Raw genomic sequence first — 144,179 nt, 5'->3', positions numbered from 1 at the left:
CTCAATATAAGAAGAACATCAAACTATTAGAGTGTGTCCAGAGGAGGGCAATGAAGATGGTGAAATGTCTCGAGGGCCAGACTTTGGAGGAGCAGCTGAGGTCACTTGGCTTGTTCAGCTTGGAGAAGAGAAGGCTGAGGGGTGTCCTGGTTTCAGCTGGGATAGTGTTAATTTTTTTCTTAGTAGCTGGTATAGGGCTGTGTTTTGGATTTAGTATGAGAATAATGTTGGTAACACACTGATGTTTTACTTGTTGCTAAGTAGTGCTTACACTAGTCAAGGACTTTTCAGCTTCCCATGCTCTGCCAGGCGCACAAGAAGCTGGGAGGGAGCATAGCTAGGACAGCTGATCCAAACTGACCAAAGGGCTATTCCATACCATATGATGTCATGCTCGGTATACAAACTGGGGGGAGTTGGCCAGGGGGCAGCAATCGCTCCTTGGGGACAATCTGGACTTCAGTCGGTGGGTGGTGAGCAATTTTATAGTGTATCACTTGCTTTGTATATTATTATTGCTATTGTTATTGTTATTGTTATTAACGTTATTATTGTTAATATTGTTATTATTATTACTACTACTACTATTACTACTATTCTGTTTTATTTTACTTCAAGTATTAAACTGTTCTTATCTCAACTCACGAGTTTTCTCACCTTTACCTTTCCAATCTCTCCCCCATCCCACTGGGGAGAGGAGGAGTGAACAAGTGGCTGTGTGGTGCTTAGTTGCTGGATGGGGTTAAACCATGACAGGGGGGACCTCATCACAGTCTACAACTTCCTCAAGGGGGGCACTGGGGGGGGAGGTGCTGATTTCCTCTCTCTGGTGACCAGCGATAGGACACAAGGAAATGGAATGAAGCTACATCAAGGGAAGTTCACATTGGACACTGGAAAATGGTTCTTCACTGAGATAGTGGTCACTTGCTGGAACAGACTCCCCAGGGAAGCAGTCACGACACCAAGCCTGGCAGAATTCAAGGAGCATCTGGACGACACTCTTAGTCATATGATTTAATTTTAGGTAGTCCTGCAAGTAGCAGGGAGTTTAACTCAGTGATCCTTTTGGGTCCCTTCCAACTTGAGATATTCTATGATTCCATTCTATCTACATACATGCATAAAAGAATATATGCACAAAAGTTAGCCAAACAATTGCTCTACATGGCCCAAAGAATACTGGACTTGAATTCCTAGTAGTTTTTGTATGTGCATTTCCACTAAGGGCCTAAATTTATGGAGTGACCCCATTTCAGCTTGCAATAAAAAAAAAAAAATTATTGTACGACATACTGTGAGGCAAATAAGATTATTACAAATTGCAGTTCCAGCCCCAAAGGATTTAGGAATACAGCCTAGGGAGGTTAGTATTTTGTATTCCTATATCCAACAGCTTCAATCTCAAAGTGTCGCACATGGTTCACAAGCCATTCAGACAACTGAAAGAACAGTCCCCAGTGCAAAACAAAACCAAGTCTCTTCAAAGCTGCTTCTTCAGTCTAAGATCACAGTAGATTTTTTTTCATGGAGTCAAAAACAGTACCAGCTCTTGAAATCTTAGTTTAGGCCATTCATCAGATTTCATACTGAATTTCATTCTCTCTCTCTCTTCATAAGGTTCACGGAATGGAAAAGCTTTCAGCCTTATGCTATTATCTTAAATCTCATTTATCACAACAAAAAAATCAAAAATTACTTTATAGCTCACTGTTTAGTAGCTTTTACATGACAGAATCTGGAAAATTGGATGTAGCATATGTAGAACAGGTGAAGACATTACCTTGTGTCTGTCAGAACATTCAAAATTTCTTTGTTGCTATAGATTGGGTGATATCTAAAAAAAAAATCTGTGTGGAGTTGTTAAAAAATTTAGAGGACATTTGCAATACAACTGTCTTCATTTGGATGATACTATCCAAATCCACTTTATACTACAGGCTTTCTTCTTGTTATATGCCACTAAATAGTATCTTTTCATGGATTTTTTTTTCTTTTTTTTTTTGACATTTTATTACTTACCATGCCTATGGAGTACTAGAAATGAAACGTCTCTCCTCTTGATGATAACTAACTGTACAGAAGAATCTACTTCTTAGAACTCAGCTACTCCAGCAATTTTTGAGTGTGGGACTATTGTAGTTTACACTGTTTTTTCTGACAGAGCTTCAGCACAATTTCAGGAAAGTCCAGAAGTTCTGACAAAAGATTACTTCCAAAGAACAGCATTGAATTCAATTCTGTGTCATGAAATATAAATAAAACAGAGATACATCCATGAGCGAACTACCATCCACATTCAAACCAAATATATTTGTTAAAATTTCATATAAGTTGCAAGGTCGAGTACCTGAGTTAAGAATGACGGAAATTAGATGCTCTATGCAATTCTCATATCTCTGTATTCTTGACAGTAATATCATGATGTTGAATTTAATTACTTGATCAAATAATCTCTTGTTAAAGGTTTTTGTTACTGTTGCATCCATGACTTCATGCTTTATGTACTGCACGCTGTTCACACCCTGCTCCAGAAACAGAAGTTTCTTCTGCTTGTACAGGTAGTGTTATTGTGACAGTATGCATATGCTTCACAATTTATTTTCAGAACTGTTTTGTCAATAGAGAAATATTATTATCCTCATTTTATAAATGAAAAATTAGGAGATATTAAGATCAAATTTTTTCACTAACCTTGAGTCTCAATGTGAAAGTGTTCCAGGTTACTTAGATGTATACAACACTCCTATTTCCCATTTACACTATTCATTTTACTCCCCAAGTTTCCAAATTCGGATTACTCTTCCATGCTTCTTCTGTATCCTTACTACTTCTCTCCACACCTTCTAATTTTTTTTTAGTTAGTTTTCTCATGATCAGTGTATAAAAAACAGGTTGTCAGCAGGATGAAATTAATTCTATCTAATTTTGGCCCTTACTGATTTGATATCAAATCAGAGTCATAATTAATGAAGAGAGACTGACCTCGCCAGAGATTCTAACTGTCTGTCTTAAACTTTTCTGTTAGAACAATATGAATTATGCTCTAGAAGTGCCTGAATTTAATGGACCTTAAAGAGAGCCTGGAGGTCTTACTTACGTTACCCCTAAATATAGTATACAAGCTCTATCTTTACCTGGGATAAATTTCATTACAAGCATTGTGCTGTGGTGAGTGCAATTTGGACTACTTAGGAGCAGAGTAGACACAGGTTAAGACAAAACCAAAAGCGACTGAAAAAGAGAACACCAAAGATCTCACTTAGAGAAAGATGATTAGAAATTCTGGAAATTTTTAGACTTACCACTTCTTTAAAGTCTTCATACTTCTGCTTATTTGCTGTTTGCCTATTTATGCATCTATTCTTCCAGGACAATTAGGTAACATTTCGTAGACATTAATCTTGTTCTGCTTATGTTCATTTCACATATAGTGCTTACAGTCTCATGAATAGTGTACTATTGATTCCAAGCAAATGAAAATAAAATCTTGCCTTAAGTTTTATCTTTTTGGGCCATTATTACAGGTCAACTAAATATTCTAGTACTTTGATTAAAAATCAGCATTTCAGGAGGAAAATTTGTTTGTCTTCTAGTGTAATGCACTGGAGAAAAATATATACAGTCATACATTTAAAAAAAAGAATGCTACTTAGAATGCAGAATCATATGTTAGGAAGTTTTATTAACACAGTGTTTTCCCATTTCATACAATTTACTTAAAAAAAAAAAACACACAAAAAATAACGTTATATTTATTGTCATAGTGAAATAATTATTTTGAAAATATAATTCCATAGAGTGCTTGTTATTTTTTCTGCTGTATACATGAATAAACTGCATGAGCTCTGAGAACATATATGAGATATAAAATATTATCCCCAATTTCAAAACATTATCTCCAGTTTCTAGTTCTAATTGGATAGAGAAATATTATGTCAATAACACTGGAAAAAGTATGAGGAAACATGATGCTTAAACATTTAAAATCTATGCAGCCTCAAGGGAAAATACAGATATATTTCCATGACAAAAGATTCAAAATGGGTAAAATGTAGGGATAACCAGGAAATAGACTGGAAATGACAAGAGATAAAAATAAACAACAGTCTACTCTTTTATAATATAAGAAATCAGATGTAATTCACCATTTAAATAAAGCATGGGCTAGAACAGCATGCCTATAGCAAGCAATTTGTGAAAAAAATGAGACACTGTGATAGCAATCCTGTGATAAAAGACTTTCCCTAACTTCTGACAGTAGAAAAAGAAAATGGAGATATGGAGTCAACAAAGAGGAGATACACCATTAAATCAGATGATCTAATAATTTCAAAACTAAATTTAAATTTATATTTAAGTTTTAATTTGAAGATTGACTGTAGGATTTTAGATATGCAAAGTCAATCTTTAACATAGAAAACCATAATTTCCAGTCTCCATTCTGTAGGAGAATGCAGTTTCCAGTTAATTCAGATATTTTGTGTACAGAATAAAATTCCAAGGAGGGAGAAGGAGTACGCTTTTTACTGTTGCTGCTAAATACACCATTCTATTTATCTAGTTGCACAAACTATTTACCTTCTTAAATGTCACCTTATTTTGATTTCTAGTTCTGATAATAATTTTCCTTAGTCTTCCTCTGAACACTGTAAAGTCTACCTATTAATGTAATGATTGCATGCTGAATTTTAAATGGATTTGCATGTGCTTTTTTTTTCCTTTTGTCACCAAATACCTTAGCATTCTAGGTTATTTTTGCATATTTATTCTTCTACATTGCATCACAAATTGAAGACTACAACACATTTGTTTCAGTACTTAGTTTACAAATTTCAGCATGTTAATACCAAACCTCTGATACTGAGACAATCAATGAATCAGATTCTATGGGTGAAGAATTTGTTAACAATTAACTAGATCAGTGGTTTGTATTTGCCCACGTAGGTATGTTTATATATACATAGAATATGCACATACATATAACATAGACAAAGAGAATAAATGATATATTTTAAAATGGATTGGGTATGTGTGTATATGCAGAGAGTTTCTGGAACAGTTCTCTTTAAATTCTGCCAAGACGTTATTTATTGAGGCATTTCTTTAAATTATAGACGGAACATATATATTGATGCATTTTTCTGGGGTACAAACAACCATAGAGATTTATGATTTAGGGCATGCTCAGTTAACTTGAACCCCTATTTAAAATTATGATTCTAATGATGTGATTTTGTTCAGTTTTTCTAATCTTGTAAAATTGTCATTATCCCATTTAATAGAGGCTTAGATTGTGTTAGTTCAATAAATGTTTCACATGCCATTAAAAATCTCAGTGTTCTCACTGGTATACCAATATACAAATGAGCAACTGAGTATTTACAATTAAAATGTGGAAATAAGCAGTAAAATGACTATGAAGTTGTAATATATTATTCTGTGGTGGCTCACATCTGTTTTAAATGAACACACACTCGGTAATGAAAGCAAATATCAAGAACAAACAAAATAAAACAAAGGGGACAATGAGTTTGGGGAAATAAACCTAATTGCATTTCCAATCAAAGCTATGAAAGCAACTATAATGATTATGACATTTATTGGAAATGAAGTGCTTTGCTAAATCTCAGGACACCGTCAACAACTTGAAATCCAAGCAACCATGCCAAGTCAGTTTAGTAAAATAATTTCCTTTTAATCTTAAAAAAGAATATATTAATCCCTGATAACCACAGAAAACAAATCAAATGTATAAAGACAAATTATAAAAGTTAAATCAGAACTTTAACATATGTGATCAGCTTCATCTACATGGTTTCAAAACATTACACAGGAAAAAAAGAAAATTATAGGTCTGTATAACAAAGTTTCTCTTTCAAGGCTGCAAATCCAGAAATTTTGTTAATATCTGTCCCAGTATTCACATTCAAAGTATGATGTACTATAAGATGAAAGTTGTATGAAAAGCTTGTTAGGAAAGAAAATACCATCTTGCAGCAAAATGTTGCTCTAAAATACTGGATGCCCTGCAGATGAGAGACAAGTAGGACTACTTATCACATAATGAAAGAGACATTCATAGCATTCCTTACCCAACAGGAGATGACTGTGTCTCTTCAGTCTTTCTCCACCCTCTTTAGAAAGACAACAAAAGATTCATTTAGATCACAAATTAAAAAATTAGTTAGATCATTAATTCAAACTTCCCAACTGTCGTCTAATAAAATACAGCAATCTATTCTTACAAAATATGCTACATTTATAACATACAGCCATCTATTTCTTCTAAGCATGAGAAAACAGAAGACACTAGTGTCAAATTTACAATGTGAAAGCAATTTCTTTCATTTTGAACAGAAATTTCTGGTTTTCTCTATTTGTTTGGTTAATTGATTGTTGTATTGTAAAAATTATTAGCTGTTTACTGAGGAATAGCTGTCCAATAGCTGCGTGGCTTAAGTAATAATGCTTTCAGCAGCAGGTCACATAACAGTTTACAATGGAGGTTGACCTACCACCTGTCCAACTTACAGATAAAGAAACTGAAACATAATTTTCCTGAAGTCACTCTGCATTATAGAGGCAGGACCTGGAAGATCTCCTGAATTCCCTGCAAAAGCTCACTGGCCCCAAAATATGAAAGTAATTATGCTGCCAGAGTAGTATTTGAACACGATGGAATAAAAAAACCAGTGTGCTGCTCTGACAAAATTTTACTATATAGCTTGCCTTAATTCTGCCTTTTCCCAGCTTATAAGCATTTTACTTTTTAATTTGAACAGTCATATAAAATCAGCTACGCATTCATTTATTGACTGACACGTTCATTTACTAAGAAAACTTATTAGATTATTTGCTTTCAAAAGAGCTAAAAACATTAAGTACATTTCAAAAGACCTGATTCTCTGTTTCACAGTGTTTTTAAAGTAGTATAATTTCATTCATTTGAATTATGCTTAGCATAATTTCTAGATCAATAAGGCATAAGTAAAAAGTGTGAGTAATATACAGAAGTAGCAGGTGAGAAGTAATAACAAGACAACTGATTAAGACTGCAATGAAGCTAGAAGAAATTGTTGCATAAGCAAGAAGTAGAAAGCCACAAGATAAAAAAAAGCACGGATCTTTTTCTCCTGTCATTTACCCTGGTTTGCTGTTACAATGTCTTTATAAAGACTTAAAACAATAACTCCTAACTAAACCATCATGATAGAAAAAAGGATTGTGGCCTGTGAATATTACTATTCATCCTTTTTTTCTTTTTGTAGAGTGTGAAGCTTCTTATATAGCACTTACGTATAATAAAAGGTTCCATAAAATGTACGATATAGGCGTATTCTCCTTTATAATGTTTCCTAGCAGTAGGATAGCTACATATTCACATATTTTCACCAGCACTGGACTATACTAAATAGTGTTAATTTTAATGTTTATACTAAAAAATTGTAAAGATTCTTACTACACTTTCGTATTTCTTATTATGTTATCAAATTTGATACCAATGTCTTCTGTTTTCTGATGTTTAGGAGAAATATAGACTACTAGTTGACTATTTTATAAGTTCACTACAAAGTGCGTCAAACAGTTCAGAATATTACTGGGTCACTTTGTTAATTTTATGTTATTTCAAGTAAGTTATTTTATGTTTCTAGAACTTTTTAATATAACCTGCTATAAGATACCACTCTATACAATCCACTATAACTAGCACCACCAGAGTTAGTCTGACATGAAGTGTCTGACTGCACTGCATTTTATCATTATATTCTCAATACTTTTATGTTGATGTTCGCCAACAGTCAGCTGAACATGAGCCAGCAGTGTGCTCAGGTGGCCAAGAAGGCCAATAGCATCCTGGCTTGTATCAGAAATAGTGTGGCCAGCAGGACCAGGGAAGTGATTGTCTGCTTGTACTCAGCACTGGTGAGACCGCACCTCGAGTACTGTGTTCAGTTTTGGGCTCCTCATTACAAGAAGGACATTGAGATGCTGGAGCGTGTCTAGAGAAGGGAAAGAGGCTGGTGAAGGGTCTAGAGCAACAGGTCTTATGAGGAGCGGCTGAGGGAACTGGGGTTGTTTAGCCTGGAGAAAAGGAGGTTCAGGGGAGACCTTATCACTTTCTACGACTACCTGAAAGGAGGTTGTAGTGAGGTGGACGTCAGTCTCTTCTCCCAAGTAACAAGCGATGGGACTAGAGGAAGCAGCCTCATGTTGAGCCAGGGGTTATTTAGGTTGGATATTAGGAAAAATTTCTTCACTGAGAGACTTATAAAGCATTGGAACAGGCTGCCCAGGGAAGTGGTTGAGTTCCCATCCCTGAAGATATTTAAAAGATGTGTAGATGTGACACTAAAGGACATGGTTTAGTGGTGGACTTGGCAGCGTTAGGTTTGCGGTTTGATTCGATGATCTTAAGGATCTCTTCCAACCTAAATGATTCTATGATTCTATGTTTATTAGCAATCACCTGTTTGCCCTTCATCTGCTACCATTCTTTCAATGACAAGTAATCTATATCTCTGCTTATTCACATATTATGAATATTACTGGTGCCTCTGACATAACTGAGAGCTTTTAAAACATATAAAATGTGTTTTTAATTGCCTAAATGAATTATACATCTGTTTTTGATTATGAAAACTGTAGAAAGATGTTGCCTGATTACTACTAATATAATGATTTTGCCTTTGTTTCAATTGCTGGTGTTAATTTTCTTTTATATTTTCTATGACAGTTGTGGAGTGACTAATTGCTAACACCTGGCTCATAAACCATAAGGTACTGATTGAAAATAACATCACATTGAAAGAAAGTTACCAGTGTCAAAACTTTAAGTAAATAACTGGATTCAATCTTTTTGGACTTCAGTAAAGCCTTCGATACTCTCTCTCACAGTATCCTACTGGACAAAATGTCCAGCATACAGCTGGATAAACACATAATGCAATGGGTGGGCGACTGGCTGACGAGTCGGGCTCAAAGGGTTATAGTAAATGCGGTTATATTGGGCTGGCCACCAGTCACTAGCGGGGTTCCACAGGGATCTATCTTGGGGCCAGTGCTCTTCAATATCTTCATAAACGACTTGGATGCAGGACTGGATGGTTTGTTATCAAAGTTTGCCGATGACACAAAACTGGGAGGAGCTGTTGACACTCTCGAGAGCAGAGAGGCCCTGCCAAGAGATCTGGACAAATCAGAGAGCTGGACAATCACCAACTGTCCCGATCCAATGTCGGGGGAAGTTTCGATACGATCCCAAGGACAAGATTAAGACACAAACGAGATCAAATGCCGTACAAACTTTTGACTTTATTTTGGTAAACAAAGGGGTGAAGACCGGGTAGGGAGACGGAAGGGGGAAAGAGAGAGAGAGAATGAAAAGAGCAAAAGAGTGGGCGAGAGAAAAGACAGAGAAAGAGCGTGCTCAGGCAGGTGAGAAGAGGGCCACGTAGGGGAACTAGCTACCACCACTCAGAGTCCGGCGTTACCCCGTCGACCAAAGGTCCAGCCTCTGTGTCCGCAGGAGCAGCTTCCAAGGAGTGCGCGGGGTAGGAGGAGAAGAAGAGACCCTCAAAAGGCGCGCACAGTCCTTTTCTAGGGCCGTGCATATGCGCACAACGGGTCTGCGTACGTTCAGTTTGCGCTTCTGCTTTTCACGCCCTGGTGTCTGTGCAGGCGTATGTGCATATGGCGTATGGCCCCGCCTTTCGTGCCCTGGTCTCTGCTTTTCGCGCCCTGGTCTCTGCGCAGGCGTCTTGTGGCGGTTTCGTCGGGGGCTGGATGTCGAAGCCAGAAGATGGTGGTAGAACAGCAATGTCGAGACAATTCTGGTTCCATAAAAGTCCTCAACACCAACCGTATGAAGTTCAACAAGGACAAGTGCCGGATTTTTACCTGGGACATGGCAACCCTGGATGTACATAGAGACTGGGGAACGAGAGGCAGGGAAGAGCAGCCCTGCAGAGAGGGATCTGGGGGTTCTGGTCGATGGCAAGTTGAACATGAGCCAACAGTGTGCCCTGGCAGCCAGGAGGGACAACCGTGTCCTGGGGGGCATCAAGCACTGTATTGCTTGCCGGTCGAGGGAGGTGATTGTCCCACTCTACTCTGCACTGGTGCTGCCTCATCTTGAGTATTGTGTGCAGTTTTGGGCACCACAGTACAAAAAGGATACAAAGCTACTAGAGAGTGTCCAGAAGAGAGCCACAAAGATGGTGAAGGGTTTAGAGGGGAAGCTGCACAAGGAGCGGCTGAAGTCCCTTGGTCTGTTCAGCCTGGAGAAGAGGAGACTAAGGGCAGACCTCATCACGGTCTAGAGCTTCCTCACGAGGGAAGGAGAAGAGGCAGGTGCTGATCTCTTCTCCCTGACGACCAATGATAGGACCCGAGGGAATGGCAGGAAGATATGCCAGGGGCGTTTTAGGTTGGACATTAGGAAAAGATTCTTCACCCAGAGGGTGGTGGAGCATTGGAACAAGCTTCCCCGAGAGGTAGTCATGGCACCAAGCCTGAAAACATTCAAGAACTAATTGGACAATGCCCTCAGACATATGGTATGATTTTTGGGGTTGTCCTATGCAGGGACAGGAGTTGGACTTGGTGATCCTTGTGGGTCCCTTCCAACTCAGGATATTCTATAATTCTATGAAGTGAGTTAAAATTGCATTATTTCATACAAGAGTTGCAGCCTCACACGTGATACGTGTTTCTAGAAGTTCTAGTAGGAAGAGGTTAATGTCTCTTCCAAGATTAAATTTTCTACATGACATATAGCAAGTATTCCATGCTAATAGAATGAAATAAATAGTTACCTCTTCTACTGCTTTCTTCACTCTGCCTTCTGCTCTCTCATAAATTGTTCATACAGTCAGGAAACTTCACAATATTAAAACTAAATTCTAATTTTGTTGAGATTATTATATATTTGTATACTCATCAGCAAGGTTTCTTTTTTCTTTTTTTTTTCCTTTTTTCTTCCTTCTTTTCCTTTTCCTTTTCCTTTTCCTTTTCCTTTTCCTTTTCCTTTTCCTTTTCCTTTTCCTTTTCCTTTTCCTTTTCCTTTTCCTTTTCCTTTTCCTTTTCCTTTTCCTTTTCCTTTTCCTTTCCCTTTCCCTTTCCCTTTCCCTTTCCCTTTCCCTTTCCCTTTCCCTTTCCCTTTCCCTTCCCCTCTCCCTCTCCCTCTCCCTCTCCCTTTCCCTCTCCCTCTCCCTCTCCCTCTCTCCCTCTCCCTCAGTGTTTTTGTTATAAACAATTCTGGAATACAGTTTCTTAAAATACATGAACAAGGAAAGACAACATACATGTAAAATGTTTTTAATGGCAGATACACTGTAGGGTATAATATTCCCTTCATCATAATTATCACTACTTTGGTTATTATTGCTTGCATATACTGACGTGTTGGGCAAGACTGAACCAAAAGCAGGCTCATTGTGCTAGAACTACATAAATGCAAAGTGCTACAGTGCCCTATAAGAAACACTATGGTGAAGGAAGCTTGACAGCTCCAGAAAGGAGTCTATAAATAATCTAGTAAAGATGTCTCATGGAAAAATTAAACTTCTTTGTCTTTACTGTGTTTTTAACATTGTGACAGACTCTGCGGCAAAAAAAGAAAGATAACTTTAGGTAGGTAGGTAGGTAGATAGATAGATAAGGCATTAGTGTGTTATTTCTGACATTTTTTGTCATCACAAGTGATTGATTTTCTTTTTAATCATAATTTCCTACATTTAAAAATTTTGATTCTGGCAGTGTTAATACTTTTTTGATTAATTACCTATGAAATGAAGTGCCAGACTGTAACAATTAGTGTGAGCACTTTTATACACCTGATAGTCCTGTTTTACTATTTCTTTTGAGTGACAATACTCTAGTAATATAAAAGATTGGCTCTATATAATAGGTTTTGTCTACACTGAATCTTAATTAAAGGGAAAATAATTTCCTCTCCCTTTTATTTAGCTTTTAAATGCATTGCCACTCCCAGCTTTCCAAAAATGAGCATACATTCTAATAGTGTCATGCTCCTCTGCTTCAGGAGTTACTGTTTAACCAAACACCAATAAATCAAACTTTAAATTATTTTCTGCTAAATTTCACTTGAAGTATTAGAAGAAATTATATGAACACAATATTTACTCTTTATAGTTTGATTTATTGCTTCATACTATCTTTGTGCAAGGGAAACAAAAAATTGAGGTCAACACTAAATACTTAAAACTGAACAGCACTATTAGCTTGCAATACTTTTTTTGAACTTTTTTAAGACCGTGAAAGAAACAAGTGCAAAGGACCTCCCTTTCCCATATCACAAGGGGGAGATTTCAAGTCAAGTTGTTCTTATTACAGATATCATAAATAGAATGCAGTTGTACTTTACTGAAGGTATTTCAAAAGAACTCAGATTGAGCTCTAGTCAATCCAAAGGGTGGATCATAGTTTATTGCTAACACCTCAGGTTTTTCTCTCCTACAGGAGACTGTAGCTTTGCAAATAACCACAAGTAAGAATTTCCAGTGCTCTTGGAGTACACCAGTTTTAAGGGACTGGAGCATGTCTCCCATGAGGAAAGGCTGAGAGAGCTGGGACAGATCAGCCTAGAGAAGAGAAGCCTCAGGGGAGATCTTATCAATGTGTACAAATAGCTGAAGGGAGGGTGCAAAGAAGATAGAGCCAGGCTCCTTTCGGTGGTGCCCAGTGACAGGACCGGAGGCAATGGGCACAAACAGAAACACAGTATGTGCCATGTGAACATCAGGAAACACTTTTTTACTGTGAGAGTGACTAAGCACTGGCACAGGTTGCCCAGAGAGGTTGTGGGGTCTCTCTTCTTGTAGATCTTCAAAATCTGCCTGCACATGGCTTTGAGCAACAGGCCCTAGGTGGACCTGCTTGAGCACTGAGCTTGACCCTTCAGAGGTCCCTTCCAACCTCAACCATTCTGTGATTTTGTGGTTCTGTGCATTCAGTACAAAATAAATGAATTTTGAAATTGTGTAATTTTCAAGTACCTTAGCTGTAGCTGACTTTATGCTAGACACAATTTAGGGAGGAGATAGTAAAGAGGAAATATATCGAGTACTGTTTGCAAAGAGTTTAACTCATTGCCAGTTACAAATGGAGTGGCAATGGTTAACTTTTCTTATCGAAAAGTAGAGTAAGATCTGGAGAATATCCAATTTAGGAACTGAATCTGGCTCTTTTGTAAATCTGAACTATTTTATGCAGACCTAATGAAATTTCAGGTTCCGGTAGTGGCCCAGCATTTACACAATTCCAGAGTTCAAGTCTTGGGCTTTGGTTCTCAGAATTTTATGTATAGTATGTTTTGTAATTCAAGGTGCCAGGTAAGTGATCTGACATATTGACATAGCTTTGCTTATTCAGGTTTTGTTGTTGTTGGTTTTTAAAGGAAGAAAAAGCAGTTTAATAATTCAGTGACCTTTGTCATTTTGGAAAGCAAACATTTACCAGATCCTGATTTCATCCACTTGCATTCTGCTATTCTTCCTTTTCACTGCACTGAAATGTGTAACACATGCAAAAGAGAAAAGGAAAAAAATCTGTTTGCCTGTTTTTCTCCATAGTATTAAGACATCCAGAGAAGTGGTTGAGTCCCCATCCCTGGAGGTATTTAAAAGATGTGTAGATGTGGTGCTTAGGGACATGGTTTGGTGGTGGACTTGGCAGTGCTAGGTTAACGGTTAGACTTGATGATTTTAAAGGTCTTTTCCAACATAAACAATTCTATGATTCTATCAGAAATACTAAATACATATTCAGGAAAAATTAACCATTATTCTTCTTGGACAATCTAATGACTTCTTTATAACTATATATTTCAAAAGTCATACTGAAAACATGCAAAAGTGAAATGAGTGTCTAGTCTGTGCAAGAATAGGTTACCATGACAATAATAATAATATTGTAACCTCGTTACATATTTACAATTCACACAGCTACAAGATTTTAACAAGACTAGGTTTTTATAGTAAGAGTAAAAAATATTTCCAGCTATTTTTGTACAAATGTTCTCTGAATACCACCAAAAAAGAGTCCAAGGTCATTCAGATATTTTTAGATGCTATTGAACAGAAGCTTATCACATTATGTCCTGTCCTTATCTAGCAGAGTCCTTCTTCATCAATTCCTCTCTACCCATACATTTCTCTGCTTTAGATACTCATTTTGCTGAGCACAAATCTGATCTGAATATCTGATTACAGATCTGAAGAGGCTATGCCTCTATACAGTTAATTCTTTTTCAGAAGTGGAGAATTTTGTGCTATGCTGGAACAGAAGGTTCAGCTCCTCCTAAACCAAAACAGAAGCACTCTGCAATGAAACACTTGCACTTGGGCCAAGGGGACAACACCCACCATGGTCACCCCACTTGTCCCAGCAGGGACCACTAGGCACTGATCACTCAGAGTAATCCCCTCTTTGCTTGATAAAGACCAAACCTTCTCACTCAACATTAGGAGGCTAAAGATAACACCAAAGAGAAAGGGTAGATGATAGAAAGATTATGTATAGCAATTTTAAGAGTATTATTAATTAAGCCTTTTTATATTACTTAGATACACTGGACACTTTTAAAACTCAGCTGGACAAGGTGTGGGGCCATCTCATCTAGACTGTGCTCTTGCCTAGAAAGGTTTGTACCAGATGATCCTTGAGGTCCCTTCCAACCTGGTATTCTATGATTGAGATAATTTTTACAACTGGACTGCTATTAATTACATTGAATAAATTTTAACTCCATATAGAGTCTCCCAATATATTTCAGGGCACTATATCCTTATGAAAATGTTTCATTGATATGATCTCTCTGTAAGGGCTTGTTCTTTGGGGTTTCTTTTGCTGTCAATACTGGTTTTCATCTAACTGTACATCCTGGCAAGTGGAAGGATGTAATAAGAATATAGGAGTAGTTAAAAAATTGCTAGCTGGTTTGTTCTTTTCTCTCACCTTTGGTAAAGGTTTGATAAATGTTGCAGATATTTTTTGGTTTGGGGTTTTTTTCCTTTTCTCTAATCTTATTCCTGGAATTATTAGGGTTATCCCTTTAATGAATTAGGCCTTATAAGCTTGGTCCTTTTGCTAAATTGCCTTAAATCTGGGTCTTTCATAGGGCAGACTTGAGCAATGATTTTTAATTGGAAATGTCCTTACTCTAGGAGGCCATTGTAATGGGTGGTTGTTGCTCCAAACAAATAATTATGATGAAGCAGTAATTTCAGACTAATTGCTATGAGGCATGAACTGAGAAAAATAGCCTGTGTTTAAAATAAACCTTCCGAATCAAGCTATGCTGTTACCTGGCATATTTAGCAAGTTGAGTGTTAAAAATTGAGGAGGGAAAAGGAAAGTAGCAACAACTGGTGTTAGGTAAAGAAAACTCATTACCTGAAGATTGGCTTAGCATAGCTTTTCTGAGGAAGTAAAGTAATTGAAAAGTGCACCGTTGCCACCTTTCCTGTGAAACATAGCTCCCTAAAAGTGAAAACATATGCCTGTTTTATTAATAAGTGATGAGGTTATGAAGTGAGATGGTGCAGTGAACAGACTGAAAATTCATCCCCTTATAATGTGAATTATTTTCTGCAAGTATCTTTTCTGTAATGACATGTTATTAAATATATTTATATTAAATTATAGTTCTACATATGAGCCAAATTGTTTGCCCCTCTTGATACTGTGAGTGTGGTTCAATGGACTAAAACCAGATGTCTGCTGACATTGAAATACTTTAGTTTTGGCAGTGATACATCTGTGCTGCTATGTCTTTGCCTCCTCCCTCACCTGTACACTAACTCCTGGATTGTATTGGGGTGTTGCAGATGGAGTGAGAAAGAAGCAAAAATGTACTTTATTGATATAAACCAGTGAGTTAACAAGGTTCAATGGTAAATTCAACAATGGTTTAACAAGATACGATAGCAAGGTACACTGGATTACTTACTGCATAGGACACAAGACTGTCAGGAAGACCCTCCCATTGAGTCACGAGGTTCAGAAAGGACACCCTTGCTTTCTAAACTCCTTCCTCAGAGAGGAGCCTAGGTGTGGCTGGATCCAGTCCTGGTCCTGGACTTGGTCAACGGTTTATGTCTAAAGGATTATATATGTGCAATCAATCCTTTATATCACTTAGCTAAGATTTCAAAGTTTAACACGCTATTAGTCACTTACTGAGGATCTGTTGTGGCAAGCAATCTCTCAACCTCGAGGAGTAACCTTGAGAGGCGTCCGTACTCAAGGAGAGATCCTGGCGTGCAGCCTGCTGCTGTGCAGGAGAGCTGAAAGGGCTCTTGGGCTGCTCACTATTTAGGGGGGTAAGATGATTGACTCATAATCATATTTGCATACTGACCACAGATGCCAGTTTCTCCAAATCTGTCTTAGTTGGGCACAGACCAGCACTGTGGTCAGGTGGGTGCATTACCATAAATTAGCCCTTGGCTATTATGTTATTATCTGAATCCACCTTGAGCCTTGAGCTGGATGCAGCCATCAAGACCAGATGCACTCATCATGGGCACCACTGGTGGTTATCACTTGATCAGAGATATAGGAAAATGTTGAGAAGCCATGAGGAAGTGCTACTTGTTTTGCTTGTGCCTGCTGCAGACCTGCCAGTGTCTGGCTGCACAGCAGGTCTGGTCTGCTGCTGAACTGACTGGCTACAGCCTCCGGGAGGGAAGAGAGGCTGACTGGAGTAATGACCTTGTGTGGGTAGTATACATTAACAGAGGTGCTGAATTGTTTTTCTGTGAAAGTCAATGCATCAATGGAGAAATCTATTGGCCCAATATTGCATACAAAGTACAATTTTCCATGAGCATATGCACAAATATATTGATCACTACAGGAAACGGTAGTGTTCATCCACTTACCTCGTCAGATAAGGTGCTTCTCTTATCTGCAGATGTAAGTGGTGGCCATTGATAAGTTGGTGCAGGCTGTGTGGTACAAAAACATCTTTATATAATTGAAGATGCAGCTGAGAAAAGTGCTCATGGCACTTGAGGTAGTGAAGAATACAGAGTTCAGGGAAATGTGAATGTCTTTTATGCAGATGCACTGGACACCTTTACATCCCTGCCTCTCCCGTGATGCCTTTTCAAATACCTCTCCCTTTTCTCCTCTTTTCTTTCCTTTTCCTTTCCCTGGCTTTTATTTTCTCCCTGTGCTATTTCATGTGTGAGGAACCCCCTCCATTAAGTTATGCAGACTGCAATACACTTATAGCAAGGATCTGAAAGAATTTGACTCAACAGGTGAAGGTTTCAGATGTGTTGTGATGTGCTATGGAGTGTGTGACATTTTCTGACTTGACTGATCCATCTCTCGTGCTTGCTATGGAAAAAAACCTGTATCTGAGGAACAGGTGATGTCTCGTAGGGCTACTCCATTCTGCCTATGCAGAGTTATTTTATTTTACCATAGTTTTAAAGCTTTTAAAGAATACTTTTTTCTTTATTTTTTTTTTCTTTTCTTTTTTTCCCAAAAGGACTATTGTTGGTTGTGATCAAAGAACAAGAGTATTAGGAGACACAGGAAATATTGTGTGTTGTGCTTTGAGGTGTGGTAGTTTGTATCTGCACCATAGGACGGCCTGAAGTGACGGAGAGTTGAAACTCTGTGCCTACAGACCTGTATATCTACAGCAATTCCCAATGACAATGAGAAAATAGAATATTGGCAGAGGCATTGCTAATAAACATAGGCACCTACTTTGATGGATGCTGGTATCTAATATATGGACATTTTTATTCAGCTAGATTTTACAAGAAATATTAGATTTTTTTGACCAAAATTACCTTGTCATACTGATAACATTAATACTATTTGGAAATTACAGGGTTAAAGGTTAATAATATCATAATCATGTGCATATGTGCACTTGTGTGCATACATACTCACATCAGGTTTTTTACAAGTTCTTATATATGAGTGTAAATATCATTGTATCCATTTGAAAATTTTCACAATTTTTTGTCAAATAAGGTGTATCTGACCTTTCATAGCATTATAATGAAAATGAGAAGAGAAAATGGAAAGATACAAATCCATGCATATCACAAATATATTAGGTATAAAGCTATGAAATAATTTCAATACTTCGTGAATAATGAAGGAAAAGTATGTTTGCTGTCTAAAAATATGATACTAACTGTAAGATTGATATTAATCTCACATCATTTCAGCTGTCTAAAATTTGGGTGCCTCATCAAAATAGGTCATTTAGGTTTGTGTCATAATCAATACAGAGAGAAAGACAATTCCAAAGTGTTAGTGATCAGCAAAATGTGTCTTAAGATAGAAGAAAGTTCCCTTTAGGCACTTTTTCTTTTAATGAAGTATGGAAGATTACTATGAAACTTATCTATATGACTTCAGAAACATTAGGTGAATTTTGATTGGGGAATTTCACCTGTTTCTAATTCAGTAACTTTTCAGATTCAGATGTGGGTGGTCTGAGGCATACTGTGTATTGATACCCATTTTTCCATTCTATTTTGGATCTTACTTTATGTAATGTTAAAGTTGCAAGGTACTGTATTTCCTTAAATTCCCCAAAGTCTCTATATTTTTGAGACATCTAGCAACTCCTTAGTTTAAAGTATTTCTGAAAATTCTCAATGTGATGCTTAGTTTGAATTCTATGTTTTTGGTGCTATTTTTCTGCTTCTTTTAACCTAAGGAATTTTCTTTGTTGTGATATTCAGAGCAAAATCATAAGATGCATTTTAACATCCTCAGCTTTTTTGCTTCCCTAATATGTCTTATGACATATTCAGCAAACAACATCACTATGGCCAAGGGGCAAACCTATTAGCCATTTTGGAAAAACTCCAGAGTCCCCTCACATGTTGCTAGGCCCTGATCCAGCAAAACACTTAACCACAGATTTAACTACCCTGCTGGATTATGTCCATAAAGCACAGAGATTGTCACAATCTATTTAATTTAGGTCTATAAGAAAATTCATTCTCTTTTTAATTTTTGGACAGTCAGAAGAATATCTATGAAGGAAGAATCCTACAGCCATGAATGAAATATAAACTCCAATTAGGAAAAAAAAAGTGTTAACTATTTTGAAAGTGCTGCAAACTTACTTTGTTATATATTTGGTCAGTATTCTTGCAGTGGATGTACCTTCCCATACCATTATCTCAACATATTCTCTCATTTGAAAACATAAATCCTTCTCAATTTAACACAATGGGTGAGGGTGGGGTAGAGAAGATTCTCATACTGATTCTGCTATAAAAATTCTCCCGTGAGAATCTATCACAACCACAGTATGAGGGCTTGGATGGCCAAAAAACAGCAGCCTGACAGAAAAAAGGGAAAAATGCTACCACAAAGACCTGGGAAAAACATTGACACAAATGCTTATGTCAACAGTCACAAAGCCGATGAAAAGCAGGTTTACAGAACTGCAAGTGGAAGACATTCAGCATTACAAAGGTTAAGTCATGTAAGGCACTGTGAAACATTATTAATCCAGATTTCTTTCCTTGAATAGATAGAAATCAAACCATCATAGCAGCAATTGATTTTTGCTAAGATTAACGTCTTAAATATTTCAGGTGAATTAAATCATAAACTTTTCTATTCATTTACATGAATTCTCAAATTGCTATAGGTCACTGAGACTGTAGATGCCCAAGTTGAGATATCTTAAGGTCCTATGTGACTGGCCTGAATCCCACTTTTAAGACAAAATCCAGTAACAAACCCATCAAAAAAGCAGATGGTGAAATGGATTGAAAACTGGCTCAACAGCAGGGCCTAGAGGGTGGTGATCAGTGGCATGAAGTCTAGTTGGAAGCCGGTAATTAGCAATGTATCCCAGGGATCAGTAATGGATGCAATCCTGTTTAGTGTCTTGATTAATGGTCTGGATGATGGAGCAGAGTGTACCCTCAGAAAGTTTGCAGACGGTGTCAACCTGGAAGGAGTGGATGATATGCCACAGGTTTGTGCTGCCATCCAGAGGGACCTCAAAAGTCTGGAAAAATGGGCTAACAGGAACCCTATGCAGTTCAAAAAAGGGAAATGCAAATTGCTTCACTCACAGTATGAGCTGGAGGCCGATTAGCTGGAAAACACCTTTGCAGAAAAGGTCCTGGTGTATACCAAGTTAAACATGAGCCAGTAATGTGCCCTTGCAGCAAAGAAGTCTTAATGGTATCCTGCGCTGCACTAGGAGGAGTGTTGCCAGTAGGTCAAGGGAGGTGATCCTTCCCCTCTACTCAGCACTGGTGAGGCCACACCTGGAGTGCTGCGTCCAGGTCTGAGCTCCTACCAGAGAGGTATAGATATAATGGAGAGAGTTCAGTGAAGGGCCAGAAAGTTCATTAATGGATTGGAGAATCTCTCACATGAGGAACGGCAGAGAGACCTGGGACAGATCAGCCTTGAAAAGAGAAGACTCAAGGAAGATCTTATCAATGTGTACAAATAGCTGAAGGGAGGGTGCAAAGAAGACAGAGCCAGGCTCTTTTTCAGTGGTGCCCAGTGACAGGACCAGAGGCAATGGGCACAAACAGAAACACAGTATTTGCCATCTGAACATCAGGAAACACTTTTTTACTGTGAAGATGGCCAAGCACTGGCACAAGTTGCCCAGGGAGGTTGTGGAGTCTCCCTGCTTGCAGATCTTTCAAATCCATTTGCATTTGGTTGTGGGCAACTGGCCCTAGTTGGAGGTGTTTAAGCAGTGTACTTGGACCAGGTGACCTCCAGAGGTCCCTTCCAATCTCAACCATTCTGTGATTCTATGTCAAAAGCATGTAGGCTGCATAGTGAAAGTAATGCTAGTGGAACTGAATAATGACAAAATGGAAATGGCTGTAGAACTTCTGCAGTAAAGGGAATCTATATGGAAATCTTTATAATGAAGCATGAATAATGATTATTAAAATGAAAGAATAGGGAAAGGAGTAAGAAATGTATAATATATGTGCCAGATGTAATGCATGTTATAGATGAGAAAGCAAAGGTAAAAAATAAAGAAATAATGAAAATGCTTAAGGGTTACCATGTCATTAGAATGCTTGAAACAAATATATGTGAATTTTAAAAAGTGAAAAAGTAAAGCACAGATAGAGAAGTTTGTAATAGATTAATTTAAAAGAGGAAACTATTAGATTTGTAATTTTAGAGGACTCATCCACTAAATAACAAGGTTGTTTGTGACATAAAAGTAGAAAATACTTTCAAAATGCCATTCTAAGCAACAAATTTGGCCACTGGCGAAGTTAACATTAATGTGTCAAGAATCAGAACAAGCCACAGAGAGCATAGCTTGTAGCTAAAATACTAAGGTTAGACCATCAGGGAGAAATGAAGACAGAAACTTAAGACCTACACAGAGAAAAGAAGAGAGAGAAAATAAAAAGGAAAAATGATGAAAAAAAAAAAATTACCTCTGTTTTAGTGATTGTAGTTCATTAGGATAGAGCACACCTTTTAGTGAAGTCTCACCTGAAAAGAATTCAGTTTATACACTTCAAGATCAGTCTGCAGAGTAAGCTGGAAAATCAAGAGGTTGCTTCCTGATTCCAACCAAAAAGCTAATAAACAAGCATGCAAAATGTGAACTTCTTTCTCATAAGTGAGGGACTCCATTCTTACTATGAAGGTAGCATTGTCCAGCCTCTAAGATCTGTGCCCACTTCAGAAGTCCTCACCTTGTGTAATGTGACAGTGCTTCAGTTAAGGAATGGAATTCCTCTTTTTGGGTGACATAGGGTGACAAAGCATATTTCTTCTCTCTACCCTATACACAGACAATGTTTATAGCAAATTACAGTTAATATTGGTAGGCAGGATACTTAAGATGGTTCTGTGTGAACAGCTCAGTGATCACTGATAGAGTTCACTTTAGAATATGCCGAGCTTAAGTACTATCTGTCTAAGGAAAAAAATATGACACAAAAAAAGAATAAAGGCAATGGGAACACAGGTAAAGAAGAAGAACAACAATAGGGAGTGGACCAATGATAAGAAGTTTTATATTCTAAAGGAAAATTAAAGAAAAAAAATTAAATTCTCAGTTAGAATATGGGCCCTTGGGCTTTAAAGAACCATGGATACTTAATCTTAAACAGAGAGATAGGGAGAAAGACATAGACTAGTGGTAGCAAAGAGTAAAAAACTGGTATATTACAAATGGTTAAATTCTGTAATTGACTTTATAGTAGAGTGAATTCAACAGTATAATTATTCAAATATCAATCTCATTGTTTTAAAATCCATTTAAAAATGATGGTAAGGAAACTTGGTTCCCGTAATTCTTATTGACCTAAAACTTACTGTACTGTGGGAAGATTTCTTTGCAATTTGTAAATTGATGAAAATTATTTCTTAATATTAATAAAATAATCATTTTGGATGCCATGACACAGAACTTCTTTGGGTTTCTTTTACCAGGGACTTTATTTGAATTTTCACCTTAAGTAGTACTGCAGTATTGAAACTGATGAAGTTTCTGTTTCAGGAACTCTCATGGTAATATAAAGAAGAAACAATTGTATTTGAGAGGTTCAATGATTTTTCCTGCAAGTGAGGGTTTAGCAGCAATGAAAAATCAATATGCAAAGCCTCAGGATGACAATTTCAGTGTTTAAAGTTTATATGTGGTAATTGACAACTTTTAGGCCATTTAGGATTGCTAAACCTGCTCCTATAGCTGTTTTTCTATTTATGAGGACAATTGCTTCTACTGAGAAAAGAAACATGGAATATTTACCACATATGTAATTCAATTACAATCTACGAAATGAAATAAGGGCTTAGTCCATGTACTTCTAAATATACCATTGAAACACCAGGACATACAAGGAATCACTTTATAGAGTTGTTGTGGTTTAACCCTGGTAGGCAGCTAAGCCCCACACAGCTGCTCACTCACTCCCCCACAGTGGGATGGGGGAGAGAATCAGAAGAGTAAAACGGAGAAAACTCGTGGGTTGAGATAAAGGCTGTTTAATAGCAAAAGCAAAAAGTGCGCAAGCAAGCAAAGCAGAATAAGGAATTAATTCACTACTTCCCATCGGCAGGCAGATGCTCAGCTATCCCCAGGAAAGCAGGACTCCGTCACACGTAATGGTTACTTGGGAAGACAAAACGCTATAACTCTGAACATCTCTCCCTTCCTTCTTCTTCCTCCAGCTTTATATGCTGAGCATGACATCATATGGTATGGAATATCCCCTTGGTCAGTTGGGATCAGCTGTCCCAGCTGTGTTCTCTCCCAACTTCTTGTGCACTCCCAGCCTACTCGCTGGTGGGGTGGTGTGAGAAGCAGAAAAGCCTTCACTCTGTGTAAGCACTGCTCAGCAATAGTTAAAACATCCCTGTGTTATTAACACTGTTTTAGGCACCAATCCAAAACATAGCACCATACAAGTTACTATGAAGAAAATTAACTCTATCCCAGCCAAAACCAGTACAACAATGAAGGACTGAATCTGCAGAATTCAAGAGCCGATCATTATAGCTTCAACTTTGAAGAAAAGACTGTAGAGCTTCTGTGAAGACGATAACCATAGTTCAACCAGCATGACTTAATCAGCAGGTTACAGGCTAGTACCACTGCTGGTGTTAGGAGCTTCAGACTGAATGCAATATGTTGAAATTATGCCTAGTTTACCACATCCAGGCAAACATACACATACACACACACAAATAAAAGGTTGTATAAACAGCTACTAACTATTGACATACATTGCTTTCAATGTAATATATAGGATGCAATAGCTCCTGTAGGAGTACAAAAGGAAAGAACTATAAAAGTTTTAGAATCCCCATCAGCACAGTGTAGGGAGGTGACCACTCTTTGGGTCATGTAACACTGTTGTGAACCTGCAGAGTAAAGCAGATCTAGAGCTGCATAAATAATAAAAGTTAGTGAAAATTACATCAGGGTGTGATGGCATAGCTCTCTAAGCTATCACTGTAACTGAGTACTGAGCATATTTAAGAAATATACTAAAAATATATCGCATAGTATAATATTGATACAAATACATTTTAAAAAAGCAACAAGTTTTTCAAGTCTTTTTTTGGCTTGTTTATGGTTTAAATCCCTTGTTCACATTTTGGTTTCCTTTTTATTTTTTGTTTTTTCTTTAATCCACATTGCTGGTTTTAGTAAAACCATCTACCAGCTTCTGATAGCTTCTAAAGGCTTCTGTAGCCAGCTGCGTAATTCTTGATTGGAAAAAGGCCTGCACATTCAGATGTTTTTACTCATTACTGATCCAGGAGTATCATGCTTCTGATCATCTGCTGGAGTACAGGAACAGGAATGAGAATGGGACATGACAGGACACGACATGAGATGACATGGCACACACTGATTCACCTGGTAAACTGGAGATTAGCTGAGACTTAAACAGTTAACAGGTCATTTTTGTGCAGCACATTTTGCAAAGGGAGACCAGATATTTTGCTACCAACTGCATGGGACTGTGCAGCAGTGGCAGTGAGGGGCCAGAACAGTACGTCAAACTCCACCACAGATGAAGCTCAGGAGAAGGAACGGTACCATGCAGGCTTTGGGTTGCAGGCACAGCCTGTTGACTCTCCTTGGAACTGGGAACTGTTGTTTGGCTGGGTGTCATGACCAAAAAGGTTACCTAGTCTGCGAGCGTGTAAGCGATTGCAACCATGGGTTCATAGGATTCCATAATACACAAGGCCACAGAGGCTTTGTCCTCTAACTTTCTCTACTTTATTACAGTTTACCACAAATATCCTCCAAATAAATCATCACTAGCAAGTATACCTATGATTAATGAAGTGAGTATATATATATATATATATATCAAGCTTTTAAAAATTGTTATCAGCAATTGGTAATATAGTCACAATCAATAGTATGGCAGCAGTCAATAATAGCAGAAATCAGTAATATAGTGATGACCAACAACAGCAACAACCAAGTAGGTATATACCATTACAGGTTACTATAAACTTATCATTAGTGAAGCAAGTTATCAACAGTATAACAGCAGATATAATAGATTACTTGTATGGATATATATAATACCAGTACCAAATGAATTACACAGATTTCAGAAGGGGCCAAACCATCCCAAAGGGGAGTTCAAACCGATCCCAGAAACTGACTCATCCATTCCAGAGGTGGGACAACAAACTGAATCAACCCTAGAAGTGGACCCAGAGGGGGACCAGTAAAATAGAAGTGTCTCACTTCAAAGATGATCTACGTCACAGAGTCTGGAGTCAGCCAGGCGTGCCTGGTGAGGGTCCAAGATCTCATAGAAAGTTTGTGTGGAGAATTCAGCCTGCTTAGGAAAGGAAAAGTACGTGCAGCACAGGAAGTTCTCAGAGAGAGAGGCTACATTTTGGATAAAAATTAAGTCCTTTTTATATCATAGAGTCATAAGAGGGCGTAGGACACCAGCACTTTGAGCAGCCAATAGATGCTGTTAATTTCTATTTTTCACCTGCAACAGCCAAGAGATGATGATGTTTTGTTCTTTCAGGTGAATTTTGTTTTCCCAGACTGTTTCCACTTTTTCAGATAATAAGTTGTCATTACAGTTTCTTGGTTTTATGCTTATCAATGGTATCTCAGGATGTCTCCAGGTTCTACACACCCAGCTGTACTTCAAAGAGGCCAGCTGCAGTTCTCAAGGATGCTTCTTGTACCTAGCCCTAATTCCCAGGCTCACAGCTCCCAGGCTGACAGGCAATTTCTCTGTCAGTATTTTCAGCAGACATTTTCTTCTGTTCAGTAATTTTCACCTTCTAACCAGGTCACATTTATGGCTGCTCACATCAACAGTAAAGTCCTCCATCTCTGCTGACAATAACTGTAACTTTGACACATACACTGCAGACATTAAATGCAGTTGTTTGCTAACCTGGACTTGGGCCTACTTGAAAGTAAAACTATTCCTGTGCAACAAAAGTATTTGAAATCACTACCTTTCAAATATGAAAAAAAAAAAAACAAACAACAAAAAATCCTAAAGGATGCACTAGTAGAGTAAATATTATCATCTAGTTTGTGGGAACAATTATCTCTGTCATTATGCACTATTATGGTACATGTGCCTATTTGGTCAGTGAGCATTATCCCATCACTTCAGATGAGAACACTTCAGCATACTTTTACAGTCAGTTCTAACAGCTCTGAAGCCATTATATAATATCAAGAAATAGGATCATAGAATATCTCAAGTTGGAAGGGACCTGTAAGAATCATCGAGTCCAACTCCCGGCTCCTTGCGGGACCACCTAAAACTAAATCATATGACTAAGAGCGTCATCCAGATGCTCCTTGAGCAGAAAAGGGGGAAACTTATTTTACCCCTTTTCTATTCAAATACTATTATTTGCATTTCTTCAAAAGTTGTAAACTTAACTGAAATGAAATTCTTAGGTGACTGACCGTATGTTCTGCTCACATATTCAAGGCTTGATATTAAGATAGAAGTTTTATGTAAGTCAGGCTGTCAGTGCCTTTGTGTTGTCCTTGTTTTGTTTCTGCAGTAATGCCTGTGTAGCATGCAGTGTGGCTGACTACACAGGAATTGTAAGTTGCATATTAAGTTGAGTCAGGTGCAGTTATGATGCCCTGGCAGTCCAGTTCTTCAATTGTGCGCTGAGATTTCTTCAAATGCATTGCATTTCCCTCACTGACTATACACCAATCTGTCCTTACAGAAGAAACAAGGAGATAGATACCTCACATCTAAGAGGTTTCGCCCCAACAGGCGGTCAGGATGCAGCCTTGAGGTGCTATGGAAATTTGACGCTGACCCGATACGTCCTTAGTGATCTTTGCCATCATCTGGCAAGTCTCCATAGCTAAATAAGAAAAGGCTAGGGAACAATCTCTGGCCTGAAGAACAGGTAACATGCATAGTTTCTTGTAAACAGTGATTAGAGCTAATCCACTATATATCAAATGCATATTAGAGTGAGATTGTCAGAGCAGCTAGTGGTTTTACTTTATACTAATTTCATAACTTATAATTGCTGGCCCATATGTAAGTGTCTAATACTACATTCAGTGTGGTAAAGCTTTTGAGAGGTCTGAAAGAAGCTGTGACAGAGGACCAAAATCAGAATACCAACTATAGGTGAGACAGGATACTACAAGGTGTTACAAATGGCATTCATCACCTTTGCAGGGAAAACTGAATTCTCTTCTAACCAGGCCACCTTTATGTCTGCTCACATCACTAGGGAAAGCTGAATCTGGTAGACTTTAGGTCTCAGTGTATTTTTCCTCTAGGTCTGTTTGCTCCTGCTCCTGCTTGGAGATCAGAGTATACCCACAGATAAGACAAGACAGAGTGGTGATCAGGCACAGGGCCCAGTTCAGACAGACCAGTGGTTTACTTATACAAAACCAGCCCCTTTTATTCCCTTTCACATCATGTTGGTTCCTCCCACATCAACCTTGATTCTTCCCTTTCTCTTCCCTTGTTTTCACCCAGTAAACATACACAGAATTTGTGTATTCTAACGCCTTTACCTGGATCATCTCTTCCTTACGTGGTATCACTTATGGTTACTGAGGCACTGCTGGCCTTGCAAAGGTCTCCAATGCTTCCCTTCAGCTGCCTGTAACTTTTGGCCATTTTGAACAGCTCCCCTTTAACTACCTTTGAGACCCATCCATCCTCTATGGAGCTACCTTTAACTTTTGGCAGCTTCTTGCTCTGGTATGCATCATGTCCAGCATTTCTTCATGTCAAGTCAAGCAGTTTCTCATGAGATGTTGTTAGCTAAACTTCAGGCCAAGGTCTAGTCATTTGCCTTCACACCTCAACACTGGTGTTCAAAGTAAGGTGATACAAAACCTGCTGTACATAATTAAAATACAATAATCCAGTAATAATCCACAAAATTCACTGGTTTATATTAAGTCAGTACTGTGTTGAGGACATTCTACTTCAGTTTCTTCATGACCTTAGTTTTCAAATTTTAGTTTTCTGTGATAGAAATATTGGAAGGTTTCACAGATAATTTCATGGCAGTGTCATTAACAAGTTAAGTGTACTTAGTCATTCAGAGATCAGTGTTGCACAAAATCAGCTAACATTTTCTGTCTTTGAGAAATATAGGAATGGCTATGTTTGGCTTCAGACCAAGGCTCCATCTAGCTCAATATCCTGTATCTCACAATGATTGTGAGCAGATGCTTACATAAGACTATTAACAGGAGATGCATTTATGATTCTTTCCAAATCTCCAACAGTTTTCAGCTCTGGGAATTTCCTGACCCTGATATGTGTTTTTCTGTTTTAGTAATCTTCAAAAGTTTACTCTTCCACGTGCTGTTGTTTCTCCCTCTGAACCATTGCTGTGGAGAGCATAATGGATGATATGAGACATGCCAGTTCACATATAACTTGTTTAAATGTTTATATGGGAAAAAGTTTTAAGTTTGCAGTAAAAAGGGGGTGATTCCCAACCACCTTCACTCATCACATACATGCAACGCAGATACTCTTAGACATCCCTGCCCAAGCAACAATCTCTTGCAGATCCCTGCAAGTGCACCCTCTGACCAGGTATGTATTGAGTACCTGGCAGGTGTCATGTAGGTCTGTGCACTGTGATTCCTCCTGGGTCCTCCTTGCAGTGGGATAACAGCTGTCATCTGATGACAGATGTCAGACCTCTTGAGAACAACCATCTGCAGGGCCTGGCACCTCTGAGGGCTGGCCTCTCCTGGTGTCAGTCACCCTTCTCACAGTGCAGTGGTGCCATACTTTGTGTAGGGGGGGTATGCAAAAGGTGGTTTTCCCATTTGGGACTACGTCCCCCTATGATCAGTCCATATTACAGTTGTTGTCACAGCTGCACACCAGTTGGCACTCTGTTCACAAACTGTCACCCCATCATCCTGTTGCTATGGCAGAAGTATCTTATTTTTGCTTCGGTAATTCCCATTCCATCATCATCTTATTGGCAGGGAAGTCTCAAGTAATGAACTTTATACCTAACACTTTATGCATGGTAACTTATGTGCCTTAAGATGGAAAAGTCTTCATGGGGACATCCACATCAACTTTTTGTATCAGCAATGCCCTTTGGCAAAGACTTCCCTACATTTGCTACCCTTTTCATGAAGAAACATTTCATTCTTTCCTGGTTTGAACCTAGTTCCTTTTGATGGCTCCTAATCCTTGTCTGTACCTTTGTGCCCTCTTCATGCCACTCAAGATTTTATAGAAATCTAGCATACTTCCATCCTCAAAGCAATCTAATTTTCAGTCTGAAGAGTCCTAATACATTGAGTTGTTTCTATAAGGTAGCCACAAACATTTTTGCTGATCTTCCTTAAACCTTTCTTTCTCTCAGGATATTTTTTTAAGAGAATTAAGTTCATTCTTCACAATGTGTGTAAACTATAGATACTACTTCTTTTTAAACTCTGATAAATCTTATTCATTGTTGGACAAATCTTATTTCTATAATGGGCCTGTTAGAAAGAACTGGATCAGTTAAACCTAGAAGTTTTACAGACACTGAATCAGAACTACCTAATTTACCATCTGCTGTATAGAGCATTAATTCCTGTTTCTAATTAGTTTTCATTTATGTGGTTAATGGATACAAGAAGGGCTTCAACCATCTGCACTTTTCCCCAGACAAATATGTTCATCAGATAACAAGTAGTCCCAGAAATCTTTTGATCTTGACCATTTTTTGCATAAAAACTGACAGACATGCAAGATATGGTATACTTGCAATGAGTTAGGATTGAAAGAGAATTATTCCATGTATAGATTGCATTATTGTCTTAGATATAATTTCATAACATTTCATTAGTATCTGACAGTGATCATTATTAGAAAGAGGAGACTGGCTTTTGTCTAACTTATTGACAACTATGGTTTTTAATTGACTACATGAAAAAAGGAGCAAAAGAGAATGTATTTGTACTGGATTTGGCTAGGATGAAGTTAACTTCCTTCATAGCAACCCATATGGTGCTGTGTTTTGCATTTCTAGCTGAGACAGCATTGATAACATACCAGTGTTTCAGCTATTGTTGAACAGTGCTTGCCCAGTGTCAAGGTTTTCTCTCCAACACTCCCTCACTCCCTAAATGAGTAGGCTGGGGGTGGGCAAGAGGTTGGAGGGTATACAGCTGGGACAGGTGATCTCAACTGACCAAAAAGATATTCAATACCATATGACATCATGTTTCAGTACTAAAAGCTCAAGGAAAGGAGGAGAAAAGGGGGAAATTTCTGGGTTTGGCATTTGTCTTTCTAAGTAGCTGTTACCTGTGCTGAGGCCCAGCTTTCCAGGAAGTCACCTGGAAATATTTGTAAATGTATACTAGGAAAATAAAGGGTCTTTAAAATATGATATAAGAATTCATATTTAGTATGCAGCTTGAGTTCTGTTAATTACAACACTTCCGGGAGTGTAAAGAGCATGATCTGACTTTTTATCAAGCAGAAAAAAAGCACTGAATTTTGTGTATTAGAAAGTGTCGTGTGTTGACCCCATGCAGCAGCCAAACACCTATCCTGACTCTCCTTGCTGCCCTCTCCCATGGATTGGGGAGAGAATTAAAGGAAGGTGAAAATACTAGTGGATCAAGATTTTCAACATGATCTCACATTGTGTATTTGAAGCAAAACTGAAGATATAAAGACTGGAGAGGTGGACTGCTAGCTGAGTGGAAAACTGACTGGACCATCAGGTTGAAAGTCTAGTGATTAACAGTTTGAAATTCCACTGGTGGCTGACTATTAGTGGCATTCCTATGGAATTGATACTGAAGCCAATACTATTTCATGTCTTTATTAGCAACTTGGATGATGGGAAGGAATAGACTCTCTTACATCAAATTGGGGAATTGCTGATTCCCTGGAGGACAGGGCTACCATTCAGAGCAATCTTGACCAGGTGCCCCCCAAAGCTCTTTCCAACCTGAATTATTCTTTCATTCTATACTTTAGGTGGACTGCACTGAATATGAAGTGTTAGAAGCGGTCACTTTGCATATTGAAATGTGATTTTCTTCAATACCAGATTAGATGTTGGACTGCATTTGCCTCCTAAATCTGTTAATTATGGAGTTCCTCAAAGGACAAGTGTTTCATTGATTGCATTCGATGTTTATATATAGCCTTGGGCTCAGAATGATTCCAACCATTTTTGGCACCAAAGAGAAGTGTCTAATGTAAATCATTTAGACAATCCAGGCACTGGAGAGAGCCAATACATACAGCAGAATTCAGTTTTTCAAACATGGAAGTTTAGAGCTATTTTGGTTGATGTAAGGTTCAATATCCATCTTCAGCCATTACTCCCAAAAGGTACGTGTCCTGTCTGCCAGCCCTCTATATATCTGGAATATGCTACAAGCCTCACATGGCAGTACTCACCTTAGGTTTATAGAGCTGAATTATACCCAGACACCAGTCAGTTCTTCTGATGGAAGAACTTTCTCCTCTCTCTTCAGTAATAAATTACAAACATAAGTATTTCATATGTCTGAAGTGGGATGACCTTGGCTCAGGTGACTTGCTTGGATTATTCGGAATCAATTGCCAGCAATAGGGAATTGGTTTTACTTTACTTTTCCTGTCTAAACCCACCTAAAAATGCCAAGAAAACATAATGAAATTAATAGTAGATAACAGTTACTTAATCCAGTTTTGCAGTAGATGAAGGAACCACACAGTCATGAAGCTTTAATGACATTAAGTAACTGTGGAAGCACTTGTTGAATAAGCATGTTAATTCAGTATCATTATCTAATCTCTTGCAAGAATTTTTCATCTGCTTCTCATAATCCATTATTGATAGTATAACAGTTTTGAGGTTGTTTTTTGGCCCTATTCTACAAAAAAGGTTAATTTTCAGTTTCACCTTTATTTGTCAATTGCTGAATAATAATAATAATAATAATAGTCATCATAACCATCATCCTGTATGTCCTGGGATCAAAATATGTAAAAACCTCGAGCGTAAGACTAAGAGTGGCAACTGTGCCAGTCTGATATAATGGAACTTTGATAAAGGTTACATTCATCTACAGAATAAAGAGACCTTTTTCATTGTGTAGGTCCTTGTCAATCAGCATAAGGCTTGAAGTTCAACTTAACTACTTTATGATGGCCACAAAATAGCTGTCAGTTTCTGTGTTTCATCTGCAGTCAGTGAAGAATAATAAGACATGATTTATGTGAGGCATTTTTGTTATCAACATTAAGATAAGATGGCAGAGATTTTGAGGAATGTATTTGTTTATGTTTTGCATGAAGGACAAAAAAATGGAGGTTTGATTCTGTTACCTAACAAATGCTGTTATTTCAGAATTCTTAGGTTGTATGACACATCTGTATGGAAGACCCATGACTTTTTGGAGCAGCAGTTGTGGGCCCCCAAGATGCTCTAGGTAAACTAAAATTACACTAGATGTGTACTGAACCCCATACCAGGTAGTAAATTTAAGCATCTGATCTAAACTATCTCCTTAGGCTCCTTCTATAGTTGATGCAGAAGTGAGAGGTTCCTCCAGGTAACATTAGTTTTTTTAATATATGTGGGATGAATCACTAACTGAAGGTTTCTGTTTGTATTCACCATTGACTATAGAGTAAATCTACAATAGTAGCCTGGATTTTTCCTCTGAATTTTAAAAGATAAGTTTACTTTAAATTCATTTAACCCAGAATGTATAATTAACTCCCCATGCAGTAAAAGACTATCGCAACTTCATCTGTTCGTTTAAGAGTGCGGCAGGTTTTCTTTTTTTTTTTTGAAGTATGTGTGAAGAAGAATATAGAATCTAGTCAAATTAGAAGAATCAAATTATATGAAAGAGAAATTATTTTTTTTAATCTGGTTTCATTTGAAGCACCTCACACTGCACATTTTTGCTTGTATATATTACCTATTAATTTTTGAATCCATATTGTGACTTCACCAAATTTGATGGAGTAGCAGATATTTTACATTCCTTAGAATGTAAAGAAGTAATTTGAATGTCACTTGGAAACAGAAAAAGTCATTTACATTTCTGTTTCTTAAGAAAATAAAAGCCCTTAAGAGTTTCACTCATAAATGTCTTAGAGAAGGAAAGACTGTAACCTGAAGTTGTACATTACTGGATTACAGGGAGTATACATGAAAAGTAGAGATTTATAAATTACACAGGCCTGGTAAGAATTTCAACTAATACTCTGAAATCGATCAACAGAAACAAAATCACTTTAAAATTGGCTTCCTTTAATTTCCTTTGTTCCAGAGATCAGAAACTACTTATTTTCCATTTGATTTTTATAGATTTCTCTTTTTTTTTTTTTTTCTCTTGGTTAAGTTTTGTAGGGGTGAAAAAAGAATAATGCAATGTTTATTGTTTTATTATTATTATAACTTTCAGATTTTAAAAAGTCCAATTTTGGAAGGGAGCTTAACATACTCTGCGTCACAGTTTTGAAGTAGAACTGTCCCGTACTAGTACTATTGAATGAAGTTTCCTATGATAAAAAGGAAGGTGCAAGTTAATTTAATAGCAAATGTGGAGCTTTATTAGGATGAAAGTAGCAATTATACTGACTTGATGTACAGTACTGAAGAACTTCTGTATGTAACCATTCCCAGCTTGCTTCAGGATTCAATAAACTCTACATTTATACGCACACAAATTATTTCTGAACTTTGCCATGAGTCAGATGTTATTTGCAGTAACTTGAAAATTGCTGTTTATAATTGTAATTTTTTTTTGTTTGCTGTGTAATTTGTCAAACATTGATGTTCTGTTGTCTCCCATGGTCAGTGACTCCAATGGCTGTTGACAACTGGCTGTAGTGACAGCATCAGCAGTAGAGCACACTTTCATATTCACATTCATTACTTCAAAACTTGAGTACTGTTATTTCCTGGACAGAATGATCAAGGCTTCTCAAAAACTCCTGTTGGTAAAACATACAGCAGCTTTCTTCTTCAATAAAATTAACTGATGTTAATATGTTATACCATCTCTCTTTATCTTTCACAGGTTCATTTTTTGATTTTTTTTCCCCAGGAAAAAATCAAGCCTTCGGATGCAGCAAAATTGTAGATATACTTTACTTCAAAAATATGCATTGAAAATTAAAAAGTTCAACCTTTATATATTCTTAGAAGTAGGGGCTCGCACCCTGAGGCAATCAGTAGTTATGGTACTTCAGATTACGTGTATTAAATGAGGATCCTTCCTCCTGCAAATCAAAGTAGCTTATTTCAATTCTTTTTAATTTCAAAATAACTTATTTTTCATTTTAAAATAGTGGAAAATATGTTAATATTTATTTTCTATTTTTTTTAGGAAAAAATGAAAGTTGAGTCAGAATGACTTTTTACATTTTTCTGCAGAAGATGTCTGCTAACAATTTTTTTTACTTCTGAACAATTCTTTTTTTTCTTTCCCCCAATATATTTTTCCTGTAAACTTAATGTGACATTTCAACCTCATTTTGCTACAGTCATATGTCAGAGGACTTACTAGTTTGTCAGCAAAGGTAACAACTTTCTTCCCTCAAGGAAAATTTGCTTTGCAGAACTGCACACAGTACTCAAGGTGAGTACCACACAAACGCTGAATACAAAAGGATAATCACCTCTTTTGACCGGCTGGTTATACTGTATTTGATGCACCCCAGGGTGCAGTTTGCCCTCTTGGCTGCCAAGGCACACTGCTGAACTCATATTGAGCCTGCTGTCAACAAGCACCCCAGATCCCTTTCTGCAGGGCTGCTCTCCAGCCACACGTCTCCCAATTTATACTTGTACCTGGTGTTACTCCATCCCAGGTGCAGAATCCAGCACTTGGACTTGTTAAATTTCATCCCATTAATGATTGCCCAATGCTCCAATCTATCTGGATCCCTCTGCAAGACCTCTTATCCCTCAAAAGAATCAACAGCACCTCATAGTCAAATGCATCCAGAGCAGGACAACAAAGCTGGTGAAAGGGCTGGAAGGAATGTCCTATGAGGAGCAGCTAAGGACTTTGGGTTTGTCTAGTTTTGAGAAAAGGAGGCTGAGGGGTGACATCAATTGCTCTCTGCAGCTTCCTGAGGAGGGGTAGTGGAGAGGGAGGTGCTGATCTCTTCTCCTTGGTATCCAGTGACAAGACGCATGGGAAAGGTTCAAAGCTGCACCGGAGGAGGTTTAGACTGGACATTAGGAAGCATTTCTTTACTGAGAGGGTGGTCAAACACTGGAAAAGGCTTCCTAGAGAGGTAGTTGATGCCCCAAGCCTGTCAGTGTTTAAGAGGCATTTGGACAATGCCCTTAATAAGATGTTTTAACTTTTGATGAGCCCTGAAGTGGTCAAGCAGTTGGACTAGATGATCATTGTAGGTCCCTTCCAACCGAAATGTTCTGTTGTGTTCTGTTCTATTCTATTCTAACAGAAAAAAAAGCTATTATTGGTCAAAAAAAGGACTTAGGAAGCTATCCTCTTACATCAAGAAGATCCATCAGGTAGGGACAGAAATAGATTCTCCATGCACCTGAAGTAGCTAGTTCTACTTCTCCCAGTGAAAAATCAGAAGACTTTTCTTTATCATGAAACATTAATTACAGCCTTATTAATAGTAGTAAAAAAACCCCAAAACTAACAAACCTTTTTTTTTTCTTCAGCTTGAGCAACACCTTATTTAGTTCAAAAAAATTTGCAGACTCCTTACTGGCAGAACAAAGGAGTTATTAAATGCTGGAGAAGAAAAACACAGGTTAATAAGTGAAAAGATGGATGTACTTAATGTTCACTCCATCTTTCCATTCCTAGCTAAGTTACGCTTCTCAAGTCAGTTACCTTTTAGTCTTTTTTTTCTTTTTTTTCTTTTTTCTTCTTTTTTTCTCTTTTCTTTTTTTCTTTTTTTTCCCTTTTTTTTTTAAACACTGGATTACTTGTACTTTCATAATCTTACACTTATGACATAAAAATTTGAGTTTACTTTACAATAGCTCTCATGATTCAAACTCTAGCAAATGAAAATAGGAACTTTAAATGTCTTTTCTAATGTCCTGACTTTTTTTTTTCTCCAGAATTTATTTGAGGTAAATTATATTATTCACAGCATACTGATCACCAGAAGTCATACTCATTTTGCTGAATACTCATAGCAAGCATGTCATGCCAGATTTCATGTTTTCCAAACTTTGCTGTTTTCAGAACTTAAATGCTTCTCAGGCATATTCTTTAAAGATGTTTTAAAATGTCTGATAGCTGAAGGCAAGCTCAAAGTATACAGCAGACATTTATTCTTTCTCCAAGAGTATTTGTCAACTACACACTATAAAGCAAAGTAGACAATTTTACCTGACATTTCGACTGACAGTGAACTTTGCAGAGTTCTGTAAAAGCTAGCAGAGAATATTTCTAAAAGCGTATGTATAATAAAAGGAGTTTTATTGGGAAGACTGGGTAGAAGGCTTTTACTAGCAATTGCAGTACATCAAAGATGTGATATACAGTGAAAGATAACACTGCCAAATAATTGTAATTTTCACCTGGTTTAGGCAACAGCTGACTTCCCATTTCTTTATCAATACAGACTAAGATTGCTTCAGAATAAATCAGGTTTTCTTTTAAAGTATATGCTTTGAGATCCAGCATTCTTATCATTAACACGTTCTGTTGGATGTGGCATTAGAGATGTTACTATCAAGAACTCTTCTTTGTTCATTTCTACAAGACACTTACATATAATCACAGTACAGAATTTTTCCTTGATACAAATAGTGTTCATCACTTGAATTCTTAGATAACCCAGACCTGGAATCAGATTCAAATTCAGACACATTCAGGATGTCCATAAGGTAGATTCTAAATGAAAATTAGGTGTTAAATTAGTTAAACTCACATTACAGTCAATAGATACTTATTACAGTGTAGTCAATACAGTGGAGTTTAGTGAGCTCTTCAGATGACAAAAAGAAGGTTTTTACTTGGTTATTTAATACCTTAATAGATGAGCAGTTCTTCATATTCTGGATGTGGTTCAGTTAATAACCCTTCTGGCCATCAGCTGCCACTTTAGTAGCACATAAGTTCTCCAATGGATCAGAGGTCTTATCTGCTAGACTTATATGCATGTCTTGGATATATAACAAAATACTAGATTCCAATGCCAACCCCTAGGTCTCCATTTAACCCTAAATCATCAAAGCAAAGCCAAAACCAAAACAAAACTGAAGTAAAACCAAAAGCATCAAGACTATAGAGCTTCAGCTGCATCTAGAGCTGAATTCAACCTCCATGTATTCTTCTGCACAGTCATCATTCCAGTTCATTGAAAACAATTTACTTGAACTTAGGCTTAGATTCAAAATATTCTAGGCATTAAAGTTGAAGTGAATTCCACTGAGCTTTAGATATCTTGAATACAGAAATCTACATTTGAAACTAATTTTTGAAGTCCTTTTATACTCTATTTAGAATAATAGGTGCTTTTAGGAATAAATCTCATAACCCCAAGTAAATGTGTTAAAGCAAAGATCTGTTTTCTTTCTCAACACTGATTATGAACAGAGTTTAGAACATTTGTTTTGAATGTAGTTTTGTACATATATTAACTGAGATTAATACCACCTGCAAGATATTTACAGATTTGAGCATTTATATCTAGGCTTTTGGATTAAAATATTTTTTATGACCCATGATAAAGGTCACTATTCTCACATAATTGATAGCCATACAGTTCTGAAATTTTAAAAACATTAACTAACAGGCAAGCATAGCAGTTTCTAGGCACTGGTTAGTCATCTAGATCTTCTGGGAGCTTCATATAGGATTGTTGGGGGACTCATGGAAAGTTTTTGAGGAACATCACTGTGACCAGTGCTGCAACTAGGTGAGGATAGCTACAGGAAGATTCCAGCAAGCTTTAGCAGCTTCTAACAAGCTCCATCACTTGTTTCTGATCAAATGGTTCTTTGAGCTTTTGTTCCACCTGAACAAAGGAGGGCCAAGCACCCTTTCAGTAGGTGCTACAGAAAGGCCTATGTGACTGCCAGCATACAGCACAGTTAAGACAGTGCAGTCAACAGAAGCAGTATTTTTCACAGAAGAGTGCCTGGAGCCTCTTGCTGAGGTTGGAGGAGAAGTGGTGTCCTTGCCTGAAGACGTGCTGGTGGAGAATCTGTGTTGCCAAGTAGCTGCTGGAGGAGGTCAGTGGACTGCCCGACATCAGAGATATTGTGAAAGAGGTTGTCTGGATCTTCTTTATGGCACTGCAGCTACAAAAGCCTGAAGGCTCAGCTATACTGAAGAAGGTTCACTGAGTTGGGAAATGGAGACTCCCATACTGTCAAAGGCTGGAAGCTTGTGACTTCTTGCACAAGGAAGAAGCCTCCTGCTCCACCTAGAGTAATTCTTGTAGCAGAATCTGTACAACTATATATCTGAAACTACAGAAGACGTCAATATCCTTGTAGCAGATGAGGGGCTGGAAGCTGTGTTCAAGGGTGCACCCAAGCAGGCTGAATCTGAACTATGCACCAGCACCAAGAGGAGGTGGTGAGTGACAGCAGAGAATGGAGGCTGCCATCTGCTGACCTGATCTGTTGTCTGGGAAGGTTTGCTGCTCAGATCTGGGATGTTGTGGACAGACTGCTAAGGCTTTTCAGGCCCTTAGACTATGTCCTTGATGCTCTTCTACATAAGTATCAACCTTACTGCCAGGAGAGACCTGGTGAAGAGTAAGTGTGATCATGAGGCTCTGGGGTTGAGGATCAAGGGCATGGGGACCCAGGTGGTTTCCTCCTCAGTCCTGCAGGTGAGGGGGAAGGGCCTGAGGTGGAGGGAGGAGGAGTGGAGAGTTTCTGCAGGTCAACAACTACCTGCACAGCTTGTGCTGATAACAAAGATTTGTTTTTTATGACCAAGGCACCCTGCTTGATGATCAAAGAAGAACAGCTAAGAAGAGATAGGATTAAACTGACCAAGTAGGAAAAAAAACATTTTTGCCGATGGGCTGGCTAACCTTTTGAGAACAGCTTTAAACTAGGAGTGATGGGAGTGGAACATGATGACCACTCATCAAGTGAGAAAGGGGTAGACCACCTTGGAAAGCAAAGGGTGCAGAGTGGACCTGGAGACATTTTAATCAACAGAACAGGGCTGAAGAGACCCCTCTTCAAGGATGTGCACACAAATAAAGAAGAGCTGACATGACAGCATTATGGGAAGATATCCCATTAATTCTGTGAAATCAGCATGACTGGGTGCCTCTCTGAACTGCTTGTACACTAGAGCATGAAGCAGGGGGAACAAATAGGAGGAATTTGAAGCCTACATGTGCTTTCAGACCTAAAATCGTAGAAGTGAGCCATCACTGTGTTCTTGCAATAAAAAAGGCCAGTGGTATCCAGAGCTGCTTTAGGAAGAATGCGACTAGCAGACTGAGGGAGGCTATTATTGTACTCAGCACTAGTGAGACCACATCTGGAGTGCTGTGTCCGGTTCTTGGCTCCCCAGTACAAAAGAAACATACGTATAATGGAGTGAGTCCAGTAAAGGAAAATTAAGATAATAAAGGGCCTGAGTCATGTGACATACAAGGAGAGGCTGAGAACTGCAGTTGTTCAGTCTGGAGATGACAAAGCTTGGGGGGATCTAATCAATGTGTATAAATACCTAATTTGGGAAGGGGCAGTAAGGGGGATGGAGTCTGACTTTTCTCAGTGGTGTCCACTGGCAGGGCAAGGGGCGCGAGCTGAAATACTGGAAAAAACACCTGAACATAAGAACTCTTTTACAGTGAGGATGGTCAAACACTGGAACACATTTCCCAGAGAAGTCATGGAGTCTCTGTCCTTGGAGACATTCAAAACCTGATTTGACATGGTTCTCAACAACCTGTCCTAGCTGGCCCTACTCTGAACAGGGGGATTGGATTAGATAATGTCCAGACGTCCTTGTCACCCTTAGCCATTAGTTGATGTCTTTTACTGTCCCATTCTTCTCCCACTCAGATTAAATCTACACCCTTTTCTATTTTTTTTTTTTATTTTTTCTATTCCTCTGTTGAAAATTGATAAGATTATAAATCTTACAAGCTAGAAAACTAATAGTCAAATCTAACTAAATAGGCTATTGTGCTGTATAACAAGCAGTGTGTTCGGGTTTGGATTTCTAGAGCGTTCTTAGCCACTTATTGTTTTGTCAATAGTTTACTGTGTTCTTATATCACTTAATCATATCTCTTCTCCCTCAACTTATATAACAATCTGGCTATAACACAAAAGGTGAGCATCAACACTTTTTTCTTTTTCCAGACACTTTTCTGACTGAAAGACTTCATACTTGATCTGATTTGTTCCATATTCTGTATTAGAGATAGTTAGCATCCATAACAAATAAGTTTGTGTCCAGAGGCTTGATATAGGTTGGGTAACCCAGTTTTAAACTGCAACATGGCAAAAGGGAAACTTCAGAGTAACCCATAATTTGCCTCCCACAGCTGCTGGCACAGTCAGTGGAGAGGAGAGGTTGCACTTCCTTTGTTTTCTTGGACTTTGACAGTTTCTGGCTAAGCCTTTTTTTGTTCTGTGATAAACATTAAATGAGACCCAAAGGTAGAATATATAAACAAGTAACACAAGTACAAAAAAACCCCACCAAAACCAAGCAACAAAACCCCTTGTCTATTAACCTTCGGTCCTACGACATTTCTCATTTCATCTTGTAATTATGCTGAAGTGCACTTTTAGTTATCATTGCTTAATTACAGAATAAGTGTTAATTTTCCAGTTAGAAGCAAACACTTAATTGCATCATTCACTTTCTCAAGTTTCTACACCGTAAAACTTATGGCTGAAACACAACATAGAGACACAACTTCTCTCTTTTTTTTTTGCTTAACTCTTGCCTTTGTGAGAAATGAGGAATCATATGCATGTATATCTCCTCACACTCTCCAATCACACGGAGTCCACTGAGAGTTTGGTAAAAATCTCATATACCTAGTTATTAGATTTCTGAGCATAATGTGAGTGCACATATTAATGAACACTAGAGGTTTCCTTTAAGAATGAAAAATGCCTCAGTTGTGGAAAATTCTTCAACAAAAGCCTTCAAACTCTCACCGTCACCTGCAAGTCCCACCATCAGTTATTCAGAAACACAGCTACGGGAAACCAGGCTTCACTAAGTTTCTGTGTACATAATACCAAGTGCTGCTAAATATAGACATAATTTTGGTAACTTCCCTGTAATATTGTAAGTTTATAGCTCTGTGTGGAATGATTTCAACATTTGGCCAATATATTTCAATAAAAACGACCTATATTTCATCATTATGAAGACTAATTTAACTGCAGGATGTAAGCTGTTCAACCTCTCTGCTGTAGCCTGTTTAATCATATTGTAATTATTGCTTTACATTTTCCTTTCTTACAGTCTTTGAAGAAATTGTGTCAGCAGTTTGAAGACTGAATAAAGTACAAATGAATTTATTTGCTTAAGGAAATTCATCTTCCTCCAAACTAAGGGTGGAACTTGGCTGCCTAACAATAAACGTCTAGTGTGCTTTGATATGCCCTAAGGTGTGCTACTTAGCCATATTGCTCTTCTGGATGAACACAGGTGTCTGTAGGTCCTTCATCGTATCTGCCGGCCTGTGTAGCTGTCTCATACCTTAGAGCATCTTGAATGAAGCAGATGCCAATGTTTGGGGAACTCAGCTATAGATCAAGGTACACACTGTTTGACAGGTACGCTGGATACATTACTTTGTATACATCACTCAGACTTCTCACCTGTGTTAGTAAGAAACTGGAAGAATAAATAGATAGTATACCATTCATTATTGTCCCACACTGAAAGAACGGATATTAAAAGAAGAAAAAATAAAGGGCTTCACACTTGAATGATTTTAAATCCCAATAGGTTACATGGTTTAAAGCAGATTTGTGGTGTCTTCTGTTTTAACTCTCTAACTCCAAAGGAAACATTTCAAAATTCCTTTGCCTTTATTATGCATAGCAACTTCTTTCTCTTGGAACAGAAAAACAAACTCTGAAGTTTCCATGGTAAATTTCTGAAACAATTTCAATTGAGGAATTTGTTTTTCAAGAAGCATTTGGTGGGATGTTCTCTCCCAAGAAGTCTCGATAAATCCTGTTAGTCCTTTCCTACACAAAGAATATCTGGAATTCAAGAAGAAAAACAGCATTAAGTCCCTACTGAAGGAAAAAATCAAGACTGTAGGGACCAGAGGAACTGTGTGCTGATTTTTGATTCTTTAAGGTTATTTAACAGTCTGTGAGTATGTGTGAACTGAATGAAGAAATGCATGGTTGACTGAGACAAAATAATTGCTGTGACACATGAAAACATGGTGCTCTCAAATCCTATTCTTAAGTAATTGAAGCACATAGTTTTATTAGAAGAATATTATTTGACCTTCAAATATGTTTTAAATTGGCATGCAGGTATTAGAAACATAGAGTAGGTGTTCTTTGCAGATGAGAGCAGCAGTTGACTTAGAAGGTTTTACAATAATGGCTTGACAACTACTGTTTGGGCTGGAGGTTTAATTCTTGTTTGGAAGCCTTTATTTTCCCACAGAATACAGCCAAATTGCCATGATTCAAAATGAAGAGGTATACTTAAACCAAAATTTTTAATTAGATCACCTTGGAAATCTTTTCTCGCGTATGTAACTTGAATGTGATGGCTTATACAGACTCTCACCTTAACTGATTTTTTTTGTACCACAAGTCAATGAAGTTTCAAGTAGTTTTTATTTTCTTTTGTCTTTATGACACCAAGCTCAAAGTTACATCATTATCACTGTAAATGTTTTAAATTGTAAAGTTAGGAATTGGTGAGAGACATCAACATAGAGTTGACCCTTTTGGATTTCAGACTCTTCATTTATTATACTACACTAATTTCATTGCTACCAGTCCCCTTATACACTTTATCTTAAATTTATTTATACTTTCTGTGTCAGTGACATTATTAGTTCAAAGACATCAGGATTTCATTCCAGGATTCTCAGTAAGGTACCAGATGACAGACTGGCATGCTGCATGTGACTCTGGTGTGATAAAGTTACATTACAGTTTGCAGAAACACCTTACCATGTGTTAAGTATTAGTTAAGTAGTACCTAACTACTCTTTATACTGTCTGGTATATTATCTGCTGTACTACCTGGTAGCCAACTTGTTCTACAGGAAAGTCAGGTAAATCAATCAAGCAGATCATAAAACTTTCAATGATTGTGTGTTTACATGCATTCAAAAAATGAAATTTACTGACCTCAAGATGCTTGCGAGGAATACTTTTCTCATATTGCTTCATTTTTTGACAACTTCAATCAAATGCATTTTGCAGGTTATTGTGTCAATGACTCTATGGACACCTGAGTCCCAGGATTTTTCAGCTGGGAACTTGAAGACTCCATATTGTTGTTTGCAATGGGTTTCTTAGTACAGCTGTGTCTACAATAAATCACTGTGCGTTTCCCCTGCTTGAAATACTACAGTGCTTCTTAGAAGTCTCAAATATTAGGTATTTTATGAAAGCCTCTTAATGAATTGTTGGACATGTGTGAAAGATAAGTTTCTTGTTGTGCACTCTCTTGTCTAAACAGACAAGATAGGCAAAGATTTAGAAGGAGGAAAAAAAAAAAAGGAACGAACTGTAGACATTTGCTAAGCTCCCTTGCAAGTCTCTGAATAGTATTTCATGCTGCAGTATGCCAGTACAATTTGTTCTCTTCTGGGAGAGATTTTTATGTTAGATTGGAACAATAATGACAGGATAGCCATTTACTTTTCTTGGCCTTATAGAATAGGAAAGTGATAGGCATAGGAAAGCGACAGAGAGAATTCTGTGCTTTGCACATCACTATCAGCACAATTAACAAACTGAGATTACAGTGTAATATCCTGCTCTGAATCAACGGAGATGCCATCATTATTTTACCTTCTTTGCCTTTGAGCAGCCTCAGAGGAAATGATTGTAAAGGTAGTTCAAACTATGTATTAATCAAATGTGTTGCAAAAATACATGAAATACAATAAATGTAACTGCACAATAGTATTTTAAGTGCTTTTAAGTTAGTAACTCTGAGGTGTTTAGTTTGTTTACTCTTTATTTCTTACTGTAAAAATTCCCCAATTCTGCACTTTTTTTTTTCAGAGAAGGAAATGGTTATATTTCACAGTGCAACAAAATAGCTATCTAACAATCACTTGATATTATTTTCAAATGAATAGACCAAACTATTATCAAGAAAAAATCAAGTATTCCAGTGTAATCTTTCATATAATAGCATGGTATTTTGATATTGTAATACTTATAGCATAATTACCATTCAGCATTTCATTTCGTAATATAACTTCTCCTGATTGAAATAGCTACTTGAGGTCTTCAGTTTGTAATAATGACAAAAAATAATTGCTACATATCTTAATTTAATCCAGTGAAATTATAACTCACCCCATATCTCTTGCTTTTCAGAAAAGAATACTGACAGAACTATCCAAATTCATTTGAGCATATATATGTAATTATTCTTTCTTATGATTCTTCCAGAAAACACCATAGTGAAACACTGGAATGGTTTGCCAAGAAACATTGTATAATTTCTGTTCTTGAGGGCATTCAGAGTTGGACAAGGCCAGACCTGATCCAGTTTTGACCTGCTTTTAGCAACAGGTTGGGGGAGATGACCGCTAGAGGTCCCTTCCAGCCTCCATGATTCTGATTTTATAAATACCATCAATATTATGATATTACTATTACTGTTTACTGCTACTGGTAGTACTTTACTATTAAATACCAATACTGACAATAATTTACTAATCAATGCTACTAGTACTAAAATGCTGGTAATCTGTAGCTATGGAAAAGATAATATCAATTAGGCACTGTGCAAACAGAGAGGACCATTCTCTTCACAAGTGGTTTCTGGCTTAATAAGAATATAAAAGAAAGGGGAATTATGAGGAAGAAATAAAACCATATGATCAACAAATAAGAAATGGTAAAGCTCAAGGTTAAGCTTACCATAGATCTAACCATTCCTTCCATTTGATATTCATATTATGTCACACTGTACTTTCTTTTTTATTGCTCACATTGTTTTGTGATTGCAATAAGGAATGAGTAAAGTTTTTGAAAGTCTGTAACTGGAGCAACAATGTACATGAGTCTGCTGTGTCATACTACAAAAAGTATTCAGAGGTTGGGCTTATTCCAGCAATTTATTATATAACTGCATTTGATGTTGCAGTCATGAATTTCTGAATAACCCTCTTTACTTCTACACTTTCATTCACTCTTTTAATAAACAAGGAGAAAACTTTATACAGATTTCGGCCTTGGGGATATATGCATAAAGGTACCTTGTCATCTCTCTTCTTCATTAGGAGAACATAATCCTCAGGAGCACTTTCCGTTGTCATTTGTACACAATAGATGTCATCTGTAGTAGACGTAAAACCTATTGATATAACACCAAGCTAACAACTTGTTTAGAGCTTACTTGCATTGACACGAAAGACTGAAACTGGATAGATTCTATTTTTTCTTGTTAACAGTCTTGCCATTATGGATAGTCGCAGAAAAAAAATAGTAATGAAGACCATACAAAAACATCCACTTAGAAAAGTTTCTAAGATGTATTTCTTCCATAATGGAAGTATTATAGAAGGTTTTAGAAGCCCTTGGATCAAATTTCTTAAAATTCCAAATTGTAATTTCCTAACTGGGAGTTTTCACTGAGAGAAAGATGCTGCCTGTTTGGACCTGATCTCTTTCAGTCCTTCCTAATCTAGCTACTTCATTTGATATGAAAAATTAAGGACAAGGTCTCTGAACTTCACTCATGTTATGGATATAACTTACTAATAAAGTTAGTGTTCTTTCTCAAGCTGCATATGGATGTGTTTACATAAAGTGAGTGTGAGAACAGAAACTAAGCTAGCATTTACTTCTTTCTATACTTTCAGGTAGTTCTTCCAGCCTCTCCCTTTCCTCTCAAGAAACAGAAATCTCCTTTAAATGCACAGCCAGATATATAATTCACAGTTGTCATCCCCCTTGTTTTACAGTTGTTTTAATTGTGTTACTAGAGAATTAGAACTGCCTTTGACATAGTGTGTGGCATTTAATATATGTAGGACATGCATGACAATGACACAAAATATATGTACACAATACACATTCTAAATAGTGTGCTCAGTCAGTAAAAATATGACACTGTCATAATTTCATTTCTGATGTTCTTCTGAAAGGCAACCTTTTCTTATTGGCTTAGCCAAAATATCACATACCATTCCAGAGTGTTTGTAGATCCATTTAGAAGAAACCATACATTTTTTTGCTGTATAACATCTGAGGTAATAATATACCTAAACAGGCCTCTGTGAAACATTAGTTTTACAACATTATGTCCATAGATTTGATTTGGCACTTTTATTGCCAAAAGAGAGTCTATTACCAAATAAATATGTATTACACTCAGGGAGACTTAGTTATCATACAAACATTTGAAAATCTATTCATTTTAATATCTTCAAATGTTTCATTGCCTCCCTTTAGTTTTAGTCATCTGTTATCAAAGCTGGTAGTTGCCGACATGTCTAAACCTTACATCATTTCATTTTTGTTTCCCCTGGCTCGTGGCAGTGAAAGGAGCAAGGAGAGGAGAGGAGAGGAGAGGAGAGGAGAGGAGAGGAGAGGAGAGGAGAGGAGAGGAGAGGAGAGGAGAGGAGAGGAGAGGAGAGGAGAGGAGAGGAGAGGAGAGGAGAGGAGAGGAGAGGAGTAAGGAAGACAAAATTAATGAGATAATTTAGATTTTCAGGTTTATAGAGCATTTCATCTAAGAATCTGTACTTAACTGTACAGTATGCATGACATCAATACAGGGGGGTAATAGGGTGAATTTTTTCTTATATGTATTCTAAGTAAGGACTTCTCAATGCACAAAATAATTACTTTAATTGCCGTTCTTTTTCAAGCAGCAAAGTGAAACAGCAGAGATCATAACAAAAGAAAAAAAAACTGCATAAAATGTTTTTTACTAGAATGTACCAGGATTACACAGTAAATGACTGTTGTATATTTTTTCTTTTTTTTCATCCATGTGCCTGGAACAAAGTCTAGTCAGATCCCACCACTTAGAGCGTGGCAATGGATGTATCACTGTGTGCAACTGGTTATGGAAACATAATAAGCAGTACCAAATGATAACTGTAACATAGCAACTGCTCTACTGAATCATACTAGCATTTCAAATAATGCAATGTTCTGCCTCTCCAAATAAACAACTTCAAATACTTACAAGGATATAAAAAAAATTCAGCAGCCTATTATGAGATGTCGTGCCTCCCAGGAAAAGTGTCCTCCTAAATCTTCTCAGTTAAATGAAGGTTTATGAAGTAAATGATGATGTGTGTAGTCACTAAAGCTATATGTGGTATAAATACAGATGTTCTCGTACTCACTGAAAATTATAAAACCTGCTTGAATCCCTTTAAGATCTTGAGTTTTTGGGCATTGAGTTCCTTATGTACTGTTAACCTGAATAACATCTTGCATGTGAGCCAACTGCATGTGATCCAGATGACTAAATGTCAGAGTCAACATCTGAACATCATACCTGAGCTTCTGTTCCAGTGAAAGGGGGCTTAATTTGATTACTTACACACATGTCAGGGTCTTATACCATCTAACAAATCCTAGAGCATTCTGCATGGCATCCAAATGCTGTTCCAGAAAAGCACATGCCTCTATGGATATCCCCATGCTGATATCTCAGATACTCTAGGACATCTACAATAGTAGTAGATAGCTATGGTTACTATGTATGGCTTCTAGAAAAATCAATTAGTATTGTCCGGGAGGCTGTTCGGTTGATGCCATATATGTGAACTTCTCAGACGGGGTTTTGTAGACCTCAATATTGATTTGGAAATTCATTCAGATGCCTAAATGTTGGAGTTTGGTGCCATGTGAGACATATAGGTTAATCAAAGCATCTTCACTAGACTAACGGAAATCCATACAGTTTTGGAGTGGCAACTGGAAAGCAATCAGATTACAGTCAATCAACATAAATATTATTAGATGCTTATACTGAGGTAACTATATTAAGCTGCAGCATTTCTTTAACTAGAAAGGGAGGCTGGACATGAAGCTCACATATAGAAACTTATTTACAACAAATTTAGGCATCTGCAAATGTAGACCTGAATCCTATCATGTTTGTAGTCATGGTTCATTTGCCTGTCTATTTGCAGCCATCTAAGATGCTCAAGGACATCCTAAACATGCACCTGAGCTATTGTTCTTATTTTATCAGACAACCTAGTCTTTCTTCTGCCATGTCTTCTGAAATGGCCACCAGTGTTCTTTTCAGGCTGATAATATCCTTCTAGAATATATTGTTCCCAATATGTTGTCAGGGCAGAGTGGGCCAGCAGCATCCTTGGGGTCAGGGAGTGGGGCACCACAGGAACCACAAGGTCAGCTGAATTCTCCTTGAGAGCACAGCAGGCAGAGCTGCTGGCTAGTAACAGGGCCCACCAACAACCTCCAACAGTTTTGTTGCGTTTCATGCTGGGGCTGGATCTTGGCCAGGGGTTCCTATCAGGAGTGGCTGGAGACGGGCTGGAGATGTGCTGCAGTGCAGGCCTGATGGGCCCATCCAGGAGATGAGATCCTGACAGTGCTGGGCCCAGGCCAGCTAGAATAGGACCAGAGACCAGAGACTGGGGTGGGCACAAGCACTGATGCCCATCAGGGACAGACTGTGAGGCCAGGTGGCGTCTTCAGGTCCCTGACGTAAACATCCAATGCTTGGCTTACTGATCTTTGCACCAACAAAAGAAGGTAGCTTTACTGAGCTGCCTGGAACAAAATAAATATGATTAATAGTGGCATCATTTTCCCCAAAAGGTTACCTGGATAAGTGTCAAAACATGGATGTAGTTTCACCATTATAAAAAATGTGCTATATGGGTATACTTTACTGTGTACTATTTGGGGACAATTATGTCAGAATAAGGAAATCTTATATCTAAGATTTATGTAAGGATATAACTGTGTCTAGGGGCAGGCTTATAAGGGTATGGAAGGAATAAGACACATGGAAGTAAGCAAGCTGAATGCCTTCAGTTAATATGAGCATATGTCAAAACCTAAAGGGTTACCCAGCCTGCAGGTGTGTAGAGATCATGACCTTAGGTTTGTAGGCTTCCGTGATAACACAAGGACATGGAGGATTTACCCTCTCAATTTCTCTACTTTATTACAAATTATGACAAATATCACAAAAATCATGACACTAGCAAGTAAGCTACCACAAAATTCACCACTAGCAAGTATACCTATGATTAATAAAGTCAATATATATCTCAAGCTATTAAAAATTATTATCTGCAATCAGTAATATAGTATCAATGAATAGTGTAGCAACAATCCATATAATAGCAAAAACCAATAACAGCAACAACCAAGTAGGTATATACTATTACAAGTTACTGCAAACTTATCAACAATATAACAGCAGATATACTTGTGATAGATTACTGTTATGGATATATATAAAATACTGGAACTAAGCAAATGAGACAGATTTCAGAAGGAGCCAAACCATCCCAAAGGGGAGGACAAACTGATCCCAGAAGAGGACCCAACCATGCTGTAGGTGGGACAACAAACCAAACCAACCCCAGAAGTGGGCCCAAAGGGGGACCAATGAAATAACAGGCAGAGTCTCACCTCAAAGATGATCCACATCAAGAAGTTTGGAGTTAGCCAGGTGTGTCCAGTGAGAGTCCAAGAGCTCATAGTGAGTCCGTGCAGAGAATGAAACCTGTTTAGGTGTGGTGGGTTGAACTTGGCCTGACACCAGGTGCCCACCAAGCCACTTTATCACTCCCCCTCCTCAACTGGGCAGTGGGAGAAAAATACAATGAAAGGCTCGTGGGTCAAAATAAGGACAAGGAGATCACTCACCAGTTACTGTCATGGGCAAAAACCAGACTCGACTGGGGAAATTAATTAAATCTATTACCAATCAAAGTAGGGTAACGAGAAATAAAACTGAATCTTAAAACACCTTCTCCCCACCCCTTCCTTCTTCCTGGGCTCAACTTCACTCATGATTTCTCTATATCCTCCGCCTGAGCAGTGCAACGTAATGGGAAATGAGGGCTGTGGTCAGTTCATCACACGTTGTCTCTGTCGCTCCTTCCTCCTCACACTCTTCCCATGCACCAGCGTGGGGTCCCTCCCATGAGAGACAGTCCTCCACAATCTTCTCCAACATGAGTCCTTCCAGTGGGCTGCAGTTCTTCCTGAACGGCTCCAGCATGGGTCCTTTCCATGTGTCCTTTCCACGAGGTGCAGTCCTTCAGGAACAGACTTCTCCAGCGTGGGTTCCCCATGGGGTCACAAGTCCTGCCAACAAACGTGTTCCAGTGTGGGCTGCTCTTTCCACAGGCGCACAGGTCCTGCCAGGAGCCTGCTCCAGCATGGGCTTCCCACAGGGTCACAGCTTCCTTGAGGCGCATCCTTACCTGCTCTGGTGTGGGGTCCTCCATGGGCTGCAGGTGGATATCTGCTCCACCATGGACCTCCATGGGCTGCAGGGGGACAGCCTGCCTCACCATGGTCTTTACCATGGGCTGCAGGGGAATCTCTGCTCCGGTGCCTGGAGCACCTCCTCCCCCTCCTTCTTCACTGACCTTGGTGTCTGCAGAGTTGTTTCTCTCACAGATTCTCACTCCTCTATTTTGGCTGCTGTTGCACAGCAGTTTTGTCCCCTTCTTAAATATGTTATCATAGAGGCACTACCACCATTGCTGATGGGCTCAGCTTTGGCCAGCAGCTGACATTGGCTCTATCAGACCTAAGGGAAGCTTCTAACAGCTTCTCACAGAAACCACCCCTGTAGTCCCCCAGCTACCAAAACCTTGCCATGCAAACCCAATATATTAGGAAAAGAAAAGTATGTACAGCACAGGAAGTTCTCAGCGAGAGAGGCTACTTTTTGGATAAAAATTAAGACTTTTTTATATCATAGAAACATAAGAGGGCTCAGGGCACCACCACTTTGAGCAGCCAAGAGATGCTGTTAATGTCTATTTTTCACCTGTAACAGCCCAGAGATGATGATATTATCTGTTCTTTCAGACCAGTTTTTATTTTCCCAGACTATTTTTCTCTTTTTCCAGACTATTTTTCACCTTTTCAAATGATAAGTTGTCATTACAGTTCCTTGTTTTAGCACTTACTGGTGGTATTTCAGGATGTCTCTGGTTTCTAGGTACCCAGCTGTACTTCAAAGAGGCCAGCTGCACTTTTCAAGGATGCTTCTGGTTCCCAGACCTAGTTCCCAGGCTCACAGTTCCCAGGCTAGCAGGCATTTTCTCCTGTTCAGTAATTTTCCCTTTCTAACCAGGTCACCTTTATGGCTGTTCGCATTACCATGGTGATAAATGCTTCATGCTAATGAAACTCCTCTTTTTCCATCCGTCAAAATCAAAGCTATATTCATACATGGCTTTCAGAAAGGAGATTATAGGTTTTACCTACGGAGGGAGGAAAGTTGCAAGATCTACCTATACAGGAAAAAAACCCACACCTTATTTTTAGTGGTTATAATTAATTTATAAGATTCTTGATGCATTACTGAAACTAGAAGGAGATTTTTAGTTGACTTCTCAGATTCTTCTTTCGTTTTGAGCTGCACTATTTTCCCAACAATTTCCATTGCAGTCTCATAACATAATTTGTCTGTTGTGTTTCTCCTTAATGATAAGACAAATCTTTAATGATTTCATAATTCTGGTCTCATCTTTACATATGACCATGTTCTAGTTCTACTTTCTTTACTATCAACCTCAGTTTGCATATACCTGTAATGTTCAGTGTGTAATATTTAAACCTGGTTACTAAATAATATGACAATGTTCTAGAGATAATCAATAAACTTGGACTCAGAAAACAAAATCATATTTAATCAACTTTCCATTTAAAGAAACACCTTGTCATTTGTTGTTACTCTCTTGAAGCGAATGGTAAAAATGTTGCTTATTTCTATGGTGATGGAATTGCGCTCAGTGTGAAAACATATGTAGAAAAAGCAAAACAAAAGGCATATTTTTGGAGAGAGTATTTCAGCTGATGAAATTTCAGTGTAATTTTATTGACAAGAAGATTTTTTAGCAATGAGTAGTTAGAAGACAATAGGAGTTTCCATTATTTCTTAATATATTGCTATAATCATTTCCTTAAAGTCATTTTGTGAGTAAATGCATCATAAAAGAAATTCAGTTACCATCATCAATGAGATATATTTTATACATGAATTCTAGTAATCACAAGTATGAAAATAAACTGAATTATTAAAATAGTTACATCTCATACAAGTTATAAAGTAAAAAAGGCTCTGAAACATGAATAGAAATTAAATGTGGAAGAGCTGTACTATGTGATATTTTAACGAACCTCAACTCTGCAGGTCAGCTACTTTAAAACTACTCACAGGACTGGTACTGGTGTATTGAAATATTTCTGTCAAGCATATTTATTGAACACATAATTTACACACGTTATAGCCCATGAAGTGCTCATCACTGGATTCTAATGTTAAAACCTGTGCAAAATTGCTAAATTTAAAATCCACTGTGAAGTAAAACTAAGTACTTTTGAACTATTTGAACAAGGGAAATATTGTATCCATAATATATTGTGTAGCTAAAGCAGAGGTCTGTTGCACCCATGAAGAAAGTAGCACACCAAGCAGGTTTCAATATTTGGTTGTTATGAACCCAGACATAAGCACACTAATAAGTTGTAACTGTATAAAAACTTCTGTACCTGGTGGTTCATTGAAAAGAGTGTTGTCTCTGAGACTTGTACAAGAAGTGCCTTATGCTGACTGTGCAAGATCTCCATTCTGGCCTCTTGTTATCAGCTTATTAAGAGAACTGGCTGTGGAAGCACAAACTTGAAAGCTGGGAAAAGACTATGTTTGCTTTAAGGAAAGAAGCAGCAGCTAAGCAAGGAGAAAACCAAACCAAACAAAGGAAAAAAAAAAAAAAAAGAAAAAAAACCCAGCCAAACTACAGGATAGGGTACCTGCCTGTAACTTCCCCCTCACATTTGTCTTCTCCCTTCTCCGTTGTCTCTGACAGAGACTAAGGGGTGGGAATTGTTTAAAAACTCGGATGTCTTGTAAAAGAATAAGGTCCCAAAATTGGAATGGGAGAGAGGGGTCTGAGTTCTCCTTGTTGAAGAGCTCCCAAGTCTGATCACCTCAACCTCAGCAATAAAGACTATCACAGACCATAGTCATCAGTGCTAACTGCACAGCACTTTGGTATGCTCACAGCTAATGTAGGATGTCATTGCTAAGGACTGACCACTCTGAATATGTAGCAATAATGAATTATAATCTGCAAGAATTAATTAACACAAACCATGTTGTTAGTTAATGTTGAATCTGATATAGACAGCTTTGGCACAAAGTGCACTCTGTGGACAGATAAGAAGTTTGTGTCAGTGAAGGAATGCTCAATACATGTTGGAGAGAGAATCTACTCAGAATTCTGCTACTGGAGTTTCTGAAATGAGAAAGAAAAAAAAGAAGACTTTTCTTTTTTCTAAAGGAAATTATCCTTAAGGGGTCGATTATCTTGTTAGATTTCATCTTGTTAGGGATCCCTCCAACTTGAAGATATTCTAACTGTTTTCCTCCACATTCCAAGACAACATCCTACCCACCAAACTGTTATGTCAATTATTGATGGAATAAATTTATCTCCTAGAGAACTTGATACACCACACTGAAAATATTTACAGGTTCAAAATGCAAAAATAAATAAGCAACTGAGTTATTAAATCGGCAGAAGCTACTATGGAACTACAATTCTATAACCCTTCCCTCCCAAAACCATTTAGTACCAGGATGAAAGCACATTCCTCTTTGCTGCAGCCTGCCAGACCAAGTGTTTGAGGTATAAATCCAACAGTCTACTAGGCCCCCGGCATCTCATTGGGCTTGTGTCTGCGGGTCAGCTTCATTACTAGCTGTAGGCACCCTCACCCCTCCCACTGGAAAATCATGCCCTCCTTTGCTCTTTACCTGACTTCACACCTTCTTCTTTCTCAATTTCTTCTACTTTTGGACCCACCATCTCCACTCCCAATTGCTTCTTCTCATTGGTCTCAATTCTGCTACACACATACCCAAATCTGGAGTTTTCAATGTTATTACTAAGACAAACTTGGTCTTAAATGATATTGCTGGCACTGCTGTCTAGGTGTACCCCAATGCTGCCCAGCAATTATCAAGTTCTTACTTGCAACACATTCTCTACCTTAGACACTCTTTAAGACACAATTTCTAATTTAGCCTTGATTCCTTTACCTAATTCTAAGTAATCACGAGCATTTTCTTATCTTCTGTGCAGTCCGCATACCACAGCAACAGGGTGGCATGTTTTCCAGACTCTGCTTTTGTGCTCATACAAAATTCTTACTCTTTAATTGTTTTAAGTTTTTTCCTGGCTCCCTGCAGATGCCTTAGGTAGTTAAGAGTGCTGCAGTGGGGCCTCCAGTTCACAAATACAAAACAAGTGAGTAATTTCTGTAGGAATTACTGGAATTAAATAATCATTTTGTCTCATCAGTGCAGTATGGTCAAGGTACCTTTTTCTTAATGTCTTTCCCCCTGGGAACACATAACTTGCATAAATACTTTCTACCTCAACTAACACAAATCTGGCTGAATAGAAGTCCAAATTTAGGAGGAAGGGAAGACAACTGTTTCTCTCTCCCTGCTTTTCATTTCCCACATTATATCCAATGGTCTAATAATCAAGACTGTCTTTTGGGTACAAACCTCCGCAGGCTGAGGAAAGGATTACTCTAGCATTTCCTGCGTTGGTAAAGTGATTTAATTAATTGGCTATTGTGTCCTTGAAAAAAAGTTGGCACTATCTTATCATTAGCTGTCATTACAAAGTTTATGTGAGAAATCCTAAAGGATTTCTAAGCTCCTTTGTGGACTGAAGTAAAATTTTACCAGGATGTACTGTTAGCCCTCTTTGCCACAAGGATACATTTCTGGCTCATAGTACTAGCTTTGGCTAGGACTTAATTTTCTTCATAGTAGCTTGTATGGTGCTATGCTTTGGATTTGTGCTGAAAATAGTGTTGATAATACAGGGGTGTTTTAGTTATTGCTGAGCAGTGCTTACACAGCATCAAGGACACTTTTGCTTCTCATAATGCCTTGCCAGTGAGTAGGCTGCAGGTGCACAAGTTGAGAGGGACACAACTGGGACAGCTGACCCATACTGACCAAAGGGGTATCCCATACCATATGATGTCATGCTCAGTATATAAAGCTGGGGGAAGAAGAAGGAAGGGGAGGACATTCAGAGTGATGGCGTTTGTCTTCCCAAGTAACTTACACATGATGGAGCCCTGCTTTCCTGGAGATGCCTAAACACCTGTCTTCTGATGGGAAGTAGTGAATGAATTCCTTATTTTGCTTTGCTTGAGCACACAACTTTTCCTTTAGATATTAAACTGTCTTTATCTCTACCTACAAGTTTTCTCACTTTTATTCTGATTCTCCCCCCCAACCCACTGTGGGGGAGTGAGCGAGCAGTTGTGTGGGGCTTAGCTGCCTACTGATGTTAACCCACAACACTCATATTCTACCTGGTGTCCACCAGGACTCCTAGGTCCTTTTCTGAAAAGCTACTTTCTTGTTGGTTGGCTCCCCAGCATGTTCTGGTGCATGAGTCTGTCATTCTTGAAGAGTAAGTAGTTTCAATTATTGCTTAAAACTTAGTCTTGTACCTTGTCCTGAATAAGTACTTAGGTCTGGTATACGTGTCAATAGTCTCTTTTTTTTTTCCTTTTTAAATGTACATACAATCTGAAACCTCTTTTGACTAGGCATCAGCACAAGACATTTCTTGTGCCCCATGCCTGAGAGAACTCACTTTTCTGACAACTGACAATATAGCAACAGTAGATTTTATGTTTTGATGAGCTGTACATACTGTGCTCCCAAACAGGACCACAAATATTTGAAATGGAGACTGCTACTAATTGGATTAAATTATTTTTGAAGCTAGAGCTTTCAAATTACCCCTCACTTACCTCATGAAATCCTGTAGCTGGGTCCTACTAGGACATTTGCAAAATTATAAAAATCTAAGACTTTTGTGCCTGAAAGTTTATAATGTTTTTCTTGCATATAGGGGCTTAACTCAGAGCCTAACTGACATGTAATTGGATTAGAACTAAAGCAAGATCAAGGTACTTGTAAAATAGTATACAATTACAATATTGTGTAATGCTTTCCTGACAGACTTATTTGTGTGTGTGTTTTTAGGTACCTGATGAAAGCCAATAAATGGATTTTGTAATAATAACTATATAACCATTACTGAGATAACTCTCTTCAGACTTTAAAAAAAGATACTAACCAATAAAACTTCACATTCTCCAGCAATCTGAGAATTTAGGTATTACTGAAACAAGTATAGATACCAACAAATTATAAGGGCTTGGTTGCATAAAGAAAGCTATAATAATTTTGTCTCTAATAAACTCTTTAATTCAAATATTTCCTCCAAATACTTAATGAAAATGAGTATATATGAAGTCCTTATATTGGATTCCAGTTAGTCATATCCATGTAAATCTAAACCAGTCCTGAAGATATTCTGTATATGACCAAGCAGTAAGATGTTGTCGTACATTGTCTTATATAGCCCCCTCATTATAAACTGCTGAGACATGAAGGTTGGGTCACTTTTTGAAAATCACAATGTAACCAACTCAGGAGAAAAGCGTCATATCGTCTGGAGAGTGGTAAACGGATCTGTCTTATTCTTGTAGAACATGTTGTTTGGTTGTTTTCTTTTTTTTTTTCTTTCCAAACACAAAATGCTGATATATTTGTGAAAACTGACTGGAGGATGTAAGTTGTTTTTTTTTTTTCCACAGAATCTGATTGTTTTCTTGTATATACCGTCCCTGTAAAATGATGAGCACATTTCATCCAGATCTATTCCCTTGCTCAATTATCTTTTGAATAACATTTTCCTTTCATTAACTTCAATTCAGGAAATCGGGTAAGTTTGAGAGCAAGAGTAAATGTGAGTCTCTGATAAAAAGTATGTGAAGTCAGGATGCATAGTTGTATAAATTCTGTGCACTGAAAAGAACATCTGTCAAGGCAATAATACTTTGTTTTTCTTTACAAATAAGAATTAAGTATACATTTCTGCAACTGGGAACATTTTATTTTGTATTGCTTTGTAAAGGATTCTTTGAGAATAAAGGAAAATAAACAGTAATTCTGCACTGTTGAAAGAAAACTACGAGCAAATGCTTTCTGCTTTTAAAACATTTTATGAGTTTCTATTCTACAAGATAGCTATTGCAGCCTTATTGATTCATCAGGATGTAAAGACAAAATCCACCCCCACCCTTCCCACTAAACATGTCAATTTATTTTTCCTTGCACCTTGAAGATAAAACCAAAATATATTCATAGTGAATTTGGAGTAGTCCATATAACTATGCTACTAATATAAAATACACCAACATTTTATTTTTATATAGATTTTTTTTGTTTGTTTCATAAAAACACCAGAAGATTTCTGAGAAAATGTAGTTGCCATGGGAAACAAAAGACAGACTTATGATACTCATCTTAGCCAAGGAGTTGCTTGTGCTTGGAAACATGCTGCTTAGGTAAGAGTGATTCTCAACTGCCATTGCTTCAAGCACAGAAAGCCATGTTTCAATCCCAGAATTCATGTGAAGATCATACCTTACTCCAGGGGTAGCTCAAATGAAACCAATGGAATAAATTAATAATTGACTCTAATTAGTCAATTTACTTCACTATAAATTTTCCTGCGCAGCTAAAAACAATGATCACTATGGTATATATAAGAGGCCCAATTTTGTAAACTCTCTACTTGTATCTCTGTGCAGTTCCTTTTACCCAATTTACTCATACAATAGTACTCATTGACTAACATGAGATATGTGATATACAAAAATGTAGCAGGGCTTCATGACGCATAACTGTTACTTGGGAAAACAAAAGCCATAACTCCAGACATCCCGCCTTCTTCTTTCTTCATCTATTCAAGACACATATATTCAGATGGAAATTAATGACTCATTTAATATAAATTGTGTTTTAGGCATGGAGCTGTCTGAATTTTAACTAATTTCTCTGAAAAGCTCAATAAAATAGGTATCTGTGGATTTTCAGAAACTGATTTCTGTTGAAAGATAAGGCTCTCTTCCACTAACATACCACTGAAGAGAATGACTTCACTCACTGTTTCTGCAAATATGATTAAGTTTACCAGACTCTGAAAACACCTAATAGAGACTGGCATAGGGCTGTTCTGGGGTTGAACGGGAGGAAGAAAATCTCCACATAGCTGTGATAACCAAATTATAATCTTAGAGAAAGAAAGATATCACATACATTGGAAAAGTGTATGGCCTTATGTTTCTCATTTTATTTTTGTTGTTCTCAAGTTTAGAGCACAGTAATTTTGTTGCAAAAGTCTGAACTGATAGAAAAAGTGTCAAGGAAAGGACGCTATAAAATACGAGAGCCTACAAGGCAGCACAGGATCAAAACACTGAGGCAGGGAAAGTAGATGACAAATATTGAGAAAAAAAACCCCAACAATGTTGATCACAAATTATGTTGAAGAAAGAATAAAAGACTAAGTCATGTAATAAGGTTAACATGATTGTACCTGGACCATAATGAGCTTAAGAAAGATTATTGGCTGGAGTATCACTTCAGAAAACAATTTATTTAAACTAATTACTCTATTTGTTTTAGAAGCATCTGGTGGAAAAAGAGGGAAAAGTTAAAAGCTTGCTGTCATAACTGTAAGCTTTGATCTTTTTAAGATGTTCTGTTGGCTTCTGTTTTTTCTTTTTCCAACATCATTGAGCTCTGCTTTAGTCTGAATCTGTTTCTAATAAAAGAATACTGAGTCTATGACAGCTATCAAATCATTATGTAATACTACGGCTCCTCATTCTTTCTTTTGTTAAAAGAACAAAAAAAAACCCTTGCTAAAATTTTGCAGGTACAGTGTATTCTGAAGTTCTTGCCGTTTTCTTTCTCATCAGCTCGAACTTATTCAGTGCTGTCCAGGCTCCTGATGTGGAGAAAATCAGATGGGGAAATGGCAATTAAGGCACATTGAAATATAGAAATAATTTGTTCAGTGCAGTTTTCATTATTGTGAAACAGCTTGCTGCAACTCTGTTTTATTAGGAATGCAAGCTTATCTGTCCGAGTACTGAAACGATTTGTGCAAAGTGTGTGCCTTGAAAGACTGCAATAACAGATTTTGTGTAAGGTAGAATTTAAAATAGTGTCTTAAATGAAAAAAGGTTGGAAGACTAGTATCAAAGTGAAGCTGACATTTTATTTTTTTTCTCACATTACTTTCTAATGTATTTTCAAACCAAGCAATGAGAAAATTGTTTAAATGAGCCCATCAAGTTACCAAACTCAGTCCTCGTTGTTAGCATTTGGTTCCCATAAAAACCCCTAAGTTTCTCAACTGTCTTTAAAAAGCCATTTCCAAATAGGGGAAATTTAACTAATGAAATATAAAAGATAAACACTTTGGAAAAATTATAGAAATGAATAATTCTGCAGACTGTTTACAGAAATCTCTGTATAGAATCTCACCTTCCTTTTGTCTTTTCAATTTAATAAAAAGATGATCATCAATAGTTGTCTCACCTGACTAGTAATTGAAGAATCTTCTTCAAAGCAGTTGTTAGAAGTGTTTAAAATAATGTTAAGATACATTATAAGTAAAAATGTACTATTACTACTAATTTCTGAAATCTAAGGCCAGACTGACAAAATGAACCCTAATTTAAATATAGCTGGAATATGGCTGCCCCAATCTGTGCCCAAGATACCTTTCTGGCTGTAACCCAGAGTGTACCATTACTTAAATTTGGGTTCAACATTGCTTTGGTGAGATCAGAATTTCTTGCAATAGACATTGAAGACCAAGCTTATAGGCACACTCATACTATACTAAGGTGATTATGCATAAGAAAACTAATTGAATTAAATTAAAAATATCAGTGGAAAACAGAGTAGTGGAATCTTTTATTAGGAATACCCTTACTCCTTATACCAAATCTCAAGGGAATTTGAGATCTTGTTCCAGATTTTTCTCAATTTGAAGTTGCCTGGCACCACAATACCAATATCTGAAATTAATCTGAATCAAGAAATGCAAAAAGCTAGGAATAAAAAACAAAACAAAACAAAAAACCCCAACAAAAAACACACAAAAAAGAAACCTCTATTCTTGTTTTTACAGCATTAATTTTCAAAATAAACAAAATTATTTCACAGGATACTTTACAAGTTAGTATTTTAGATACAACATCAAATCTCTCCAAGCTGCGGAAGACTTAAGATATCTGTTTTCCAAGCAATTGTTTTAATTGAAGGGTAATGAATATATGAGGTGTGGACACCTCAGTCCACATCAATCCACTGCAGATTTTTCCAATAGTCTTCTGGATGAGAGGTGGAACACATGAAAGACAGGATGAGTAAGGAAACAAGTAGCTTTTACTTAGAAATGAAAAGTTTTCATATTTCAGAAGATAGAGAAAGCAGAATGTAATAATTTTATTATAGTATTATTGATGACACCTTGGAATAATGTACTAGGTAACTCATTTTCAAGAGTGCTCTATTAATGTATAATATCTGACTTAGATTCAAAACTGAATTAGGAGCTTTTGAGGTGCCTTTCAGCCTGCGATTTTCATTAGTGCTGAAAGTTGTGTGACAGCTACACTATAACAAGCAATATTTTAAAGGAAGCTAGAATTTTCATGATGTAACTCGTTAAGGATCAATTTCATTTAAAAATCTCTAAAATTTAAAACACTTTTACCAGATTCCCTTCTTTTGAAATGGAAATGAACACAATTTTTGTTGAAGCAGCCTATCATAATCAAGGTTAAATATGGTTCTCTCATTTTTAAACTCTTAGAAATTTGAAGGGAGTCAAATATATCCTAAAGGAAACTCATTAAATGTTCAAATGATAGAAGACAGTTGTGCACAAGAAACTTATAAGCAGCTTATTTGTACAAAAGTTATGTTAAAATCACTGATGGATAAAGTTGTCTTCAAATTCATATGATGCACACTTTCAGGACATCTGTCTCTAATAAAAATGTCTTTACATAATTTACATCATAAAGATTTTTTTCTTAATTCTTAAAAGGAAAGTATGTAACCATTAGGATCATTAAGTTTTACTTGCTCTACTTTCCTTTTATGTTCACTGTATGGAAAAGACTATGTCTAAATTATAGGGGTTAGCACATTTCATGTGGGGGATGCATCTACCTTAGAGCAAAGTAGAGCTTTTATGCAGAGGGGAATTTGTTTTGTCTATGCTTGTTGTTATGGATTACACACTACACCTGGACTTAGGATGTACTTGAAAGTGTGGGACCAAGCTGAAGTCATGCTCTGGGGCACCATGTAGGACTGCCCTGCTTGAAATTTCCTCCTTCCTTAAGGGGAGAGTGCATTTTTTCTGAGGTCCCCCAGTAGTTTGCTCAGTATGAGAGTACTGGATCCCATTTGTTATGGGAGCAATCTGTCATAACTATAAAGACAGACATCTACTTCACATTGTCTATTAGGTGCATGGCACACGCATAGAGCTGGAAACTGAATTAAGCTTCATTGCCAAAACCATGCACTGTGGAAATTGTGGACTTATGATCCTAGAATCAAAATTTAATCCTGGGCCTTTTCTCTTTACACTGCACCTGTTGGTATATTAGTACAGAGTTCAGCTGTTATCCCTGGTCTATCATTTATTCAGACTGAAGGACTCTAGTCCCATGAACTAAATGCAGCAAAACTACCCAGGCATTGTTCTGTGTATCCCAGAACCAGGGTTGTTGAGAAGAAGGAAACACAGAAGGAAACACAGAAACACAGACATACAGGCAGGCTCTATTCATATTAAGTTCATAACCAGAAGGCTTTTTTGGGGGGACGGAAGCACAGTATACGGATATCTAGTCCATCTCCATCATACAACATGATTATCCTAAGATATTGTTAATTCTGTTCAAAATATTTAAGTATCACAGTTACTAGATACATACATATATATATAAATTACGTAAATGAAAAATGATATTACAAGTTTTGAAAGAAAGTTTCAATTAGTGATGAGGTTGAGAGCTGAGGGTGAGGAAGGCCATCAGACTCACCAAGAAGCTCAATCCCACAGTAGCCAACCACAAGAGCAGGGATGGGATGGGGCAGTGACTGGGCTCAGCCAGGAGCCCGGTGATTGCCAGGCAAGTCCTCAGTAACCTGGCAGGCCAAAGGACAGACAGGAAGTTGTGCCTGTCAGCCAGGACCAGGATCGACGAAGCACGTGGCTGGGCAGAGGCACGGCTGCAGTCTGACTCCAACTAGGATCTAGGGCAAGCACCTGAGCTTAAAAGCGGCAACCAAACGAACTGGAATTAGATTACAATTCTCCCAGCCCTTTGTCACTCATGGAACAAATCATCTTGAGTGCCATTATGCAGCACGTGCGGGACAATGGGGGGATCAGGCTCAGCCAGCATGGGTTTATGAAAGGAAGGTCCTGCTTCACTAACCTGGTCTCCTTCTATGACAAGGTGACTCACTTAGTGGATGAGGGGAAGGCTGTGGATATTGTCTACTTGGACTTTAGTAAGGCCTTTGACACTGTCTCCCACAGCATTCTCCTGGAGAAGCTGGCTGTTCACGGCTTGGACAAGTGCACGCTGCACTGGGTTAAAAACTGGCTGGACGGCCGAGCCCAGAGAGTGGTGCTAAATAGAGTCAAATCCAGTTGGCGTCCGGTCACGAGTGGTGTCCCCCAGGGCTCAGTGTTGGGGCCGGTCCTGTTCAACACCTTCATTGATGATCTGGATGAGGGGATCAAGTGCACCCTCAGTAAGTCTGCAGACGACACCAAGCTGGGTGGAAGTGTCGATCTGCTGGAGGGTAGGAAGGCCCTGCAGAGGGACCTGGACAGTCTGGATCGATGGGCCGGGGCCAACTGTATGAGGTTCAACAAGGCTAAGTGCTGAGTCCTGCACTTGTGTCCCAACAACCCCATGCAGCGCTAGAGGCTGGGGGAGGAGTGGCTGGAGAGCTGCCCGGTGGAAAAGGACCTGGGGGTGTTGGTTGACAGCCACCTGAACATGAGCCAGCAGTGTGCTCAGGTGGCCAAGAGGGCCAATGGCATCCTGGCTTGTATCAGGAATCGTGTGGCCAGCAGGAGCAGGGAGGTGATAGTGCCCCTGTACTCGGCATTGGTGTGGCCGCACCTCGAGTACTGTGTTCAGTTTTGGGCTCCTCATTACAAGAAGGACATTGAGGTACTGGAGCATGTCCAGAGGAGGGCCACGAAGTTGGTGAAGGGTCTAGAGCACAAGTCTTATGAGGAGTGGTTGAGGGAGCTGGGGTTGTTTAGTCTGGAGAACAGGAGGCTGAGGCGAGACCTTATGGCTCTCTACAACTACCTGAAAGGAGGTTGTAGCAAGGTGAGGGTTGGTCTCTTCTCCCTGGTAACAAGCAATAGGACGAGAGGAAATGGGCTTAAGCTGCACCAGGGGAAGTTTAGGTTGGATATTAGGAAAAACTGCTTCACCGAAAGGGTGGTCAAGCGTTGGACCAGGCTGCCTAGGGAAGTGGTTGAGTCTCCATCCCTGGAGGTATTTAAAGAACAGATAGATGTGGTGCTCAATGACATGGTATAGTGATGGACTTGGCAATGATAGGTTAACAGTTGGACTTGATGATCTTAAGGGTCTTTTCCAACCTTAACGGTTCTATGATTCTATGATTCACCCTGCTGTTTCCCAGCAGCCTGATCCAAGGTCACCCACCAGCAGCTGAACACCTGGGTGGGACAAGGAGGGTGTACTCTGGTTCCTGACAGAACATCTCCAGTTTTTTCTCAGTAAAAATCAAAGGCAGGAGACCCTACTATGTAACTAATTTCTCACATCTAAGAGTGGAGTTGCAACATCATATATAAACAAAGACATTAACAGATGCAAAGGGATCTCTCACTGCTCTTCTGCCTACCTATCTCGTTAAATAAATTCCATTGCTTGGTGGTCTGAAGTGAGCTAAATTAATCTACTTTGTATTTCACAAGTCAGAAGAGATTCTGGACATGACTAATCAATTTTAAACAGCAAAAGATACTAATATTTTCCATATCCTAAATGTTTTTGCAAAGCTTTGTTTTATTATACAATGTGGATACATTATGCATGGGATACATGTAAAACAAAGTAGAATACACTTTGCATAAAAAGGAGATACAGAATCAGGTTTCAGAATACATGTAAAAAGATGAAGGAGGAGCAGTAAGGGAAGAAGGCTGAGGTCTACATAATACTGTCTGATTTAAGGAATGCTCCATACAGAGAAATATTGCTTAAATCTTTACTAAACACCTCACCTCTTCTCAGAAACACCCTGGGTAGAATGAATGACAAATGAAATGATCATTTATAAAAAGAAGTAAAAGCAACATTATATGTTAAATATCAAATATAAGATGCCAAGGGATGAAAGGATACCATCTGTGGAAACACCAGGGAAAAGACTGAACAAAGTAGGCACATCTGTCCAAAATTATATTAGCATTTTTGAAAATATGTCCTCAGTTGGAAAACATTTTAAGGAGAAATTAAGTGAAGATCTGGGAATTCCCCTTTGAGGGTTTTGTAATAGGAATAGGAGAAGGGAAAGATAATTTTTCCTGGTTTTTGCATTTTTAATTTTATTTTTTCTTGCATAGTAGAACCATTTCAATAAAACCCCTTCTTGCAAACATACCCTAGTCCCATAAGCTGAATCAACATTTGAGTGTACAATTCACCACCAAAAGAAGTAGCAAAGCTATGGAAGTCTTTGCTACAAAATGCTATGTCTGCTGAAATTTTCTGTTGAGTCATGCTTGGGAAGACAAACACCATCACTCCGAATGTCTCCCCTCTTCCTACTTCTTCCCTCAGCTTTATATTTCTGAGCATGATGTCATATGGTATGGAACATCCTTTTGGTCAGTTGTGATCTGCTGTCCCAGCTGTCTCTCCCCTCAACTTTTTGTGCACCCCCAGTCTACTTGCTGGTGGGGTGGTGTGAGAAGCAGAAAAGGCCTTGACTCTGTGTAAGCACTGCTCAGCAATGATGAAAACATCCCTGTATTATCCACGCTATTTCCAGCACAAATCCAAAACATAGCCCTATACTAGCTACTGTGAAGAAAATTAACTCTATCCCAGCCAAATCCAGCACAGAACCATAGATGAAGATGCCTTCCGGCTTGCTGTCCATAGGAAGAAATCAATGTACCTAAATCCCACAAGCCACCTTATAGAAACTTCATTAATACAATCAAGCAGGTCCAGAGAACTACACAGCCAACCACATAAGTCTATGTTCCAATCTTCTACATGCCTCATTCATTATTAGACTCATATGTTGTATACACTTCAATTTAACTATGTGAATAGGGAGGTGAACCTCACTCCTCGGGCACTGAAACACAGTTTCCCAGTTTAGGTCCATTTATGGTACACTTGCAAGCTGTGCCTGGCTTATTGCTGCCACTTCAGAGGTGGCCTTTGAAGCATCTGAAAAGGTATGGGATGGCTGTTCTCAGGTGCCTGGGTACTAGATGCCACTATGTGCTAAGCTAAGGTGATCCTGAGCTCTCACTCTTAAATGCAGATTTGGAAGCTGGAAAGAGAAATTACTTCAATAGTGGTGGCTATCTAGCAGGTAGTCTTGGCTTTTTATTTACCCACACAAAAATGAAAATAAGAAAATGGCATGTGTTGACACTATTATGCTAGCTTAGTCATTATAGCAGAAGGGGTATGACAAAGTGACAAAAGCAATACTAGCAACCTGAGTAAAGCCCTCCTCGTATTCTCCCTGTCAAGCACACATTCAGAGATGTACTGAAGCTCACTATGCTGCATTTTTGCTGACATTGTTACTCACCTGTACCTGAGCATAGACCCCAAAATACGTTCATTTTTACCTCTCAAATGTGCTCTTTATGAAGAGTTGCAAGAAAAGGTTTGTAGCTAAATATACTATCTTATCTTCTATAGTAAACAATAAAACACATCTTCTTCAAGATGTTTGCTTTCTACCTTTGAAGAAAGTTTTCTGTGACCAAAAATGTGTTTAATTTTTCCAGGTTTATTATCTGGTTTCATATAGAATGTTACCTCTACCTTTAAACTTTGTCGTGCCTTGACAATAACCTTCTTGCCTTCTACCTCCATGTCTGCAGCAATACTCCTTTAGTAAGTAATGTTTTAGGCTAATATCTCTTTAAAGATTATATTATACTGTATTCTGGGAAATTTCTCAGTGAAGAAAATTACTTCTAACTCCAAATATAAAAATAGAAATTAATAATAACCCCACCACTGATATTATTTTATTAACTGAATTAGGAAAGTGGGAAAAGTATTTATGCTGATATCAGATTTTCCAATGGTGGTGCTACAGTTGTTCTTAAACATTCCTTCATATTTTGTTTACAAGAAATTTTAGCTGGGATCCTCCTCTTGTCAGATTGAAACCAATTTTAATTCACTTGAGAAGGCAGAGAATAATGAAGTATTTAGTGCTATATTGATTATAGTTTAACTCATCATTAGTCATTTTATATATAAAACCAAAATATTCTGTTCACTTACAGCATATGGTCTTAGACTTTATTAGGATCATAATATTATAAAATAATAATAAAAAAACTAAAACAAAGCCATATTGTCCTCTAAGCAACCTGGATGAAAATCCAAAGTCACTCATTTATAATGAGTTGGAAAACTTTAATTTATTATACATTGAGTATTTTAGATTTATCCTATTTACAGATATCAGATTTTTATGATTTATAAACATTTGTGGGGCATAGATTCTGGCACAATTTTTACAGTTTTTGGATTGAGAAAAAAATTTTTTAAAAATCTAGCAAATCTAAATAGGAAAACATGATGTGTTTTTAAGTTATTGTAAGTAAAAGACAAATTACCTAAAAAATATCTGAATATTTAAAAAAAAGGAAATGACCTCTGAATTTGCAGTATCTTTTGAACTAAAAATATCTCAAAGTCATTATGTATAGCTTAATAAAAGAATTTTACCATTGTGCAGATGCAGTAATGAAGTAATTTGAGCATCTAAGTGAATAAAAATAATATGAAATACATTTTAAAGACTTTGAACCAGGTCCTGATATAAATTAATTCCATTAGCTTTAATTAAACATTTCCACCACAGAGAGACAATTACTGTGTTCCACTTGCATTCTTATGCTTAACTAGATGCAAAAGCTGAGATTAAAAGGACACAAGGATAATAAAGGTGAGTAAAAAGACGAAAAAAACAAATGAAAACAAAAACCACCAAAGCAAAGTAGCATTTTCCCCTTGAAGTGTAGAAAGGATGTAGTGATGAAGTTATTAAGAGTACAAAACACCGTGGTTCAGTCTACCAACATTTATAAGAGAAAAACAAGAGAAAAAACAAAATCCTTTCCCTAACAGCATGTAGCCAGTGCATGGCAAACATTACTTAAACAAATTGTAGTTGTGTTTTTTACCCTAACTTATTTTAAGAGAAAACTAAATAGACGTATATAATACTCTCATAGCTCTCATAGCCCTTCTTCCCCTCCATTATTTATGCTGCAAAGTCAGAATCAAGAACTTCATATATTGTACTTATAAAGTTTTGTTAGTATGTGAACACTTGTGATGTCAGAAATAGATTGTAAGCCTGACATCATGTACAGAATAAACCTGTAAATAAGAAAGAGATTAAAATAAATGAATAATTTTGGTGATACGAAAAATTTTTGTCTTTGTCAGCTCTTTACTTTCTCCCTGTACTGAGAAATCTGATAAGACAACAACAATGTGTACACTCATGAAAATCCACATTCACAAAGTCATTTGAACTCTTAAGTCAGTGAATCTAGGCCTAAACACTTCCCTGTCCCCTAACCATTGATAATGATATGTTGATAGATAAAAAAAACCCCAACTTTCAGAGCTTCTTCTGCACACCCTTAAAACCTGTGTCAGTATTAGCCTGTTTCCTAAACTCTTTTCATGCCTCAGAGATGATGCTTCTAGTATAACAAGCAAACAGTACAGTAAAATGTAATTAAAATATGGAAGTCAATGACTCTTGGAAGAGTTTCTGTTTATCAGTATTAAAACACTGCTAATCCAAAAGACAATTGTTCTAAGTGTGTGTTTGTCGGATAAGAAGTTTGTATAATTAGTACTCTTAGGATTAACGCAGAAGGCCTAAAGGTATGCTATGCACGTACACACATATGCGTGCATCCTTCCTAAGCAAGCAAACAGAAGAAAATCAGCCTGAATCTATAAAGAAAGAAAGAAAGAAAGCAGTAAAATTAGAGAAAGGAGGAAAAAAAAAAAAAACAATAAAATGAGAGAAAGGAGGAAAATTTAACTTATTGTAATTAAGGCAATTTAAAACAGCTTTTTGCTTTGCTATCTCTGACACTTCAATATAACTTTACAGGTTAAAAAAACAAGGTTCTTTGCTTTCTTTGTCATTGGACATTCCCATTGTTTCTGCCATACAAAAAAGTTCTTTGTACAGCTAACATCATTGTTCATTTTCTCCTAAGTAGTTAGAACCTATATTCATTTTTCATATTCATACTCAGTTTTTCTTGACAGCTGCAGAAATAAGAAGAATTCAAGATAAGTCAGTAATAATTAAATCCAGCTATATTAACATCATTATGCTGGGCACAAATTGCTATATTTTTCTTCATTAACTATGATAAAATATTTATGTCTTTTTCAGAACAAGTAGGAGTTTTGTAGGTTGCCTGAAACATGTTCAACATGACACATTAAAAAGTACTTTTAGTGTTATAATTTTGCCAATTTCCTTCATGCATTTGAAAATCAAGAGAATGGATTAAAAATAAGGACTTGTGTGATTTGTGTTCACTTTTTTTGGTAGGAGAAGAGCTGACCTTTAGCTTTCTGAGCCCTCAGGAGATATTTGGTTTCTTTTCTTTCTCTGGAGTCATGAGATCAATAAAACCACTTTTTCTAGTTTGTTCTATTTCAAAAATGAAAACTGAAGTTCTTTTTTTTTTTTTTAACTCAAGGATTATAGGTATTTAAAAGACGTGATCTTTTATTAATATATACTTGTATATTTGTCTTTCAGTGGATTAATACAGCTATTTTTAAAATTATGTAATGTTCTCTTTTTTGGAAATAGTTCTCCCATAACCACTTTTAGTCCAGTACCAATAGCTTTGAAGGTAAATTTTGTAGATATTTAGTGGTAAAAAACCAGAAATTATTTTATTTTATATATTTGTTAATGAGAAAACATATATTTATAAAATATTTATTTTAAGTAAGGCAATAGAATGCTGCCTGTAAACATCTATTTATTTCCCAACATTTATTCGGAACCATCTGTTTAAAGAGAGTAAGGCTATTTTTTATATTCTAATATATTCTGCTTTATTTTCTCATGAAGAACATAATTTCCCCTCTCATTTTCTGTAAGGCTTTGGAGTTCTGATAACAAACGCATTTAATTATTTACATTTCACATTTCTGTAATTCAAGAAACTTCACTTTTGGAATTGTCTTTTTTACAGATTAATACAGTTTTTGAGATGAAAATTAGTGCTCGAATTGCAGACAGAGCTTTTTCATAGTGTTACTTTAGCAGCAGTGGTGCAAAGGCTGTCTCCCACTGCCACAGGGACAGCTGTGGCAGTGAAGTGCCAGGGTTAGTTCATGGCTTTCAGCAACTTTAACACCTGACCCCACCCCACTCACCAAATGCCTCATGGTTGTAACGTCTGGCTACGCCAGGGCAGTCATGCTCCCACACCTTGCAGGCAGCTGCCAAGGCAAGGGCACTCATGTTGGCTCAAACCCCTGGTAAGGATGGGTCCATGTTGACCATGGCCCTAATCAGGGTGCAAAACAGAGATGATTTTGTCTGAAGTCCAAGGACAAGGACATAGTCCCAAAGCTTTATCCTGTGTGGCTCCGGTGTCCCTGCTGCAGTCAGGATTGCTGGCAGCTGTTCCTCTGGGGCCTTGGTTGAATTGTATTGCTTTTCTAAGGTGGGTTATGGTACCACTCTTCTTGTCCAAGAGCTACATGGACTGTGACATCAAATGCTTTTTGATGATTTTGTCCAGTCTGTCCATCCTTCCTTTCTTCCTTCCTTCCTTCCTTTCTCTCTTCCTCTCTCTTTTTCTCCCTTCTCTACTCTAATCAGCTCTAACCTTGAACATTGTAATGTCCAAATTGTTAGAATTATCCAACTGGAAAATATAGAAACTGTGAAAGATGTAATGAATTACATCTTTTAAAATTATAATTAATGGAATATCCTGTTTTTATAGAATACTCAATTTGCATGCTTCTATGTAGTCCCCTTAGAAATCACTAAAATTCAAACTTCTTTCCTGTTTTTGTTGTAATCTTTACTTCAGTGGAATCACTTTACAGTCTTTGAAGACCAGTGTAAGAGTCTGTACATCAACAATGTAAGCATCAAAGAGATCTGAGGAAATTAAATCTGCTTTGTGTCAAAATTCAGTCCTGTTCAGTGTAATGCTCACATAGGATTTTCTGCCACAATTATATCTTCCGCTGGCTCTACCATATCCAGTCTTAAATTAAACAGACATGAAGTACTTATGGAGACTTACCTTAAAGTATAATTTCCCTAATACTGCATCCTCTATTGATTAAAACCTATATTAACTGGCTTGTAGATATGCTTTAAGTTCAGACTATAAATGGCTTCCTTTGAAAAGAGAAGAGATATTATGAAAGATATTACTGATCTTGTTTCATTCTTCTAGTAGATGGATCAGAAGGTCCAACAGAGACTAATGATCACCATTGCCCTATTGACATATGGGTTGCTTATATATCATTTGATGATCCAACTAAGTCTTCTTCTAATTACTCTTCTCTTCCATAATAGAACAGAAAGGAGCAGTCCACCTCTTTCTTACTACTTAAATGGATTTATGACGAAAAGAATCCATGAAAAGTTGAAGAATCTGTCTACATAATTTATGAATCATGGCTGAGGTTACAGACTCTGTGTGTTTCTCTATCAAGTTGCCATTTCCATTTTCTAACTGACAGGCCATGCTGTGTGCAGCATTTGATACTCTCATTTCTCTGTTGTCTTTTTATCTCAAAATTTAGCTGAAATCCTAAAAAAGGTAACACAAACCTCACAACAGATGGTTATCAAATGAATACTACCTCTATTCAAATACAAATATACTGGAAAATAAGCGAGTCCCTACTGAGAATAACCAATTTCTGCACTGCAAAGATGCCTTAACAATGATGTTATTTGAGAAGTGTTCATGTTTCTCTGAAGAAACTGATTTAGGAATGAAATGACAAAAGGACTGGAGAGCTGTAAAAGGGAAAAAGATAATCCATTTATTCTCTTCAAACAGTTTTACTAGTTCAGGGAAGTGAGTGATGAGACAAAAGAAAACATGCAACAGCTTGAAGAAAGAAGAAAGTGGCCAAAGACAAGAACCAGCAAGCTTGCCAGCTTGGGGAAGAGATTCCTAAACTAGGAAGAAAAGGGGAGAGAGATTACAAGCCATAGTCAAGTGGGGGAATGTCGGACACAGGTCAACAACCAAAGATCCATGGCAACAGGAACAAAATAGACCTCAGAAACAGGTTAGAACAAGGTCTTCCTCAAGGGTATATAGAAAAATGTGCACGGCCTGGGAAACAAGCAGGACAAACCAGAATGCCACATGTTGTTGTGCAACTGCAATGCTGTTGAATGAACAAAGACGTGGTAACTGGAGCAATGCAATGGGCAAATACAGGCTCTTCAGGAAAGACAGGCAGGGAAGGTGGTGGGGAGAGTTTTGTCTTCAGTATGAAGGAGCAGCTTTGTAGGAAGCTCCCATATGGGATGGACAACAGGCTGACTGAAAGTTTGAGCGTCAGGATCAGAGAGGAGGCCACTTTGTGGCAGGAGTGTGTTACAGGAAACCTGATCAAGATGAGAAAGTGGACAGTGGCTTAGCATGAAAGCATGATGTACAGGTAAATTTTTTGCTTTGTATTATACCAACCACACACATCATTAGCACTCAAAGCTTTGCTCACATATATAAAATTAATTAAGGAAACAACACGTAATTAATAAAAGTAAACCTTCCCATCTTCTGATTAAAGGTTTTAGCTGTGTTGAACAAGGTCATCACTCCAGATGATTTGGAATCCATGCCTGTCTCTTTGTTTATAGAGGCAACTGATCTATATATCTCTGGGGAGGTGTCATCACTATATTGATTAGTTCCATCTTTCATGAAATAATTTAGTACTTGTGATAAGCATGTTAATGAAGATTTTTCTTAAAGCCTATGCTGCCAAAATCAATTAGATACCAGAATATTTTCTTCCAAAACTTCAGGGAATAACTAAAAAGAATAGCCAAGAGTGCATTAAAAATTGAAACTAATAACTTTTTTCAAGTAGTATTTAGATCAGAAATCTTCTTCTAGCAAAATGTTGTCTATAGTAAAAGCAAAATTTCTATATTTAGGCACATTAGTGATTATATATTGTTAAATGAAAAGATATAAAGAATATATACAAATATGAAAAATTTTCATGATACATCTTTTGTACAAAATCAGTGGCAGAGTGTATAAATTCTGTTGCTGTAATTACAAATATAGTGCAATTACCAGGCAGATCACAATCTCATTAAGACCATATGTAGTGGAAGTAGCTTATCCATGCTTCAGAAGGATATGAAAAAATTAGTAAGGGATAAAAATAGTTAAATGAATGATTTCTACTCTGTACTTGCTAAATGTTAACACTATGTCCTGGTTTGGGCTGGGATAGAGTTAATTTTCTTCCTAGTAACTGATATAGTGCTGTGCCTTGGATTTAGTATGAGAATAATATTGATAACACACTGATGTTTTAGTTGTTGCAAAGTAGTGCTTACACTACATCAAGGACTTTTCAGCTTCCCATGCTCTGCCAGGTGCACAGGAAGCTGGGAGGGGGCACAGCCAGGACAGCTGACCCAAACTGGCCAAAGGGCTATTCCATACCATATGATGTCATGCTCAGTATATAAGGTGGGGCGAGCTGGCCGGAGGGCAGTGATTGCTGCTCAGGGACTGGCTGGGCATTGGTCGGTGGGTGGTGAGCAATTGCATCGTGCATCACTTGCTTTCTATATTATTATTATTATTATTATTATTATTATTATTATTATTATTATTATTATTATTAATAGTAGTACTAGTACTATTTTACTTTATTTTCTTACAATTATTAAACTGTTCTTATCTCAGCCCATGAGTTTTCTCACGTTTACTCTTCCATTTCTCTCCCCCATCCCAGCAGGAAGGAGTGAGTGAGCAGCTGTGTGGTGCTTAGTTGCTGGCTAGGGTTAAACCAAACACACTACAAGAAGAAATTCAACAAAATTAGAAGATTAAGAAGGTCAAGAAAGCAGCTTGACTACAAACTGTATGTTTCTAAATGAGGAGAGAGAGTGATGGCTGACAACTCTTCAGTACAACATAGCGTACAGTCATAGAATTGCAGTATCGTCATTCACACAGAAAGGGACCCCTACAGGTCATCTCGTTCAATGCCTGCTCAAAACAGATGTCATCAGATCAGGCTGCCTATGGCTGTGTCCAGTTGAGTCTTGAACACCTCCAAGGATGGAGATTTCACAACCTCTCTGGGCAACCTCTTCCACTGTTTGAACACCCTCATGGTAAACAGTTGTTTCCTGATATATAACTGGAAATTCCCATATTCCTAACTTGTGTCTATTGCCTCTCATCGTATCACTATGCACTTCCAAGAGTCTAACTCCATCTTCTCTGTATACTCCAATCAGGTAGTTGTAAACAGCCCTAAGATGTCCCCTGAGCTTTCTCTTGGCTGAACTAACCCAGGTCCTTCAGGCCTTTCCTCATACATCTTGTTCTCCAGCTCCTGCTATATTGTTGTCAACGTTCTTCTTGTACTGGGGAGCACAGAATTGCATGGAACACTACAGAAGTGGCCTCACCAGTACAGTGTAGAGGGAACATATTACTTCTCTTCATCTGCTGGCAATGCTCTTCCTAATGCAGCCCAGGAAGCTGTTGGCCTTTCTTGCTGCAAGGGAACGTTGCTCGCTCATGTTCACCTTGTCCACCAGGATCCCTAAGTTCTTCTCTGCAATGCAGCTTTCCAGCTGGCCAGCTGCCAGCCTGTATTAGCACATGAGGTTACTAAGAAGTAAGAACCAGAGGCAGAACTTTGTATTCCCTGTGTTGAACTTTATGAGATTTATGTTTGTCCGTTACTTCAGTCTGTCCAGCTCTCTGAATAACAGCCCTGCCTTCTACAATATTGAGCCCTCCCCCTGCCAACTTGTTGTCATATGCAAACTTGCTAAGAGGCCACTCTGCCCAGTTATCCAGTTTGTTAGTGAAGACATTAGACAATATTAGTTACACTAGTGATCCCTGAGCAACTCCACTAGTTACTAGTCTTACTAGTCACTAGTCTTATTAGTTACTAGTGTAAAGCTGGACTTTGCACCACTGATCACAAGTCTCTGAGCACAGGACCCCAGCGAATATTCCACTCACTTTATTATATCCACTTATTTATATCCACATCAGTCACATCCTCATAGAAAACAATAAGTAAGGCATTTTCCCTTGGTAAACCCATCTTGGCATATCCCAGTCTTGACCTTCATGTATTTAGAAATGGCTTCTGAAAGGATTTTGTCCATAAAATCTTCAGTGTGTTGGCAACTGAATCAAGCCCTCCGTGCAGTAAAGTAAATGCTTTTGAAGATCTAATGAGAAAATTAAATCTTAAATTGCAAAGTTGTCCCCCTTCAAAGGTGCCTGTGTCCATTGTCTATATTAGGAACTTTGGTACTTCCTTTAAAGGGATTAATGCATTAAAATTTAAGTACAAATTAATCGCTTTTTTTAGATAACATGATTCAAGCCTATCCTGCTTATTATAGTATCTTAGTTAGCTAGGATGAATTCAGATCACTTTAGTGCAGTGGGAGATTACTCTCATCTTAATTTAACCATCTAAAAGTAGCTGTCTAGTCTAAACTAATTGTGGAAATAAGCTTTTTGATCAGTGGTGACATCTTTAAAAGGCAATACGAGTTGGGCAGTAGAAACCAATTTTAGGATTAAATGAATCACACTCTGTATATGCCTCTTTCGTTCCACATTATATAGAGAAAGAACCAAGACTACCAGTTTGAAATAGTCAACCAATTTTTAGTTGGCAAGGATTAGGTACATTCTTATCATGTGAAAAGATGAGTTTATTTATTTATTTATTTATTTATTTATTTATTATGCAAGAGAGAACTCATGACAGAAATCGGCCTCTCAAAGAATTTGGCAGAGAAGACACTGTTGAATATATGGAAACCTAAGTTATTTAGAGACTTTTTTTTTTTCCCAAAGAAACAGAATAAATATACTAAAAAAAATTACCTGAGATTGTAAAATAATCAGAGTATATTTTTTAATAAATAAGAAAAATATTAAGTAGATTTATAGACAGACTTTCAAAATTTATGTTAAAACTCTTGAATTCACAGATATTAGTTCTGCATGTAGATGAGGTACCCTAAAAATTTTGTAACCAAATAAAAACCACAAAACACAACAACAGAAAACAAACCATATTTTAAATACTTAATATTTTATACTCTGAATCAAAAAGTCTTTACATTTGCAAGAGTTGTTTCTTTTCTGGTATCTTTGGGTTACAATTCTTCAAAATATTTACATTTTTCTTTTTTCTGGGTTAACTGGGAAATTCAGCTATTGCTGTTTATAAACCTTGAAATAAATTATTTTCTTATACAGTTCTTCCTGAATCGTGTTGCCAATAAATGTAACAGTATGGTGTTTTGTTTTATTTCATTTTGTTTTGGTTTGGTTTTTTCTGGTCAAATTTACAATCTTATTTCCAAGGACAATAAGTAGCAGCATTTTATCTCATGAAAGCATTTACATGTTGAGATATCTGTGACATCTCAGGAGCTTGTTTTCATCATTTTCCTGTTTGCACAAAGTCTGTACAGGGTAAAGATGTGCTAGGAGCATCTCTTCAGCAAATGTTAAAGTAATGTTTTCCTACTACTAATATTTTGAATCACAATCTCAAGATTAAATTTCATATTATAGTAGCATTTCATATTATAGTAGCATATCATATCTTTTAACATGGAAATCTCAGACATCCAATAGTAGATTATTTATTCTATAAATGTATTTGTATTCATGTGTTGCACTCTTTTTCAGGAGCGGAGCTATCATTGTAAAATTTTGTGTTTTCTTGAAAGGCCTTTCATTTCTCCTAGACATTTTGTTGGACAGCAAGTCATAAATGCTTTTTATCATCTCTGCTTAATTCAACAGAAGCACATCTTGGCATTTTGGACTATCATTTTGAAGCCTATCCAATTTTTGAAGCTGCTTGTCTATTTCTGTCCATCACCAGGTAATAACTTATCCTTCTTTTTCTGTATACCAACTTTTGAAAATAAAGCCAGATTCAAGTGTTCTGCCTTTCTGTTATAAAGGCATGCTATTCCTGTTTGCATACTGTTCAGGCTTTTTTTTCCCCATATTTTAGCATAAACTCTTGCTTCTTTCTTCCTATTTACTGCTGTAATTTTCTTACTGTTAACACCCTTTACCAGCTTCCTTTGACAGGAATAATTAACACTTCTAGTTTATATATGATAATTTAGCTCTGAGGAATTCTTGAGATTCAGTGAAGCCTAGGGTTATTCTCTGACTTGATAAAGAAACTATATTAAGTAAATATATACTTCTGGTAACATAAAAAGAAATACAGGCATGAGAGGGTAAAAGTCTTTTTTTACTGAACTAACTTTCTGTTCCCACTGGTATCACACGATTTAGAAAGAAGGGAAGATGAGTGAAAGAAAGATTAGGAAAAGTTTACACAACAGCAAATCCCATACCTGAAATTCTCGGTAGGCATAAAGGTAAGATCAATTCTATCTTACATTAGGGGTAGCGTTCATGTCCAGATAGCATACACTTTAATTTAGGTATCTAAATGCAATAATCTGCATCCTAATCTGGGACTGAAGCTCCCAATAGATAGGGCTAAGGAGCTGCCTAAAGAGAAGCATTTGCAACCATTGGAGATGCCTTCGTAAATCCAAGACAGATGCGATGGTGGCAGATGCAATACATGAACAATGGCAAACCTGTGTCCTATTGACAAATGGCAGGCTGAGGGAAACCTAAGGCGCCTCATATGGCACCAGTCACCTTGCGGACAACTAAATGAAGCACCAGAATTCCATTGGCTATAATGGGAAATCAGACACCTCGAGCTAGATTCACTTGCCTAAATGTAATCATAAAGGGATATTTGAGTTGTTCTGAATAATCTGATCATCCACATGGGAATGGCAGACATTACACAGGACACATAGAAGACAATTCTTTCTGGTATGGTAGCTAAAGATCAAGTCAGATATCACAGGGCATCTCAGTTGACTAGTACCATATTTAGGCTACTGAATTGAGTTTTGGTGTCTATTTTTGAGCTATTCACTCTGGACTCCTTTTATAAGCAGGGAAGAAAAAGAAGAATATCTAGGATATACTTCTTACCCTAAAGTAGATACCTAAAATAAGTTAGGTGAATCACTTCATTCAGTCTCTACTTCCTTCCCCGAGGCTTAAGGGACTAGGTCAGGATCTAACTGTAGATACTCATATACTTCTAAAATGAATCTATCCCAGCTACAGCTGCAAATTTCTTTTATTTTTGTCTGGTTTGCATATGCTAACATACATAGTATTTTGTCATCAAACAGGACATACTGCTTAAAATTCTTTTCTTCATGTTTAAAGATTATCATAGAATCATAGAATGACAGAATGCTTACACAAGACAGACAAAGGAACATTGGCAGTCATTCAGATAATATAATTTAGGTTATTAGGTGAACTGCTTAGCAAGCAAATTGTCTAAATTTTGATGAATTTACTAGTAATGGGAAAAAGATAATTTTTTAAAAAAATACAATAGATAAGGCATGGATTCTGGGATCATGTCCACTTTCCATCATCTCCTGGGACAATAGGGAGAATTTATGGAGAACCCTTTTAAACTGAGTAAGAGATGCACAGAGAAGCCAAAGCATGCCTGCAGCTTAGCTAAAGCAAGGACCAAAAGTGAGGGCCTGAGCTTAAATGTACCTGCAAGAAAAAAGAACCGGGGGGTGAGGGGGAAAGCCGCTGGTAAGGCTTCTTCTGATCTTTTCTTCACAGCAGTCTAAAACAAGATTAGCCACCTGTTCTATGCCAAGGTGCTGACACTGAGCACACCGAGGTAAACTCTTAGACAGGAAAGAGTATGATTCAAGTCCTGACAAAAGAAGAGCTGAACTAGCACTGGTGAAAGTGATGACAGGTCAAGGATAATGAGGGTTGGATAATGATTCTGTGATTTTGATAAAATATGGTCATAACAGTCTTCAGAAAGATAATTTCAGTGAGTGGTAATTTTACTCAGTATTTCAATGATACTTTCATGGAAGCTAAATCAGTGTCCAGTGGAGGAAAGAGGGGAGAAGAGCTCCAAGCAGTTCTTTTGAGTCTCTTTTTCAGTTTGCTTAGAATGAAGTCACTTGCTACTGAAAGATAGATCAAGGACGTCTTTTTCTCCTTTCATTTTCTCCTTCTGTTTCATTGGTATAGATACTTTGTACATCTTGTCTAAGGTAGAAGTTATTTTGGGGCAGAAAATCTCACTGTGATTCTGTAGAATTGGTTAAATTGTTCTCTCACTTTACATATGTTTCTAGTGTCTTCTATGATTTATGTGAAATAATATAAAGAGGTGGAACATTGAAGAGTCTCTGCACCTGGAAGCTGTAGATTTTTCAAGATTAACCTTTCTATATTTACTTGATGTAAAACATAAATATTTTTTTAAGTTTCTGAACTTAAAACTTTTTACAATGTAAAATACAGTAGGTTTTCTTACTTTGCCAAAAAGTAATGTCTCTTGCATATCTCAAAGACATTACTACTACTGAGTTACTGATTATAGAAATTTAGGCATATTTAGGGTAGGTTATATATAGCTACAGTACAGCTGAATTTTAGGAGTGTCTATAAAAAAATAAATTAACAATAATTCATGTGCTGTTGAAGGTTTTTGTGAAAGTATGTTTCTGATCTTTTCTCCCAAATGGTGAACTTGCTGACTTTGACACTTTCTGACAGATATGAACATTTTGAGTTTTGAGTCTTATTGAACACTATGGAAACATTTCACCTTCCTGTCACCTTTCCATATAAACACCAGTAAAAAATGTCAGTATGAGAGGGATGACAAAGAGAAACATACGAAAAGAAGGCAAAGAAAATATGAACCTAGTATTTCTTTTGTCATGTCCTTATAGGAACCACTTTCCCCTGTATATCAAGTCTTTCTATTTCTTTATTCTATTTGCTTCCACAAAGCTTTTTTTCCCCCCATTACCTTTGTCTAATTCCATTTTTCTTCTTCATATGTTTTCTAGTATTTACATTTACTAATGTCTGATCAGAAGACTGAACTAGAAGTAAAAAACCCTAGGTATTCAAATTAGAATTAGCTATTTTAGGCTCTCCTTATAGTCAATGCAGAGAAATATGCACCTGCAAAAACATTACAGTTTGTCTTAATGGCCTATTTTAGAATCTTATTCTTCTCTTTGACTATAAAAATAGCCTGAAGTGGCTAGTTCTGTTATGAATATCTAACTTCTTTAAATGTGAATTTGAGTAGAGGAATCCTATCTTAATTTTCTAGCCACAAAAAAAGAAAGGTAAAAACAGGTGTAGAGTTTAAAAAATGTAGCGTTCATGACTTATCAAGGTTATACCGGCAGATCTCCAGCCGACCCGGGCTGGGGAAGGAACAGTCAGCACACACAGTGTGGGTGTTCAGCTTCCCCGTTTATTGCGCAGTAGTTTACCTTTATACTCCCAGCAGTAGGCGTGTCATGTTATAAGGGGTGGAGACAAGGGAGGGTCGACCCTTAACTCTTTCTGTACAGCGTGTGATCTTCTGGTCGCCAGCCCTTATCTTTACTACATTTCCCCCTCCCTTAGCTCCAGTAGCTCTGGATGTCGCTGGGGAAGCTGCACATAAAATAATCGATATGTGGTAAGACTTCTTAATATACAACTCATAGAACGCATAATTAAGCGTAACAGACAGGGTAATAGCACAACAAGGTCAAGAACAAGTAACAAGACTATGAGCCCGGTTATTAAAAGTTTGGGCGTTATTAACATTCCAGTTTTGTAAGCCTGGGATAGTGGAGCTCTGGTTTGACTTGTGGCAGCAACTGTCCTCCTTATCACTAGTGAAGTAGGGGGTGAACAATAGACAGGTAGAGGCTTGTCCAATAGCCGGCATATACAGACACGCATCCGTTATGTTCATGGATTTTGCCCAATCCAGCCAGTAGTTCGTTGCGGCTCCCTCATTGCTCCCCCACACCATCAGGATGCACAGGGAAATGGTAACCTGTCAAGATAAGACTCAATAAATTGATTAATGTTTATACGGTCAAATATTTAGACTGGGTACCCATTCTAGCGTCCCTTTCTCGGTTTGCACACATGCATACCCACGTCCCAGGCAATGGAGGGAATACGGACCCCCCCATTCACGGGTTTGCAGGTCCCGTACTTGAACCAAAGGGTAAGGCCCTTCGTTCTCATCGAGCCGGAAATGTGCCTGGGTTGCAGTCTGGGTTTTATAGGTGTTCCCTCAAATGGTATGATTTAAGGTAATTAGTGCTGTCATCAACAGACGCTGAGCCCGAAATAAGGGAGGGTCAAGGGGAGGGGGAACCCCTGTTCCTGGGCTTATATTTTCCCCCTCCCTAAGTCGGTCGAGTAACCCTTTTAATGTGCGATGCGCGCGTTCTACAATGCTTTGGCCCGTACTGTTGTAGGGGATGCCATGACTCAACTGAATATCCCAGCGCGCACAAAAGTCCTTTGTCTTCTTGCTGACATATGCCACTCCGTTATCTGTTTTAATTTTTTGTGGGATGCCAAGTTGCGCCATACAGTCCCGCCAATGTAAAATAACTACGAGAGCGTTTTGTTTAGCATGCATAGTGGCTAAAATAACTCCACTGCAGGTATCAACTGTGACATGCAGATACTTACATGGATTAAAGGGTTCATAAATCTTAACATCAGACTGCCATATTTGGTTGGGCTGCAACCCTCGAGGGTTTACCCCTGCCTCCCAGAGGGGACCTTTGGAACACACAGGATAAGCAACAATCACAGAGCGAGCATCTTGCAAAGTAATACTAGTTCGCTTTCCCACTGCCCCAGGGGTAAGGGGTCCCTCTGGTAGCTCAGGTATCACTGGCAGTGCTGGGGGAGCCCTACCACCCCCCCTAGATGTCGTCAGCCGTGACGCCGGTTCTCCTTGTTCCTCAGATCCTTTCCTGCGCTCTGCTCTCTGTGTGTCCAGCACCCATCGATCACTGGGATGCAACGGGGCATCCTCAGAAGGTGTTGGTGTCTTGCCCTCCTTTTCCCCTTCCCGCCATCTTCCTTCACATAGTTCGCAATACCGCTGGGATCCCACATCAGCCCCCGGGACCCAATCCAGCAACCTATCAGTCAGCTCCCTTTCCACACATTGTTGCAACTCGCCCCAGGGGTATTGAGTAGGTGGCGGATCCGCTGGTGCAGAAGGTGCCGAAGGTTCCGTGGGTGGCTGCTCTAGACTCCCCACTCGTAACGGGAACACCTTTCCCGACTCCTTTGTTCCCGCTGCGCCATAGCCTCCCTGCGCCTTCCATTCCTCCGTTGGCTCAGTCCCCAGTAACGACGGCCCCGTCTGTGCCCCACAGGCCACCCCTTCAACTCGAGTTCACGCTGGAGTTCCAGCCTGTCCAGTACAGCAGTACAGAAAAACAGCAGAGATGCCCTGGCCATCTGCCAGCCCAGGCACATAGCCATTGCTGTTATCAGAATGTTCCCAGGCACAGTGGAGTAAGATGATAAGCAGTTCAGCAGTACAGCAAGCAGAGAAAGCAAAAAGCAGCCACTAACGAGCATTAGGCTCTAATATATAGTAAGGCAAGCAAGCCCCGTGGCAAGCACAGAAACCTGCCGATTAATAGCTAAACAGCAATACCTGCTATAACTTCGATCTAGCACATTCCAATTAAATCTGTCGTTATCTCGAACCCTTTCTACCCTATATTGGGCGCCAAAAAAAACTGTCGTGGTTTAACCCCAGCTAGCAACTAAGCACCACACAGCTGCTTGCTCACTCCCCCCCGGTGGGATGGGGGAGAGAATCGGAAGAGTAAAAGTGAGAAAACTCATGGGTTGAGATAAAAACAGTTTAATGGGTAAAGCAGAAGCCGCGCGCGCAAGCAAAGCAAGGAATTCATTCACTACTTCGCATAGGCAAGCAGGTGTTCAGCCATTCCTGGGAAAGCAGGGCTCCATCACGCATAACGGTTACTTGGGAAGATAAACGCCATCACTCCAAATGTCCCCCCATTCCTTCTTCTTCCCCCAGCTTTATATGTTGAGCATGATATCATATGGCATGGCATAGCCCTTTGGCCAGTCTGGGTCAGCCCCCCCGGCTGTGCTCCCTCCCAGCCAGCCTGTGTCCCCTCCAAGACTAAACCCGTTGGCTTTTCATTCCCAGGAACTTCATGCCCCATCAGCGCGCTATGTGCGGCAAGCCAGCACCGCTTTGCCACAAACCCCTTCTTGAGCACCCTTTCTACTGTTCCCCAGGCACGAAGCCGGTCACTGGCTCCTCCAACATTGCTTATAATCACTTCTGTCAGCTCGTTGCATATTTTCCCCCAATTTGGGGTGTCCAGAAACTTCTGTGGGAGTGCCGAGCACTCCCCGGCGTAGCATCCATTGGATGCAGTCGCCCGTGGGCCTTTTCCTTATCGCCCCATCCTCGCCCACCTCCGTCGCTACCAACTTTAGTACCTTTACGAGTTCTGCGAGCTCCATCGCTGCTACCTGCAGCCGATCACGTCGGGGTCACCGCTATGTAGCGTTCGTTACATATCAAGGTTATACCGGCGGATCTCCAGCTGACCCGGGCTGGGGAAGGAACAGTCAGCACACACAGTGTGGGTGTTCAGCTTCAACGTTTATTGCGCAGTAGTTTACCTTTATACTCCCAGCAGTAGGCGTGTCATGTTATAAGGGGTGGAGACAAGGGAGGGTCGACCCTTAACTCTTTCTGTACAGCGTGTGATCTTCTGGTCGCCAGCCCTTATCTTTACTACATTTCCCCCTCCCTTAGCTCCAGTAGCTCTGGATGTCGCTGGGGAAGCTGCACATAAAATAATCGATATGTGGTAAGACTTCTTAATATACAACTCATAGAACGCATAATTAAGCGTAACAGACAGGGTAATAGCACAACAAGGTCAAGAACAAGTAACAAGACTATGAGCCCGGTTATTAAAAGTTTGGGCGTTATTAACATTCCAGTTTTGTAAGCCTGGGATAGTGGAGCTCTGGTTTGACTTGTGGCAGCAACTGTCCTCCTTATCACTAGTGAAGTAGGGGGTGAACAATAGACAGGTAGAGGCTTGTCCAATAGCCGGCATATACAGACACGCATCCGTTATGTTCATGGATTTTGCCCAATCCAGCCAGTAGTTCGTTGCGGCTCCCTCATTGCTCCCCCACACCATCAGGATGCACAGGGAAATGGTAACCTGTCAAGATAAGACTCAATAAATTGATTAATGTTTATACGGTCAAATATTTAGACTGGGTACCCATTCTAGCGTCCCTTTCTCGGTTTGCACACATGCATACCCACGTCCCAGGCAATGGAGGGAATACGGACCCCCCATTCACGGGTTTGCAGGTCCCGTACTTGAACCAAAGGGTAAGGCCCTTCGTTCTCATCGAGCCGGAAATGTGCCTGGGTTGCAGTCTGGGTTTTATAGGTGTTCCCTCAAATGGTATGATTTAAGGTAATTAGTGCTGTCATCAACAGACGCTGAGCCCGAAATAAGGGAGGGTCAAGGGGAGGGGGAACCCCTGTTCCTGGGCTTATATTTTCCCCCTCCCTAAGTCGGTCGAGTAACCCTTTTAATGTGCGATGCGCGCGTTCTACAATGCTTTGGCCCGTACTGTTGTAGGGGATGCCATGACTCAACTGAATATCCCAGCGCGCACAAAAGTCCTTTGTCTTCTTGCTGACATATGCCACTCCGTTATCTGTTTTAATTTTTTGTGGGATGCCAAGTTGCGCCATACAGTCCCGCCAATGTAAAATAACTACGAGAGCGTTTTGTTTAGCATGCATAGTGGCTAAAATAACTCCACTGCAGGTATCAACTGTGACATGCAGATACTTACATGGATTAAAGGGTTCATAAATCTTAACATCAGACTGCCATATTTGGTTGGGCTGCAACCCTCGAGGGTTTACCCCTGCCTCCCAGAGGGGACCTTTGGAACACACAGGATAAGCAACAATCACAGAGCGAGCATCTTGCAAAGTAATACTAGTTCGCTTTCCCACTGCCCCAGGGGTAAGGGGTCCCTCTGGTAGCTCAGGTATCACTGGCAGTGCTGGGGGAGCCCTACCACCCCCCCTAGATGTCGTCAGCCGTGACGCCGGTTCTCCTTGTTCCTCAGATCCTTTCCTGCGCTCTGCTCTCTGTGTGTCCAGCACCCATCGATCACTGGGATGCAACGGGGCATCCTCAGAAGGTGTTGGTGTCTTGCCCTCCTTTTCCCCTTCCCGCCATCTTCCTTCACATAGTTCGCAATACCGCTGGGATCCCACATCAGCCCCCGGGACCCAATCCAGCAACCTATCAGTCAGCTCCCTTTCCACACATTGTTGCAACTCGCCCCAGGGGTATTGAGTAGGTGGCGGATCCGCTGGTGCAGAAGGTGCCGAAGGTTCCGTGGGTGGCTGCTCTAGACTCCCCACTCGTAACGGGAACACCTTTCCCGACTCCTTTGTTCCCGCTGCGCCATAGCCTCCCTGCGCCTTCCATTCCTCCGTTGGCTCAGTCCCCAGTAACGACGGCCCCGTCTGTGCCCCACAGGCCACCCCTTCAACTCGAGTTCACGCTGGAGTTCCAGCCTGTCCAGTACAGCAGTACAGAAAAACAGCAGAGATGCCCTGGCCATCTGCCAGCCCAGGCACATAGCCATTGCTGTTATCAGAATGTTCCCAGGCACAGTGGAGTAAGATGATAAGCAGTTCAGCAGTACAGCAAGCAGAGAAAGCAAAAAGCAGCCACTAACGAGCATTAGGCTCTAATATATAGTAAGGCAAGCAAGCCCCGTGGCAAGCACAGAAACCTGCCGATTAATAGCTAAACAGCAATACCTGCTATAACTTCGATCTAGCACATTCCAATTAAATCTGTCGTTATCTCGAACCCTTTCTACCCTATATTGGGCGCCAAAAAAAACTGTCGTGGTTTAACCCCAGCTAGCAACTAAGCACCACACAGCTGCTTGCTCACTCCCCCCCGGTGGGATGGGGGAGAGAATCGGAAGAGTAAAAGTGAGAAAACTCATGGGTTGAGATAAAAACAGTTTAATGGGTAAAGCAGAAGCCGCGCGCGCAAGCAAAGCAAGGAATTCATTCACTACTTCGCATAGGCAAGCAGGTGTTCAGCCATTCCTGGGAAAGCAGGGCTCCATCACGCATAACGGTTACTTGGGAAGATAAACGCCATCACTCCAAATGTCCCCCCATTCCTTCTTCTTCCCCCAGCTTTATATGTTGAGCATGATATCATATGGCATGGCATAGCCCTTTGGCCAGTCTGGGTCAGCCCCCCCGGCTGTGCTCCCTCCCAGCCAGCCTGTGTCCCCTCCAAGACTAAACCCGTTGGCTTTTCATTCCCAGGAACTTCATGCCCCATCAGCGCGCTATGTGCGGCAAGCCAGCACCGCTTTGCCACAAACCCCTTCTTGAGCACCCTTTCTACTGTTCCCCAGGCACGAAGCCGGTCACTGGCTCCTCCAACATTGCTTATAATCACTTCTGTCAGCTCGTTGCATATTTTCCCCCAATTTGGGGTGTCCAGAAACTTCTGTGGGAGTGCCGAGCACTCCCCGGCGTAGCATCCATTGGATGCAGTCGCCCGTGGGCCTTTTCCTTATCGCCCCATCCTCGCCCACCTCCGTCGCTACCAACTTTAGTACCTTTACGAGTTCTGCGAGCTCCATCGCTGCTACCTGCAGCCGATCACGTCGGGGTCACCGCTATGTAGCGTTCGTTACATATCAAGGTTATACCGGCGGATCTCCAGCTGACCCGGGCTGGGGAAGGAACAGTCAGCACACACAGTGTGGGTGTTCAGCTTCAACGTTTATTGCGCAGTAGTTTACCTTTATACTCCCAGCAGTAGGCGTGTCATGTTATAAGGGGCGGAGACAAGGGAGGGTCGACCCTTAACTCTTTCCGTACAGCGTGTGATCTTCCGGTCGCCAGCCCTTATTTTTACTACAAAAACCACAATTAGGTGTACTCTGTCATTATTTTTCCTTAATTTTCATGAAGAACTTACTTTCTAAAGAGTAAACTGTTGTTTTGGGGTTTTTTTCAGTACCCATCCAATATTTATATCCTTTGTTATATTTATATTTTATGCAGTTCTTGCAACAAAATGTATTCTTACACTTCTCAGGCTTCTCAGGACTGTTTAATCTGTGAAATACTTTCTGAGACCCTCAGAAACATTCTCAGCTTTGTGCATTGCCATGTTGTCCTGGAATATATTCTGCTTTCTAGAGCATATGGGAATTTGTGCATTAGAGCACGTCTGACTCCTGGTTCCATGTGTTTCTGCCATTAAAGCTTAAAACCTCCCATTTTCCACATCTTTAAAAAAGGCAACAAGCCTGGATAAAGTCTTCACAAGCAAACTTAAAATATGAATGATTATTTGTAAACATGATCTGAACCAAGTATTTCTAACTCAAGAGGTTTTGTGGGAAAAGATCATATTTGTACGTAAATTAATTAGATTTAATGTTCTGTATTTCTTGCAACGTGACTGATATTGTGTAGATGTCAAAGAAAGAAAATACAGAACTGTTATGTAAATCTGAAAGCTTAGGTAGTGAAATAATAAAAAAATAGATGCCCAGAAGAAATAAACATTATATACAGATGCAGATACATGTGTGTGTATTAAATACATACATATATGCATGCATATATATTTGGACTAAAAGACCCTTTATATGTATAAATACCTAGATATAAAGACCCTTTGTGTACATATATATGTACACACTTGTGTACATAACACACATACACAAGTGTGTATCTATATATACACACACAAAGGGTCTTTTAGTCTAAAGTAAGGCACATAAGTTTTAAAATGAGGACCTGATTCTAAGTTATAAGCCTGTCCTTCTTTTGTGTTTGTATGAGTGGGAGAGGATCTTCCAGAAGGTAACTTACATCTGAGGTGAGATTATTTACTCCCAAAGGATGCCTGCCTTTTTCAGCTGGCTTCTTTCAGTTAAGTGTTTAATGTGGTATGGGCTTACTCTGGGTGACAGAACATGTCTCTATCAGATAAAAAATTTGGACCAAGCACGTGGATAAGATAACATCTCAGATTCCTTTAGGCATATTTATGGTGCTAAAATAATAGGTGTAGGGAGCTAATTTGAACATTAGGGCCATGATCATCTGTGCTGTTTAATTGTTAAGTTTGTTCTTTGGCTCTGTTTTGGAGGACCCTGAGTAAGTCACTCAAAAGCAAAATGCAGGTTCAAGGTTCAGAAAAGCATATAGTCCTAAAGATACCTTATTCTGGAGACAACTTCCTAGGAGGGGGTACAAATAATACTATTGTGGTATGTTTTTCTGTGCTCTACATTATTGCTGTGTGCTGCATACCCTCAGACTTTTCCATATGCTCACTCACTCACCCATACAGCAATATGTATGTTATGCATACTTTCAGGCCATTAGGGCACCCCATGAAGTTCGGAAGTCATCTGAAGTCAAGTTCTGTGTAGTGTGAACATACCGAGTTTGCTTTGCAGGAACTAGCTCTAACAGTGCAAAAAATAAGTCCTTGTGCACCATTTGGTCTGTGGGTTAGGAAGCATTTCCTGAAATTGCTATGTTTAACACTGGAAGTGTTTTAGCACCAAATTTTGGTTTTGATGATATTCTGTTACTTTGTCTGCTGTCCTCTTTGGCATGTTTTGGGATTGACGGGTTAACATCTTGTACATAAAAATCTAAAATCTATTACTTGTGCATTAGCAAAGATGAAGAAAACATGCCAGCTCTGTGTGTGTAACCATGTGATTGGTAAGTATGGACAATGATTATCTTTAAAGAGTTGGGAAGAAAATTACATTTTGAACCATATGCCAGGCATTTTTCTAAGGCAAGATATTAAAGGAAATGAAGTAGAATTACACATATTAAAGCGCTTTTATGCTTGTGTTCCTGAAGGTATGCAAATATTCCACTAAGGAGAATTTAATTGGAAATTTTACTTCCCTTTTGTTGGGAATTAGAAAGAACTTATTTTCTCCATTTTAGTAGATTATTCACTTATTTTATAGTGTTAACTTGTCTAAAAAGCTGGACTTTTCCCTGGCTCTATAGAGCTATCCCTGCAACTAAGGACAGAAAGAAATATATTAACTTGATGCCTTCCATATATGTGGGAAGCAATGACAACTGCAAGGCTTCTCCTTGCAGCATAATACAGGAATAGGATTTACATCACCTAGCTTTAGATATTTATAATGTAAGAGTCTGAGCTATTACCCTAAGAACCCTTTATTAACAGTGGACAAAACAGATTATTGGAGTGTAATTGAGGTTTCTAAGCATCTGACAACATGTGGACAACTTCTCCTGGTGTCACATGATCATGCTTAGCAAAAGTAAGCATCTGGACCTGGTGAAACCACCCACGCATATCCATCTCTATCTTTGTGAGGTACCCAGTGGCATCCCAACTGGTCTGTAGCTGACACTTCAAAAGAACTTGTGTTCTCCTGTCCTCCTGTGCCATCACTGCTGGTCTGAAAAGGATATCTCAGATTGTCCAGCATGTCTCAAATAGCAACAGATTCTATGTGGTACGTATAGGCAATTGAATCAATATCAGCAAGAGATGAATCACAGTTTACAAGTGTCCTGGTTTCAGCTGGGATAGAGTTAGTTATCTTCTTAGTAGCTGGTAGAGCGCTGTGTTTTGGATTTAGGATGAGAATAATGTTGATAACGCACTGATGTTTTGGTTCTTGCTGAGCAGAGTTTACACTAGTCAAGGACTTTTCAGCTTCTTGTGCTCTGCCAGGTGCACAAGAAGCTGGGAGGGAGCATAGCTAGGACAGCTGACCCAGACTGGCCAAAGGGCTATTGCATACCATATGACGTCATGCTCAGTATATAAGCTGGGGGAAGGAGAAGGAGGGGGGGGGCGGACGACATTGGGCATGATGGTGTTTGTCTGCCCAAGTAACCTTTACGTGTGATGGAGCCCTGCTTTCCTGAGGATGGCTGAACACCTGCCTGACAATGGGAAGTAGTGAATGAATTCCTTGCTTTGCTTTGCTTTGCTTGCGCGCGCGGCTTCTGCTTTACCCATTAAACTGTTTTTATCTCAACCCATGAGTTTTCTCACTTTTACTCTTCCGATTCTCTCCCCCATCCCACCGGGGGGGAGTGAGCGAGTGGCTGTGTGGTGCTTAGTTGCTGGCTGGGGTTAAACCACGACAACAAGTATCTTCTTTCCTAAGCTAAAAAATGTATTCAGAATCACTAGCATAGATTTAGAGAAAAGTTCTGATCCTCACCACTTCCTTGTTCTTTTAACTTCCCAGATACTCTGACTTGCTACATCTTCCTAGTCTTTCACTGGCCCGTACCCTACCTCTTCCTCATCTGCTCAAGACGCCCTCAAACCTCTCTGTTCTTCAAATCTTTCCATCCTCACAATTGTTCTTTGCTTCCACTTTATTAATCAGTCCTGGGCTCTACAGTTACCCTCTCACCACTGGGAAGCCCTCACTCCTGCTCATTCCAAAGTGCTCTTACCAGGACCACTTTTTACCCCTTACCATTTTTTGCATATCAGTCCTCCAAAACTTTGCCATGCCTTCCTGATCTTCCAGGACATAAGATGACTTTCTCCTCGTCTGCAGAGTCCTAACCACTCCCACTCCAATCCTTCTTATACCTCCTCCAGGTACCTTATCTCTTCTTTTCTCAGAAATGCTTACACCGTGTCCATTTTCGCTCCTGTGCTCTTCTCTTCCTCTGTCCACTTGCCTTCTGTTCATATCTCAGTTCCTCTAAAGCAACCTTTGAGAGTTTCATGCACACAGATCTTAAAAACTGTAAGGTGCAGGACAGGGCATTATTTCATTTGATCTATTATTTAACAACATCTAATTGTAAGGTATTTCATAACTTGATCTTGTTGACACACAGATGCTCAGTCAATGGCAAATGAGGGTATTTATTACTTGGCTACAAAGGGAAGAATTTATAACTTCAGCATAACATCTAGGAAGAGTATATTGGTCTAAAATAGCCAATGCCCCACAAACTAGCTTTTATGGTAAGGACAAATTTAGTGTGCTTTCCCTTTTCATTAGTGAATTTAAAGACAGACCAGTCAAAGCAATATGCTTAAAAAAGGGAAAAAACGAAAAAAAAAAGTAAAAAAAAGCTATTCAGTGCTTTTATTCAGCTTTTTAATGCACTGTGGAAAGCAGTGGTTAGAGTGGGTCATACATCAATTTATTAAAATGCTGTTTTTATATCCTAGCAGCTGACTAAAATACTTCAGATGTAATTCATCTGAAATCAAGCCTCGCAGCCTGATGCATTAAGCTTTTGATATGAAATGTTTTCCACCTAGTGCATCACAATGTATTTTTAAAACATGATGATTTAGCACACTAACTGAATGTGTATTAAATTTAAAGTTTCTTTAAGAAAAGAAAGTCAGTTAATATTTTGTAATTTAGCTTTCATTTTTTATCATGTTTTATCCTCTTTTTTCACTTAGAAGCAGCTGCTTTTACTATAGATCTGAAACATATATTACACACTCTTTCTAACACAGTCTATTACCACAGCTACACTGCAGCTGTGCAACTAGATCCTGTTGATACAAACCAAGAGTGACTCCTAATAGTAAAGGAATAATTAATTTAGTTCAATTTCCAATGTACAGAAAGAGGCATCTGTATTGCATAAGGGATGTTTTTACCATGTATTAAAGAAAAATTAATCAAGTGACAAATGCTGCAGCTAACTTTGCTGTCTCCTCCAGGAGAACTCCCCTCCTCCAAAAAAATTAAAACAAATAAACAAACAAAATTCCACATTTTCTCATCCAAAACTAACTTGAATTAATATTCTCTGCTGCATTCTCTGAAATTAGGCAGACTAGTCTCTATTTTTCTTCTTTTTTTTTTTTCTTCTTGACTTACACAGTCTTCTGTTGCTATATATCTAACTTGTAACAAGGGTTTATTCGCACAAATCCTTAAACACTGTAATAGGTTTAGGTAAGTAAAATCAAAAGAAGCATTTAAAGGAAAACTACGTACATGTTCAAGGAAGTGATACCTTTCCAGGAAACATCAGCCTCTTGCACCTTTCAGTCTCTTACCTTCTCTCCTATTCTGTCCTGTATTGATGAACTTATTTGATTTCTGAACTGCCCTGCAATGTTAGTGCTTGCAGAACTACAATTTAAAGTTAAAAACGATATGAGTCACAGTAAGAAATCTGCATCCAAAGGACATTTTCTCAAAGCAGACAAAGATAGAAACAAGGCTACAGAGTGGTCTCGGAGTAGCAATGGTGACAATACTAACCCTGATTTGAGCTCGAGTTTTTCTTATTTGCTTCCTATGTTTTCACCATCACCAACAAAAAAACACCGAATTTATGCCTGACAAATCTGGTGGCCTTCTATGATAAAGTGACCTGCTCAGTTGACATGGGGTGAGCAGTCGACATTGTCTACCTGGACTTCTCCAAGGCTTTCGATATGTTTCCCCACGGCCTCCTCCTGGAGAAACTGATGCGTTATGGCCTGGACAAGTGGTCTGTGCAGTGGGTGAGGAATTGGCTGACAGTCCGCACCCAAAGGGTGGTGGTAAATGGCTCTTTTTCAAACTGGCAACCCGTCACAAGTGGGATCCCCCACGGATCAATATGGGGCCCAACACTGAAGCCTGATGAAGTTTGGAGATGACACCAAACTGAGTGGGGAAGTCGACACTCTGGAAGGGAGAGCCACCCTGCAGGGAGATCTGGGTAGGCTGGAAGAGTGGGCTAACAAGAACCTTATGAAGTTTAACAAAAAGACAAGTGTGAGGTCTTGCAACTGGGAAAACATAATCCAGGAGTGCAGCTCAGACTGGGATCCACCTGGCTAGAGAGCAGCTCTGTGGAAAAGGACCTGGGGGTCCTGGTGGACAGGAAGCTCAACATGAGCGAACAGTGTGCTGCTGCGGCCAAGAAGGCCAATAGGATGCTGGGTTGCATCAAAAAGGGCATCACCAGCAGAGATAAAGAAGTCATTCTCCCTCTCTACTCAGCGCTTGTCAGGCCACACCTGGAATACTGTGTACAGTTCTGGTCCCTGCTATACAAAAGAGATGTGGACAGGCTGGAGGGGGTCCAGAGAAGGCCCACCAAGATGATCAAGGGTCTGGGAAGCCTGCTGTATGAGGATAGGCTGAGAGAGTTGGGTTTGTTCAGCCCTGAGAAAAGGAGGCTTAGAGGTGATCTCGTCACCATGTACCAGTACTTAAAAGGGAGCTACAAAGAAGATGGAGACTCCCTTTTTACAAGGAGTCACATGGTGAGGACAAGGGGTAACGGGTACAAGTTACTCCCAGGGATATTCTGATTGGACACGAGAGGTAATTTTTTCACAATGAGAACAGTCAATCATTGGAATAATCTCCCCAGGGAAGTGGTTGACTCCGCTACGCTGAACACGTTTAAGACTCAGCTGGATATGGTGCTGGGCCGTCTCATCTAGATTGTGCTAGAAAGGTTGGACCAGATGATCCTTGAGGTCCCTTCCAACCTGGTATTCTATGATTCTATGATTCTGTGAAACAAAACCCATCAAATTTCCTCCTCCCCAGTCAAGCTTGGTTTTATCTGGATCTCTTTTTTACATGGTTACTACTCATCCACAGAGTAATTTCATTCTGGTGAAATTTATTGTCAGCAATGTATCTATTTACCTACCATATGCATGCAGAAGAAGATACAGCTATGTCCTGAAGGAATTGACGCATAAAAGAAATAATCTGTTCACAGTCTGTAGACAGAACTAGCATTGAAAATTTGGAAAGCCAGAGAATTCCCCCTTTAGTGATGCTTAATGATTTCTACAGGTTGAAGTATCAAAGGGAGATGACTGAGCACAGTTTGTACTTTTGTACATTTACAAGACCAACAGGTGAGGACTTTCACACTGTCTTCCATGGGTCTGAAATTCCTGTTAAGTGCATTTATATTTAATTTTGGGTTACATAATAAATATTCCTGGACCTAATTTTATTTTCAGAGAAAACTAAAACATTTCTGATATATAACACCAAATTTAGTAACAAAAATCAGTACCATATCAAATTAACCAAGTTATGTTTTGTTATGGTAGAATTTTTTGAGAGTTTTGTTGTCTGCTCACCTGTGAAACAAACAGCCTAGGACCATATTCCAAGGAGATCAGTGAACTATATTGGACAGAAATGGATGAATTTCAAAAAAATAGCATACACATATTAGTAAAATTATAGTTGATCATAGTATTTTTCATTATCTTGTTGCTCTGAAAAGTTACTTATTGATTACAGTTTATGGTAGTCTGAATAAAATACCCAGTGAGCACCTTTTAGGGCAAGAAAATATCACTGAAGTACCTATAGAATAGAATTTTGCTTGCAGAATGTGTTGGAAATGAAAGCATAGGTCTGTCTCTTGGACGTAAATGTTAATAGTACAATAATAATAATAATGCATCAGTAGGGTACTGAAAAATGTGAATCAATATTACCACAAACACAGATTCCTAAAATCTAAATGAGTAATACAGATTATTTTATCATACTTGCTGCAGAAATGAATGAACATTTAGAGGTATGCCTGATACAGTCTTTTTAAAGTACACCAGTCAGGTATGTCCTTCAGTGTTTGGGTTTTTTTTTACTTTTATCAAGTGTTCATTTCCACTGTTTCTGTGCAATCTTTCTGCAACCTTTTCATTACAGTACTAAGTTGCTCGTTAGTTTGTTGAGTAATTTTACAAACAGAGAACAATGTTAATTCCAGGAGAAAATGTGCAGTAATTAAATAATATTTTTAGGCCATTTTCTTTGTGCAAATGTTATTTTTAGATGTGTCATTGTTTCTTAAAAGAGAACAAAAGATTTAGACTCATTACATAAAATTAACCAGTCCAATTAATGTTATTCTTCTGAGCTGAAAGTTGTGGGAGGTCAAGCAGATAATATGTTCTATCAGCAGGTGCTCATGGCTTTAAATAGTTTAAATGAAAACATTGAAAATTGCTAGAATGTGCCAGACAGATTATTTTGATCAGGTTATATTTGTTGAAGTGCATATTATCTCATTTTCAGAGATGTACAGTTATTCAATTAACAATTAGATCCTCGAAATTGCATGGTTAATTCCCTGGATTTCTTCTGAATATTCAACCCGTAATGTTAAAGGAGAAAAAAAGGTACAAGCATAAAGTGAAATATTTTCCATAAACTAAAAAGATTACGTTTTTAAAATGCTAGCTTTTATTATAAGGGGATAGAGTTAAAGAATGAAGATGGCTGCTTTTAATGAAAATAAGAAGTAAGACCAAAGTTATTCATGCAAGTGATCATGAAAAGTAAAACAAACAAACTGCCCTGGTTTCAGCTGGGATAGAGTTAATTTTCTTCCTAGTAGCTGGTATAGTGCTGTGTTTTGAATTTAGTATCAGAATAATGTTGATAACACACTGATGTTTTAGTTGTTGCAAAGTAGTGCTTACACCAGTCAAGGACTTTTCAGCTTCCCATGCTCTGCCAGGTGCACAAGAAGCTGGGAGGGGGCACAGCCAGGGCAGCTGACCCAGACTGGCCAAAGGGCTATTCCATACCATATGACGTCATGCTCAGTATATAACTGGGGCGAGCTGGGCTGGCCGGGGGGGAGCGATCGCTGCTCGGGAACGGGCTGGGCATCAGTCAGTGGGTGGTGAGCAATTGTGTCGTGTATCACTTGCTTTATATATTATTATTGTATATTATTATTATTAGTATTATTACTACTACTACTACCATTCTATTTCATTTTACTTCAATTATTAAACTGTTCTTATCTGAACCCATGAGTTTTCTGACTTTCACCCTTCCAATTCTGTCCCCCACCCCACTGGGGGGGGGGAGTGAGCGAGCGGCTGTGTGGTGCATAGTTGCTGGCTGGGGTTAAACCACGACACAAACATACAAACAACTGCCCACCCCCATTATAACAGTGTGGTCAGGTTGCGTCTGAGAGTGTTTTCTAAAGAAATCAGTGAAATTCCTGTCACTGTCCCTAGTGAGGACATCATTGGGAATAATCTTGTAGTGATCCACATATACAAACACATTTGACATTGCCAAAATTACAGTAGATGGCTTTAAGCATTAGTTCTTCTAGTTTTAAAATAAGTCTAGTATTTTCTCAGTGTGATCTAAAACACAAATTCACATTAAGGCATTATTCTTATTGAAAATGGGCATTGTACATATCTGTCAATGAAATGTCCACATAGGAGGAGGACATCGGGCCTAAAATGTCTCAGTGCACTCCACATGGGATTTTTCTTACACATGTTGTATTCAGCATCTTTTAGTGTCTTAGCATTTGTGTTCTGCATGAAAACTTTTTGACAAAGCAGAAGACCCAGGCTACTCTCAGTCCTACTTGACTAGGCAGCTCTTCCTTCTCCTCAGTGTTATGACGTTCATGCTCTTGCATACAGTTCTTTCAATTTCCTGTTGCTTACATTTTATTAAGTATTAGGATTTGTTGTTGTGCTCTGTGTGGATTTGTCAGTCTTTTCCCCAGTTACACTAAACATGAGAATGAGATATGACTGAGACTTCCGCCTGCTTGCATCAATACTGGCACTGCAGACTATGATTCGGATGTGATTCTCCATTATCACAGACTCAGAGAATTAAAATCTCTATATGACTGTGACTTCCTTGATGATTCCCAAATTCCTCATACTTTTACTGATTTCTTCTTATGATTGAAAGAAGTTATTTAATCCTGTAATTAGAATATTCTCATTTCTATTTCCTGTGTTGCACTGTGCCTTAAGCACCTTAAGCTTTGTAATACTAAGGGGCTCCACCTGGATACTTGGAGGCCCTCACTTTCAACCCTGCAATCTGCCTTTCACTTGCAACTGCATAACCTTTCAACTACTTTGCTGTATCAATATTTTTTTGCTATTAGTCTCATGCAATTTTTCTTTTGCTGTTATTTTTATGGACTTACACTTGCAAAAGGTGGCATTGTTATTATGTTGGATTCTCATTGGAAGTGATTGTCTCGGGGATGAGGATTCCTCTCCCTGCCCCTCGCTTTTCTATTCCCTCTTTTTGTAGATTTTAGTTTGTACTAGATGAAAATTAAGACTTAATGGATGATAAAGTAGATAATTGTCATCTCAATATGTAATAAGCATATCAGTAACATACATGCACAGAGCTTACCATCAAATCAGAGTGAAATTTCTGCACCTGATCAAAGCATCCTCTAGTCAGCACTAATAGCATCATAATGGTGAAAAACCCATAGGGACTTTGAACAGGTTCCTGTAAAAACTACAAAATTCCTATTAGAAAAGTATTATGAGGCAACCACCTGTTGCACTAGAGAGGCCCTCCAGAGGTCTACACTCGTATGGGAGACCCCTGCCACTTCAATTCCTTGGTGGCTACTGGGGGGAAGTTTTCCCTTTCCCTTTCCCTTTCCCTTTCCCTTTCCCTTTCCCTTTCCCTTTCCCTTTCCCTTTCCCTTTCCCTTTCCCTTTCCCTTTCCCTTTCCCTTTCCCTTTCCCTTTCCCTTTCCCTTCTCTCTCCTGTGTTGTTTTGGCTTTCCCCCAAAGTGACTTTAACCATTAAGAGTCAATGTATAACATGAGCTATACACCATGCAAATAAATTTTTTTGGGTGTGTGTGACAGTGTGCTTCCCTGCTGTCCCCTCCAACCTGACCTTTATCTCCCATAATCCTACTCAAACGATAACCACCAGTGACAGTTGTAATGGATGGGTCTGGTTGTGATGGCTGCATCTGGCTCAAAGTGGATTCAGGAGACAGATAACAACACAATAGCCAAGGGCTAATTTGCGCAATCCACCCGCCTAACCACAGTTCTGGTCAATGTCCAACTCAAGCAAAATTTGGAAGAAACTAAAACCTGTGGTTGGTATGCAAATATGACTATGAGTCAATCATCTTACCTCCGTAAATAGTGAGCAGCCCAAGAGCCCTTTGAGCTCTCCTGCATGGCAGCGGGCTGCATGACAGGATCTCCCCTTGAGTAGGGACACCTCTCAGGGTTACACCTGCCGCAGAGATCCCTTACTCCTCAATACTGAGAGATTCCTTACCACAACAGATCCTTGGTAAAGTGCCTAATAGCTTGCTAAACTTTGTAAGCGTCACTAAGATTATTTTACTTTGATTGTGCACATATAATCCTTTAGACATAAACTGTTGACCAAGTCCGTGACTAAGTTTGGTGCTTTGACTAAGCACCTAGAGTTCTCTAAGGGAAAGAGTTTAGAATGCAAGGGGGTCCTCTCTGAACCTCGTGACTCAATGGGAGGGTCTCCTTAACAGTTTTGTCTGACCCTGTCCCCTATGCAGTAAATAATCCAGTGTACCTTGCTATCGAATCTTGTTAAACCACTGTCGCATTTGCTATCAAACTTTGTTAAATTGCTGGTTTATATCAATAAATATGTTTCTCCTTCTCTCTTATAAGTGAAGTGCATCACTCCATCCATGACAGTGTGTCTCTACACGTTCTGTGCAATGCAAAGCATTGGGGTAAGAATAAGAGAGGATGCATCCACAAACTCCAACTAGAGGTAAAGTATAAAGATCCAAGAAAGAAACTGCAATAGCTATATACTTTTAGAGGCCATCCTAAAAGAGAAGGGGAAGGACTTTGGAGCCCTGTGAACACAGCCTGGGTGGTATTCAGGTACCTGGACACAGGTGTCTAGAGCTATATGAGATACAAGGATCCTGACTGGCTGCCAGAAAGGGAAGGAAGCTGTTGTAAACTTTGACAAATCAGTTCACCCTGTGTGATGTCTTAGATAACTAATGACCTCCAGCATGACTAGATGTGTATATTTAATTGCATGAATTTCTCCTCATGTGATGCAGGCACATGATCCATACCAACCAGGGGTAGTGGGAGGCAGTAAAATCCCACAATTTTCTTAACCATATATGTCCATCTCAGTTTGGAGCTGATCTCACAGATGAGAGTACAGAACAAGAATTTCCCTGTCATCATCAAGCCATCTAACACTTGAAAAAAATATTAGGTGGAAACTTTTTCCAGCATTTTAGAACTACACTATGCAAGTGAATTTCTTGCAGCCCTTAAGTTATGAGTCTTCACAGCTTCTTAACAAAGCCCTTAATAAAGCTCAAGGTAATTTCTTTGTATGGTCCTTCCAAGATCAAGTCAAAACATGGTTTACTTTCAAGATGAAGCTGATATCAGGAAAAGATTTAACAAATAAGTTAGAAGTGGAAGAGCTTTCAGGATATATTTTTGCTGTTCACTGCATAATAATGATTACAAATATAATCAAGGCAGGTGGGCTCCCACTTCTCTCCTACACTTTCATCTTTCATTTTAAATGACATTTATGTGTAATTAATAATGTAAGTACAGGAAACTTCAAATTCAGATAGTTAAATCTGTTAATTAATTTCATAGTGATTAGAACTATATTATCCTGCTGAAATCTAGAAGTTAAGTTTGACAATAAAAATGTAGACAATTGATTAGGGAAGAAAAATGTATTATTAAAAAAAACAGGCAGCTATGTCACAAGGGAGTGGTGTCTATTGGGAGCGGCATCATCAGTTTGCACAGCAGTTCATGCAGAAGGGCACACGGGAAGTGCAGCCCACCTTGCCAGGCTGCTGCCTGCTCTGCTCACCCATGGCCTTAGGCTGCAGCCTTAATGGTCACCCCAGCTAGCTGGTGGCTGTGCAAGCCTACTCAGCAACTTGAGTTCTCCAGGGACTTAGAAGAGTTTATCAGGCAGTGCTTTGAGGTTGTCAGAAGCATGCTAGTAGAGACCAGGCAAGGGCTGGACTCTGCAGCAGCCAGGAATCAGCCGTCTAACCAGGATAGACTGGAACAAGAGTGCACACCACCATGCTGGGTGGAGGAGAGTGGAAGCTTCACTTGCACAAGGTGTACTTTGGTGGAGTCACTCATGCAGCAGGTGGAGGACCTGCAGGAGCAAGTTAGCAGGCTATGTTGTATTAATGGAGGTGAACAAGAAATAGAGTATTATTCAAGACTTTGCAAGAAGAAATACTACGGCCCTGTGGCACTGAGCTCTGAGAACTACCAAAGTGCTTCAACACTGAATAGACAACACCTTGGAGAATGAGTGGTCCTGGTAGACAACAAGCTGAACATGAGTCAGCAGCATGCCACCACAACAACAAAAGCAAAGTGGATCCAGGGCTGCACCCACAGGGGCACTGCTAGCAGAGATAGAGAAATGATCATCCCACTCTTCTCAGTGCTTCTCAGGCTGCACGTGGAGTACTGTGCCCCGTTCTGGTCCCCGCAATTCAAGAAAGATGGGAACAGGCTGAAGAGGGTACAAAAGAGGGCCACAAAGACGATCAAAGGGTTGGAGAACCTGTCCTGTGAGGAAAGATGGAAGAAGTTAGGTCTTTTCTCTGTGGAGAAGAGAAGGCTTAGAGGGGACCTCATCACAGTTTTCCAGTACTCAAAGGGTGGCTATAAAGAATATGGAGGCTCTCTCTTCACAAAGACCCACATGGAGAGGACAAGGGGCAATGGGCACAAGTTGCATTGGGGGAGTTTCATTTTGATATAATATGGAAATTTTTTACAGTGAGAACAATCAATCACTGGACCAGCCTCCCCTGGCACGTGATAGAGTCCCCTTCCCTGAAGGTTTTTAAGATGTTACTGAATAGGGTGTGAGATAATCTTATCTAGGCTCCCTTTCCCATGAAAGTATGGAACAGATAATTTTTTGAGGATCCTTCCAACCTGGACTGTCCTATGATTCTAAAGAAGTCTTGCAGTCAATAGTGCGGGGACAATATACTTAAAATACACAACACACACAAAAAACCCATTTACACCCACTGAAATAAGACTAATAATGACTATACTCATGAAGTAGCAAGTGAAAAATGCTTCTTACCTACATTTCAGAAGAAACAATATAATATATACTTTAAGACCCAAGGATACAGAGTACCCTTTATTTTGACGATAATTAAGAATGATGGTAAAATATGTTAAGTTGAAAATATTTTTTAAATTGTCTGAAACATGTAACTTGCAAAACTTGTTAGAATGTATAAAGGATTCAAGAGGCTAGATGCAAGTTTTGAAATGTTGGATAACTTAATGAGGATGAGGCAGAGCCCCATTTTGTGAATTATTCTAAAAAGGATGATCAGAAATACTAAAGCAACTTCTGGCACTGCATATTGACATCCAGAGCAAAATTATGGAAAAGTTCATGTGGAATGAAGCAGTAAAAATCTACAGAGGTTTAGAGATAGTATTGTTAAAAAATGTGGCTTTATGGAAATGGAGTCTTGTCAAACAAACTCGATGGAATATCTTGGATGCAGTTAGATACGAAATAAGCCAGTATGTTTTAACTTGAAAATCTCCAGCACCCTGGAGAATGTACTGGAGCTCTAGACCTGTGACTGAGGTGTAAAACAGAATATGTGCAGGCTGGCTTACAGAGACTGTTGATGAAATCTTTGTTTGTTCATTGTTACATGTTAAAATTTTTTCACTGCCTGAAGTTGACAACCATGTAAGGTCAGTGACAATATAAAAAACATATGTGTTTGTTGTGGTTTGACCCCAGTAGGCAGCTCAGCCCCACACAGCCTTTTGCTCATTCCCCAGCAGCAGGATGGGGCAGAGAATCAGAAGTGTAAAAGTGAGAAAACTCATGAGTTGAGATCAAGACAGTTTAATAGTGAAAGGTGTGCATGCAAGCAAACCAAAATAAGGAATTCACTACTTCCCATCGGCAGGCAGGTGTTCAGCCAGGAAAGCAGAGCTTCATCACATGTAACCTCCTCCCTCCTTCTTCCTCCAGCTTTTACTGCTGAGCACGACATCATATGGCATGGGACATCACTTTCGTCAGATGGGGTCAGCTGTCCCAGCTGTGTTCCCTCCCAGCTTCTTGTGCACCCCAAGCCTGCTTGCTGGTGGGGTGGTGTGAGAAGCAGAAAAGGCCTTAACTCTGTAAGCGCTGCTCAGCAATAGCAAAAACATCCCTGTGTTATCAACACTGTTTTCATCACAAATCTAAATCATAGCATCATACAAGCTACTATGAAGAAAATTAACTCTATCCCAGCCAAAATCAGTCCAGTGTTCTTTCCTAGTTTCTTATTGTCCTACATCATACCACTTTTTAATACAGAGAATTATTCTGCATGATAATTTAGGTAAAGCAACGTATTATTACAATGGTAGAGAAATCAAAACATCTGTGACAGCAATATAGTGATAAAGGAGGTAACATTTCAGCAGCTCTGTCCCATCTTCACTGTGGATCTATTCTGAGATGGAGAATCTTTATCTCATAAGATTTTATTGTTTCTTTGGTTTTGGCTACTGACTTCCAGGTATAAGAACTGACTTCTTCTAACAGTTAAAACTTCTGCTAACATAGAACTAATGAAAACAGAAATGAGACACTAAAATATTCAGCAGAACTGACTAGTTCGTAAAAAGAAATAGATTTTTACCAGGTAAGGTAAACTACTTAATTTATTCTCTGTCATGTTCTTTACAAGCCACATGACATTTATAACACTAAGATAAAAGTGACTGCAGGAACAACATGTATAGAGGATACCATCCACTGAATTTAATTTCTAAAATGAGATCCAACAGTGTCTATATCATATGTTGTCATGGTATTGAGCTATTACTATTATGCTGGAAAATAAAGAAATCCTTCTGATATCTCATAAGGGAAGTTAAATCAATATATGTAAAGAATTCATTCTTCCTATGTGTAATAAAAGAAGTTTTATTTTAACATCTCTTCTACTAAAGAACAACACTAAAAGCTAGCTCTCTCCTGCAACAGAAGTCCTCACTGATAACAATGTCTATTCAGTTCTGCAAAGCTTTTTCCTTATGAGTATGATCTTTTTTCTTCTACTCTTTTCAATACATTATGATACTGAGAAATAATGAGTTTCAGCTGTTACAATGTTTGTATTTGCCATCTAGGTGGTCTTTCTGATGTTGCTTATTGGGGTATAAATTTATGCTAAATAAAATAATGTGAGTGATATGTGATTTTTTTTTGTCCCCAAATGTAGGTCAAAACTTTACCCAGAATAGATTTTCTATATTATTTTAGTCTTTCATTTGTAATTGAGCTTTTGTTCCAGACCTCTTTTTAACAAATGTACAATTTATTTGGACTAATGTTTAATGTATTATTAGTATCCAAACTGCTTTCTTCAAGTCAAAACTTATCTCCTGATAAACACTGTTGTAACAGTATTTACAGTAAGCTAGCCATGAAGCCAATGCCACTATACACAGCCTTTGTGTCACCATGGGTTCCATGGTCCCAGGTCATGGAATCACAACCTCACTTTCCTACAACGTAAAAATAAACTCAACCTACTACTTCCTAAGTTTGGTTCATACTAGACTAGATGCTTCAGCTCTTGTTATTTTCCTTATCTGTACATGCTAATTAATCTCTTCACAGGAAGGGAGGAATTTGCCTTCTGAAGTTTCCACTGGGCAGGTAGAACACAGCTTTACTCACTGTTATCCAGGCACGCCCTTTTAAAGCAAAGTAATATGTATTGTGTTACCAAAGACAGACCAAAAAATCCCTCAAACCCAACAACTGCCCCCTCCCCCCCGATTTCAGAGATTCCTAAATATTTTGTGGAATGACTGTCATAGCTTCAAGAATGAAATTATGAAAATCTGTTCTTATTCTGCAGCCTAGCGGAAGGCATTGGAATCCAGGTTTCCTGTTTCTTGGTTTGTGCTCCTTAATCTTAAAATACCGACAAAGAGGTAAAAAACATCACTAGTACCACCACATATGCCTTTAAGCAGGGGGGATTTAAAAGAGGTAGTTAAAAGTCTGTAATGAAAGGACAGTTTAGCTTCTCAGGATCAAAAGACATCTATCACTCAGAGACTGCGGAAAATATTTTCAGCTTCTTATAGAAATCAATAGAAAGCGAGCACTTAACCAGTTAGGGATATAAAACCTTTGTTAAATGTGGACCTGAAAATACATATCCCAACAGTTAACTGGAAGCTAGGAGCTTTAGGATCTGTTTCCCAAAGCTAATGTCCTTTACTGAATCTAGTAAAGGGGAAACCTATCTTGTAAATGTTGTTTTCCAACACATAAATAAAATCAATTCTGCAGATTCTTTCTCATGATGAATACACTAAAAAACAACACAGTCAATAGCTGAAACACTATTCCTTTGATGGTTCAGTCTCCTTATAGTGATAAATGAAAGTCTAATGAGCAAACATGCCATGTTTTACTAACCTTTAACTGGTAAATGCACATAAAAGTCAGTGGCTAATTTTCACATCATAGATACCAAAGGAAAACTTTGTGAAAAATATGTTTGAGAGTTTTAAGAATATGGTATTAGTTTAAATCTGTGTTTGATTTACTGAGGAACTTTTTATTAATATAAACACTAATTTATACTTTTGGCAAAGTATGTAGAACGTTATTAAAATGTTTCAAATTTTCCCTTGTGCATTTCCTCCGTATTTGTCAGATACAGAGAATGGGGAGAAAAAAATTGAACATTTAATCACCAGTGAGTTCACAGAAAAATTGCTACCTTGCAGTACTTCAGACAGGCAGATGGATGAAAATGTTGCATAGATTTGACAATGAAATATACCTTTCACTCAAGCCAAAAATCATTAAGACCAATGTAATATTTCCTTTGTGCTTATTAGAGTTATGAGTTTTTAACCTTTTCATTCCAATTCAAAATCCTAGAGTTTTGTGCCATGGCATAAATAATCCTAATCATTATTTAACCATTTTTTAGTGAATACCCAATACTGAGTACCAGTTTATTCAGCGTTTAATTCAGTGCGATTAATTACTTAACCAGTGTTTCAGTTAATTAGTTGATTAGGAAGAACTAGTCTAATGCACTCTTCTTTTTTCTTTTTTTCTCTTTTTCCCCAGAAAGCAATATGCTGCAATATAAGGGTTATTGTACCATTACAAGGCATAATAAAAGTATATCTTCTTAAAGGTTTGAAATATATGTTCCCTCATCTTTTGTTTGCTCCTGAATATGCATAACAAAAATTAGTTTGCATGCTACCTAACTTTTGACATTTTTAAAAAAATGGATTCAGCTTAGTTGCTTAACAATAGGTGTTAATAGCAATAGGTGTTAATAAGCAAAGATGCTTAGGATGTTTGAGACATATGCTTAAGGCTGGACACAACACAGGACCCACAACTACACAGGATCAGCTCCCATTTCAGCCAGCAGCTGAATGCCAGATAAGATAACTCTAAAAACCTCAACTGGCATAGAAGGTATGATTATGCAATTGATATGAACCCTTGGATTCACACACCTCACTTCCAAATTGCAGATAAATTTAGGTATTTATGTATATGTATCTACTTGGTAATTAGCCATTTAATCTCTAATTACAGTCAGTGGAGATCTAGTTAATAATTTCCATAATACCCAGGAGCAATGACTTTCCTCCTTAAATATTCAGGTGGTATCAATAGTTTCCTCAAGGCAAGCCAGTTCATCGGAAGGAGACATTAAGTTGCAAGCTGAGCAATTGTTCTGTTGAGATGCTGGAAAAACTGTAGAGACAAGTTACTGTTGATTATAACTTATTGCTTTGATTTTCCCTCTTTTATACTGTTTTTCATTCCCATTCTCAGGAAATAAAATGTTTTCTTTTCAGAATAAATATTGTTTTCACCTTTATATTCTCCAGTATTTAAGGTAAGCCCAGTTTATCTCGTAACTCGGTCATGCTCTTACTTCTCTGCACAAATTGCAAGGATTTTCTGGATTAAGAATTTGAATAATTTGCTACTAAACTACATGTCAGGATGGTGGTTACCATCATCAAGTGTCAGGACTGAAAGGAGTCCTCTGCTTCTCTGTTCCCATGTCCAGCTATTGAGTAGAGTTTTGCGTTCCTATTTGTTCTGTGGAAGATGGCTGATGAACAGCCCACAGCTTTGTGTTTTGTATAGTACTTTGTAGTAAGGATTTTTTTTAATATTCTAACTAACTGAAACTAATCATTATACCAAGGTAAATTTGGTACAGAACATAGAACAAGCATAGATTTTAATTTCTTGGTTATAATATGATACCCTGGCAAACAACCTGGTTAATTTTCTGCTGTATAATAATTATTGTTCCCTAAACTTGAACTCAAGTTCCTAACTTCCAGCTGACTGAATATTTTTATTTAAAGTTTCATGCATCCTTAGCTAGCAACCTTATTTTAGTGTGAGAACTAGCATTTAAACAGCTTAAGTGATTTGGCTAGGTTATATAGGAAGCCTAGGACACAACAGGAAGAGATACCCATACCATGATGATCAGTCATACCTGTAAAACCATTTTTTATGGATGATACATGGCAGTTTAGCAGATAAAATCAGAGAAAGTCTTCTCCAACTGTACATTTTCTGCATTAAAAGAAAAAAGAGCAAGCTGCAGAAACATTAATCATGCACTGTCTTTTTCATATTCCCATCACTTTCACATAAGATGAATGTGATTCTTCAACTGTCTGAACCTGTAATCTCTGCTTTTCTGCTGATTTCAGCTTGTCAAATAAATGCTTGCTTTCATAGTAACTTTGAGAGGAGAGAGAGCAAGGAAGTTTTAAAAGCATTTCACATGTCTGTAGATGATGAAGTTTTCATGTAGAACATAAAAAGTACATGTGGCTCTGCTTGATTTTTGTTTATCTTTGATTGCTAGAATGTCAGCTAGAAGGAAAAATCTTGAAGTGTGATTCCTGTGACCATGTTTATAGGAATCACCCTCTTGGTAAGTAGATTGACATGAGATCACAGTCAAGGCTGTGCTTCCCATGATCCATCTGTTTTTCTCTCCAGTCATCATTGCTCTCAGCATGTACAGGGCCATTTCTTTCATGTTCTTTTCTCCCACCTCTTTCTATATGCCACAAATCAAAAAGAAGAAAGGTACTTCACCTAGGTAGTGCTAATGCTCTTGCCACCTTTCCTAGTATCTTCAATGATTAGTCCAGAGCTGTGCTGTTACTGGACTTTTCCATACATTGCACTAGTTCCATGTGAATGCTATGATACGGAGTAATATAGAGATATACATAGAGAGGGGCCATATATATATATATGGCTGTGAGTTTGATCATGTATCGGTTACAAAACAACCACAGCAAAAATAGATGTTTAGCTTTACCTCTTTTATCATGTCTGACTGATGTATCTCCGTACAGCCTACAGCATGATGGAAAGTTAATGTGTCATTTACCTCACAGCACTGAATCTTTGCTAGGCCAACACATCACAGTACTGCCGCACAGCTGCCATTCTTGACATACTGATGATGTATGTGCTCAAAGGTACAAAATTCTTGAGTCGCTACAAGCTATTAGTGAACCAGTGCTGCTTTAAGTTGATTTCTGATTGCTAACTTGCCAAACAATTCCATGATAGTCAACAAAACATTTTCCTTTTAAGGCAAAGAAATGGTATAATATTATTGAACAAATCTTTCCACAATGTAACGTGCTCTTGGCTTAAATATTTAAGATAATGTTTCACTGAAAGGAAATGTTAATGAAATAAGAATGTGACAGTGCAACTTTCTTACTATTTCTCTGAAGATACGAATGAGATATGTTTCATGTCATAGCATACTGGATGACAGTAACAATAATAACAACAGCAACAACAATAACAAAAATAATATCACTCCAAATACCTAAAATGTTACTTATATGTAAAATATGGAAAAGATGAAAATAAAAGATATCCACAGATGATAGCTATTGCTTTAACAATGCAGCTAATGAAAAATGGGATGTGTCCTGGTATAAAAACATTCCCTTATTCTTATCTCCCATCCCCCTCCCTGCCTTTCTCTTTTCTCAGTTCTGTTTCTTAAATGATAAGACCATACATCAACTTCATGGTCCTTCAAACTAGTTTCTGTTTGTTTGGGGTTTTTTGGCCATGTAAATTGTTATTTAGGCTCAGTTAAGTCCACCACACTAGGGTGTCTTGTGCCGTTTCAGATGCTGCTAAAATATACAATGCATGCATGAATCCATTGATTATATAAAACTGGAGGGGGACTGGAGAGATGATATTCTGTGTAGTATCTGTCAATTGCATATGAATAAATCAGATATTCTTTATTATCTTCAATTACAAGGGATGCCTATGTCTAGGCGACTGACGCCTACCACACCCTGCAAAATCAGGAACTGAATCACATTCTTGCAGTCAGAACAAGATGATGCCTGGTAACTTCTTAAGTTGTAGTACTCCAAACATCCCAAACATCGGGGAGCACGGGGAGTATGTGTACAGAAAGGTCAGTTATCATTCGTGAGAGGAATGGGGCATAAAATACTGGATAGAACCCATTTTAGGACACTAGCATAACAAAAAACACAAAAAAGAACATATATATAATACACGTGCTCAGGCCTGTCAAAAGCATGAGTTTTACAAAATACAAAAGTATTGTTTCTGTTTCTGATGTGTACTGTTTCCATATCTGTTTCATATATGGTGAAAACAGATTGGGTAACAAGAAGGTATTACAAACAGTCACAGCCAGTCCAGGAATGGAAACAAAAGATCAGAGAGAGACTTGTTTCAGTCTACCCTGGCTAAGGACACCTCAGATGATTGATGTTGTTACTTAAATGCCAGAATGTACCCCTCCCCTCCAGTAGAGGAGGAAGCCTACTTTTTATTCACTACCCACCACATTCCTCTGCTGCAGAAACAGCAGTCATACATAAAACATTATGAATGACAACATAGTTAGGTTAAGTAAATTAGAATTCTAAAACTCAGTGTATGTTGTGTTTCTGCTTCAGCCTTCCCACATGACAAGATAATTGATACCACAATACAGAGCCAGAGTAAACTTGGCTGAAAAACTAGCAGCAGTGTGGCATTAAGTTTCTCAGTGTAAGGCATTTTGTCCATCTGCATACTATACTTTGTCCTTCTACCTCTTCCAGTTGTTCAGCTTCCATTTTAAGAGTCTAGATATCTACGTTGAGAAGTCCAATAGTTCCCTTGCCAATGCTGTACACAGCAGTAACATCCCTTTCCTGCACACTCTGCCTCTATATACATGTGCAGGGATTACAATAGACTTTCTGGCTACAGCATTGCACTGGCAACACTGCTTCACTGCGCTCCTTAAAAACCTTCCATAAAGTCAATATGGCCTGTGTCCTCAAATGGAAATGTATTAACTTGTGTATGACTACATTAATATATGTTTTGCTTGAATAAGCTAAGAATATCAGACTGTCCTGTGGAGTCCTTCTCTTTCAATAGTATTTGCTCTCCCTCATTTTTTTCTCTTATCGTCCACATTTTTTTCAGCAGAAACTTCATGTTTATATGCAGATGATTAAAAAAAGCCGAACCCATGGAGCTTTGTGCCAATCTCTGTGATACCCCACTGGAAACTAATGTATGATGAAAAAACCTTGGTAACAACCTAACTTTTCTAAATTTTCTGTTCTCTCATTAAGAAAGGGGTGTAGAGAACTGCTAGTGTAAAACAACAAGATGTCTCAAACAGCCTGGTGCTAAAATCACAATGCAGAGCGACGGTCACTAGGACCCAGGACCGGACAGTACCTGGAGTGAGGGTGAGGGAGTCCATCCTGTGGAGAAAGGGCAGCCTTGCCTCGGCCCCATTCCCCATGGTCTGTGAAGGGTCTTATTCTCCCCCCCACACCTACTGCCTGGGGGACAGTCCTGGTATCACTCCTCTTGGTTTGACTGGTCGCTGATGTAATTTTCCAATTAGCAAAACTACTAACCACTTGTCCCTTGGGAAAGGAATTTGGGAGGGAGCTAAAAGATAACAAACTGTGGAAAACTAACGGCTCTATTAAAGCTGGTGTTTGTGTACGGCCTTGAGTGTTGGCCCACCTTAATCCACACCGAGAGGATTTGCGAATTTTTGTCATTCCTCCCCCCTCCCCAGGTGGGACGTGACAAGGGGTCGAATTATTTCATCTGTCATTTTTTGTTTCCCATGTTTGTCTTGTCTATATAGACATTACAAAAGATTGCTCAGTGGTATTTGTCCAAAAATCAGAACAATCTGTGGTCAAAAGTACTTATATTAGCCACAGTCTAGCAGCAGTACTGAAACACCCTGAAGAATCCTTCTCAGAACAAGTGTAAAAAACATGGTACTTAAAGATGATCAACTTAGACTTTTGCCCAATGGCAAAAATGCAGTGCTGACAAGAGTCTTTCATTTCTACAGCTTCATTGACTGTTGACAGTGCAGTTGCATCACTGGTAAGCAAGTGATGGCACTTCAAGAGAGTAATGTTTGTAAATAGGCCTTATAAGGGAAAAAGTAATACAGATGGATTTGGGGCTCCTTTTTTCTACTTCTGGCAAAATAATATGTGTGTATTCCTCATATGTAGTGTCTAGCTCATATAAGTAGCAATAAAAATGCAATATAAAAATTAATATTGTACAGTAATATTTTGTGTAAATTGTTCCTTATTATTCTCTTTCTGTGTATTATTTTAAACCTTTCTAATCTTTCTTGAAGTGACTTACCTTTCACTGGAGAGAACATTTTAAATGTATTTGGTTTTTCATATTCTGGATCAAATAATGCACTGGCATAATGCTAAGATTTAAATTAACTTGCCCCTACGTATATAAATATGCTAAAATGTAAGGTGATATTTGTTTATTATTAAATGGATAATTACCACTGACAAACACACTTTGTGAATTGTGTTAATCACAGTTAAATATTATAAAATATAACAATTCTTTTCTTTCTACTGTCCTGACAATTTTACAAATTTAGGTTATTAGAATTAATGCAGATTCTCTCCTTATATTGTGACTCAACTAAAAGGCATTTATTCTTTAAAAATTTCAGTCAAAATGTTTCAGAAATCAGGACATAAAAGATCACTGGTGAAAAAAAAGAAGAATGTAGAAGGAACCATACAGAAGTTATTAATATTATGAAATAATGAATTTTTAAAGTTAGATTAGAATGTTAAAATCTATATATCCATAGTGTTTGTCAAATAGCTGGTGTTATCCTGAATAGTCTGTCTTGGCTTTTTCCTCTTCTCTTTCATTCTGAAACACTTTTAAACAAACTGTTATTAAGCACATACTTTTTTTGCCTATGCCACTACTGAGGTCTGTTTCTTTCAATATAGTAACAGACAAAAAAGGTATCTTGACAAACTGCAAAGGCTAACATATGGTTAAAAAGTATCATAGAGCCCAGTTGACATGTTCATTATTTAAAAGCTCAGAAATGATTATTCAAACTTCCCATCTACTACCACTGCACACTATCTTATTTATTCCAGTAAAATAGAAAAATAAAACTGCTGAGATTTCTAGAACAGACAACAGACTTGGTGCCATGTCAGCAGCACACTGCATAGAAATGCTGGAGAAAATATCTAAAAGTACCCTGTGACCTACAAAGAGCTGCTGAAAGCTTTTTTGTTAGACTAGTTTGAATTTAGTGCAGCTTTGCCTGTAGAAGTATATAGTTTAAAATTACATTGGTTTCTGTCTCAAATTCAGACTTTCATCTTATGAAACTTTTTTTTACTTCAATTTGTTTTTTCTCCCTAATTGTTCTTTATATACATGATGAAGTAAAAAATTAAATAGTTTTGAATATCTACAAGGAAAAAAATAGTCTGACTGGTAATTAATAAGAAAATTATGCCACTGTATTTTTAAAGTATTCTTAAATAAAAAAGGCAAAAATAATTTTTTTCTTTAAACTTTTTTTAATAAAAAAGAAGCAAAAACCCCAACAATTTCTTTGTCACATGGCTTTTGTCAGAGAGTTTTGATAAAGATCCCCAGGAAAATGATGAATCTCTCCAATCAGAAAATGGATTAAAGCATAAGAATTTTAAGGATTTAAAATCTGAGCCAAAGAAAGACCACTCATTTATACCATTTGTATGAATCAGAGCACTGTAGAGAAGAAATTAATTGATTAAGAACACAAATAGAAGAATAAATTTAAGTCATCTGTACATACAAATGTCACTGAAAAACAGTCTAGAAAATAAAATCATATGAACAGAAGCATCACTATGTAGAACAAGCAAAGTAAAGAGACAGAAGAGACAGCAGAATGACTGTAAACCACTTAAATCTCTACCTCCAAAAAGGAAAAATTCCATTCTCGTATGTATCAGAAGACAGTTATTAGTTGTATTAAGAATGTTTTACTTAGTATAAAAGACACTAAGAAGAAATCATATGGAATATAACTTATAATTTTGTACATTTTTGTGGTCAAGAAACATGAATTCAGAGTGAAACAAGTACAGAAAAGAATGAGTAGAGTGATGACAGGAATGGAGAGACCTTTTTTACAACAGGAGACTACAGGAGCTTTTCTCATTTAGTCTAATAAAATCTAAATGGGAAACAAAATCTGAATGGAATATGACAACTTTCTATAAATATCTCAAGGACACAAATGTCAGGAGAAGTAGAGATGTGTAAAATAAAGAAAATGTTGGCATGATAAAGAACAGATGCAAACTGGTCCTGAAGAAATTTAGAAAAAAAATATTCTTGGAGATGGGAACACAATCCATCTGATGGTAGGACATTGGGCTCCATAACTCTGCAGATTTTCCTAGTGATAAAACAAAGATCTCAAATAATAGTGAATTCATAAATATAAAGATTGGAGAGGATTTAAGAAGTTAAGATCCACAGAGCAATACAGAAAACAAACCATCTAGAAACTAACTTGCTAGGGAAATGAGTCATAAAAGCCATAGCTTCTGGGAAAATTCCTTTCCATTGCCAAATCACTCCCTACCTACCCAATACGTTAGAACCGGCATTTCAGCTAAGCAGACTTCAAGGCAGCTTCAGTTTGTCCAAGGCAATTTGAAAGTACAAAGACTTGTGGCTAAGAACTTTGAGTGGTCTTTGTTAGTTATATTCAAAACACAGAGTAAAACTGCTGTGTTCAGTAGAGTGGGGCAGGTAGTGACTGTCAGAGCATATGTCTAATAAGATGGATACCTGCATTCAAGGCCTTCTGCAGTCGTTTAAATTCACATTTCTCACATGCCAGGAGAAGTATCCTATGTGCTGCTGTAGGGCATGCTATAGAAGAACACTTGCTATCTTTCCTAAAGCAAGACCATGAAACATGAGCTCTGAAGCTGCAAAGAACAAGCAAAAAGTAAGAATCCTCTTGCTCGTGCTTGGAAAAGTCAGAAGGGAAGGGGACTACTGAACTTTAAATACCTTGCTTGTATGTTAGTTCTGTTCTGTATCTAACAGCTCCCTAATGTAAAATACATGAACAGCAGTCCCTGGCTGACAAATCGCTGAAACTTATAAATCAGTAGAAATACAAGAGACTTGAGACCTTAAGTTATCTTTTCATCCTTAATAATTTTTTTTTCAAGTGCAATTCAGAGTGATCTGAAAATCTGAGCTTGCATTTCTCTTTAGAATTTTTTAAGATAGCTGCCAAAAATGAAGAGGGTATAATATTTTGAAATATTCTTTAGCTTCTTTAGAGAACCTTTTATTTCTTTAAAAATAGCTAAATTGCTAGTTCAATTTTCATTGACTTAATATAAACTCTAGTTCTAAAATACGCATATCAAGTTCTCAGATTGAAAAAATAATCCATACTTTTTTGTTGCCACCAAGTCTATATCACCTGTGTCTTTCTATTTAAAAAAATAACAAACCAATTATCTTGTTATCCGTTTCAGAATTATTCCCTGAGGACCCTCTGTGTTGCCTGCATTTGTAAACCAGTATTAAAGATTTTCATTAGTGACACATCTGTGTAAGACTGTTTAGCTGGTTTATTTTCCACAAAAATGTCAAGTAGTGCTTGTTGTTTGGCATCTTCTCCCCATGTTCAATTTTGTGTTCTCCACTGAATTCTCTTTAGCCTGGTAGAGCTTGCCATCCTTTGTCTCTTACAAGATATTTTTTCTATTAGTTCTACTGCATCAAAAAGCTTAAATATCTCAATTACATTGTTTACAGTAAGAAAAAAAAAAGTTTACTATGTCATTTTGAATGAAAGAACAAACATTTTATTTTGATGCCAGAAGCTTGATGGTATGCTCCTGCTGCCAAGTCCTACTCAGGACCAAAACTTACAAAAAAATAAAGATAATATTTTCATGTTTATATTATAACTAGAGGGAGAAAAGAAAAAACAGAGGAGTATGTCTGATTGAGTAGTTTTGTTATTTTTTTTGTGTGTCTGAGCAAACTAAAGTTTGCCATTGATTTCCATCATATTCTTCCTACAGCGTAACTATTTGAGTTAAATATTGTGTGGCTTTGCTGTGGGGTTATATTTTATGAATTTGGTTAAGTAAACAGCCATATATTTTAAAAACTCCCTTTTTTCTTCTATGCTTGATAAGAAAACTCTCTCACAATTTTTTTTTTATTCCACTTTGTATGTACTACATAATTTAGTCTATTATTTAAGAGTCTTTTTCATTCATAATTAGACTGCTGTTGCTTAGAAAGTTGTCATTTTCTTTAAACACCACAAGAGAAACAAAGTATACGATCATTCATCTATTCTCATAATGAATTTTTGTTTAAAAAAGGGACATCTGGAAAATATCTGACATTTGATCAGCTAGGAGGAGTCTTGTTAAGAAACCAAGAAAACAAAGCTACACAAAAAGGAAATCTTGCTGAACAGAAGTAAATTGGGTGCTAAAGCAAGGAAAGATAAAAACAAATGCATACAATGAAATGGAAACACTGCAGTACTTTGTTGTTAATTGCATTCAATGAGAAATGAGCAACTGATCTTAGAAGTTCTAATAAATCACCTCCTTATATATTAATGGCTTTGCTTCTAGTAGGAAAATACAAACTTCTCAAAACATTCACATAATCACTTGTGGCTGAAAGTTATGAGAATTCCCTACTGTTTTGATCTTATTTGCGTCCTCACTGCCTGAATACACGTAATTTGTCCTCACTGCCTGAATACATGTAATTGCTGCATGCCAGCAGGTTAACAGTAATAGGCTTTCAGTTAGAGACAGGTGAACTTAAGAGCCCTAAGACTAATTGTTATGGCAAAATCTTAAAGTTAGTTTTCTTTTTTGTCATCATATGGAAAAACATAGTCCTAAGAAAAGAATATTCATTAAAGAGAAACAAGGCATATTCAGATCCTGCATGGAAAAGAGACGAGATAAAACATAAATGTGGGAGAGGACCAGCCAAGTTTCAGTTTCTAAACCCCAGCATTTCTAAACTGCAGTTTGTCTGCAGTTTCTACAGGAAAGTGAAATGTTCTCTACATTTCACTTTATTGAAAATAAAGACCATAAGTGACTGATCACAGGGAAATTAACTTCCCAGGAAGAGGAATTCACAGTTGGGAAATTAACCACCAGCAACTGCACACCAAGATCTACAGAAGTTCTTACATTTCTCTCTAACTCATTTAAAGTACAGAAAGGTACCACCCTGGACATAAGAAATACAATGAATGATTCACTTAGTGAGATCACAGAGTCCCAATATCTACCAACTTCATTGGTATAGATAAATATGAGACAAAAAATTATACCACTAAATGATGTGATTACAAAACACATTATGCCGGGAGGCCCAGTTTTGCTTTCAGCTACATTACCAGAGGTCAGTAGTAACTCTTTTGGCTTAATAACCCTATAGATGTGTCAGATAAAAGGTGATATAGCTGAGAACACTGTACTCCACACATTTATGGCTTCATTTTATTTGAATCTTATTTAAAGAAATAGATTCAGATAATTCTTCAAATTCAGTTCATTTCACTGAAGATCAAAATTGTACTTGTGTAGCGACTGCTTTTCACAATTGTCCCTGTGCACTTACATGGTTTTAAAGAAAAAAAAATCTCAAATATTTATTCAGTATGGTAATGAAAAACTGAATAGAAAGGCAACTTCTATGTCAATATATAAAAGTGTTGACAAAAAAATGTGTATTATCAGAGTATTCCACTCAGGTCACATCATGAGCATAAGAAAGCTACAGAGAGAAGTAGTTATGGAATATAAGAATTTAGGTATTTTTTGTTAAGTTTAAAAGAATAATGATTCAAAAGTTGCTGTCTAATGGACTAGAAATTCTAATGAACAAAACTGAGGGCAAAATATTACTATTAAAGTAACTGTATGGTTGACATACAAATATGTAATATGTGTTTTGGCATTTTTCAAAATGAAATGCATTTCACTGTGGTGCTCCTGAGTGTTGTAGATTTTCAAAGAAATAAAAGATTAGTTTTTACATGTTAATGTACTATGTACTGGAGAATTGTTTGTCTTTACTTCTGAGAACATTTAGTACTTTGTGGTAGATATTGTTCTGTCTTTGCTTTAGTTGCTTTTAATGTTCAGAGAAAGAAAAAAGCTGAATTATAAAAGCTATTATAATTTGACTGGGAAGAGAGGATTATTACCTTGCTTTAGAATACCATGTTGAACTAAATTCTCCATGTATTGCCCTCTCAAAATTATTTTGCCAGGAACTTAAGGAGAAGGAACAAAACATTCAGCTTTAAGTCCTTTGTAAGACTTCAGCTTGAGAGCTGCTGCTTCTTGGGAAACCTACTTCTTGATTGATTTCAGTTATTATATTTATGCTGTATCTTATGGGAAAGGGCAGTCATTCAGTGGACCAACTGATACAAATTTAAGGTAGAAGAGGCTAGCAATCATCCTTTTGTAGTTCCCATAATCTTGCTGTTAAACTATACAAAGTCCTTCTGACTACATATTAGACCCAACTATATACTAATTTTTTATATCCCATAAAGAAAGAGTTTTATTTAGCAGATGAGAGTTCCTGTTGTCTATGTGCTATCCTCTTTCCCCCCTCCCAGCACCTAGATTAGAGACTACAAGAAAAGTTGGAGGATGTACACTCAAGTTAGCTACAGATTTAGTGGTCAAATACAAACAGCCTTTTTGAAACAGAACCTAAAGGTTAGAAAACGTTGGTCAAATGTTGTCTAAGTACATATACTTATTTCCAGATCTCCTCCAGTAATGTCAAAAAGAGTTGGAAAAGAGGCCTTTAGCGAGAGGACATATTTTTTTTAAATCACAGAAAAAATGAGAAATATTGCATAAGAGTAAAGGAAAGGCAAAATAAATACTATATAACAAAAATGGAGCAGAACCACTAAACCTTGTCTATGGTTATTGTAAGGGCAGGTGGGAATAGAAAGAGAGGAATCCTGAATTTTGCATTGGGGGACACACTGTATGACATTCACATCAGACTACAAGTTTCCTTAATATGTTCACAATGATCAGATTTATACTTCTGATAACCCCAGAAGCTTATTTTGTTTTTTAAAACCTCCCATAACCATTCACCACAAATACAACAGCGGTTTTTCAAATTGATAATGTGAGAAGCATATTATATGTAATAAATTGAAACTTGTACACTCTATGGGAAAAAATAACTGAGAATACAACTGATATATCCCCCTGTGTAAGTGAATCCTGTTCAGTGATTCCTTAGAGATTTATACAACAATGTGGGAAGCATATGACCTCGCTGTTGTGAAACACACAGGTATCATAATTTAATTAGTAGTTCTGGGAGAGGATTGATTCCTTTGTCACAGCACCCTTTGAGAGATATAGGGATTTTACAGCATTTTCATGGACTAGCTGCTGCTGAAGTGATTGTAGATTGGCTCAAACCCAAAATCTCATTAGCTATGATGTTTTTCCTGCTCTACTCAGGACAATGAATGCACATTATATAATACTAATCCATTTTTAAATGATTTGTATAACATTGTTAATTAAAAAACTCATTAAATCCATGAGACTTGCATTTGTCCTTTCAAGGTTATTAATGACTTTTTTTTTATATCATCTACTTTTTTTAAAGATTATACAAAGTTTAAGAGAATTGTCATAGAAGTTCATTAAAATAGCTTCTCAAAAAACTTATGAAATTATGACAAAATATAGAAATTTTTTTTTATGAATTCCAATAAAAGATTTTTCACACTCTCCCTTTAAAACTGTGTAAGTGAACAAGAACAATTGTGAAAAGCAGTCACTACACATCTATCTCTGATCAATGTTCACTTTTATCTGCTCTATAATCTACCAGTTTTAATATTTTTTTTCTTTTTTTCTTCCCCCCCTCCCTGTATTTTATTTTAAATGTTATCATTGTTATTTATCATCATAAAAACCTTTGACCAGACAAAGAAAACTGTCTTTGCCTGTAGTATCTAGACTAGATAACTATCAAACAGTAGATATTGAAGGTAAGGAGGTTACTTGTTTCATGTGATATGCCTTGTGCTTCCTCTTTAATAGATACATACATAGGTCACCTTGGAGACCTAGTCAAAAGCAGTGAATTTTCAGGAGGAATTAGGAGAACAGGAATGGGATCTGCAGGCAATTTTGGCATCGGTATTTGGGGATGAAATGCCTAAGCATTTTATTTTATTTTATGAGCAGTACTAGGTCATTGGTTTAACAGCAAAGGTGGAGGGGGCAGAAATTACTTATCACCTTTTTGTTTTCTTTAATTATAGCTTGCAAGCTTTTATTTAAGTCTTAATTTTGATAAATCAGTCACAGGCTGAATTGCTGACTGACCAGACAACAGCAGAGGTTTTGGAGACCTTTCAGTGTTTGGAAAATATAGAAAGAAGGGTTGAGTTATTGCTGGAAGGAAACAAAGAAAAAATAGAAAAATGCAAGCTTAGTGCTAAAGGTGAGATACTGTCAGGAGCTCACATCTGAGCAATCAAAACAGTGAGCTAAAGTATGAGGTTGAAAGAAAGGATGATACGATTGTAGGAGAAATATGCTGGTGGATCAGAGACACGAGGAGTTGATTGGAATATTAAGTTCTTTTTAGTGGCCTGATATTCAGAAGCAGAAATCAGAAAAAAATATATATGACTTGCAAGGTTTCATTCTGTAAGCAAGGTTTTGGGTGCTTTTGTGGTTTTTTTTCACCACTCGACAAATTAATCTTAAAATATAATAAAATAGTTAATGTTTAATTTACTTTTATATACACACTGAGGCTATTGAACCCTTATAAGAATTCAGTTGTACTAAGATTTGATCCTTAATTCCACAGGGAAAAATGAAGCCACATGTAAAATTATTGTAGAAGCATATGTTGCCAATATTTTAACAAAGAATCTCAATAAAATATTTCCTGATAAAACCTCAAAACTTTGATAATGGACTAGATAATATATTCTCCACTTCTAAGTGTGTCAAACATGGGTTTTGTCAGGAAACAAAATAGTAAAATAATAAAGCATTAACTAATAATATTTATTTTTAATTTTAAAAGAAAGAGAAAAAAAAATCAGGTTCCAAATCAACAAAATACAATTAGTTAATTGTTGGAGGGGTGTTTCATATTAAAGAGATAGCAAATTCACATTTACAAACAGGTGTTTTCATATGTAAACTCCTAGAACACATGTATCAGTGGTCTACATTTTGTCTATACAGTTATACAATGCAGGACTCATCTAAATGCATGTAGATGTCTGTGTCTCATCTAGACTCCCCAAACTCCCTTTACAAACAATTGAGATAAATAGACGTTTCTAGAGCATGGCTCATCTCATTTTAAAGTAGACTCCTAAAATAAGTCAGGTTAATTGTGCCTTAAAATAATATTTACAAAGACTCCCATCTTATTTCTGTTGAAACACATGAATCTTTACTGATGCTGTTCATATCTTCAATCTTCCATGCAACTTCTCTCATTTTAATGAAGAATTAAAGTGTACAATGTATATAATATAACCTTGTACTACTGGTGGTCTCCAGGGGAAGTAGGGATACAACATTATTCTTAGGCAACATGTAGTGCTTGATACAAACCAGTATGTTTCAATGTTTAAACAAAAAAGTGTTTTTTTTTTCTTTAATGTGCCCCATGTATGATGTATCTGTCAGAAGTGTTTTAATACTATTTAAGATGGACACAGATCCATTAAAAAACAAACAAACAAACAAACAAAAAACACACAGAAAAAAGTCACTTCATTTTCTCCCTTCAAATTTGTAGCTGTAGTCATAAATTACTTGTAGCCTAATAATACTATATGATCCATCTAACTATTGCACTGGTTTTGAGCTACCTTAATTTGCCTTTAGCAACTGGAAAAGTTTATCAGAAATTGACATTTGTCAGCATTTCATGTGGGACAGCATGTATCATTTAAGAAATGTGATATGCTTCTCTCTTAACCACTGTGGCAATGGTACCTGATTTCATATAACAGTACACATACTATTCAGAATATATTTAACAACACCCTCTGTAGTTGTCTTTTATATATGGGGTTTCACAAGAGTTAAATTAAAGTCAGGCTACTTTCCTAACTTTGTTTAATAATTTTTATTTCATGTTGTTTGGATTGTGAAGTACCTTAAAACCTTTATCCATAGTTTATCCATCAAAGGTTTTAAAAACTTTGTAAATAACAGAGCCTTAGTTCCTTATTGGTTCAGGTATTCAGGACTCCCTATTCCAAGTTACTAAGTGCTGAATATTTCATCTGATTCGTGCAGATTAGTTAGAAGAGGTGTAAAAACAGATTCAGGCAAAGAGTTCTTCATTGACTGTTTCTGAGGAGAGTCCTGATCTGTGTTTGTTTTAGTAAGCTCATGCAATGTTTCACTTAGAGATTTTAGAGGAGGGCCATGAAGACAATCAGGGGGCTGGAGCACCTTTCCTATTAGGACAGGCTGAGAGGTTGGTATTGTTCAGCCTGGAGAAAAGAAGGCTCTGGTGAGACCTTATAGCAGCCTTCCAGTATCTGAAGGGGGACTGCAAGAAAGCTGGAGACGGACTTTTTACAAGGGTGTGTAGTGATAGGACAAGGGGTAATGGTTTTAAACTGAAAGAGGGTAGATTTAGATTAGATATAAGGAAGAAATTCTTTACCATGCGGGTGGTGAGGCACTGGAACAGGTTGCCTGAAGAAGTTGTGGATATCCCCTCCCTGGAAGTGTTCAAGGCCAGGTTGGGTGAGGCTTTGAACAACCTGGTCTAGTGGACGGTGCCTCTGCCCATGGCAGGGGGGTTGGAACTAGATGATCTTTAAGGTCCCTTCCAACCCAAACCATTCTATGATTCTATGATTCCTATGATTTTAACTAATGCAGCGCCTTCAAAGTCAATGTGTCCTGATTTGGGCTGGGATAGAGTTAATTTTTTTTTCTTCCTAGTAGCTGGTATGGTGCTGTGTTTTGGATTTAGTATGAGAATAATGTTGATAACACACTGATGTTTTAGCTGTTGCTAAGTAGTGTTTATACTAGTCAAGGACTTTTCAGCTTCTCATGACCTGCCAGAGAGAAGCTGGGACGGGACACAGCCAGGACAGTTGACCCAAACTGGCCAAAGGGATATTCCTTTATGTGATGTTATGCTCAGTATATAAACTGGGGGAGAGTTGTCAGGGGGGGAACTGCTGCTCAGGAACTGGTGGACGTTGGTTGGCAGGTGGTGAGCAATTACATTGTGCATCACTTATTTTGTATATTATTATTATTATTGTTATTATTATTATCATCATCATCGTTATCATCATCATTATTATTATTTCCCCTTGCTTTTATGTCCTATTAAACTGTCTTTATTTCAACCCACAAATTTTACTTTTGTTTTCTTTTTTATTTTCAATTTCTTCATCCATCCCACTGGGGAGGGAGGGAGTGAGTCAACAGCTGTGTGGTGTTTAGCCACCTGCTGGGTTAAACCACAAGAATATGCAAACAACGATCATGTTTGATTGAAACCTTTGCCTCTAACAGATTGTGTTACAGTTCACTGAGGAATCATCCATGAGTCTAGATTTCTCTCTTCATTTCAGTTTGACATTTGAAATAATTGACAGCTAGGTTATGTTCAACCAAAGTAGGTATGGATAACTCCAGAGCACTATGCTAATCATTCCACACTTCATAGCATCGCTCTGAGGAGGCAAGCAAAACTAGAACAGACAAAGACATGTTCTATAATGTCAGAATAAGAAATGAAAAAAAGAGACTACAGAAATTCCCAGTAACAAAAGTGTTACTATAGTAGCATGATAAAATAATAATAATAATAAAACCCAAAGTTACCATCCTTGGGAGAATTTCTGAAGCAAGAAGAAATTTCCTTCAAGGTCTCATATGGATCTCAAAGACCTTACAGAAACAAGAATGAAAGACTACCTATACTAAATGGATATGTGCAAAACTGAAGATAGGGAGTGGAGGGAAGTCTAATTAATTCCCTATCTTTTAAAATCATAGAATCATAGAATACCAGGTTGGAAGGGACCTCAAGGATCATCTGATCCAGCCTTTCTAGGCGAGAGCACAGTACAGATGAGATGGCCTAGGACCAGGTCCTTTTAAGACCAGCTGTCTTAAAAGTGTCCAGTGTAGCAGAGTCAACCACTTCACTGGGAAGATTATTCCAATGGTTGACTGTTCTCATTGTGAAAAATTTTCCTCTCATGTCCAATTGGAATCTCCCTGGGAGTAACTTGTACCCATTACCCCTTGTAAATGTTACATTAATATCTTTTTTCTGCACAAGTAGTTAAAATGAAAAAATATTGTGTGTGTATATTTAAATCCTCTGAGGTTTTTGTTTGTTTGTTTGTTTTATTCTATCCTCATGTTATGCTTTTTTAAAGAAAGTCCTTTAACATTTATTACATAATAACAATTCTTATTTTACCTAATAATTTTGTCTAGATTTGGTATAATATCTTGTTAATGCTTCAAGATTACACAATTGTCCTCTTACTGCAGGAAAAGGTATACACTTCCACATTAAATAATTTATAGATACTGTGATTTAGACTGCCATCAAATATCCTGTGGCAAATTTGTCTGGGAGTCATGATCTTCCTCTTGCTTTCCCACTGCTTCATGGCAGTAATGGCCAGGAACAGATCTAAAGTTAAATCAGTGTGTTTTCTTTGGTATGGCAAAATGGCTCCACTGACCAAGAAACACAGAAAGATATAGAATAGTTTCCAAGAATTTAATTGAATTAAGGAAGTACTGAGTAAGAAGGTTATGAGAGGTATTCATCAGATAAATAGAACAAATGCCAAGAGTGTCTATCAACTGTGAATCTGAACAAGCTTGACTACTCTATTTGAGAATACTTCCTGTTACAGGAAGAATTTATTATATCTCTTTGTTTAAATAGTAAAAGATTTGCTTTCACAAGCCAGAGCATTGAAGATGATTTTTATGTAGCAGGACAAGAACTTTTTTCATATGTTAAGTTGGCCTAATGTTTGCATACAAAAATAATAGATTTTATTCATAAAATGTCTTAAAATATCAATTAATGAAACATGTTGGAAAAGCTGGTGCTACTTATGAGAGGGTTCCTGAAGAACCACAGCAATTCATGCATCAGAAAGAAATAATTTTTCAGATAGCTCTTCATTCTCTACCATAGCAACATCTATGTCATAGAATAGCTATTGTATATCATGCAGATGTCGTCTTAAAGACAGATTGCACACAAAAAAAACAAAACAAGACCACAGAACCAAAATTAAGAGTGAATGAAAAGTCAAGCATTTCAACAATAGGAGAGGACAGAAATAAATTTTATATGCAAAGTTAAGTTTCTTTTTCCTCTCCCTACTTCAGTCTATTTGCAGTAGTCTTATATGTTCCAGAGAAGACACATAAACAATGATCAGGACAGACAGTTCCCCCCAAGATGCAAACTGTTTTTCTGTCACCACATTGCTTGGTACATGGCTCCATGCCATTTCCTTCCTTCCTCCCTCCCTCCCTTCCTCCCTCCTTTCCTTCTGTCCCGATCCAATGTCAGGGGAGGTTTCGATACGATCTCAAGGACGAGACTAAGACGCTGAAATCGGTCAGATGTCGTACAACCTTTTACTTTTATTTGGGGGGAGAAGAGAATGGAGGAAGGAGGGAGGGCAAGGGAGGAGACGAAAAGAATAGGAAGGGGAGAGAGAGAGAGAAGGAGGAGTTTATCACCACCACTCCGAGTCCAATGATCTTCTGCTGGGTCTTCGGTGGCCTCAGGCTTCGTCGGGGACCAAAGGGGGGGGGGGGGGGCCTTGAGGGTGCAGGAACGGAAGGAGTGGTCTCGCGCGCCACCGCCGCCCTTGCCAAGAGGCACGTGTGCTCCTTATATAGGAGGTCTCACGCATGCGCAGATCGCAAATGTGTACATGCGGTTTGTCACAGATGTGCTGCCCCCGCCTCTGCTCTTTTCACGCCTTTAGTCCCTGCCTCGGCTCTTTTCACGCCTTTCGTCCCTGTGCAGGTGCACGAGGTTGTTTTTCTCAAAACTGTGGAGAAGAGGGTTTTCTCGAAGCGTGGCACTGGATGCGCGCTACAGCGGCAATGTCGAGACAAAACCAAATTTGTAACCGGTTCTCTACACCTTCCTTCCTTCCTTCCTTCCTTCCTTCCTTCCTTCCTTCCTTCCTTCCTTCCTTCCTTCCTTCCTTCCTTCCTTCCTTCCTTCCTTCCTTCCTTCCTTCCTTCCCTTCTTCTTTTCTTCTTTTCTTCCTTTTTTCTCTTTCTTTCTTCCCTTTCTCCCTTTCTCCCTTTCTCCTTTTCTCTCTCTCTCTCTCATCTCCATATACATTTAATATATATATATGTGCATATATATATGTGCATATATATATGCATCTCTGGGGAAAAAAAAAAGAAGTATAATTCTTGTACTAATTCTTTTTCAGTAGAGGTCTTTGTTACAGGGCACAAGTACTTCCCAGATAGTAACACCTTGAAACCAACAAATATTACCACCATTTACAGAGAAATAACTTATGCAAAAATAAAGAGAAAAAAAAATCCACTAAATATATTAAATTACTGTATGCAAAGTGCTGCTTACTTTTCAATTCTGTCACAAGTGAAAGAGCATCCCACAGAAAAAAATTCCGTCTTTACTCTCCATTGAATAACTACCAGTTTATCACATGTACTAAATGGAAAATAGCAATCCTATAATAAGAGTAAGAATATTATAAAAGAAGATTTTGTGATGTGAAAAACATGCTTGATTTTCTTTTGGCTCAGTTCAGCATGAATAAAAAGTAGTGCTCATAATAACAAACATTTCTTTATCAACCATTGAACACTGCATGAAATTGTCTTGAAATGTGGATTAATAAAATGCAAACATACACAACAATTCAGAGGCCTCCTAAAGAGCAATTATAAATCTTAGGTGAAGGTAAACATGCAATTAATTTCCAAGAAATACTATGTAGTCCTTTCTTAATGAATTAATTTGGTCAGTCGAGATAAAGTTTCAGATTTTGGAAGCAAGATTATATCATATCTATTATTAATTGTATAATAATTCTTCTATTTGCTGCAGTCAGACTGGGCCTAGTAGTCTTTTTCTATTCTTGCTGGAATAGTTAGTTCACTGTTCCCCCACTCTACTCCTTTTCCCAAATGTCCTCTTCTTTTTTGTTTTGTTGAAATAGATAGAATATTTATTATCACACCCTTCGCAGTTAATCTCATGGAAAATATTTCATACGTTCATCTAATTTATATACCTTGAACTCAAAGAATACCTGATTTTTTTCCTGATATCTCCCACCATGGCCTAACACAGATTCTAATCATAGTGGTAATAGTTGTCGTAGGCCATAAAAAAGAAATAACAAAACTGTAAAGCACTGTGTGTGGTTCTATGTTTTCTATATTTCTTCTTGAAGACCCATTGTTTGGTGTAATTAGAAGATCTGCTTTTGGAGAACCTGAAAATTGCTTTCAAGAAATTACATGAAATTATATTAAATCGAGCTCCATTTTAATGAAGAAAGAATACTGAACTTGTAGTAAGGTGGTTTTTTTTTTCCAGAACACTTATATATTAGCTAGTCTTCAGGCTGTGAACTGGAATTCATTTAAATAATTATGGATGCTTCTTGTTATGCCTAAATTTAGCTGAGTTCAGTAGAAGAACTAATTTTTACATGCCTTTAGATCTACAAAACAACCTGACAAAAATTTTGCTTAGGTGGGGTATTTTTTCATTGTTTTCATAGAATCATAGAATCGTTAAGGTTGGAAAAGACCCTTAAGATCATCGAGTCCAACCGTTAACGTATCACTGCCAAGTCCAACACCATGTCCTCGAGCACCACGTCTACCCCTCTTTTAAATACGTCCCGGGATGGAGACTCAACCACTTCCATGGGCAGCCTGGTCCAATGCCTGACTAACCTTTCAGTGAAGAAGTTTTTCCTAATATCCAACCTAAACTTCCCCTGGTGCAGCTTAAGCCCATTTCCTCTCGTCCTATTGCTTGTTACTAGGGAGAAGAGACCAACCCTCACCTTGCTACAACCTCCTTTCAGGTAGTTGTAGAGAGCCATAAGGTCTCGCCTCAGCCTCCTGTTCTCCAGACTAAACAACCCCAGCTCCCTCAACCACTCCTCATAAGACTTGTGCTCTAGACCCTTCACCAACTTCGTGGCCCTCCTCTGGACATGCTCCAGCACCTCAGTGTCCTTGTAGTGAGGGGCAAAAACCTGAACACAGTGCTCGAGGTGCGGCCTCACCAGTGCCGAGTACAGGGGCACTATCACCTCCCTGCTCCTGCTGGCCACACGATTCCTGATACAAGCCAGGATGCCATTGGACTTCTTTGCCACCTGAGCACACTGCTGGCTCATGTTCAGGTGACTGTCAGCCAACACCCCCAGGTCCTTTTCCGCAGGGCAGCTCTCCAGCCACTCCTCCCCCAGCCTGTAGCGTTGCATGGGGTTGTTGGGACCCAAGTGCAGGACTCAGCACTTAGCCTTGTTGAATCTCATACAGTTGGTCCCAGCCCATCGATCCAGACTGTCCAGGTCCCTCTGCAGGGCCTTCCTACCCTCCAGCATATCGACACTTCCACCCAGCTTGGTGTCATCTGCAAACTTACTGAGGGTGCACTCAATCCCCTCATCCAGATCATCAATGAAGGTGTTGAACAGGACTCACCCCAACACTGAGCCCTGGGCAACACCACTTGTGACTGGCCGCCAACTGGATTTGACTGCATTCACCACCACTCTCTGGGCTCGGCCGTCCAGCCAGTTTTTAACCCAGTGCAGCGTGCACTTGTCCAAGCTGTGAACAGCCAGCTTCTCCAGGAGAATGCTGTGGGAGACAGTGTCAAAGGCCTTACTAAAGTCCAAGTAGACAATATCCACAGCCTTTCCCTCATCCACCAAGCGGGTCACCTTGTCATAGAAGGAGACCAGGTTAGTGAAGCAGGACCTTCCTTTCATAAACCCATGCTGGCTGAGCCTGATCCCCCCATTGTCCCGCACGTGCTGCATAATGGCACTCAAGATGATCGGTTCCATGACCCTGCACCGAGGGCAGGCTGACAGGCCTGTAGTTCCCCGGATCCTCCTTCTGACCCTTCTTGTAGATAGGTGTCACATTTGCTAACTTCCAGTCATCTGGGACCTCGCCGGTTGACCAGGACTGCTGGTAAATGATGGACAGTGGCTTGGCAAGCTCCTCCGCCAGCTCCCTCAGTATCCTGGGGTGGATCCCATCTGGCCCCATGGACTTGTGAGCATCCAGGTGGAGGAGTAGGTCAGTGACTGCCACCTCTTTGACAACTGGGGCTTCATTCTGCATCCTATCTCCATCTCCCAGCTCAGGGGCCTGAAAACCCCGAGTATGACCAGTCTGACTATTAAAGCCTGAGGCAAAGAAGGCATTAAGTACCTCACCCTTCTCCTCATCCTTTGTGGCAAATGTTGCCTCCGCATCCAAAAAAGGAGGGAGATTCTCCCTGGCCCTCCTTTTGTCACTGATATATTTGTGAAAACATTTTTTGTTATCTTTAACTGCAGTGGCCAGTTTAAGTTCTAGCTGGGCCTTCTCCTTTCTAATCTTCTCGCTGCATAACCTCACAACATCCTTGTAGTCCTTCTGAGTCACCTGCCCCTTCTTCCAAAGGTGGTTAAGCTCTCCTTTTTTTCTTGTTTTACAGGGTTTTGATTTTTTTTGTCATCCCCCCCTCCCAACGCTACCCAACACTGGGTAAATTTCTTGTTCGTTATTTTAGCTAAGTAGTTCTTTCAACTCCAACATTCCTATCTTGAAGTTTTTTTTTAACAGATAGATTATTGGTACTTCGAACCAGAAGTTCCAGATTCAACAGTTTTGTACTTTTCCAAGAAAAAAGAAATCCCTGGAAGATCCCATATTTTCCTTACCATGTGCCGAGGACTGTTATGGGACCAGAATTGTCTCGACATTGCCGTTCTACCGCCATCTTCTGGCTTCGACATCCAGCCCCCGACGAAACCACCACAGGACGCCCGCGCAGAGACCAGGCCACAAAAAGCAGAGACCTGGGCACAAAAGGCGGGGCTATGAACTGCACGTACGCCTGCACAGACACCAGGGCGCAAAAAGCAGAAGCGCAAACTGCACGTACGCAGACCCGTTGTGCGCATGTGCATGGCCCTAGAAAAGGACCACGTGCGCCTTTTGAGGCCCTCTTTTTCTTCTCCTCCTACCCCGTGCATTCCTTGGAAGCTGCTCCTGTGGACACAGAGGTTGGACCAGCTGGACCTTTGATCGATGGGGTAACGCCAGACTTGGAGTGGTGGTAGCTAGTTCCCCTACGTGGCCCTCTTCTCACCCGCCTGAGCACGCTCTTTCTCTCTTTTCTCTTGCCTGCTCTTTTGCTCTTTTTTTTTTTTCTCTCTCTCTCTTTTTCCCCCTGTCTTCCTATCCGGTCCTCAGCCTTTTGTTCACCAAAATAAAGTCAAAAGGTTGTACGGCACTTGACCTTGTTTGTGTCTTAATCTCATCCTTGGGATTCTATCAAAACCTCCCCCGACATTCGATCGGGACAGCATGGTTTCTGTGTCTATGTGTGTACACATACATATATAACAGTTTGTCTGTGCATTTCCATAAATACATGCTATTATGAATTTTCACTCAAAAAAGGTAAGAATAAAGAAATGTACTGGCACTTGTAACAAAAACTAATGGGGTTTAAAATGGACTTAGGTTCCTACAGTTTTTTCTTCCAATCTCATCCTCCAGTTTCATTTTTCCTTTCCCGACATCAAGGAGTTGTCACCTTATGAAGTGATCATTTACCATGATTTACCACTCAGGATAAAGCACAATATTTTAAGTTTACTTGATTTCTGTTTAAAAGACAAAATGAGATAACAACTTTATTATATCTGTGGAAAATGGTTTCTTATTTGGTGATAAGCATTAAATTCTATCATAAACTTCATTCATTATGGCATTTTGAAAGGCAGCTCTACAATTACGAGTTAATTTAGATAATGTACTGTTAGATGATGACACCTAGTCCTTGGGTAAATATTTCTGTAGTTTTTCTTTGAAATAAATTATTTCAAACACCACTTTTCATTTATTTCCCACTATTTCCTAAAGATGTGGAACCTTAATAGATTCTCTATACAGCCTTTACATTTTGCAAGGGTATAATAAAGTGGAAGCATTTTGTTCTCATCAGTTAAAACAACCTTTGCCATTTTATTTATAACTTGGCTTTTCAAACCCTGACAGGATACCAGGCAACATTTATAAAGCGTGCCTGGAAGCAATATATTTGTTCTCCTTAACTGAAATGCATTCACCTTGAAAGTATGAGCTCATGAAGGATAAATGACCCAGAAGATAAGATCATTCCTATTAGGAAAGAAAGTAACTGGACTTACAAAGATTTAAATTCAAGTGAAAGTATATTTATTATCTTAACTTATCCAAAGAAATGTAAAAATCTAATGATTTGTCTCCTCTGTGTATGTGTTTATGTGTAATCAACTTACATTTTATGGCCATTTATTTGTATATACAGATAGCTTTTATTGAAACTGAAAAGGAGTTATGTGCATAAATTTAAGCAAGATAATTTGAACTCCAAAGAATTTTTGTGAAATTTTCCTAGTTGCTTGCTAGCTCACTACAGCAAAGGACAGCTTTCCTTCTTCTAGTGAGTTTCCACTTTCCAGGAAAGACGTGGGCAAACAGTTTCTCCTCTCTATCAGCTATGTAAATATAATGAATTTCTCTTCACATGTCCCTTGAATCTTTGTTTTGTCCCTTTTATTCCTGGCTCTAAATTCACACCTTATCTTCTGTCTTCACTTTTTTCTACATATTTCTTATTTTTCTTTTTTGATTTTTCATTTTTCTTTTGGCTTATGATTTATTCTTACCATTACTCTTTTTTGTGTAAATGATCCAAGTCTTACCACTCCTATAAAGATCTTTTCCTCCTTCCATACACCCACAACACATGGCTAGAATCCTGCCCATTTCCAGTCCATTTTGAGTCCTCTTTTTCACCCCCTACATTCTCTATAAATTGAGGAGTTACTAAGAAAGAATTTTTAGATTGTTGATGAATTGCAGTGAATGGAAGCTTGTAAGCAGACGCTGACCCACTTCCTCAGCACAAAGTGGATTATTATCCTGAAGACAGATAATTCATATCATGTCAGGTATATCTTTATTATTTGTAATTTTCAGAGACCTAATTTGGCTTTAGTTTAGTTGTTCAAATTCTAGCAGGAACAGTGGTACATTTTCACATTGTTTCTAATACCCAGAGCTGCTACTGCCACTCTGCCATAAGTTAGGTCGCCAGCCTGAACTGCTCATTTAGACTCTTTGTGACTAGCAATGATATCAGAGGAGGATTACTCAGAGCTGTTTGGGACACCTTTCTCAAAGGGGAAACTGCCATCCTCTAAGAGTGCCTATCTTTCTTGTTGTCGTGGTTTAACCCCAGCCGGCAACTAAGCACCACACAGTTGCTCACTCATTCCCCCACAGTGGGATGGGGGAGAGAATCAGAAGAGTTAAAGTATCCCTGAAAATACAATTAAATTGATGAAAAAGCATTCACAGGCACAAAGGTACACCGATATAGTTTAGGGACATCACATGAGATCATGGTTACCCTTCAGCAAAAGGGAATTAGTACAAACACATCCCTCATTTCCTTAGTTCCCATTTTGATTTCACTCAGTCAAATCCACATCCTGTTTTGATATGCTCTTTTCTGTCATCATTTCATGAATGAACCAGCAGAATGACACTTCTGTAAACAAATATTTTATTTATAAATTGATTACTCTACAGGTGTAGAAGCCATCATGGAGCTTGCCATCCTTCTTCCTTGATCAATCAAAACATTCTTAATGAGCTACTAATGTTCTCTCCAATTATCATATTCATATGAGCCACTCAAGAAAACTGTGCACCCTTGATAAACACAGCATAGTGAAGAAGTCTGTTCAAAGCTCACAGTTACAGGGAGCAATATTTGCTTTGCAAATCACTGACCCAACAACTGTCAACATCAATCAGAGTGTTTAGCTATAACTGTGTAACTGAGAAAAAGTAGGATCCTGATTCTGATCTGGCAGCACCTCTTATGTATCCTGGTGCTGAAGAAGAGCTCTGACAGGACTGAGAAGCTGATATCTAGAATTCTAGATGCAGTTTCAGGCATCTGAGGCAGGAAGAAGCAAGTAGCCACAATATTTTATGCTTTCAGTCCTGCTCCAGAACCAAAAGAAAATATCAGAGGATTCTTTTCTTTCTAGCCAGGTTTTGGTCTGACCTCACTAAGTCCATGTGTGATCTCCGTGGGGCATGCTGCCACCTTTATAAGGCAGCAAAATATGCTGCAGCACGTCTGTGGTTCTGTATTGGGTGCTTTTTTATTCTTTTTTTGTTTGTTTGTTCTATTCTGTCTGAAATATGCCTAGTTCTCACAGTTGCCACTCCTCAACATCCACAGTGGGTGGATGTGATGTGAATGAAACAGGATACAGATGTAATAGTTTGCATGTGCTAAGAGTAATTCCACAGCTGTTGTCCAGCAAGGAAAGCTTATGCTTCACAGTGCACTTTTAAGGACTGAACAGATTAGCATGGGCAAGTGCATGGTTGTGGGACAGGATATTTCACCCCTGCAAATAAAAGACAAATTTGAATGGACATACATGAGTTTTTGGTACAATGTGAGTGTTGCCATGCAGATGTGGATACTTTATACAGAGCAGCCAAGCCTGGGCTCACTGAACAGTGAAGGTGCACCCAGCTTTTTATTTTCAGTCTTAAATTCTTAATACAATTTTTCCTGTTACATGAGATTTCTCTCATTGTCTGAATGGCATGTGAATGTCATTGTTTTGATTCAGCCCCACCTGAAATCTTTATCCAGCCCTTCATCCTCTCTTACCTTTCACTCTATTTTGTAATTTGACTGTTTTATTATATCTCATTGTCATTATAAGTATTTCCTCCATTGAAGTCAAAAATTCCTTGGTTTTTGAAATACTTCAATACAGAATTGAAGATTTTTATATTCTCCCAGGTGGAAATAAGATATGATAACATCAGTCTCACATTATAGCTCCATTTCCCATGCTCTTCACTTACTTCAAAATGAGTTCACAGAGTTTAGAAAGACCTCCAAACTGTCCATGAGACTTTTCCAAACCAAATGTTCATGCATTCAACTAATTTCCTGTCTGCCTATACTAAATATTTAAATAAATTTAATAACAAAGGAGAACAAATAGCACAGGAGACTATTTTTTCATATATATTTATATACATATATATATACACATAGGAATGAAATATCTAAGTGAGATTTATGAATAATGGGGTTTAGTACCTGCTAATCTCAGTTCAGTAAGGACTTAAATTGCTACATTACTGCATGTACATGGATTTCACCCCTCCATTATGAGTGTTACAGCACTATGAGGCTGACATGGAGAGGGTGAATTAATAGGACATCAAATGAAACTAGGAGAAAACAAACTCAAAGCAAGCAGAGAGTAGTTCTTTACCCAGTAGACAGTTAAAAGAGTGACACTCCCAGCCAAAGGACACTTCAGATGCTGAGGGTTTACAAGGGTCCAGAAGAGATCACATGAGATCATCGAAATGCAATCTGTGAAGGTTGAAGATTCATAGATGCAATCCATGAGGGCTCTTAATGGTAACTAAAATCATCATAACTTTGTCTACCTCAGGAAGTCTATAAACTGCAAATGTTTGGAGGACAGTAGGCTGAGTTCTTTAAATAAGGATTATCTATGATACAGTCTAGGTATTTGCCTGATCATTGTCAGAATCAAGACACTACCACAGGTAATTAGATCTGACACCACATAGCTGCTGTTAAACAAAACAGCAAAACTGTTATCATCTCTATAAGGCAGATATATAAGGAGTTTAACCCAAAAGTATGGACTTAGTGAAAAATGTCAGGAAAACACTTTAAAACTCATAAAAAGAACTGTGAAGGGATGGAATATAACAATATTTCCTGGATGAGATGTTATTTCACTTCAATAGGAACAGAGGATTTATATCAGATTAATGAAAAGTTTGTGGTGGAATACTTTTAGGTAACTAAGTAACTATTATCTGGTAATTTTCCTACTTCAGTTCTTTTTCTTTTGTCTGAGGGAGCAAATATCTATTATTTTCTATTATTCTAGTTTATCAATACTAAGAAGAGCAGGATTTAATTGTTGCTATTTCTGAAGATACCTGATGTTCCTCTTCTTATTTAGAATCCCATTCAGCTATTTTTAAATGACACACATCTAAATCAAATTAAATTGGTGGTTCCCCAAAGAAAAACAGGTAGTTTTTGTTAGATTATGTGATAAAGTTCATCTGCAGACCCACAAAAGAGCTTAGAGAGACAATGGGGAGCCCAAATAACACCCTGCTAGGCTACTCCCAGGCCCATCACAGGGGCCACCAGTCCATCAAAGGCCCATCTCCACAAGCCCAGAGGAGCACAGAGTGAACAATGGCAGGCAGGAACCCAAATTAAGGACTCCCAAGGAACCAACACCTTGTCTGGGCACCTTTCAGGTGGCTTAGAGCCATCAGCCCCATGATCCAGGTGTGAAACCGATCAAGACAGTCAACAGGACCAGCTCCTCAGATCGCCTTGCAGACTGTGGGGTGTTACTGCTCAGGGGTATGGAGATCATTACGGGATGCAGGACAAGAGCAGTTCAGGATTGCACAGAATTTTTTAATGAGACGTTTAGGGGAGCAACCAAAGGCAGGAAAAGGGAGGGAGTCAGGGAATTTTGGAAGGATCAGTTGTGAGAAAATAGAGTAGTGAGGGGATAAAAAGGCAAAGCCACATGTAAATAGCTTGCTGATCGGTACGCTTGTCTGGTGATGCTCTGCGCCTGTTCAGTGCAGTCTGTCTTGTCTTATTAAATTCCTTTCTAAATCTTCCCGGGTAAAGACTCTCTATCTTGTGTGCGCATGTGCATGGGGGAGTGAGTGGAGCAGGTGGAGTCAGGCCACAGATTGGCAGGCCCATGTATCACTAGAGCAAGTGCAGGTGTACGAGTGAGTGTGTGATCGTTACCAAAGATCAAGCTGGGCTACCTGGTGAATGGACAAAGTGGCCTGGGAATCACGGGGGGAGTGGGTCTCCAAGGGCTACCCCTGGGTGTGAGACCATCTGTGTGCCTCTAAAGATGAGAGAAGGGTGTCAACTATGGGACCAGGGGAGTCCTGGCCAGCTGTGAGTATGCATGTGCATGGACAGTGATCTGTACCAGCAACTGGAGTGGGGCTGCATCCCTGGGGGCTTAAATGTCCAGGTGCCAGCAACTGGGTAGACTGGGATCCAGGGGACAGCTGCTGGGGAGATCCACCTTATATATATGTGTGTATCACAGCAGCCTTGCCTCTCAGGCTGTTGGATCCCGCATGATATATTTTTCTCTAATTGTTTCAAATATACTGTGTATTTTCCCAAGTTTCTTGTTAATTCTGTTTTAAATATCAAAATGTCACTAGATACAGGCAAATGGATAACATCAAGGAATGAAGAAAAGATGTACAAATTCACAAGGAACAGTCAAGGTTTATCAGTAAATGTATAATCTAGGAAACTTGAAACTTGCATTTTTTTTCTTATGTGTGTCTATGTATAGTACACAGTTATTTTTAGGTCCTGTTATTCTGTAGATAGGGAGATGATGGGAAAAGTGGGATAAGGAGACTGAAAAGCTGGGGTTAGGATTTCTCTGATTAAATTAAACATACAAAAATTGGGTGACCATATAAAGATTTTGCTGTTAATTATAGTGAAGGAGTGAACTTGGTCTGGGCCTAGATTTCTAATATAATTTGGTTAGGTAGGCTAGTAATAAATATAAGAATCCATTCATGTACATCTTTCAACAGAAAAGGCATATGACAATAAAAAAAAACCTCAAAATGAACAGGGAAAAAATAATAAAAAATAAAAGATTGCTCTGTAGACCCACAGCAGTAGCAATATAAGCATCAATTTCACGCACCTTCATGATGCACTTGAGTTGAATTTGAAAGACCTCACAGGATCAAGTCTTACTTAAATACAATTATTGGCTTGTTTACTAGCTACAACTCCTATACGTGCAATTTGGCAAGAAGTAAGAATAGTCTCAAAGCTTTTCTGGAATGTCAAGAGTTTTAACAGGTCAGGAATAGGCAAGATAATCTGTATAGCTGTTCGTTAATGTTGAAAGCTCTTGCAAACCAGGCATGTTACTTTGGAAAATGTTCTCCCAATTTCTTCAGGAAAATCCAGAAGAGATTACATGAATTGACTTAAGGATCAATTCATCATGGTGATGACTGACTCTTGGGAAAAATAAAATGACAGTAGTTATCATGAGCTTCATGGATTTTGCTCATGAGTATTCAGTCAGCATCTCTGACGAGTTCCACATTACTCAAAGCATAAACCCTTGCAGAAGTTGCATTGAATTATCATGTACATTAACATAAAATGAAATACTAAAATAGACTGTTATAACACGTTTCATTGCTGAAGTGATGCTTTCCTGTTTAGCCAACCCTCACTTTTTATTTTATACTGAATATGATAACTTTGCCCCCAGTAATGAATGATCTCTGTGATTTGTCTAAAAACTTAAGGAGTATTCTCTGAATAGGTTGTCTACCATTCCACTTATGGTTAAATGCATGGGTGTTAACCAAAGTTAAACTATTATTTATAAAAATTATTTATTTTTTGAATGTGCAGCAACAAAAAAAAATGCATATATACTTAGATCAGAGCACTACACTGCAAATTCAAACCAGAAGGACCTTCAGTTACATTTGGAGGAGTACAGTCAGAGCGCGCTGATTTCACAGTCATATAAATTATGAAAAAAATAAATAAATCAATCTGTATGGTAACTTTAGAAAGACACTGATTTTTAACAGCTTCGTCTGAATTTTTCTAGAACAGAACAGGCAAGGGAACAGTGACATGAAAATTTTTCTCAGCCATAAAACTCAATTGAATGATTTCACAAAGGTAAAACTGTCAGAAAAATTCAACTTTGTTTCCACTAAAGAGACAAAAATAAAAAAAAAAAACACATAAAAACAACGAAAACACACACACAAACAAACAAACAAAGTTTTCTAAAATTATAACATGAGCAAATAATCTTAGAAAATATCCTTGTTGCAACTGGTCAGAGTTGGTATGCATGATACATATGATACATCATATATTATTACAATAAATTCCTTTTTTGCAGTGGCCTTTTATGACTAGTTTGTGAGTTTGGTTTTATATAGTATGGCTATACAAAATTTTGTCATATATAAAAAGAAGAGATGGAATAAAAATGCTACTATTCCTTAGACAAGTAAAACAGAAACATTGGGTAAATCTCTGAAATGTAATAATATAGATTACAGCTAGACTATCATTGTATTATAGCAATGTTTCTATGGAAAAGACACTTGCCATCACTGTCATAACAGAACATCTTTCTTGCAGGGTCTATTTTTCTGCTTTGAGAGAACAGTAGGTCTAGAATTGGACTTACACTTTAGCTCACAGGAAAAGCTGGAAAGTTAGCAAATTACACATTTCATAAACAGCAGATATCCAGATCTTCAGTTTATTCAGCTAAATACTGACAGTGTTATATATTACCTCAGTTGAGGTACAATTTATTAAGGGATGGATAAACAAAGTAGAAAATAAAGATATAAACCTTGAAAGAACCATTATGTTGCAGAGAAATGTCTTGGCAGGTGATATTAATCATTTATAGAGGATAGCATAATTTTTGTTCAGGATTAGAGGCAGTATGAAATACTTCATCAGTGGTAAAGAACAAGAAAAATATGAGAGCACCTACACAGTGCAAAAAAGGCTCCTGGAAACTTCATTTCATTAATAATTATTTGTAATATTTTTTAAGCATGGATTTGAAAAGATCTTGGCATCTTATGATAAAAGAGAGCTCACAAGGTATGAATACTGTGGAAAATTTCATGCACTCTCCAGGACATAGTGCTGGGAAGGGAAAATCAGGCAAAAGGGTTGGAACCTAAAAAGCTTAAGCGAAGGAAATGTGTACACAGGGGAGACAGAACTTTGAGTGGAACAAATCATAAAACCTTTGAAATTACATACATGTAAATCAATCTACCTCAATAGCACAATAATGCATTTGTAGTTGTATACCTATTTCTTTTCCTTAAATGCTCATTGTCTAATCTGCACTGCATATGTATGCAATGAAATGTGTTAAGAAATAGGGGAAATATTTATAATCATAAGTCACACAAATCTCTTTTTTGATCTAAGGTAATATGTCCTCTTCCTAGTCACAAGATTGAAAAATACGTTTAGGGTTTCCAAACAAAGACCTCAGGGTTTTCAGATAAAGCCCACTGTAACTCTTATCCATCATATGACAAAGTAACACTATGCCCAGTACATCCACTGTGAATTATAGAAAGTTGCAAAAATATCTTTAGAAGTTTTCATGTTGTTTGAATCTTCATTTCCTGTGATACATATGAAATCTTCTTGGTAGTATGTCAGAAGACTTAAAAAGCATTAGTCAAAGCACCTCTGTTTGTCCTGGACAATTCATAGAGGCACTGATGAATTGCCCTAGTGATTTTCACTTTCTCATAGATACAAATATGAATGACATAATGGTAGAGCACTGTTCAGAAACACAGTTTCTAAATGAAATAATTGCCAGGGTCCATGCATGTGCATCCACTATCATCCTTTCACATGATGAAAAGAACAACAGAAAATATTTTCAGAACAACAATGCACATGTTGATGGTGTTGCAGCATCATCTGATTTATAGATGTCTTTGCTAGCTTCAAAGCATGTATATTTTTGCTGTCATGTTTCGAAAGAGGGTATATGCTATTTGTGGACAGAATTTGGTTTGGACACAAGGAGAACACCTGTAAAAACAACAATGAGAAGAGATGGATATTTCATAAAGAAAGCAGGATGTTAATCTGAAAGTCAGTAGTAACAAAGACCTGCTTATCTCATTATGCTGCAAAACATGAGAAAATATAAGCAGATATAAATTTCTATAGCCTTATTGACTTCACAGTATTTTTGCGAGACAAAAATCTAGTCTACTCATTATATATTTTTTGCAATAGCTATGTGAACTGCATCCTCCAAATGTATATCCAGATTATTTCCTGTCCTGGAAAGCACATGTTTCAACATCCTCTGTGGAATTTTTCTTCTTAACTGAACTTCAAATTGGACATTAAAAATCAAACAATACAGAAATCATGAGCATGAACCAAATCTGTTTATGTGCAGTAGTGGTGTTTTGGTTTTAAGTAACTTTTGTAAGTACTATTGATCTAAGTTATTACTAGCTGTTAATATTCAGCAATGAGCAATGTACAAGAAAAGAAAAAAATATTTGGGTTTATGATTGTTTTTCATGGAGGCTAAATTTCTATGTGAAGACTAAAAGCACAGAAAATGAGCATGGGAGTCAGAAATAGCATGAAACAGGAGAAAAATAAGAAAACAGATTAATCAGGCAATTAATAGTATTTTATACATGTAAGCAGATATAATGTTATTTACGAATAGGGAAATAGGTGAAGACATATCTGAAGGCTATAATTTTATTTTACCTTCCAGCAAACCTTGAAAAAGTTTTTGCATTCAGTGATATGCAGTATGACATCCTAGAGAAAGGAAAAGTGAATAGCCAGACTTCTCTATTGCCATATCAGTGGTCTACAGCAAGGAGAATTCATTTGAACTGCAGGTAGGCTAAAACTGGATTTTTTCCCCTTTGTGGCACAATGTTTCTGGCTGAAAATGAGAGCAAATATTTTGGTTTTATTTGATGCAGTTACTGCAGAGGTAAAGAGATGAAGGGCTTAATAGCACTAATAGCAGTGAATCTATACCAGGGCTTTTTAGTCTGCAGTCTACAGGAGGCTAAAATAGAGGCCTATAAAATCCTGAGTGTCATGGAGAATGTTGTTTACTCACTTTCCCAGTGAAAGATCTATGGTGCCAGGTTCAGAACAAATAAAAGGAAATACTTCTTCACACAAACCACAGTTAAGCTATTGAACTGTTTGCCACAGGACATTTTGAGTGCTCTAAGTTTATGTGTGTTCAAAAGAAGATTTGGACAGATTTTTAAAGAAAAATGCTTTGAGGTCTATTAAATAGAAAGAAATCGCCTCTGGGTCAGGAAGACCTTGAGTCATAAATCATTATACACTGGAAGAATTTAAGCATCTAGGAAAACATTGCTACATGTGTCCTGTTCTTACACTCTTTCCTAAGCATCTGCATTGCTCCTGTCAGAAACTGCACATGGAACTGTAAGGGTTTTAGTACTGACTTTCTATGCCATTCTTTAGCTATATTCTTAAACATGCCATTTGTAAATAGGAACCTAGTGTGTGTGTGGAGACTTGCAAAGGGATTAAACTCCAAATCCAGAGCTCTATAAACAAACAATAATGAAAACAACAATATAATAGTAAATAATGCATTTTTTAGCATTTATTCAAGTCAAATCAGCACCAAAGCTCTCTCTTAATCATCTTGTAATTGCTGCAAATGCACTTTGAGTTCAGGACTCCCAGTAATCCCAAGACTTCTCCCTCTCGTCAGCCTCCCAAAGAGGAAAGTTTTTCTATTTTGAAGTCAGTTGAAAGTTGAAAAATTGTTTGAATGTATAATCATATATTTATGTATTTGAAATATAAATATTGAAACTGAAATACCAGCATAAGTATAGCTGCAGGTTCATCTGAACTTTTCCATTTTTTCTTTTCTTAAATAATTCTGAAAGCAAAATGGAAAGATACATTCCCATAAACAATTTCATGATGATGCTGCTACTCATGGTCAATTTATTTTATGATAATGTGATGAGGAAGGCTTAATTTTATATATTTAGTTGCTGAGCTTGGAAGTGTTACAATAGCAATTCATAATCTTATGAAAAAACTAATTTTTATTTAGTTAATATTGTTATCAGACCTTTGTTTTCCAGCTCAGCTGAGAAAAAAATAATAGTTCTCCATAGGCTAGTAAAATTCGCGTGCCAGGGTTTTAATACCAAATATGTCTGAGTTCAGAATAGAAATGACTCATTAGTATGAAATAGTTTAACATTGTCAAGTGTATTGAACAGAAAATTGAAAGTGTAAAAATACAATTGTTGAAGCCTTTTTATGGATCCTTGAACTGATGATCACATATGGACCACTGACAGGGATTTTTTTATATTTGCCCTGAGATCTCAGACCATACATGATTTTGCTTTGTTATGACTATGCTGTTATTTCCAATGAAAATGGAAATAAAGGCTTGTTAAGCCATGACCTCACTGTAAGATTCACAGTTAGTATTAAATTCAAACCCTGTATTCTGCAACCATGACAATATTTTAGAAGCACCAAAATGCTCCAGTGCTGAAGAGATCGATGTTGAACTTTTATGTGGCTTACTATAAAGGAGCAATGAATTAAAGCAATTTAAAAGAAATACCTACCTATTTTTGGAACTATACTATTTTTCTCTTTATTAATCTAAAAATAAAGCCATAGGTTTAAGATCGTGAGCAATAAAAACAAGTAAAACTGGTAAAAAATATTTAGAGTTTACTCTTTGTATATTTCACACAAAAGTACTGCAGCTTCACTTTTTCCAGATTGTTATTTCTCTAATATTCAGTTCTGCTGAATTCTTTTTGTTAGACTGATTGGCTCAATGTTTATTTCAGATTCATCAATGCAGCTCTGTAGTGGGTTTGCCTGGTATAGAGTTAATGTTCTTCGTAGTAGCTCATGCATGGTGCTATGTTTTGGATTTTCAGTCATCCATTGAGGTCCTTCAGTTTTCCCACCAGTTTCTGTGATTCCTCTGACATTGTAACTCTGAGACTGGTCACAGAACTCCAGTTCTTCCTGTTTGTTGCTTAGACTGTGTGCATTGGCATATATGCACTTGAGGTGGCTGGATTTAGGGTTCTTACCTTTGGAAGGGGTTGGAGAGCATTCCTCACTACTCTGGTACCTGTGCTCATGGCACCCTGTTGCTTATGATTACACAGGTGTCACAGCTTTGGACCCCACCTCCCAAGTTCATTAGTTTAAAGCACAGTTCACTAAGCCAATCTGCTAGTACAGATTCTCCCGCTTCTTCTAGATAGGTGGATCACATCTCTCCCCAGTAGGCTGTATTAGTCAAAGAACTTGTGATTGTAGAAGCTAAAGCCCTGGTGACGCTACCAGCCACAAAGCCAGGTATTGATCTGCATGATGCATTGACTTCTGCTTACACCCCTGTCTCTGACTGGCAAGAAAGAGAATTAAAAAAAGCCTGAAGTAATTTTTAAATCTTCTGTCAATTTTAGCTTTTTTTTTTTTTTCATTTCCTCCCTCTGAATTCATTTTCACTTATCCATTACTCTCTGTGGCTGATATCGTGACATATACAGAACCACACTGTATCTAAACACTAGCGATGACAAGATGTCCTTTTTCAGAATTCAACTTTTCATGTTTTCTCTTTCAAAACACATTGCTCCTCATCTTTCATGCTTTTACCACTTTTGTCTGAACATAAAAATTCTAAAACAAAGTAAAAGATGTAACTAAAGGTAATTTTCTTTCATAGAGAATATAAGAATGTTCAGGTTTTATTCTGAACGTGAATGAAACCACATTTCAAAGTCTCCAGATTGATCTTTTTTTCATCTTTACTCAATAAAAGATGAATGCAATAAAATCATAATGCAGTTGTGGGGTCATGGTCAAGGCTAATTTGACCCAGCAGCTGTCTAATGTACTTAGCATGAGAATCTTGTGTGATAGAAATCAGTAAATTTTCATTAGTACAGATACAGGTATAATTTACAACAAGCAAGAATCTACACCTACAAGACTCTTCTTTGAGGAAAAAGACAACCCTTCAGCCATTTCAGTAATGAGACTAATTCTTCATACACAATGATTCCATTTTACAAAGGTTCCATGAAAAAACTGTTAGGCCAGCATAGCTGCTGTACATTTTCCTTAATGAATAGAACCTCAAGTGCTACAGTTAAGACCTTAGTTAATTAAACATTAATCTCTTCATTTACTGTATGTGTAACTTAATTACAGAACTAGTTTTAGAGTCATTTATCATTTATGGAATAAGAAATAAAAATAAATCTGTTTAATCAAACAAGCAATTCATCAATTAATTCAGCATATCACATCTACTCCACAGCTCTCTAATTAAGACTTTAAAATTTGCAGTTCAGAGTGAAATAACAATGCCTTCAGTGATATCTTGGAGTCTACTTCAATATCCATCTCTATGTTTTGACAAATTGATTGTACTTCACAGTTAAAATAAAAAAGCCTTTCCAATATCATTACGACGCTATTTTCTGCCTTAATAAATTAGCCAGAGATACACATTTTATTTTATGTTTGTATTTTTTGTGTTTTAATTTCTCATTAGCACCTTAAACTAAGCAATCATGTCCTTCTGTAACTAATGTTTATGTCTGATTTATTCCTCTTGAAATAAATTATGTTCCATAAAGTCCACAAAAAAAGGCTCAAAAGTTACAACTGGCAATAGTCTTTCATACTCCAGAAAACTATAAACCCACTTTTTGATTCCAACTTAACATAGTTATATCTCTTAGACGGAATCTTTAGTCACATTTCACAGCCTTCTGGTTTACATTCTACTGGTTGAAGTGATATGTTTCAAATGAACAAAAAAACCCAATGTTGAGAGTAGTCAGAGGAAAAATGTTGTTCTGATTCATAAATTAGGTACTTCTTAGACACAAGTTAAACTAAAAAAAAAAACCACAACCAACCCACCTTTGTAAAGATTAATACTCTGATTTTGTGATATTTTGGGACTAACCTTGACCTATGCAAACAGAGAGATTGCAACTTCTCTGTACAAGATTCAGCACTGTACAGCATTTAATTTCACTACATACATTGTCTAGAGTCTTCTTTCTCTACTAGCATACTTTAAATTCTACCTTGAAGTGGAGATGTGCATATGTTTTATATGATGCTGATGATAATAATGAGAAATCAAAAACTCTACAGAGAATCTATACATTTTTTAATCAGTAAAGTTTCTTAAAGACTTTCTTGAAACCTGTATGTGTACATCAGCACACTTCAATTGCTCAGGAAGCCATTTTGCAATAGCTAGATATTAACAGACATACCTAGAGAGTTTTATTGTGGTGTATTTGAATTCTAAAGCCATGGTCAAAGGCAAATGGATCAAGGCCACAGGCTGGTTTTTATGTGACACTGGAAATTAAAGTCTATTCTTTGTCCTTTGACACATTTTATTTGAGAGACCAGCTTGGATGATTTCTCAAAGGCAAGTTGAGAAAGACTATTGAACTTGATATTTTCTTCACAAATCATGCATTTGCAGTTTTTCTAGGTTGCTAGAAGAGCCTTGAATTCAAGTAGAGAACATAAAGGCCTCATCCTATCAGCATCATCAAATGGAAAATATTTTGTTATCCTCTGACTTATTTCTAGTTGAATATTACCTCTAGTTCTCAGTTTCACACTTCCAGTAACAGTACCTTCATCTCCTTTACCTTCAACTAGCTTAAAATGCTAAAAAAGAATGCAATTTGGGTATTTATGAAAAATTTTACATAAAGACAGTGGACCAATAGTCTTTCTTTGGGAAAGGGGAGGCGAGTGGAAGACTTGTGAGCCATAATGAATTTGGGGAGATAT

The 144,179-nt window shown here is 38.0% G+C and overlaps 3 protein-coding genes and 2 long non-coding RNA genes across 5 annotated transcripts; 2 read left to right on the top strand and 3 right to left on the bottom strand.

The window, feature by feature from the left end:
- Nucleotides 1–33,587: 33,587 nt before the first annotated feature.
- On the bottom strand, nucleotides 33,588–73,540 carry LOC148055857 (uncharacterized). Its single transcript, XR_015704665.1, has 5 exons — nucleotides 62,764–73,540; nucleotides 62,365–62,596; nucleotides 50,580–59,237; nucleotides 49,780–50,460; nucleotides 33,588–48,906 (listed from the first exon to the last, which is right to left on the bottom strand). It is a non-coding gene; the product is annotated as an uncharacterized LOC148055857 (long non-coding RNA).
- Nucleotides 73,541–80,248: 6,708 nt separating this feature from the next.
- Nucleotides 80,249–83,715, bottom strand: LOC148055856 (uncharacterized). The gene is made up of 3 exons (XM_087758754.1): nucleotides 83,709–83,715; nucleotides 81,498–82,211; nucleotides 80,249–80,844 (listed from the first exon to the last, which is right to left on the bottom strand). The coding sequence occupies exons 1-3, from the start codon at nucleotides 83,713–83,715 to the stop codon at nucleotides 80,801–80,803; spliced, it is 765 nt and encodes a 254-aa protein (XP_087614880.1). The 3' UTR covers nucleotides 80,249–80,800.
- LOC148055855 (uncharacterized) lies at nucleotides 83,460–90,650 on the bottom strand. The gene is made up of 3 exons (XM_087758753.1): nucleotides 90,422–90,650; nucleotides 84,708–85,421; nucleotides 83,460–84,055 (listed from the first exon to the last, which is right to left on the bottom strand). Exons 1-3 carry the CDS (start codon nucleotides 90,648–90,650, stop codon nucleotides 84,012–84,014), a joined length of 987 nt encoding a protein of 328 aa, XP_087614879.1. The 3' UTR covers nucleotides 83,460–84,011.
- Nucleotides 90,651–91,414: 764 nt separating this feature from the next.
- On the top strand, nucleotides 91,415–95,526 carry LOC148055854 (uncharacterized). The gene is made up of 3 exons (XR_015704666.1): nucleotides 91,415–93,808; nucleotides 94,469–94,526; nucleotides 94,989–95,526. It is a non-coding gene; the product is annotated as an uncharacterized LOC148055854 (long non-coding RNA).
- Nucleotides 95,527–98,392: 2,866 nt separating this feature from the next.
- LOC148055853 (uncharacterized) lies at nucleotides 98,393–113,190 on the top strand. The gene is made up of 9 exons (XM_087757130.1): nucleotides 98,393–98,501; nucleotides 101,778–101,929; nucleotides 103,669–103,744; nucleotides 104,904–104,973; nucleotides 105,656–105,696; nucleotides 106,696–106,764; nucleotides 108,139–108,300; nucleotides 109,335–109,444; nucleotides 113,080–113,190. Exons 1-4 carry the CDS (start codon nucleotides 98,477–98,479, stop codon nucleotides 104,969–104,971), a joined length of 321 nt encoding a protein of 106 aa, XP_087613256.1. The 5' UTR covers nucleotides 98,393–98,476; the 3' UTR covers nucleotides 104,972–104,973; nucleotides 105,656–105,696; nucleotides 106,696–106,764; nucleotides 108,139–108,300; nucleotides 109,335–109,444; nucleotides 113,080–113,190.
- The last annotated feature ends 30,989 nt before the right edge of the window (nucleotides 113,191–144,179 follow it).

Source organism: Nipponia nippon, unplaced genomic scaffold (assembly GCF_047370975.1).
Source record: "Nipponia nippon isolate SJK-2023a ecotype South Korea unplaced genomic scaffold, ASM4737097v1 scaffold_2, whole genome shotgun sequence".
Classification (NCBI taxonomy): Eukaryota; Metazoa; Chordata; class Aves; order Pelecaniformes; family Threskiornithidae; genus Nipponia; species Nipponia nippon.
The sequence above is the reverse complement of the archived record's forward strand: the minus strand, read 5'-3'. Positions and strand labels throughout refer to the sequence as shown.

Excerpts from the sequence above, each read along its gene's own strand:
- LOC148055856 (XM_087758754.1), bottom strand. Across the intron at positions 80,845-81,497 it reads TTATGAACCCTTTAATCCAT|GTTACCATTTCCCTGTGCAT; the intron begins GTAAGTATCTGC and ends TTATCTTGACAG.
- LOC148055853 (XM_087757130.1), top strand. The coding sequence starts at position 98,477 with ATGCATCCACAAACTCCAACTAGAG. Across the intron at positions 101,930-103,668 it reads GCAGAAAAGGCCTTAACTCT|CCTAGCGGAAGGCATTGGAA; the intron begins GTAAGCGCTGCT and ends CTTATTCTGCAG. Across the intron at positions 103,745-104,903 it reads CTTAAAATACCGACAAAGAG|AAAGCAATATGCTGCAATAT; the intron begins GTAAAAAACATC and ends CTTTTTCCCCAG.
- LOC148055855 (XM_087758753.1), bottom strand. The coding sequence starts at position 90,650 with ATGAACAGAAGGCAAGTGGACAGAGGAAGAGAAGAGCACAGGAGCGAA. Across the intron at positions 85,422-90,421 it reads TATGCAAAAAATGGTAAGGG|TTGAAGGGGTGGCCTGTGGG; the intron begins GTAAAAAGTGGT and ends CGTGAACTCGAG. Across the intron at positions 84,056-84,707 it reads TTATGAACCCTTTAATCCAT|GTTACCATTTCCCTGTGCAT; the intron begins GTAAGTATCTGC and ends TTATCTTGACAG.